General features: G+C 37.3%; 2 protein-coding genes and 2 pseudogenes across 9 annotated transcripts; 3 read left to right on the top strand and 1 right to left on the bottom strand.

Annotated features, from left to right (window-relative positions):
• Positions 1–49,685: 49,685 nt before the first annotated feature.
• Positions 49,686–57,707, bottom strand: LOC107771433 (protein cornichon homolog 1-like; annotated as a pseudogene).
• A 6,886-nt stretch (positions 57,708–64,593) lies between these two features.
• LOC142180131 (uncharacterized) lies at positions 64,594–87,710 on the top strand (annotated as a pseudogene).
• Positions 87,711–94,228: 6,518 nt separating this feature from the next.
• On the top strand, positions 94,229–101,419 carry LOC107771434 (uncharacterized). 3 transcript variants are annotated; one of them, XM_016590797.2, is made up of 13 exons: positions 94,229–94,514; positions 94,643–94,750; positions 96,489–96,635; positions 96,810–96,926; positions 97,696–97,803; positions 97,897–97,911; positions 98,040–98,166; positions 98,484–98,566; positions 98,886–99,102; positions 99,869–99,993; positions 100,610–100,684; positions 100,782–100,902; positions 101,060–101,419. In XM_016590797.2, the coding sequence occupies exons 1-13, from the start codon at positions 94,425–94,427 to the stop codon at positions 101,161–101,163; spliced, it is 1,437 nt and encodes a 478-aa protein (XP_016446283.1). In that variant the 5' UTR covers positions 94,229–94,424; the 3' UTR covers positions 101,164–101,419. The 3 variants fall into 3 exon arrangements, with proteins under 3 accessions (XP_016446283.1, XP_075108559.1, XP_016446282.1); XM_016590796.2 differs by having other exon boundaries at positions 94,231–94,514; positions 97,897–97,959; XM_075252458.1 differs by lacking the exon at positions 96,489–96,635 and having other exon boundaries at positions 94,230–94,514; positions 97,897–97,959.
• Positions 101,420–121,368: 19,949 nt separating this feature from the next.
• Positions 121,369–141,153, top strand: LOC107821917 (OVARIAN TUMOR DOMAIN-containing deubiquitinating enzyme 4). Of its 6 annotated transcripts, none has more exons than XM_016648382.2 (7): positions 121,383–121,509; positions 124,799–124,869; positions 124,973–125,511; positions 125,962–126,083; positions 126,555–126,595; positions 126,885–126,983; positions 140,834–141,153. In XM_016648382.2, exons 3-7 carry the CDS (start codon positions 124,989–124,991, stop codon positions 141,003–141,005), a joined length of 957 nt encoding a protein of 318 aa, XP_016503868.1. In that variant the 5' UTR covers positions 121,383–121,509; positions 124,799–124,869; positions 124,973–124,988; the 3' UTR covers positions 141,006–141,153. The 6 variants fall into 6 exon arrangements, with proteins under 6 accessions (XP_016503866.1, XP_016503868.1, XP_016503870.1 ...); XM_016648384.2 differs by lacking the exon at positions 124,799–124,869 and adding an exon at positions 121,640–121,678 and having other exon boundaries at positions 121,407–121,509; XM_075252456.1 differs by lacking the exon at positions 124,799–124,869 and adding an exon at positions 121,683–121,719 and having other exon boundaries at positions 121,409–121,509.
• Positions 141,154–144,179: the final 3,026 nt, after the last annotated feature.

The following is a 144,179-nucleotide window of genomic DNA, read 5'->3' as shown; positions in this document are numbered from 1 at the left end:
ATCTCCAGGTATCAAGTACTTCGGACAAATCCATGTCCAGGGAAATCCATCCCCCAATAATATCATTTGCGCTCACTGGGGGTATGTTACAGACTCCGGAGGGGCTCCTACAGCCCAAGAGCTACCATAATCATCAATATAACTCTTGGGGCGTGCAGCCCAATCCCATAACTGTCACTCATAATCAGGCACTCGGCCTCACTCAGTCATCAATCTCTCCAGTCTCACCACGGGCTCACAATATCGTGAAAACAACCCGAAAAATTATATGATGAATCAATAAATAACTGAGACCGAGATATGATATAAAAATGCATGATCATGACTCAATATGGAATAGTAACTGAACTAGTGAGATGACAGCAAGAAATGACCGTCAAGGGTCCAAACAATACCGGCACAAAGACTAAACATGATATCTAGCATGATTTACAGCTCAACTACTTATCACATGATGAAAAGATGGATATCGATAGGATATAGTCACTAAACTGTGCCATGGAATCACCCAGGTCACAATTCTCACGGTGCACACCCGCACGCCCGTCACTTGGCATATGCATTACCTCAATACCAATCACATAGCATATAATTTGGGATCTCGAACCCTCAGAACCAAGTTTGAAAAATGTTACTTACCTCAAACCAAGCAAAGTCCTACTCCGGAATGCGCTTGCCTCTCAATTCGGCCTCCGAACGCCCCGAATATAGCCACAAGCAATACAATACGATCAATATAGGCTAAAGAAATTAATTCCGCAAGAAAAATACCAAATTATAGCCAAAATCCGAAATCGACTCAAATCGGTCCCCCGGAGCCCACGTCTCGGAATCCAACAAAAAGTATAAAACCCGAAAGCCCATTCACTCACGAGTCTAGTCATACTAAATTTATCAAAATCCGACATTATTTGGTCCCTCAAATCATCAAATTACACTCTCCAAAAATCCCAAGCCCTAACCCCCTATTTTCACTCCTAAATCCCACTAATTAGATGAGAAAACAACGAAAAAATACCATAGCTAGGAGTATTAGAGCTCAAGCAACTTGCCTCTGTGAAAACCCTTGAATCCCCTTCAAATATCACTCCAAAAGCTCCAAGGTCCGACTGGAAAATGGTGGAAATGAGCAAAAATTTGCGAAGTCTTCTATTTATAGGTTCTGCCTAGGCTTTTCGCACCTGCGGCTCAAAATGCGCACCTGCGGTGCTGCTTTTGCGCAAAAATCTCTGCATCTGCGGAAATTCACTTAAATCCTCATCTCTGCACCTGCGCTCCCTATCCGCTTCTGCGACCTCGCAGGTGTGAAAAAGACCTCGCACCTGCGGCCACTGCCAGACCTCCTCTATTCCGCTTCTGCGGGCAACTACCTGCTCCTGCGGGCTCGCAGATGCGTACGCCCACTCGCACCTGCGGTTTTCCCCAATCCAACACACTTCCGCACCTGCGTCAATCCCACCGCACCTGCGGCGATACCCTCACAGGTGCGATTACACCAGCAACATGCAAACTTCAGCACTTCTCCAAACTTTAAACTTGATCCATTAACCACCCAAAACCCACCCCGAGGCCCTCGGGACTTCAATCAAATATGCCAACAAGTCATATAACCTCATACGAACTTAGTCGAACCTTCGAATCACTCAAAACAACATCAAAACACCAAATTACCCTCGGATTCAAGCCTAAGAACTTCACAACTTCCAGGTTTTCGCAAACGACGCCGAAACATACCAAACCACGTTCGAATGACCTCAAAATTTTACACACACGTCACAAAAGACACTACGAACCTACTCCAACTACCGAAAATTCATTTCGACCCAGATATCAAATTGTTCACTGCCGACCAAAATCGCCAAATTTTCAACTTTTGCTAATTCAAGCTTAATTCCACTACGGACCTCCAAATCACACTCCGAACACGCTTCTAAGTTCAAAATCACCTCACGAAGCTAACGGAACCATTAAAATTCCAATCTGAGATCGTTTACACATAAGTCAACATACGGTTGACTTTTCCAACTTAAGCTTCTAATAAAGAGATTAAGTGTCTCAATTCACTCCAAAACTACTCCGGACCTGAACCAACTAACCCAGTATATCATAACATAACTGAAGAACACAAAAGAAGCAGAAATGGGGGAAACAGGACTATAACTCTCGAAACGACCGGTCGGGTCGTTACAGATATATTTCTACTTATTTTTCCAATTTGTACCAAGTTATACCACATATCCTTAGAACTACGTATAAATTCAACTCTATCCGTTTTTCGGGTAAACAGTTACATTACTGCTTATTGTGTCTATGATGTTGAACTTCGTCTCAAATATAAATAATTTTGAAGAATCAAAGTTTTTTCTGTCGAGAAAGGGAGAATCACGAAAGAGAAGAAGTCTTTTAGGTTCTGTTTGGTTTGGAGCAAAAATTAGACATTATTTGTTAGGTTTTTAGTTTGTCTTAGAAGTTTTTAATATTTTAAAACAACTCGAATCAAACTTAAATCTTGTCTTAGTATTTTCTTTGGCCAAAAATAAAAAATAAGGATCCAAGAGAACAAATAAAGATTTGTAGGGTTCGTACAGCTAATTCATGCATGTTAGTAAGGAATAGGTGTAATCTATCTATCTATATCTATACTATATTTATTTTAGGATACACGTTTTGCGCGTGTACCCCATATTAGTGAATTCACAACTCTGAAAAATTATGTAAATATTAAGTACTATTAAACAATGTATGTTTTGAATTATAAAATAAAAATTAACAAAATCAAAAAAAAGTGTTGATCTCATTTAGCTAGCTCAATAATAAATGAAATCTTGGCAAACTATGTCCTCGGATATCTTATTGTGATTTCTTTGGACATCTGCTGGAATATCTTATGAAAATTATTATTATTTTTATGACATAATACGAAAAACAGACAAATAATACAAAAATACTTTAACCTAAATTTTTCTCATAAAAGGAATATAACATGCGTGAGTCCTACATAAAAGGATTAATTGCATAGAATTTCAAATAAAGAAAGATTTAACGTATAAAATTTTAGTTGATTTTAAAGACCTGAATTTTAAGTAAATAATTAAATGACTATTTTGTGTAGTGTCAAATTAGTTCTTTAAAGGGTAAAAAAAAGTAGAACGACATTTCGCTAAGGGCCTTCGTGCTTTTAATGTAGTATAGATATAGATATAGATAGATTAAAAGCACGAAACATCATAACGAAATGCCGTTTGCCTTTTTTACCCTTTTAAAAATAGATTCACATAAGACAAAATCGGCGTAACGTCATTTACATATTTTCTAATATTTAGGACTTTGAAATTAAATAAAATTGTAACTATTAAGTCTTTCATTATTTGGACTATATAAAAACTCTTAATATTTAGGAATTTAAAGTCAAGAAAAATTTAACTTATGTAAATATATTACTTATTCGAATTTGGGTGAAATAACTATTAGCATGTAATTACCGTTATGAATATCTCTTTAAAAAATTAATCCCCTCATGTACATTATAGACATACAAATTATTTTATAAATATGACAATATTTCTACCTCAAGACGTAAATAAACCTAGAGATTTATAAAGCGTAAAAGTAGAAATAATAACGATTTTATTTATTGGAAATCGATGGGGATTTTATTTGTCTTTGGACACATAGAATTACTTTTGAAAACTATCGATTTGGTTACTTATTATGTGTTAAATTTAAAAAATAAAGATTCTTGAAGTATAAAAATAACTACTAAAGTTCTAGAATAAATCTAATAAAAAGTAAAAATACTTAAGATACCTAATAACCTTAAAGTTTATAGAGTAACTTACATGAAGTTAATTGCCCACAGAGTTGAAGTTGGTTGACATATATTCACTTTTATATATTTAAAAAATTAAATTATTCCTTCAACAAATATTAATATTAATACATGTTAATGTTAATATTAATATTCAATTTTTCACAATATTTAGATCTTTAATTAAATTATTCTTTCAAAAATATTAACATTAATATTTTTTAATATTAATATTAGTATTCAATTTTTACATAATATTAAGATATTTAAATTATACATCTAAAATATTAAATTATTACTTCACCAAATATAAATATTAATAGTATTTGTTAATATTAAAATTAATATTCAATTATTTCCTTATATTAATATTAATATTTGTTAAATTTAATATTAATATTCAATTTTCTCGTAAACTTTAGAAGTTAATATTAATATTCAATTTTTTTTATAATATTTAGATCTTTAAATTAAACTAATTTAATTTTACCGTAATATTGATGGAATATGATTTAAGGATCACACGTTTGCACTAAAAAAAAAATTGATAGACGATTGTAATATATCTATCCACATCTATATATATACACACACTATTATAAAAATACAAAATTATAATATGAGTTTAAATCAATTTTTAAACCTTTCATAAATGTTTTTCATGTCAAATATAACAACAATAATAATTACGTCTCAGTCCCAGCTCCGCATGTGTGAGCTCGCTTATATTGCCAATCCCAAGCTAGCATAAAAGGAGGAGGATTGCGGTAGATAGTCAACCAGCATAAAACTTGTCAATTCATAATGAATTCATGTCAGATAAAATCATAATTATAACTAATAATTAACTTTTGGTTGAACAAAAATTTAAAACTTTGAGGATTTTCTAGGGCATGGCTTCTTCTTTTATTGAGTTAGTTAAATAGAATCAACAATCATCATTTTCATGATTTAATATTTTGTTTTGTTAACATTTACTTATATAACTCAAACATAAATTTTAAAATAATGCTTATGAGATTTTTCCAAATTTTATTGACGAGGTTCACACACAACACGTGTACTTTAAGACTAGTGTAAATAAAAAAAGAGAAAAGAATAAGGGTGGAAAAAAACTCCTTGTCTTTTTATAGTTCTATGATGTAGATTGTGGATTATATGATACTTGTGCGTCTTAAAAGGAACAATGAGATGTGGATTCTGGTGATATAATAACCGGTAAGTATTATTTAATTTTTAACTAAAGGATTTGGTTAAAGTTAAGAGTATGAAATTTTCTTTACCTCCTAAATTTAATGTAACGATCCGACCGGTCATTTTGAGTATTACAGCTCTGTTCCCTCATTTACTGCTCGATTTATGCTTTACAATCGTTTTAAGACTTACCGGGTTAGTTGGTTTGGGTCCGGAGAGAATTCGGAGTGAAATGAGACACTTAGTCTCATAATTGAAACTTTTAAGTTAGAAAAGTTGACCGGATGTGGACTTATATATAAACGACCTCAGAATAGAGTTTTGATGATTCCAATAGCTCCGTATGGTGATTTTGGACTTAGGAGCGTGTCCGAAAAATTATTTGGAGGTCGGTAGAAGAATTAGGCTTAAAATGGCGAAAATTAAATTTCTCGGGAAGTTTGACCGGAGGGTTAACTTTTTGATATCGGGTCAGAATCCGATTCTAAAAATTGAAATATTTTCGTTATGTCATTTATGACTTGTGTGTAAAATTTGAGGTCAATCGAACGTGATTTGATAGGTTCCGGCGACGTTTGTAGAAATTAAAAGTTTCAAAGTTCATTAGGCTTGAATCTATGTGTGATTCGTATTTTTAGTGTTGTTGGATGTGAATTGAAGACTCGACTAAGTTTGTATGATGTAAAAGGACTTGTTGGTATATTTGGCTGGGGTCCCGAGGGGCTCGGGCATGTTTCGGATGGTATTCGGATTATTTTCCTTCATTTTGGCACTGCTGGTAGCTGCTGGTTGATGGTGTTTCAGACCTTCTTCGCGATCGCAAAGATTGGGACGCGATCGCTTAGGCTTAGTTGAGGCAGTATTGATTTTGTTCTTCGCGATCGCGTAAGGTCAACCGTGATCGCGTAGGTTGGGCCAGTCTGTGCTATACGAACGCGTGGAGGAGGCCGCGATCGCGTAGGGGAAAAACTAGAGAGGAAGGTGGGCCACGCGTTTGCTCTATGCGATCGCGTGAAGAGGGATGCAATTGCGTAGAGCTGGAATCTTGTGCATCGCGATCGCGTGTGATTGTTCGCGATCACATAAGGTTAAACCTGGGTAGTGGAAACCTTTTCTTCGCGATCGCGTGTGATTGTTCGCGATCGCGAAGAGAAAATGACTAGGCAGAGAGTTTAAATTCTGAAAATGGGATTTTTGATGGATTGGAGCTCGGGAAGAGGCGATTTTTGGGAGAGTTTCAGAGGAAACAATGAGATAAGTGTTCTTAACTCAATATTGGTTAAATTACCCGAATCCATGGTTGTTTTTATCATTTATTGGGTGAATCAAGTAGGAAAATTTCGAAAACCCTCTTGGTTTAAATTGAAGAATTGAGGGTCGAGTTGAGGTCGGATTTTGGTAAAATCGGTATGGTTAGAGTCGTGGTTGAATGGCTTTCGGATTTTATAACTTTTGTCGGGTTCAAGGACGTGGGCCCCACCGGCGATTTTTGAGCTAAATTTCGGATTTTTATAAAAAATTAACATTTTCTTATGGAATTAATTTCAATAAATTTTATTGACTGAATCGAATTATTTGTGGCTAGATTCGAGGCGTTTGGAGGCCAATTCACGAGGCAAAGTCTTAGCGAAATAAGAATTTTATGGTTTGAGGTAAGTAACAGTTTTAAATCTGGTCCTGAGGGTATGAAACCCCAGATTTTGTATCATGTGATTATTTTAGAGGTGACGCACATGCTAGATGACGGAGGTGTGGGCGTGCACCGAGGGGATTATGACTTGATCCATCCCGTGAAACTGTAAAGTTAATAACTTGTTGTTAGCTATATGCTCTCTATGTGTTAAAGAAATTTGACTGTAAATCATGCTTAGGTTATGTGATAGTACTGTTGGGACCTTTAGAGGTCGCGTACTTGTTGACTTATTTGCTAATTGCAGTCTTGTACTCAGTCATGATTTTACTTGCGTATCATACCTCAGTCTTTCTTGATTTTTGTTGATACACTATGTTATCTTTGTTTGGGCTGATCTTTGTGAATTCCGAGAGTCCGAGAGACTAGAGAGGTTGATGACTGAGTAAGGCCGAGGGCCTGTCGGTGAGGTATGGATATTATAGCACGTGAGTTTTTCGTGCAACACGTGAGTCGTCCGTGCGGGATATTATAGCAAATGAGTTGTCCGTGAGGATTATAGTGCATGGGCTGTAGGAGCCCCTCCGGAGTCTGTACACCCCCAGTGAGCATAAGTACCAATTGAGTGTGAGTGTTGAGGGCTGAGAGCCGAGTGGTTGAGCTGTTGTGACGAGTTTAGTGACTGTTGCCCTGAGAGGCTGTACTTGCTTTTCATTTGTTGTTGCACTTAGTTACTATCTGTTATAGTGGTGAAATTTTCTGAAAGATTTTATATCCGGAATACATGAACTTGAACTGTATAAAAAATTATTTGACTTAAACCGCTGGATTTGAAAGCATGTCTATTCTTTGCTGGAATTACTGAAAGTCAACTATAACTGTGTAGCTCATCACTATCTTCAGTTTTTTATTTATGATTGTTACTTACTGAGTTGGTTGTGCTCATACTACACCCTGCACTTTGTGTGCAGATTCAGCTGTTCTCGGCCATAGCGGGTGTTGACTTCTTTCGCACAGTTGATTTTCTGGAGATTCAGAGGTAGCTGTTGTGTTTCGCAGACCTTGCATCTCCTTCCATATCTCCTTATTTACTGCATTTGGTCTCAAACTATTATGGACCGTATTTTTCAAACTTGTACTCATATTAGATGCTCATGTACTCAGTGACACCGGGTTTTGGGAGCATTTATATATGTATTTATGAGTTTTTCTTCCGCTAAATTTAGATATTATATTTTCAAACTTAAAAGATATGGTGTTTTATTGAGATTGTCGGCTTGCCTAGTATTGAGATAGACGCCATCACGACGGGTGAGATTTTGGGTCGTGACAAGTTGGTATCAGAGCTCTAGGTTACATAGGTCTCACGAGTCATGAGCAGATTTAATAGAGTCTTGCGGATCAGTACGGAGATGTCTGTACTTATCTTCGAGAGGCTGCCGAACCCTTAGGAAACTTTCACTTCCTTGTATTCAATCGTGCGGAATTGATTCAACTTGAAACATAACTATTTGAATTCCTTCCACGCATTCGTGTGCGCATGTGAGCAATCGGTATCAGTTGTGTATCGTTGGCTTGTGATTCCATGAACGAGGTTCGAGATGAGTATTCTGTGTTTTGTTGATGGGCCAGTCTGGAGGACTTGAAGCCGGGGTTAGACCGCAGCTTAGGCTCGGTAGTTTCGGTTGTGAGAACTTGTACATTTGGACCCCTATATCCGATAATGTCCCCATGAGTAGAATTTGTGGCTCGATGAGCAATTGAATGGCTATATGATAAGTATGATGTGACTGTAGGATGTGTTCAGATGGGTTGAATGTGATGAATAAAGTTTGCTTATGACTCAAGAGTTTGCTATTAGGTACTTGATTTCTGTCTTGATTTGACGTATAGTCTCGAGTTGTGAGTGTATTGAAGGATCTTTCACGTTGTTAAATTGTGGGACAAATTAAATTCTCATATCTTGTTAATGAGTTGGACTCAAGAAGAGTAAGTGATTGTGTTGTAATTATGGTTGCGAATGGGTATTTCTAATGTTGATGGCCCAAGAAAGATGATCTTCGGAGAGGCTTAGAGTCGGTAACATTTTATTGGTTCAAGTGCGACAGAGATGCATTTTGATTTGATGCAATAGTTGGGCAGCAAAGTGTGAGGGAAGACATGACGGGAAGTATTTTGCGGTGGTTGAAGTACTAGCAGGTCAAGTAGGAGAAGTAGAGGTTGAGAAGTTTCTTAAAGGAGATGGTTTAACCGAAGTAAGAGTGGCAAATTAGCATATGGATTCGGTGGTAGGGTAGTCGCGTGCCTTGAGAAAGTGTAGAACAGTTTGGAATCATGATAGAATGTGATTTGGCCTACAGACTTTATTTGGAGTGATAGTTACTGTACGGAGAAAGATTGAATATGGCAGAAAGGAGTTTGTTTGAAATGAAGAGGGATGTGAAGATCTGATTATCGTTTCAGGCGCAATATGACTTGAGTTCGGAAGGTATTGTTGAACTTTCAATTGATGTCAATAGGAAAGTGCAGACTTATATAAATGGTGGGCGAGCATGAGATCAGGAGAATTTACTGATTACGTAGTCGTTGCACCCAGTGCAGCATTGTTGGAAGATGTCGGTAAGGAATTCCACAAGTGGGTTATCTCCTGTGAGCAGTTAGCGGTGGCATGATGTTGATGAAGCTTCTGCGAGGAATATTACTTGCTACCCGATAAGAGGTCAAGTGTATGACTGTAGGTGGTGATTCAGAATGTTCATGAAAAGCTTAACAAAAGACTTCGAGAAGTATGGCGGGTTAACGGTGCGAGATTTTGGTAATTGAGAAGGAGAAATCCTTGCGGGTTCTAGTTTTATATAATTGCAGCTTAAAGCTAAGTGGGGGAGCCTGCTATTGACAATTTGATTTCATGGTTATGTGTTAAATTTTAGTTTTAGTCGGAGACATACTTGTGGATCAGTTATGACTTGCAGAGATGGAGATCGAGGATGACTCGAGTAAGGAAATTCCTGAATACGGGTTATATGGCACTTTATAGAAATACAAAAATCATGGAATGATTAAATTATTATTTTGAAGAACGTAGTGTGTACGAAGTATGAATTCGATTAGTGGTGTTAAGGCATGGTTACTTCTTTGGGGGTTATTGTTATAATGGGGCTTGTGCCTTTCGGCCTATTTAGGCGGTGCAATTTAGATTTGAGTAAAGTGGTGACTCCTGAGAAAATTCTAATGGATTCGAGATTAATATGTACCAATTGAGATTTTTTGGCGGATTTGTTTATGGCTAAAATCTGAGATTTAAGTTGGATGGTTTCGAGACTTGTGGCATTTTTGTATATCATTATGGATTTTATATTTCGGTATCAGGAAGGTGAATGAAATGGCCTTAGACTCAAATAAGGTATTTTCAGAGTGGATGTTTCGGTTGTGGTATTTATAGAGGTAATTATGATGTTGTGAGACTTTACAGAAATTTTGGTGGCAATATTCTTGGGTTTGGTGACCTGCGTGGCTTGGTCGAGTTAGAGGAATTCAGTTCTGATAGCTTGGTTATGTGCAAATGAAGTTCAAAGTGTTCTTAATGGTTTCTACCATGGGTTGAACCGGATATATTCTACCGGTGTAGGGAACGTGTTATGTATTATGAATTCCTCCTGGAAGGAAGAAAGATGAAGGTTACTGAATGACCGAGTATGTAATTTGTTGGTTACCCATAGTTGATAATGAGAATCTCGTACTTGTCACATGATGGCATGATAGATGTGGTGTGTGGCGCGGGATTAAGATTTACATGTACAAGGTGGCAGTTCATTCTTGAAAGGAAGATCACGAATTTTGGACAGAATGGTCAATTTCAGATAATTAGATGAATGTTGTAACTGCTCGATAACCCCTGAGAAGGGTGCGTATTTCAAAAGGCGCATTGTGTTTTGACTTACGGATATTCATTGGTATTGCAGTACTCACCTGGTTGATAGAATGTTGATATTCAAATTATTGCTATGTGGCACGGAAGAACTATGAAAGTATTCCTCATGGGAAGATCATGAATGGAAGATGTGCTAGTCATTCTAGTGCTGAAGTTGGGATTAGTTACGGTGATTCATGTGTTTGATGAATTTGGAGACTGGGAGTTCTCAGAACTATATTTTTCGGGTTATGGCCTGTTTGAGGTGAGTATTTTATTTTAACTCAGTGGAGGCACTAGTTGCGTTAATTATTTGTGATAGCAGACTTTGCACATGCTTATGCTATGGCGTGTTATTTATACCAGTCCAGGAGCATGAGAATATTATTTTATTATCATATACATGTGTACTTGTTTAATTGCTACTGTATGATATGCTGGGACTGGAGGCCTGTGACCATGCCAGGCGATTTATATTATTAGCACGTGAGTTGTCCGTGTCGTGTGTGGGAATTCTATTTCTATAATAATTTATCTAATTTATTAATTTCCTTTCTCTACAATTGTGCACATGCACCTATGGTTATCCTCTTCACGAAATTTGAGGAGTTGGTTGTAACAGTGACGTTGTGGTGGTGCTTGTTGAACTTGCAATATAGTTCTCTTCCTTGAGACATCTCCCATATTTGGGTACACGGATTGCGCAATTGTGTCTTGAGTTATATTGATGTGGCGTGTCTGTGGGATAGTTGTGTTTAATAATATAAGGTTATTGGACCTAGAATGGGTGTTGTCATGTTTGATTACGGTATATTCGGGAGGATAATATTGAAAGTCTGCTTAGAAGATGATTATGGTTCTGGTCGAGGCGAGAGAGCTTTGTGGCTAGTTGATCTGGTGAGTGGTTATGAGTTTTGATTGGTTCTTTCATCATTGACAGTGTACGAAGGTTTTGGAATGAGGTTCTGTTGAATGCGGGGTTTTATACTAGTACTTGGTTGGTTTTGAGTAGTTACTGTGATCAGAAATGGTGTTACGAGTATGCGAGTTGTGTAGTATGTTATGCGATTGTATCTGGGAATATGGTTATGGCTGGGTATAGCTTGTTCAGGCTTATACAGTGGGTAGATGGGAGATTCAGGTCTTGAAAAGAATTCAGGATGTTAGAATTTTGGCTCCAAGGTTTTTGGGCTAAGGTTAAATTAATTATTTTCAGTCATGTTGTACGGTCAGGCCTATATAGAGTAGGGTGACGTGAGATCACCCCGGGTATGTGCGTGGTAAGGTGGAATAGAGATTTGAAGGTTAAGAACAACTCTTGGCACGTTCGAGGACGAACGTATATTTAAGTGGGGGAGAATGTAACGACCCGACCGGTTGTTTTGAGTATTACAGCCCCGTTCCCCCATTTACTGCTCAATTTATCCTTTACAGTCGTTTTAAGACTTACCGGGTTAGTTGGTTCAGGTCCGGAGAGAATTCGGAGTGAAATGAGACACTTAGTCTCATAATTAAAAATTTTAAGTAAGAAAAGTTGACCGAATGTGGACTTATGTGTAAATGACCTCAGAATAGAGTTTTGATGATTCCAATAGCTCCGTATGGTGATTTTGAACTTAAGAGCGTGTTCGAAAAAATTATTTGAAGGTCGGTAGAGGAATTAGGCTTGAAATGGCGAAAATTGAATTTCTCGGAAAGTTTGACCGGGGGGTTGACTTTTTGATATCGGGGACGAAATCCGATTCTAGAAATTGGAATAGCTCCGTTATGTAATTTATGACTTGTGTGCAAAATTTGAGGTCAATCGAAAGTGATTTGATAGGTTCCGGCGTCGTTTGTAGAAATTAAAAGTTTCAAAATTCATTAGGCTTGAATTTATGTGTGATTCATATTTTTAGTATTGTTGGATGTGAGTTGAAGACTCGACTAAGTTCGTATGATGTTTTAGGACTTATTGGTATATTTGGCTGGGGTCCCGAGGGGCTTGGACATGTTTCGGATGGTATTCGGATTATTTTCCTTCATTTTGGCACTGTTGGTTGCTGGTGTTTCAGACCTTCTTCGCGATCGCGAAGATTGTGACACGATCGCGTAGGCTTAGATGAGGCAATGTTGATTTTGTTCTTCGCGATCGTGTGAGGTCAACCGCGATCGCGTAGTTTGGGCCAGTCTGTGCTATGCGAACGCATGGAGGAGGCCGCGGTCGCGTAGGGGGAAAACTTAAGAGGAAGTTGGGCCTCGCGTTTGCTCTATGTGATCGCGTGAAGAGGGATGTGATCGCGTAGAGCTGGAATCTTGTGCATCACGATCGCGTTTGATTATTCGCGATTGCGTAGGGTTAAACCAGGGCAGTGGAAAACTGTTCTTCGCGATCGCGTGTGATTGTTCGCGATCGCGTAGAGCAAATGACTAGGCAGAGAGTTTAAGTTCTGAAAATGGGATTTTTGACGGATTGGAGCTCGGGAAGAGGCAATGTTTGGGAGATTTTCAGAGGAAATAACGGGGTAAGTATTCTTAACTCAGTATTGGTTAAATTACCCGAATCCATGGTTGTTTTATTATCGTTTATTGGGTGAATCAAGTTGGAAAATTTAGAAAACCCTCTTGGTTTAAATTGAAGATTTGAGGGTCGAGTTGAGGTCGGATTTTGGTAAAATTGGTATGGTTAGAGTCGTGGTTGAATGGGCTTTCGAATTTTGTAACTTTTGTTGGTTTCCGAGACGTGGGCTCCACAGGCGATTTTTTAGCAAAATTTCGGATTTTTATGGAAAATTAGCATTTTCTTATGGCATTAATTCCAATAAATTTTATTGACTGAATTGAATTATTTATGGCTAGATTCGAGGCGTTTGGAGGCCAATTCACGAGGCAAAGGCTTAGCGGAATAAGAATTTCACGGTTTGAGGTAAGTAACAGTTTTAAATCTGGTCCTGAGGGTATGATACCCAGGATTTTATGTCATGTGATTGTTTTGGAGGTGACGCACATGCTAGGTAACGAGCGTGTGGGCGTGCACCGAGGGGATTGTGACTTGGTCCGTCCCGTGAAACTGTAAACTTGAATAACTTGTTGTTAGCTATATTCTCTCTATGTGTTAAAGAAATTTGACTGTAAATCATGCTTAGGCTATGTGATAGTACTGTTGGGACCCGCAGAGGTCGCGTACTTGTTGAATTATTCGCTAATTGTTGTCTTGTACTCAGTCATGATTTTACTTGCGTATCATACCTAAGTCTTTCTTGATTTTTGTTGATACACTATGTTATCTTTGTTTGGGCTGATCTTTGTGAATTCCGAGAGCCCGAGAGACTAGAGAGGTTGATAACTGAGTAAGGTCGAGGTTCTGTCGGTGAGGTATGGATATTATAGCACGTGAGTTATCCGTGCAGTACGTGAGTCGTCCGTGCGGGATATTATAGCACATGAGTCGTCCATGCGGGATATTATAGCACGTGAGTTATCTGTGCAGCCCGTGAGTTGTCCGTGCGGATTATAGCGCTTGCGCTGTAGGATCCCCTTCGAAGGTTGATAGCGCTTGCGCTTGCGCAGGTACCCATTTAGTGTGAGTGCTGAGGGTTGAGAGCCGAGTGGTTGAGATGTTGTGACGAGTTTAGTGACTTTTGCCCTGAGAGGCTGCACTTGCTTTTCATTTGTTGTTGCACTTAGTTACTATTTTTTATTGTGGTGAAATTTTTTGAAAGATTTTATATCCGGAATACGTGAACTTGAACTGTATAAAAATTGATTTGACTTAAACTGCTGGATTTGAAAGTATGTTTATTCTTTGCTGGAATTACTGAAACTGAACTATAACTATGTAGCTCGTAACTATCTTCAATTTTTTATTTATTATTGTTACTTACTGAGTTGGTTGTACTCATACTATACCCTGCACTTCGTGTGCAGATTTAGGTATTCCCGGCCATAGCGGGTGTTAACTTCTTTCGCACAGTTGATTTTCCATAGATTCAGAGGTAGTTGTCGTGTTTCGCAGACTTTGCCTCTTCTTCCCTATCTCCTTATTTAGTGCATTTGGTCTCAGACTATTATGGACCGTATTTTCCAGACTTGTATTCATATTAGATGCTCATATACTCAGTGACACCGGGTTTTGGGAGTATTTATATATGTATTTGTGAGTTTTTCCTCCGCTAAATTTAGATATTATGTTTTCAAACTTAAAAGATATGGTGTTTTATTGAGATTGTCGGCTAACCTACTATTGAGATTGGCGCCTTCACAACGGATGAGATTTTGGGTTATGACATTTAAACTTTTGAATCAGTATCAGTCGGATCCCAAAGCAGGTACCAAAAATTAAGTGGAAAATAAAATCAGATTAGATTAGTTATTCTAGTTTTGATCTTAATTCAGTATAAACATTTTTCAAATTTTAAATAAAATTTACATAATTAAAACTACATAAAAAGTATTACTACTATAAATTACTTCTTGTTATATATAGAATTGTATTTAAGGTGAATGTCTATATTTTAGAGAGATTTTAGGGTTTGTTACTTTGTGGCTAAGTCACTTTTTCCTATAAATAAAGGGGTTATATTCCATTGTAATTCATCTCTACTTTTCTCTGCAATACTCTTCTTCTTTTTTTATTGTTTTATAACACGTTATCAGCACGAGACTCCAACCAATTGAGTGGAGGCTTTGGGATACGTGCATGGTGCTCAGCATATATATAATATTGAGTATAATGATTGTCAATTGTTCCATGAACTTTCCTCAAGAATAAATTGTCACGACCCAATTTCCCTCAGTTAGGTGTCATGATGGCGCCTAGTCTTAGGGACTAGGTAAGACTAACATTAACTGAAATGACAAAAATATTTAACTAACATCTGACAATTTCGAAATAGAAATCTCTATACAAATTTACAGTCTCAAAACCGGTAGTACAAGTCATAAGCTCTACTGATTTTGCTAAGAAGCCTACAAATATAACTATTTCGAAATAGAGGATAAAAAGTGTAAATACAACATCAGAAGGCGACTCCGAAGCATGCGAACGCAGCAGCAGGTTTACCTTGAGTCTCCACAGTAAAATCTGTACAGCTAGCTAATGATCGGCTGACTCCGAAATACCTGGATCTGCACAAATAATGTGCAGAAGTGTAGTATGAGTACACCACAGCGGTACCCAGCAAGTATCAAGACTAACCTCAGTGGAGTAGTGATGAGGGACAGTCAAGACACCTACTGGTCTAGATAATCTGAACAAGTATAAGTGGAGAACTAACAGAGTATGATATCTCTACAAAACTACGCATAATGACAACAAGGATACAATGCTTACAATGAGAAACAGAAATAACAATTGGCAGTGAAGCATAACAAGTAATAACATAGTAGAGTAAGCTAATCACAGTCTAAATCCGATGAGAACAGATAAAGGAAGGACCAATAGCAACTCGACAAGAATAACCGCTTTCACACCAGGTTTATTCAATAGTCTCCACGAGGTATCATACCTCAAATATTCATAAGTCACGGGTACCACTTTGTGAACCCTAAACACTTGGCATCTTGTGCCCTCTTTTCAACTGGTAACTGCACGAACGACTCACGTGCCCATAGAACCATTCTCACATAGAAGGAAAGTAGACGAGGGTGTGTATAAGTACTCAATAATACTAGGAACCATCTTCTTAAATCGATAGGAGTGATTAATTACGTGTATGTTTGTGCAAGTGTTCTAACACAGTTCAGGCCAACTAGTAAGTGTAGAGAAAATGAACAACACATAAGAACGTTGCCCATAATTTTTCATAAAATAGAGTTGTAACGACCAGGCCGGTTGAGAGTAATAGCCCCAATCCCCTATTTACTATTTTTTCTGTACCTTTTTCTGCTTATGTGACTTGCCGAGAGGTCTTGTTTTTGGTTTGGGAGTGTCTTGGGACACTTAGTCCCTAAAAATAGAAGTTTAAGTCTTAGAATTTTGACCGTAGTCTGAATCGTGTGAAGACGACTCCGGAATGGAGTTCCGTCGATTTCGTTAGCTCTGTTGGGTGATTTTGGACTTAGGAGCGTGTCTGAACTATGAATTTGAGGTATGTAGCTGATTTAGGCTTGAATTGGCGAAAGTTAAATTTTTGGAGATTTTGATCGGTAGTGGACATTTTGATATCGGGGTCGAATTCCGATTCCGAAAGTCGGAGTAGGTCCGTAATGTCGAATATGACTTGTGTGCAAAATTTGAGATCAATCGGACGTGGCTTGATAGGTTTAGGCATCGGTTGTGGAAGTTCGAAACTTTAAAGTTCATTAAGTTTGAACTGGAGGGTGATTCGTATTTTTAGCGTTGTTTGATGTGATTTGAGGGCTCGATTAAGTCTGTATGGTGATTTAGGACCAGTGGGTATGTTTGGTTGAGGTCCCGGGGGCCTCGGGTTGATTTCAGATGGTTAACGGATCAAAGTTAGTTTTGGAAGAATAGTTGAAGCTGCTGCACCTGGTGTAATCACACCTGCGCAACATTGACCGCAAGTGCGAGCCCGCAGAAGCGAGCCAATGGACGCAGGTGCGGTTTGGAAGGAAGAGGCTAGAGGTCGCAGGTGCGGAGGTATAACTGCATCTGCACATCCATAGATGCATCAAATAGAGTGCAGAAGCGGAAGGGGCCAGGGCGTGATGGATTGCAGAAGCGAAAGAATTCCACAGGAGCGGACGTCGCAGGTGCAACTATGGGCCGCAAGTGCGAGATTTCTGGACAGAACACTTAAATGCAAAGGTTCGCGATTTTTGCTCATTTTTAACATTTTGATATCGGGTTTGGCGATTTCTTGAGAGCATTTTTGAGGGATTTCTTGAGGTAAGTCCCTTGTGCTTATTTTTAGTCAATAATCTTGCTTCCCCATTTATTTTTCCACCTAGTTAGTGTGTATTTAAGGTGGAATTTGGGAGTTGAGACTAGGGATTTGGAGAGTTTGATTTGAGGATTTGAAGGACCATTTGGTGTTGGATTTTATTAAATTTGATATGGTTAGACTCGTGAGTGAATGAGTGTTCATATTTTGTGACTTTTACCCGATTCTGAGATGTGGGCCCTGGTTGACTTTTTAGGGCGAACTTTGGAATTTTTGTTAAAGTATTGATTTCATTAATTAGATGAGCCTATTATAGTTGTATTTATGATATGCAATTGTGTTTGGCTAGATTTGGTCCATTCGGAGTCGGATAATCGAGGAAAGGGCATTCTTACGGATTGATTGAGCTTGGTTCGAGGTAAGTAGCTTGCCTAACCTTATGTGAGCGTCGTGTACTCGAGGTGACGAGTACGTACACGGGCTATTTGTTGTAAAAACACTGATTTTACTGAGTAGCAGCCTATTTTCCTTTTAATTTGGGTTATACCATTTTTCTAAGTAGTAATTTGCTTTTCATTCTTAATTGCATTATACCAACCTGTGTGGTTATCCTGGTTAGTCTAATATCACATGTGTACGTGCTTTAACTGCTTATTTGAACTCTGTGAAGCATGTCTAGTTGATTTCCTATTTTTCTTGTTCTTTATCAGTATTAACTGTAAAAATCTTGTTGTTAACTGTTGTATTTATCGGTTTGAGCTGTGTGTGTTTACTTTTGAGACTACGAGGCGGTTCCTCGGGAGTTCTCCTTATACATTTACTTTTGAGACTACGAGGTGGTTCCTCGGTAGTTCTCCCTGCACATTTACTTTTGAGACTACGAGGCGGTTCCTCGGGAGTTCTCCCTGCATATTTACTTTTGAGACTACGAGGCGGTACCTCGGGAGTTCTCCCTGTATATTTACTTTTGGGACTATGAGACGGTATCTCGGGAGCGCCCCTATTGTTATATCATTTTGCGGTGTTGTTATTGCTTTGTGAATACTTTCTATTATTTTCTCCGTTTTACTTCATTTTATTATATCATCTGTCTTATTATTATATCCCAGTAGGGCCTATACCTGACCTCGTCACTACTCTATCGAGGTTAGGCTTGGCACTTACTAGGTACCGTTGTGGTGTACTCATGCTACTCTTCTGCACATGTTTTGTGTGCAAATCCAGGTACTTTTTAACAGCCCTGCTACTAGCTGAGAGTGCTTGCTGCTGTACGGAGACTTCAAGGTATATCCGTCGCGTCCGCAGACCTCGGAGTCCCCCTCTATTCCCTCCTATGTCATTTACCTTTCTTACTTCTTTTATTAGACTCTGGTTATAGAGATACTGGTTTTCCTTCTATAGCTTGTGACTTATGATGTTCCGGGTTTTGGGAAACTGTGTACGTCTAATGTTTTGGTTATTGTATAAGCTGAGCGGCATTATTATTGGTTATCCAGTATCTAATGTAGTTAGCTGTTTAGTTTTGCTTCCATTATTGATATTTCTGTAATCTGTTAGGCTTACCTAGTCGTGGAGACTAGGTGCCATCACGACATGTCTTGGGGAGAGTTTGGGTCGTGACAAAAGCTCACACAGGTAGGCATGCCACTACATAAAATATCAACAACAAGAATGCCCTCATGCCATCACAAGTCATCACAAATCAATCCCTGACATAGCCCACCTTGTCTCGCCACGTGCGCAATAATAAAGTAAATGCCCTCCATGTCTCACCATACGTGCATAATAATATTTCCACCTTGTCTCGCGACATGCGCAACCCACATATATAGTCTACCTTGTCATGCCGCATGTGCACATATCAATAGTAACAATAGCACGGCAGAAACCTCGTGTAACAAAATAACACTCGCACGGCAGAAACCTCGTGCAACACAATAACAACTGCACGGCAGAAATCTTGTGCTACATAATACTGAGTACAACAGCAACAATGACAATGACACAAAAGTACGGCAAGCAACTCAACTCAAGAGCTTTCGATCACAAAGAAATAGTAGAATGAGTTCACAAAGAATAAACGCAATAGAGAATACTAGTCACAATAAGAATAGCTCAACAAGGGAGAAATAATATGTAACAACAATCCCACAATGTATAATTCAACAACAAGGGAGATAACATGGGTCAATAATTCCAAATAAGGATAAGTCAACTAAGATATAGGATAAGTAAACTTCTTCTAGGGTTGAGCAATTACGAAAGGGATACGACAATTTCAATTAAGGGTAAGCAACGGAAAGATAATCATAACCTCAATTAAGGATGAACAATTACATAAGAGATAACAATAATTTCAATTAAGGATAAGCAGTTAGGAAAGGATAGCATGGCAATCCAAGAGGCAACAACTCCAGTTAAGGCACACAAGAGTCAAATAGGCAATAAGAGTGGAACATGAAATAATTAATTCCAATTTAAATACGTAGAGGTGAAACTAGTAAATGGGGAACTTAATCATAATAAAACAACTTCATATTTAGTGAACATAAGGACCTAAGAACCCTAGAAGGTCAACTTTCCACAAATAAGCCCGAGCACGTACTCGTCACCTCACGTACACAGACTTCACATAACACAATTAGTATAAGAGACTCAAGTCCTAAGGGATAGTTTCGCACACGAAGTTAGGCAAGATACTTACCTCAAAGAAGATAGACCGTTACTCTAAACTGAATTTCTCTAGTGAAATAACCTCCGGACGGCTCAAATCTAGCCTAAATAACTTGAAAGCATAAATTAAACTTATAAGAAACTATTCCGGATAATAAAGCTTCAATCTTTATCAAAAACTAAAAATCAACCCAAAAGTTGACCCCCGGGCCTGCACCTCGAAACCCCGACAAATTTCACAAAACTCAAACACTCATTCCGATACGAATTCAACCATACTTAAATTATCAAATTCCGATACCAATTCGTCCCTCAAATCATCATTTTATATTTTGAAAGTTTTCTTCAAAATCCCCACTTTTTCTCAACTCAAAACACTAATTTAATGATAAAAATAAAGATAGAATCATAGAATATAACAAAATTCTAGGTAAAGAATACTTACCCAATTGATCTGCTTGAAAAACTCACAAAGAATCGCTCAAAATCGAGCTCTAGAACTCCAAAAATGTTTAAAATGGCTAACCCTCACAATAGGGTACTTTTATATTCTGCCCAGTAATTAATGCATCGCAATTGCGGAACATCACTCACGATCGCGAAGAAGAAAAATGAAGGCTGCCCAAATCGTGCTACACGAACGCGTCAGCGAGCATGCGAACGCGGTGAACAAAACCCAGACCTTACGCGATCGCGTCTGTGCACGCGCAAACGCGAATAGAAAATTGCCCGATGCCCCTAATCCGCCTTACCTCTATGCTATCGTGGACCAATGGATGCGAACGCGAAGGGCAATTGCTTCCTGCCTCCCAAATGCATTACGCGAACATGTCTCTTCTGAAGTGAACTCGATGAAGGCGCACCAGATGACAGAACCAGCTCTTCAAATTAGGAGGAAATGGTCTGAAGCTCGTCCGAAACTCACCCAAGCCCTTCGAGACTCCGTCCAAATATACCAACCAGTTCCATAACCTAACACGGACCAGCTCGAGGTCTCAAATCACATCAAATAACGTCAAAACTACGAATCGCACCATGAATAGAACTCATGAACTTTCAAATCTTCCAACTTCCAAAACTCGCGGAAACCAATCAAATCAATCCGGAATGACGTCAATTTTGCAGGCAAGTCCCAAATGATATAACGGAGTTGTTCCAACTCTCGGAATCGCATTCTGACCCCGATATCACCAAAGTCAACTCTTGGTCAAACCTCTCAACCTTCCAAACTTTAACTTTTCCAACTTTCGTCGAAATGCTTGAAATTACCCTACGGACCTCCAAATCCGGACGCACGCCTAAGTCCAAAATCATCATACGAATCTGTTGGAATTATCAAAACACTATTTCGAAGTAGTTTACACAAAATTTAAATTTCCGTCAACTCTTACCGCATAAGCTTCTAAACTAGAAATGCTTCTTCCAAATTGACTTTGTATCATCCGATATCTGAACTCGGCCACGCACGCAAGTCATGACACCTAATACAAAGCTGCTCGAGACCTTATGCCACCGAACGGGACTTTAAATTCTCAAAATGACCGGGCGGTTCGTTACATAAATTCTGGATTTAAGGTAAGTATTTTACCTTATTTTCTCTTTTAAATTCTTGAAATTCTATAATGTGATTTTAAATAGAAGAAAAAATAATAAATTTTGTTTATAACTCTATTAGTGGCAAAATTTCTATGTCTTGCCATGATCAAATTCATGTATGATTGTGGGCACAAGAAGTGAAAACACGTCCCATTGAATTTGCTTCATTCTCATTCCCTTAGGAGAATGTAGTAGCAGTATATGATAAATCTGAAAGAAGATAAAATTACTACCTTGAAGGTAGCAATGGATATGGACGTGACAATAGACGAACTTATAATCATCATCATTGTGGTAATGAGAAAAATAAGGATTCTCAAAATAATATTTCACTCTGTAAAATTAATGTTTGTCATCGATTTGACATGAGATTTCATAAAGCACATACAGATGACTATGGTTCATTCATGATGTGAATGTGATAACATGTGATTTATGAATACATATTCATTCTTAGAAGAATATGAACATGCTAGTGATAGTGAATATGCCACACTCACCTCTAGAAAGTGGTTTGAGATGAAATAAGAAAATAATTTTATTATTATTGCATGAATGGTCATTGATCACGTACCTATTGTGATTATACCAAAATATTATGACAACGTGATTATTACAGGGCAAAAGTAATAGAAGCAACATATCTTGCCTATAATGATTTGACCATGACCATAATGGTATAACTTTCTCTTTGAGGGATATATTGATGAATATATGATAGTACAAAATTAATTGAGAGTTTCGGAAGAGCCAGTTATTACTATTTTGGAGGAATATAATTGACTATCAATAAGGTATTGTGTCGTAGTAAGTCTCAAAGAAACTTATTGAGTTTCTAAAATATTGCGAAAGCGATTGGTTATATTGAGACTATAAATAAAGAAAAGATTTAATATCTTTTATTACTATAACTTGTAGCTGGGTGATATGTATGTGAAAGGTTACCCGCTTTATTCTCCAGTTTGTACTACACAAATAAAAGAATAGCACAATAAAGTAAAAGTTTATTGATATAAAAATTCATATCATAATAAACTTGGAGTTTATTAATAATTGCATACGTCATGGTGTAAACCTGAAGTTTATCAATATTGATAATTTACTCAGTTGGCATAATTAGTTTAGCCATATTAATTTAAGTATGATGGGCAAAAATAAATGAGAATTCACATGGGTAAATATTAAAGAACTAGAAAGTTCTTTACGAATTCTCTTATGTTGTTTGTTCTCATCAACTAATAGACCAACTAAAATTGGGATTGAATCCCATAAATCCTGAAAATTTCAAAGGTGAATATGGGCTCATTCACTTATCATGTATACCACATAAGATGCATCTATGAGATTATTACATGTGCGATTATTATTAACCTACAACATGATATTTGCCGGATAACTTGCTCAATAATTTAATTTAGAGCATAATTTCTCGATTTTTTATTCAAGATAGTTCATCTTGATAAGTTGGTTTACATCACAGTTGGTTTGGCAAAATAATTTATTCAGTGTATCAACTTAATAGCTAAACTATTGTTTATTTGAACAAAGTTATCTATATCAGTTTGATATACGTTATATACGAAAGTATATTACATTCTCCCCTCACAAGTGGTTCAGGGTCATGAACTAAATAATTCCATCTTATTATTATTGATGTGCGGTGTATATTTTGATTAATACCGTAACGCACAAAGGTGGATTTTCAAAGTTCATGAATCAAGTTAGTTTTTCTAGCATGAGGGCGAGACAGGATAAACAGTTGAGAAAAAGTTACGTTAAATGAATTATCATTTGTACGTCTAGATCCTCGAATAACATAATATGAACTTGAAGTTCATAAAAAGATAATTTATCTACAATATATTGTAAAGCATGCCAGACGCATTTGCTGACCCAAAGAAAGTAACTATATTCTCATTAGAAATACTCCTATAAGAATAAGTCCTAGAAGGACAAAGTCTATGGTACACTTAAAGCGTATAGACAAATCGATTTCAAATAAAATACTTGATAAAAAAAGATGAGCAGATGATCAAAATGATCATCATAAAGAGGCACGTGATCTAGAAGATCATGTGACATAACACTTCATAAAATCTCAGGAAAGGTTGACCGGGTACGTGAAAATATGAATGAAGAGATCTCTATGTTATGTCTTTATGAAAAAAAGGAGGTTGGAACCGATATAAAATGTTCGTCGACTACATCTATGATAACTCTAAATATATATAAGGATCTTAAGTCTGGAGAAACAATTCAAGTAGAATTAGTTTCATATGAAAGACGTGTAGTTTCAACCTTCAGTTCAAACACTTGAAAGTATAAAGTCAATTGTATATGCAATCACTTTTATCTTTCTTATATGCCTAGCATAACATGAAAACTCGATATGCATCTAGAGTCTATTTATATGGATTATATGACCTAACATATATGACAATCCTTGAAGGATTTAAATCTCTTACAGCATATACAATTCTTGGTCCTGAAGTACCATATCCTAAGTGCAATTTATGTACATATGTATCTCGCTATAACTATAAGCATGATAATGTGATAGCAAGAATAATTACCTCTATGGAGATATTGAAAAGACCATTTCACGACATTATATGTAGATATTATATATCTATCAAGAATGATGATTTCAAGGTGCAACATAATCATTCAAGTTAATATGGCTGATTTGTTTATCAAATCTCTACCAACGATCTTTTAAAGATGGTGCACAAGATTGGAATGCGAACGCTCAAAGATGTGAATTGATTGTCTCATCAGGGGGAGTTAATACACGTTATACTCTTTTTTTCTTACAAGATTTTGTCCCACTGGATTTTTCTTGCAAGGTTTTTAACGAGGTAACCAAAAGGCGTAATGTTAGATATGTGTACTCTTTTTCCTTCACTAGAATTTTTTTTCACTGGATTTTATTTTAGTTAAGATTTTAACGAAGCACATTACCTATTGAATAGACATTCAAAGGGGAGTGTTATAAATAGAATTGTATTTAAGGTAAATGTCTATATTTTAGAGAGATTTTAAGGTTTGTTACTTTATGGCTAAGTCACTTTCCTATAAATAGAGGGGTTATATTCCATTGTAATTCATCTCAAATAAATAAGAATTTCTCTCTCTATTTTTCTCTGCAATACTCTTCTTCTTCTTTTATTGTTTTATAACATTTCTGTTATAATAAAGCAATTTAAATGGAAAAAAATTGTGATAAAAGAAAAAGTAAGTGTAGTCGGTGAAGTAATAAATGGCAAGAGATCATTTATTTTTGGCCAAACAAATCAACTGGTATTAATAGGTTATATCCTTAGTTTAGGTATCTAAACAAATCAACAAGTTCAAGGGGTTAATTATGTATTTGGCCTTTACTTTTTCAGCATAATTTCACAATTTACTTCAATACAAACTTTCTTTATATATACTGTTTATGCTCCATGCATATCTTCTATAAAAGTTATGTTTGAAAAAATTATTAGTATAAGATAGAATACAATAATAGCTCTAAAACTTTATAATATTCATTTCTACCAAACCCTAACCCACTTTTCCAAGTAAAGAAAGGATAAGATGGAATAAGTTAATGTTTGCAACCACCAACCATAAAGAAAGTGACCAAGAGATGAATAAATATCAACCATCCATTATATATATATATATTCGATGTTAAACATTATTAACATTACACCCATCTAGGGTCCACAATCTTAGTATTTAAAACTAGTTACTCATACTAAAATACAAACTACTTTTTTTGTTTTGTTTTTTTTTTCAAGACAAGTGGGAATTAGGGTTGGAGGCTTAAATGTATAAGAGAAAGGAACCAAGAGGGTGTTTGAATTGGGCTTTTAAGCTGGTCAAATCAGCTTTTAAGCTCTTTTTAACTTTTTTCAGTATTTGTAAAACTATAAAGTGCTTAAAATAAGTTAAAATTTGCTTAAAACAAACTCATTTTTTTAAGTCAATCCAAACGGGCTCCAAATAGAGAAGGGCAGTAAGGCGTATGTGTAACGACCCGACCGGTCGTTTTGAGTATTACAACCCCGCTTCCCCCTTTACTGCTCAAATTATACTTTACAGTTGTTGTGTAAATTACCGGGGTAATTGGTTCGGGTCCAGTGAAGTTTTGGAATGAATTGGAACACTTAGTTTCAAGGTTTAAAGCTTAAGTTAAAATAGTGACCGGATGTCGACTTATGTGTAAACGACCTCGAAATTTAATTCTGATGATTCCAATAGCTCCGTATGGTGATTTTGGACTTAGGAGCGTGTCCGGAAAATTATTTGGAGGTCCGTAGTGGAATTTGGCTTGAATTGCCGAAAGTTAAAATTTTGAGAAGTTTGACCGGGGGAGTGACTTTTTGATATCGAGGTCGGAATCCAGTTCTGAAATTTTTTATAGCTCTGTTATGTCGTTTATGAGTTGTGTGCAAAATTTGAGGTCAATCGGACGTGAATTGATAGGTTCCAGAGTCGTTTGTAGAAATTAAAATTTCAAAGTTCATTAGGCTTGAATTGGGGTGTAATTCATGGTTTTAGCGTTGTTTGAGGTGATTTGAGGGTTCGACTAAGTCCATATGATATTTTAGGACTTGTTGGTATATTTGGTTGAGGTCTCGAGGGCTCGGGTGAGTTTTGAATGGTTAACGGATCATTTTTGGCCTTGGTGAGATTTGCTGATATCTGTTGCTGCATTTTTCGAATTTTCTCTTTCGCGTTCGTGAGTGGGCCCTCGCGTTCGCGTATGGGGTATCGCGTTCGCGAAGGAAAATATAGTAGGCATGGGTTTTTGCCTTCGCGTTCGCGAAGGGGAGCTCGCGTTCGCGAAGAAGGGCTCCGTTAAGCGTCGTGTTCGCCAGCAGTGTCTCGCGTTCGCGAAGAGCAAATGTTGGGAAGCACATTTTGTGCTTCGCGAACGCGAGGGACCTGTCGCGTTCGCGAAGAAGAGAGGTCTGGACAGAAAGTTTAAATTCAGAAAATGGGACTTCATCCCATTTTTTATTTTTAACGATTTGGAGCTCGGATTGAGGCGATATTTGGGAGATTTTCAGAGAAAACAACGGGGTAAGTGTTCTTAACTCAATATTGGTTAAATTACCCGAATCCATGTTTGTTTTTAGCATTTAATTGGTGAATTAAGTTGGAAATATTTGTGAAAACCCTCTTGGATTAATTTGGAGATTTGAGGGTCGAGTTGATGTCGGATTTGAGTAAAATTTATATGGTTGGACTCGTGGTTGAATGGGTGTTAATATTTTGTAACTTTCATCGGATTCCGAAACGTGGGTCCCATGGGTAATTTTTGGGGCGTAATTTCAGATTTTGTGAAAATATTAGTATTTTGATATGAAATTAATTCTTATAAATTTTGTGGGCTGAATCAAATTAATTGTGGTAGATTCGAGCCGTTCGGGAGTTGATATATGCATAATGGGATTTCTGGAGCATTGTTTAGCTTGCTCGACATTGAATTCGGCTTGTTCGAGGTAAGTAACTCTTCTAATCTTGGAGTTGAGGGTATGAACCCTGAATATATATATTTTGTGAATTATTGGTAGGTGATGCACATGCTAGGTGACGGGCGTGTGGGCGTGCACTATAGAAATTGTGACATAATTGTTATATGGAATTTTATAGTTACATAACCTTGGCATTTTCCATGCGATTTTATGTGTTAAAGAAATTGAGCTGAAAAGCATATTAAAAATCATGTTGAGACTATGTGCCAGTATTATTGGGACCCACAGAGGTCATATTGCTGTGAATTATTGTGTTAAATTGAAAATTCATACTCAGTCATATTCATTTCATTGCATATCATAACTCAGTTTTATGACTCTATTTTGATGCATATAAATGTTTTGGGCTGAATGCCATGTTTTACTGAAATACCCGAGTGGCTTGAGAGGTTTATGACTGAGTGAGGCCGAGGGCCTGATTTATGTTACATATTTATGGGATCGGGTTGTACGCCGCAGCATGTTGCATGTTTATGGGATCGGGTTGCACGCCGCAGTATGTTTGATATCGGCTGAGGGCCTGATTTGTGAGGATGAGTGTGGATCGGGGCTGCCCGCCTGCAGCATATTTATGACTGAGTGAGGCCGAGGGCCTAATTTGTGAGGATAAGTATAGATCGGGGCTTCCCGCCTGCAGCATACTTTATTATTATAGCACGTGAGTTGTCCGTGCAGCACGTGAGTTATCCGTGCAGATTTTAGCGCTTGGACTGAAGGAGCCCCTCCGGAGTCTGTACACATCCCCAGTGAGCGCAGGTACCTACTGAGTGCGAGTACCGAGTGTTGAATGGCTGGGAGGCATGAGTGATTGTGAGGTATGCCCGAGTGGCAAGAGTGATTGTGAGGTATGCCCGAGTGGCACGAGTGACTGTGAGGTTTTGCCCGAAGGGCTGTATATGAGTGATGTTCTGCCCGAGGGGCTGTTTATGATTTTATCATTGAGTTGCATTGCGTTGGCATGCACACATGACATACATGCATAGAGATGTAATTTTCCCCATGTTGTACAACATCACATCATTCATGATTTCTCACATATTTTTTTGACAGATGGGCATAGTGATGCATTTGTTTTACACGGGTTATCCGGAAGGAAAATAAAACATCTTATTTATTATTGACAAGATTTTGGGAGAAATTTATTATTTTCAAACTATTCATATTTTTGGCAACTACAGCAAACAATTTGGGTTTTCACTGATGTATTTGAAAGAAAGAACTACTATTTTTGAAATCATGATTTGGCTAGGTATTTTATCCCTGAGTTACTTCTGGTATTATTTGCTTTATTTTGTAATGGATTGTTGTGGACTATTAGTTTTGGACCCGACCTTGGTGGAAGCTCGTCACTACTTTCAACCTACGGCTAGGTTTGTTACTTACTCAGTACATGCAGTCGGTTGTACTGATACTATACTTCTGCACATTGCGTGCAGATGTTGGCTGTTGTTGTTGCTGTGCTCGATGGTTGCGGGACTTGAAGATGTACCGGCGTTCCTGTTGTAGCTGTCTTTTGTTCAGGGTAGCCTTAGATTTATAAAAGCTCTGTTTATGTATTATTCAAACAGACTATGTATTTATTTCATTTCCGCTTTGTATACTCTATTCTTAGAAGCTCATAATTTTTACTACGAGTTCTTGGGGGATTTATAAGATTAAGATATTTATTCACTTAAATTACTTTAATAATTATTATTGAAATTGGATAATCGAAAGTTGGCTTACCTAGCGGGTTGGGTTAGGTGCCATCACGACTAGTTGGATTTTTGGGTCGTGACAAGGTAGTATCAGAGCTCTAGGTTCATATGTTCTACAAGTCATGAGTAAGTGTCTAGTGGAGTCTTGCGGATCGGTATGATGACGTCCATACATATCTTCGAGAGGCTACAGGGCATTTAGGATATATATACTTCTCATTTTTCTTTCCTTATCGTGCGAGATTGATTCAGCTTGAGATATAAACTCTTTGAATTCCTTCTACGTATTCGTATGCGCACATGAGCGCTCAGTATCAGTTGTGTATCACCGGATTGTGATTCTATAAATGAGGTTCGAGGTGAGTATTCTGTGTTTTGGTGGTGGGCCAGTCTGGAGGACTTGAGGCCATGGTTAGACCACGGTTTAAGCTCGGCAGCTTCAGTTATAACTTGTAATATTGGACTCATATGTCCGGTAATGACTCTACAGTGGAATTTGTGGCTCGATGAGCGGTGGAATGGCGGTATGATGGGTATGATATGACCGCGGGATGTGTTAAGATGATTTGAATGTGACGAGAAGTGTTTCCTTGAAACGTAAAGAAATGGCCATTTGGTGCTTGATTTTCGTTTTAATGTGACGTACAGTCTCGAGTATGAATGCTTTGAAGGATCTTTTATATTGTTAAATTTTGGGGTAAATTAAATTCTCATGTCTGGGTAATGAGTTTGGACGCAGATTGACTAAGTGATTGCATAGTAATTGTGCCTGCGAAAAGATATAACAAGATACGAGATTGAGGCTAAACAGGTGGATTATCCCCTGCGGAGTAATCTATGTAGGAGTATTTCTTATGATATGAGTGGAGAGTTTCTTTTCTGTCGACGGGGTGTATGGGTGGAGATTTGAATCTGAATCTGGTTGAGAAAGCCGACTTATGTGTTAAGAGAATGAATACGAGCTTAGCGGATGATTGAGATATTTTTATGGTTGGCGTTGTATGAACTTGGGAAGAAGTTTTGTTGGATTGACTGTGGCATTATGGCAGTAAGAGAGTATTGGTATTGTGAGTTATGGAATGTTTTAATTTATGGCTTTGCGCCAAGTGGGAGAGTCTGCTATTGACAATTTGATTTCATGGTTAGGTGTTAAATTTTAATTTTGGTCTGAGGCATACTTGTGGGTTAGCTATGACTTGTAGAAGTTGAGATCGAGGATGACTCGAATAAGGAAATTTCTGGTTAAGGATTATATTTCACGTATGAGTAAATGAAATTCGCGGGATGACTGAGTTGTTATTGGTGAATGATGTAGTACGCACGGAGTATGAATTTGATATGTGGTGTTAAAGTAGAGTTACTTCTTTGAGTGTTGTGGTGATAATGGGGCACGTGTCTTTTGACCCATTTGGGCGGTGCAATTAGATTTGAGCAAAGTGGGTGACTCCCGAGAAAGAAAATTCCAATGGGTTTGAGAATTATATATAGCAATTGAGAATGTTTCTGGACTTGTGTATGGATTCTACATTTTGTGTAAGGAAGGTAAGAAGAACAATTTCAAATTCACATAATGTATTCTCAGAGTGAGTGTTGTAGTTGTGGTATTTGCGAAGGTGCTTAAGAAGAATACAGTTGCTTATGGGTCGTAGGGCGTTGTGGTTCTATGCTAATGTTTGTGGGGTAAGTTGTGGTTAAAGATCGTGGTATTTTAGCAAAGAAGAAGTATCAATCTGAAGACAAATTCGGAAGGGACTCGGAGAAAATAGGACAACTAGGTAGTAGGTTGGATCAGTATGATAATGGATATGATCGGTTTTTTGGGTGCTTATGATATGGGGGTTTTCTACAGGTGCTTTGTGGCTATACACCTGGACTTGGTGACCTGCGTGACTTGGTCGAGTTAGAGGAATTTAGTTTTAAGGGCTTGATTATGTGCAAATGGATTCCAAAGTATTCTTGATGGTTTCTACAGGTGGGGAGAACGAGTTGTGTATTGTGATTTCCTCTTGGAAGGAAGCAAGATAAAGGTTTCTAACTAACCGGATATGTAATTTGCTGGTGACCAGAGTTGATAATGAGATTCTTGTGCTTTTCATATGATGGCAAGATAGATGTTATGTGTTGTGCGGAAGTTAGATTTACATGTACAAGGTGGCAGTTCAGTCTTGAAGGAAGGTAACGAAGTTTGGGTAGAATGGTCATGAATTCTTAGACAACATGGGCGATTCCAAATGATTAGATGAATATGATTACTACTTGGTGTATGAGAAGGGTGCATATTTCAGAAGGCGCATTGTATTTTGACTTACGGATGTTTAATTAGTATTGCGGTACTCACATGGTTGATAGACTGCTGATATTCAAATTTTGTCAAGTAGTACGGAAGAACTTTCAAAGTATTTCTCGTGGGATAATCGTGTATGAGAGAGGTGTTAGGCATTCGGGTGGTGGAGATGGAATCAAAAATGGTGATTCGCGTGTTCGATGGATTTGGAGATTGGGAGTTCCCAGGAGCAGATTGTTTCATGGTTGTGGACTGTGAAGTTGTGGTCGGAGCTAGCCAGATGATGAAATGTGTTATGATTCAATCATTATGGATTTTCGGAGGGATTTTTATCTATTTGTGGGTAACCCGAGTTGATCTGGGGGTCCATAGGTAGGCCCGATTAAGATGTGTATTCTACACCGAGCCGGAATGGTTGGCTCCATGCTGCTATTATTGAGGGATGTGCCATTTGGTTGATGTTGAACTTATTCATGTTCTCAAATGATCTGTGAGTTACTCATTTATGCTACGAGGAGCTGTGATTCATTGGTTATGTGCACAGATGGTGAGGTTCTATTTGAGCTTTATAGCGGAATTTGAGTGTGATGAGTATTTGGGTATTGCATGATCGATAGCGTGATGGTTATGTTCTTTCAGTTTTGTGTGGCATTTTTTTGTTTTGTCATTTGCCTCTCTGTGGTTATTGATTTTGAGCGGGGTGGCTCGAGGTACATATTATGGACCAACGTTTGGATGGGGTCACGCATTGCAGCGGAGTTACGTTAAGGTATGAACCTTGTGTTAGGATCGGGTGATGGTTCTACGGTGTATGATGAATTTTCAGTATTTCGTTATGGCGGTACTTGTTAATCTGGCGGGGCAGTTCTCTCATTTGATTCATTTTCCATGACTGGGTACATTTGAATAGTTGCATATTGGTGCACAGATGGCACGGGTTGTGGCTCTGAGTTATATTGGTGCGGTATGTCTGTGGAACAGTTATGTTTAGTAATATAAGGTCATTGGACCTGGAATGGGTACTATCAGGATTGATTCGGTATATTCGGGAGTATAATATTGAAAGTCGGCTCAAAAAGCGATTATGGTTCTGGTTGGGACAAGAGAGCTCCGTGACTTGTTGATCTGGTAAGTAGTCATGCAATTTCGCGTGTTTTTTTTACTATCAACAGTGTACGAAGGTTTTGGGATGAGGTTTGGTTCGATATGGGTTTAATACTAGTATTTGGTTGATTTTGGAGTAGTCACTGTGGTCAGAAATGGTGCTATGAGCATGCGAGTTGTGTAATATGTTAGGTGATTGTGTCCGTGGTTATGGTTATGGTTATGGTTATGGCTTGATACAACTTGTTCAGACTCATACAGGGTGTAAATGTAAGATTCGTGTATTGAAAGAAATTCTAAAGGTTGGAAATTAAATTCCAAGGTTTATGGGCTAAAGTTAAATCAATGATTTCAGTTGTATAGTGTTGTCAAGCTCATATGGAATAGGGTGACGTGGGTTCAACCCCGGGTACGTGTGTGGTAAGATGGAACAGTGATTTGATGGCTTGGAAACAACTCTTGGCATGTTCGAGGATGAACGTATGTTTAAGGGGGGGAGAATGTAACGACCCGGCCGGTCGTTTTGAGTATTACAACCCCGCTTCCCCCTTTACTGCTCAAATTATACTTTACAGTTGTTGCGTGAATTTTCGGGGTAATTGGTTCGGGTCCGGTGAGGTTTTGGAATGAATTGGAACACTTAGATCCAAGGTTTAAAGCTTAAGTTAAAATAGTGACCGGATGTTGACTTATGTGTAAACGACCTCGGAATTTAATTCTGATGATTTCAATAGCTCCGTATGGTGATTTTAGACTTAGGAGCGTGTCCGGAAAATTATTTGGAAGTCCATAGTGGAATTTGGCTTGAATTGCCGAAAGTTAAATTTTTGGGAAGTTTGACCGGGGAGTTGACTTTTTAATATCGAGGTCGGAATCCAGTTCTGAAAATTTTCATAGCTCTGTTATGTCGTTTATGACTTGTATGCAAAATTTGAGGTCAATCGGACGTGAATTGATAGGTTCCGGAGTCGTTTGTAGAAACTAGAAATTTCAAAGTTCATTAGGCTTGAATTGGGGTGTAATTCATGGTTTTAGCGTTGTTTGAGGTAATTTGAGGGTTTGACTAAGTCCGTATGATGTTTTAGGACTTGTTGATATATTTGGTTGAGGTCCCGAGGGGCTCGGGTGAGTTTTGAATGGTTAACGGATCATTTTTGGCCTTGGTGAGATTTGTTGATATTTGTTGGTGCATTTTTCAGATTTTCTCTTTCGGTTCGCGAGTGGGCCCTCGCGTTCGCGAAGAGGAATTTGTAGAAGGCAGGATTTACTCTTCGCGTTCGCGAGGGGGTCTAGCGTTTGCGAAGAGAAGCTGGATTGTGCATCGCGTTCGCGTATGGGGTATCGCGTTCGCGAAGGGAAATATAGTGGGCATGGGTCTTTGCCTTCGCGTTCGCGAAAGGGAGCTTGCGTTTGCGAAGAAGGGCTCCGTTAAGCGTCGCGTTCGTGAGCAGTGTCTCGCGTTCGTGAAGAACAAATGTTGGAAAGCACATTTTGTGCTTCGCGAACGCGAGGGACCTGTTGCGTTCGTGAAGAAGAGAGGTCTGGACAGAAAGTTTAAGTTCAGAAAATGGGACTTCGTCCCATTTCCCATTTTTAACGATTTGGAGCTCGGATTGAGGCAATTTTTGGGAGATTTTCAGAGAAAACAACGGGGTAAGTGTTCTTAACTCAATATTGGTTAAATTACCCGAATCCATGGTTATTTTTAGCATTTAATTGGTGAATTAAATTAGAAAAATTTGTGAAAACCCTCTTGGTTTAATTTGGAGATTTGAGGGTCGAGTTGATGTCGGATTTGAGTAAAATTTATATGGTTGGACTCGTGGTTGAATGGGTATTAATATTTTGTAACTTTCGTCCGATTCCGAGAGGTGGGACCCACAGGTGATTTTTAGGGCGTAATTTCAGATTTTGTGAAAATATTAGTATTTTGATATGGAATTAATTCCTATAAAATTTGTGGGCTGAATCAAATGAATTATGGTAGATTCGAGCCGTTCAGGAGTTGATATACGTATAATGGGATTTCTGGAGCATTGTTTAGCTTGCTCGACATTGAATTCGGCTTGTTCGAGGTAAGTAACTCTTCTAATTTTGGAGTTGAGGGTATGAACCCTGAATATATGTATTTTGTGAATTGTTGGTAGGTGACGCACATGTTAGGTGACGGGCGTGCGGCGTGCACTATAGAAATTGTGACATAATTGTTATATGGAATTTTATAGTTACATAACATTGGCATTTTCCATGCGATTTTATGTGTTAAAGAAATTGAGCTGAAAAGCAAATTAAAAATCATGTTGAGGCTATGTGCCAGTATTATTGGGACCCACAGAGGTCATATTGCTGTGAATTATTGTGTTAAATTAAAAATTCATACTCAGTCATATTCATTTCATTGCATATCATAACTCAGTTTTATGACTCTATTTTGATGCATATAAATATTTTGGGCCGAATGCCTTGTTTTACTGAAATACCCGAGTGGCTTGAGAGGTTATGACTGAGTAAGGCCGAGGGCCTGATTTATATTGCATATGTATGGGATAGGGCTGCACGCCGCAGCATGTTGCATGTTTATGGGATCGGGCTGCACGTCGCAGCATGTTTGATATCGGCTGAGGGCCTGATTTGTGAGGATGAGTGTGGATCGGGGCTGCCCGCCTGTAGTATACTTTATTATTATAGCATGTGAGTTGTCCATGCAGCACGTGAGTTGTCAGTGCAGATTATAGCGCTGGACTGAAGGAGCCCCTCCGGAGTCTGTACACACACCCAGTGAGCGCAGGTACCTATTGAGTGCGAGTGCCGAGTGCTGAGTGACTGGGAGGCATGAGTGATTGTGAGGTATGACCGAGTGGTAAGAGTGATTGTAAGGTATGCCCGAGTGGCACGAGTGACTGTGAGGTTTTGCCCGAGGGGCTGTATATGAGTGATGTTCTGCCCGAGGAGCTGTTTATAATTTTATCATTGAGTTGCATTGCGTTGGCATGCACACATGACATACATGCATAGAGATGTATTTTTCCTCATGCTGTACAACATCACATCATTCATGATTTCTCACACATATTTTTGACAGATGGGCATAGTGATGCATTTGTTTTACACGGATTATCCGGAAGGAAAATAAAATATCTTATTTATTATTGACAAGATTTTGGGAGAAATTTATTTTTTTCAAACTATTCATATTTTTGGAAACTACAGCAAACGATTTGGGTTTTCACTGATGTATTTGAAAGAAAGAATTACTATTTTTGAAATCATGATTTGGCTGGGTATTTTATCCCTTAGTTACTTCTGGTATTATTTGTTTTATGTTGTAATGGATTATTGTGGACTATTGGTTTTGGACCCGACCTTGGTGGAAGCTCGTCACTACTTTCAACCTACGGCTAGGTTTTATTACTTACTCAGTACATGGGATCGGTTGTACTGATACTACACTTCTGCACATTGCGTGCAGATGTTGGCTGTTATTGTTACTGTGCTCGATGGTTGCGGGACTTGAAGATGTACCTGCGTTCTTGTTGTAGCTGCCTTTTGTTCAGGGTAGCCTTAGATTTATAAAAGCTCTGTTTATGTATTATTCAAACAGACTATGTATTTATTTCATTTCCGCTTTGTATACTCTATTCTTAGAAGCTCGTGATTTGTACTACCAGTTCTTGGGGGATGTATAAGATTAAGATGTTTATTCACTTAAATTACTTTAATAATTATTATTGAAATTGGATAATCGAAAGTTGACTTACCTAGCGGGTTGGGTTAGGTGTCATCACGACTAGTTGAATTTTTGAGTCGTGACATTATGGTAATATACTGGATCGGGGACCAAACCCGACAATCTTTTTAGCACACTGTGAATGACCTGTCGTTTTCTTTCTATTATTGCAATTTTCTTTTATTTATTTTTAAAATTTAATATTTTTCTAGTGGTTCTTATATAAATTTTGTTGAAAAATTGCTTGATTTCTTTCTTTGTTGTGATCATCTGAATCTTCATAAAATTACTATTCCCTCTGTTTCATTTGTCAAATACATAGACGACCTATCAAAGTTGTCCATAATTTTCATCTTTTTAACACATCAACTAAGACTAGTACTTATTAAATACAAATTTGATAATCCCAAATCATGTTTGGTGTAGAATATCACTTGCTTTCAGCAAACAAGACCAATGGAAAAATAACATGTCAACAAAGACCAAAGAATTATGATTAAACCTTTTGATATAATTTTGGGGTATAAATGATTTTCATCCATTTTGATATTAATATACAATTAAACCTTCAATTCGACCAAAGCTCATCTATTCTTCTATTTTTCACTTTTGCACAATTCACTAACCCCCACCCCCACCCCCACCCACCCACCTCACCCAAAAAAAAATTAAAAAGTGCAATTGTCACCCTCTAAAAATGAGTAAAACATTCTATTTTGGAGATTAATGATTTAAGTGGCCGCTGCATTGAAGAAAAAATCCAACTGCAATAAATTAAACGGACATACTTCTCAATTTTCTTTTGAACATTATGCTTTATTATGAGCAATCTAATAATTTCTCTTTAGAAAAGAAAATTGTAAGACGTGGGCCAGCTGTGCCTACCTAGATTAAATTCCGGGATTTTTTCTTCCTATACAATATTTAAAATTTATTTATCAAAATTGTCCTAATTTTGTATATTACCCGTCCTAAACAAGGATTACTTATAAATTGTATACAATCTATTATTAGTGCCTTAAATTAGGGGATTCAATTACTCTTTTCCTTTTTTTTTGTCTCTCCTCTCTTCTTTTTCTATTCACTGCCGCCTATCTCATCAAATAACTCCATCATTACAACTTTTGAATACATTAACACCCTCAAAATTCACAATAGAGGAACGAACAGATCCTTCTTCAAAGGATCAGCTACATATGCCTCCAATTAGCAATCCATGTAACGAGTAAGCTACATGAGCTCTCAAATTCAACATAACATATGATGCAAATTGCCCACATATGAGCGTTCTACCAATATCATATATGTTGATCTGTATAATGTGGAAGTCTGACAGCATCTTCGTAACTTCATTATTTGGATTTAGCGCTCATTCTATTCATAACTTCATTATATTCATATACAGTAAATAATCCTGTAAAGTGGCATCTATCAAGAAGTGATGTTCTGGATTCAACGCCCATTGACCAGCAATTTGCGTTTATCCCTAAGCGCCAAACCAAAACAATAGACATTGACGATACACAACACTTAAACCAGACAAGTTAAATGTCGGAATATTCAAATTTGATATAAATTTGATATATCTATAACATATAAATAAAAAATAAATTTTGTATAACTAATTATATAGTATACAACTTATTTATAACTTATCTACAACTTTCATTTATCATTTTAAGCAGTTAAAAACAACTACAGCATCATACAATTTAAATACAATTTTCATATAAATTTTATACAATATGTCTTCTGTATGTATTTTGTAAAAGATTTGTATATATTCTGTATATGGTGTGTTCTTATTCCTCTCTAAAATTTCAATCAAAACTTCCTCTTTTAATATAATTTTGATACATATCAATAAATTTATGTAAAAAGATAATATTTATAAATTAAATACAAATTTTATACAACGATTTATATATTATACAACTATTTTTTAACTTTCATACAGTATTTAAATAAAAAAATATATATAACCACAACAGAATATAATTATAATACAACTTTACTACAATATCGTAAGTATATTGTATGTCATGTGTTCTTCTTCTTCTTCTTCGAGTTTCAATCTAAAATTCAGCCAAAATCTTAGTCAATCAATTAAATAGAATGAAGAAAAAAATTAATCAAATAGCATGAGAGAATGAAAGAAAAAAAAAGAAAAAGGCCTAGGACATACGTTGAACCACAATATCACGATTCATGAGTTTTTAGTTTAAGATGTATGTATAACGAATTCAACTGAGTTTTCTATCTTTCCATAGTAATTTGGAGAAAATAAGTCTAATGTATGTGGTATGTGTTTCTTCCTCTCTAAAATTCCAATCAAAACTTACTCTCTTAATACAATTTTGATACATATCAACAACTTTATGTAAAAAGATAGTATTGATAACTTAATTATAAATTTTATACAATGATTCATACATAATGCAACTATTTTTTAACTTTCATACAATATTCAAATAAAAAAATATATATAACTACAACAGAATATAATTTATATACAATTATAATACAACTTTACTATAATTTCGCAAGTATATTGTATGTCATGTATTCTTCTTCTTCTTCTTCTTCGAGTTTCAATATGAAATTCAGCCAAAATCAAGTCTAATTTTTACCAAACACCCTCAAAATTGAGATATAAACTCCAAAAAATATTCTCAATTGTTTGCAACAACACCCAATCCAAACAAATAATAGTTTTTAAAAACCCAAATTCGAATTCAAAACTTCAAAGTTTTTTAATGGCTGTCAATGGTGGAGAATCAAACAACTTTAAAATTTATTGATTGACAATTTTAATTCGAACGTCAATTGTGTAACATGAAAGGGAATTGCTAAGTTAAAACGATTGAAATCCATTGATAAATTCCATTAAAACTCTATACAACAAGAAAGCATAAAAAACAGAGAACATTAAATGAAGAAAAATTGGGGAAAAACGGAGAAGGAGAGTAGAGAGAGAGAGAGAGAGAGAGAGAGAGAGAGAGAGAGAGAGAGAGAGAGAGAGAGAGAGAGAGAGAGAGAGAGAGAGAGAGAGAGAAGGGAGGCCCTTATTCAATTCCTAATATAAAGGGATACTCATTTAAAACTTATTTATATATAATTGGTAAATTGTATATGACCATATAATTAAATTAAAACTTGGGTATGGAGGGTAATAAGGTTTCAAATAGTGTATAGGAAGGTAAAAATCTCATAAATGCCTTGTCCTACTGGGCTCAACATTTGGGCTAATAAAACCAACATACAAGCCTGGACGCCAGTTAACAATATAGATTAATGATGAGCGGAATTTTTGCCTGTTCACGCTAGCGGATATAATTTTTTCGGTTGATCGATTAAATGTGTAACTTGCCCATCCCTCGAGAAAAAGGAGGTGTGACAGCTCTGGCGACTCTGCTGGGGACAAGAACCCAGAATCTCTGGTTCAGGGTTCAAAATTCGAGCTTAGATAAATGTTATACTTGGCTTTTGTTGATTGTTTGATATTACATGTTTGGGCCTAATGTGCTAATTGCCGCTCATTTACCGCTTTGATATTCTGTGAATTGTATATAAATTGTTACGACACCCATCTTCTCTCTGAGTCTTCTAAATCTTATGGGAAGCGTGCGCTTCGCGTGGCTTCTTTTCTGTTAGAGTCATATCCCTAATTTTAGAATGAGGATCGGACAAGTTGCAAAGCCGGTGAAGCTTCTGTATTCCCGGTACGCTGCCCCCCTCCCCTCCCCGATTCGAGTTGTCCGCTCGGGTAAGCTAGGTCTAGAACAATACACCCAGGATTTAAACTTAGAATGACAAAACCTCATGTCGGATCCCTAGTAGGTACGCTTGTTTGCATCATGTGCATTTGACTTTGGGGACTCAACACAGGGGTTGGGTCCGTCTAGGACAGGTATACCCAAAAATTAAAAGATCATTCTGATACATTTTACGTGCTACATGTGTATTCATTTGCTTCGGCTTGTATGTTGACCAGAATAGGGAAAACAAATCAAGAAAAAAACAAGAGTGAGGTAGGTATTTGAAACATTTCGAAACTCTGCCGAAATTTTTAAAAAAAGAGAGAGAGAAAATAAGCCAATAATTTCAAAAATCATTATTTCCTCTGTTCCGTCAAAACTGGCAGAACTACGCGTGTCTGATTCTCACCGGATGTGAGATACGTAGGCAAACCTTATCGGTTCCGGCCCATAATTTTTTAAAAAATCCAAAAATATTTTCCTATACTTCCTTCTTTAGAAAGGTCTTTCTTTGAGACAAACATTTTTTTTTTTAAATCCAAAAATATTTTTTAAAAATTTCTTCTAAAAATCCAAAAATATTTTTTTTAGAAGTCTTTCTTTCATAAATTTAAAATAAAAGTTCAAAACTCCAAAAATATTTCCTTTCTTCTTTAGAAGTTTTTCTTTTGCAATTCCAAAAAAAACGAAATTCAAAAAAAATATTTTCTTTCTTCTTAGAAGTCTTTCTTTTCGAAATTCTCAAAAAAGAAAAAATCAAAATCCAAAATATTTATTTTTCTTTGTAAGTCTTTCATTCGGAAATTAAAAAGAAATTCCAAAATTCAAAAAAAGAGTGAGTTTATTTACTTTATTCATGATCTTTCCGAACTACGCATACTTGATTTTCGTTTTTCGAGGCGGGATACGTAGGCAACCCACATAGGGTCCGGTCTTCCTAGTGAGTCTTAAGTTCTTGGCTTCGGTGGTCGTAGCCAAATCTTGCATGCCTAGCCATGTTTGGCCACATCGGTCATTTTGCAAAATAGGGCTATTTTTCTTAAAGTGATTTGTTAACCCATGTCTTAGAGGCCTAAGTCCACAACAAGATGTTCTCTCAGTTTAAGGTCAATTCATGTTGAACTTGCATGCTTAGCCATTTTTCGGCCACATAGGTCATTTATGCAAAGTGGGGTCATTTTTGCAAAGAAATTTTAGGGACCGCAATTCCTGAGAGTTTATGAGCCTCCGTGAGGTGTTTCCATATTTTAGAGGTCGTCCTAATTGAGTTTTCACCCTTGGCCACATAGGTCATTTTGTTGAAATAGCCCATCTCGTGCCTTGCATGTGCCCAATAGGAAGCGTTATGGTCTCACATAGTGTCTTGAGTCACTAACTCTGTTTGGTCTTATCCTTATCATTGAGGTTTGTATCCACTTAACAGAGGTTGAGCATGCCAGACGCCTTAGGACCATCCCAGTCAGGACCGTTGCTTTTAGATGCTGTTTGAGGAGACTTTTTATATTTTTGAGTCTGTTTTCATATTTCTTTTACTTTCTGGTCTTGTCCAGTAGTATTGAGTCTTTTAGGTGATGTCAGAGTCTGTCATAGTCTAGTTGAGTTTGTCGAGCCTTTTGTTAGCGTACTTTCTATTTTGTATTTGAAAAACCAAAAATAATTATAAATGAAAAATCCAAAAAGATTTTAGTTTATTCTGTCTATCACTTTTCCAGAACTATGCTTGGTCTGATTCTCACCAGATGTGGGATACGTAGACAACCTACATCGGTTTCGATCGAATTATTTTCAAAAATAAAAAATAAAAAAGAAAGAGATTTTCCAAAATAAAGGTTGACTCATGACAAGTTTGGAGTTGAACAAATACCATTCCGATTCTATTCAACCAAAAGCAATGTTGGCCAGAAATGACAACTCGTGTGCTTTCAATACCATACACATCTTCTTTCAATCCATTTTCACATCAAAAGATAACATAGACCATGTACCACTCGATACAAACCTGCACTTCCCTTGACCCTTTTTGAACACTTCAAGGTCTTGATTAATTAAAAGGATTCATTGAGCTGATTCAAAATGGAGGATATCAATGTCCCTTGGTCTCACATGCCAATAATAGCCTACGACCTTATCCAAAGGACTCAAGAATAGTGCAGATCTCAATCCTTTCTCGTGCCAAAGGGATTTGCTTGTGGTTTTAATTTGGTCATTCTTTCGAATAGACTGGTTCAATCAGGGGTTTTGGATCGTGTTTTGCTTGTCTTGTTCAACCCCCGTGTCCTTTTTCACTTCTCTCTCTTAAATGTAATTTTTTACCCTTCCCCATTGTTCTTGCATTCTCATTCCCATTCAATACAATTCATCATTTTCTAGCCTACTAAATGTGACATGCCTCATGACCAGTGGCAAGGTTTGGACATTAGCAAAATCTTTCTGGCAATGAGTCATGAGATAATGAAGTTTCAAGGGAAAAGATTACAATGAACTTCACATTCAGAAAGAGGCAGGGTTTTGAGCTAATGATAAGCACCTCAAGGACTCAGTAGAAGAGAGAAAATTTGCAGTGGAATCTAAAGTAGTTTTAGTTCTATCCTTCGGATGTACGATAATCCTTCAGGATAATCCAGGTGAAATCATTTTGAAACGTGTCTTGAGTTGGCATTTTTAGAGTTGAAATGATGAAAGGCTATTTTTCTGCTATCCAAACTCTAATACCACTTGTCAACCCTTTGAGCTTTAATATGTTTTTCTTTCAGTGGCAACCCTCTTTTGGAATCAAGTGCATGTCAAGGTCTAGAATTGTTCCCGTTTGAATGTTAATATCCAAGAAAAAAAAAGAGAAGAAAAGGTAGAACGAAAAAGAAAAATAAAGAAAGAAAACGAAAGAGAGAGAGATCCTCATACCATGTAGTTCTTTGAACTACGTTCGACCTGATTATTGTCACCACAAGATACGTAGGCAGCCTTACGGTTCGGTCGCATCAAATAAAACATTTCATAATCCCACGAAGTCAAGAGTGGGGAGTTTTCTTAGAAATTCCATTTCAAAAAAAAAAATCAAATTATCTTGTTTTAGAAATTGGGGCAAAGTTTTAAAATGGATTCCAAAAGTTGTAAATAAATTAACCCTGTTGTTTTGATTATTTTGAGCCTTCATGATATCCTTTCTTTCTAACCCCATCCAAAAGCCATGTTACAGTCCAAAAAAGACCTCCCAGATAATCTTTGAGAGTGCCGAGATAGATATGCTAGGAGCATATGATGTTTGTACTATGGTCAATGCCTTGCCATCTGCAGAATCGGAGAAGATAAGAAGAAAAGAACAAGATGAGAGAGTCTTATTGGTGAAAATCCTCACGGGCACCATAAGACGATAGTGAGTTGAGAGAAAGAGCAAAATGAGAGATGCTTGATAGTGAAAACCCTTCGGGCACTACAAGTCGAATAAGGATCGTGAATCAAACAGGATAATTGGAGCATTGAATCTCAGTTTCACGGCTTAGAGGTACAACAAGAGTTGAAGATCAGACTTGCGTGAAAGATCAGGCCACTTAATCCAAAATGTATGTCATGGTCATTAGAGTTGGTATCCACATTTGATAAGCTTCTACTTGGTAATTTTCTTGTTAGATGTCATCTTTTTCCATTGTCCCCTTTCTCTGTTTTTCTTGCTTTGTTAAGTCCTCTTGAGTCTGTTTTGTCAGAACAAGTGAGAAATGACTTCAAAATTTGCTACCAGCTTTCCGATTACACAAAGCGGAGTTTTGGCTAGCATATCAAAGTGGCATAAGTCAGGAAAGAGCAGTATGCGCACTGAGTAGGCGACAATTGACGTGCTTCGGGATTCATGTGAAATGTAAAGGTTCGGTAAATGTCAATTCATGAGCACAATGCAAGAGACAGAAGGTATTGGTTCTGAACGGATCAGCGGTGTTTTCTGTGGCAAGGGTTGGCAGATAAAGTGGTTAGTCAATAACAATCAAGATCTTCCAAGTTGAAATCAAAGTTATCATGCTAAGTGTAGGAGCAATCGCCCTCACGATCAAGGCCACAAACCAACCACCATGTTTTAAACTCACAAGTTTTCTTTGTTTGAAACAGGGAAAGACTATGTCCAAATCAAAGCTCGGAAGCTTGAAACTTTCGGGTGTCGTGCCCAGATTTTGTCAGCACAAAGGCTATTTGAGAAGGTTTGTACCTTTTAGACATCATCCAGAGTTGAAAAGAACCGTACCTCCTAGGTAGTCTCCCTAGTCGGAAGAGTCTTTAGCTTTCTTTGAATTCAGGATCCCGCCTGAAAAATAGGGTCAGTCTTTAATTCTCTTAAGTTGTTAATCTTAGTTTTCCTTTAGTTTAGGGGTCCCGCCTGGAAAATAGGGTCCATTTTCAGTTCTTAGTTATTAATCTTTAGTGCTCCCTAAGTTCAGCGGTCCCGCCTGGAAAATGGGGTCAGTTTTTATTCTAGTCAAGCTTAGTTTATAGTTTTCCTCAAGCTCAATCTCACATCTAGGAGACGCACTTCCTAGTTTGAGTTATTCAGTTTATAGGAGACGCACTTCCTAGTTTGGGTAGTTTGAGTTCATCCTTAGGAGACGCACTTCCTAGTTTGGGTTATTCAAGTGTCACCCCTAGAAGATGCACTTTCTAGTTTGGGGCATTCAGGTTTTATTTTTAGCAGACGCATTTGTTAGTCAAAATTTTCTTGGTTTACCCACAGGAGACGCACATCCTAGTAGAGTCTTTGGTTCTAGTCTCATCATTGCATCCTTCATCGATAGCATAGGTGATTTACACTTTTGCTAACAACTCACAAATCTTCCTAGTGCAAACTGGGACAGAAAATTTTGTTTGTTTTGTTTGTTTTGATTGCAGGCACCCACCTAGAGGACGAGGGAAAATATTTCAAAAATCGGTTTTAGGTTCAAGTCAGAAGTACCAGGAGCCCGCCTGAAGAACAGGGTCAACTTTTAGTTTTCAAGTTTTAAGTCATCAAGCGCCCACCTGGAGAATGAGGAAATTTATTTCAAGTTTTAAGTCAGCAGGCACCCACCTGGAGAATGAAGGAATTTATTTTAAGTTCAAGTCAGTCGCAGGCGCCCACCTGGAGATCAAGGGAATTCATTTCAAGTTCAAGTCAGTATCAGGCGCCCACCTAGAGAACGAGGGAATTTATTTCAAGTTTTAAGTCATCAGGCACCCACCTGGAGAACGAGAGAATTCATTTCAAGTTTTAAGTCATCAGGCGCCCACCTGGAGAACGAGGGAATTTATTTCAAGTTTTAAGTCATCAGGCGCCCACCTGGAGAATGAGGGAATTCATTTCAAGTTAAAGTTAGTCGCAGGTGCCCACCTGGAGAATGAGGGAATTTATTTTAAGTTCAAGTCAGTCGCAGGCGCCCACCTGGAGAACAAGGGAATTCATTTCAAGTTCAAGTCAGTAGCAGGCGCCCACCTGGAGAATGAGGGAATTCATTTCAAGTTTTAAGTCATCAGGCGCCCACCTGGAGAACGAGGGAATTTATTTAAAGTTTTAAGTCATCAGGCGCCCACCTAGAGAACGAGGGAATTTATTTTAAATTTTAAGTCATCAGGCGCCCACCTGGAGAACGAGGGAATTTATTTCACCTTTTAAGTCATCAGGCGCCCACCTGGAGAATGAGGGAATTCATTTTAAGTTAAAGTCAGTCGCATGCGCCCACCTGGAGAATGAGGGAATTTATTTTAAGTTCAAGTCAGTCGCAGGCGCCCACATGGAGAACGAGGGAATTCATTTCAAGTTCAAGTCAGTAGCAGGCGCCCACGTGGAGAATGAGGGAATTCATTTCAAGTTTTAAGTCATCATGCGCCCACCTGGAGAACGAGGGAATTTATTTAAAGTTTTAAGTCATCATGCGCCCACCTGGAGAACGAGGAAATTTATTTCAAGTTTTAAGTCATCAAGCGCCCACCTGGAGAACGAGGAATTTATTTCAAGTTTTAAGTCATCAGGCGCCCACCTGGAGAACGAGGCACCCACCTGGAGAATGAAAGAATTTATTTTAAGTTAGAGAGGCATCAGGATCCCACCTGAAGAACAGGGTCAACTTTCAATTTTCAAGTTCAAGAAGCATCAGGCGCCCACCTGGAGAACGGGGGAATTCATTTCAGAGTTACTTCAAATTTCAAGTCAGTAGCAGGCTCCCACCTGGAGAACGAGGGAAGTCATTTCAGAATTCAATTCAAGTTAGAAGTAGCATAAGATCGCCTCAAGAATGCGAGTCGACAGTCCGAGATGACCAAAGGAAGAAGTCTCAATCCAGAATAAAAGAAAATAAAAAAAAAGTGAATCCAAAATGCAGAAGCCGATGAAAGATGTGAACTGCTCAAGACATGGCTGAAGTCACAAGCTTTGCATGTATCGTCTTGTTCCGAAAAGCTGAAGAAGAATGAACTAGCACCTGCAACTAGCAAGCATCAAGGTTCAAATCAAAAGTCTGCATGAAGAACCATTCAAGATTCAAGATCAAGTTTCAGAAGACTTATAGATAGGAATCTTGTAACTCATAGCTGATAGACTTGTTTAGTTCTTTTAGGTTTTGATTTTAATGTAATAATAGAACCACGGACCGGAGCCTCGACGGAACCTCACTCAACTCTCTCATCCTCTCCACACACTCCATCACTTCATTCATTTCTGAACTACGCATAGCCTGATTCCTTTATAGCCAAGGATATGTAGGCAGCTCAGATATACCAGGGCTCGGTCACAATCTTCTATCCATCTTTCTTTTCTTTTAAATAAGTGTCGGGTCAGAAAATCAATTACGTCGCTTACTTGTTTCTTTGCTCAAAAATACTTCGTGTTTTCAAGCAAAGAGGGGCAATAGATGAGTGCAATTTAAGTGCAACCAGTTCAAATTAATCAAGTCACTAAGTAATAGATGCCTATGATAAAATATTAGCAAAAAGTGCAAAACTCTCCATTGCGCTTTTTCAAAATCTAGACTGGCCTGATCTACTAAATTTGCCAGTTGGGAAAAAAGTTATCACATGATTAATTATTTCAGGATTAGTTATCACACGAGGAGAATGAAAGAAAAGAGAAAAAGGCCTAGGACACACGTTGAACCACAATATCACGATTCATGAGTTTTTAGTTTAAGATGTATGTATAACGAATTCAACTGAGTTTTCTATCTTTCCATAGTAATTTGGAGAAAATAAGTCTAATGTATGTGGTGTGTGCTTCTTCCTCTCTAAAATTCCAATCAAAACTTACTTTCTTAATACAATTTTGATACATATCAACAACTTTATGTAAAAAGATAATATTAATAACTTAATTATAAATTTTATACAACGATTCATATATTATCCAAGTATTTTTCAACTTTCATACAACATTCAAATAAAAAATATATATATATAACTACAATATAATACAATTTATATATAATTATAATAAACTTTACTACAATTTCGTAAGTATATTGTATGTCATATGTTCTTCTTCTTCTTCTTCTTCTTCTTCTTCTTCTTCTTCTTCTTCGAGTTTCAATATGAAATTCAGCCAAAATCAAGTCTAATTTTCACCAAGCACCCTCAAAATTGAGATATAAACTCTAAAAAAACATTCTCAATTGTTTGCAATAACACCCAATCCAAACAAATAATAGTTTTTAAAAACTCAAATTCGAATTCAAAGCTTCGAAAGTTTTTAATGGCTGTCAATGGTGGAGAATCAAACAACTTCAAAATTTATTGATTGACAATTTTAATTCGAACATAAATTGTGCAACATGAAAGAGAATTGCTAAGTTAAAACGATTGAAATCCATTGATAAATTTCATTAAAACTCTATACTACAAGAAAGCATAAAAAAACAGAGAACATTAAATGAAGAAAAATTGGGGAAAAACGGAGAAGGAGAGTAGAGAGACGGAGAGAGAGGGGGAGGGAGTATAAAGGGATAAGAAAATAACCGATATTCCTTATTCAATTCCTAATATAAAGGGATACTCATTTAAAACTTATTTGTATATAATTGGTAAATTGTATATGACCATATAATTAAATTGAAACTTGAGTATTGAGGGTAATAAGGTTTTAAATAGTGTATAGGAAGATAAAAATCTCATAAATGCCTTGTCCTACTGGGCTCAACATTTGGGCTAATAAAACCAACATACAAGCCTGGACGCCAGTTAACAATATAGATTAATGATGATTGGAATGCGGAATTTTTGCCTGTTCACGCTAGCGGATATAATTTTTTCGTTGATCGATTAAATATGTAACTTGCCCAAATAAATACTTCCTCTATCCCAATTGAGCCAGTTCAAATTTTGAGAGTCAAAAACGAATTAATCAAGTAACTAAGTAATAGATGCCTAACATAAAAAATCAACAAAAAGTGCAAAAGTCTCCATTGCGCTTTTTCAAAATCTAGATTGGCCTGATCTACTAAATTTGCGAGCGTAGTTGGAAAAAAAGTTATCGCATGATTAATTATTTCGGGATTAGTTATCCCAACCTCCTATATGGATAAAAAAAAATATTACAATCCCGGAATAATTAATCCCGCAATTAATTATACCACGATTTTATCCCAACCAAACGTAGGATAAACTCATCTCAAATTTAATCCCAAAATTAATTATTCTTTATCCCTTGTACCAAACGAGCACTCAATAATTACCGTAGTTTTCACGTAAACAGAGAAAGGTAACTCATGAAACAGTTGTACGTGAAATGTCAAAGTCTTGTCTCCCTAATAATCACTTATCAACGTATGCGAGAGAAATTCAAAAATAGTCATATTTACAAGTGGTCATTCAAAAATAGTCACAATTTTAAAAATAATTAAAATTTAGCTACTTTTCATGTAAAGATAAATTTGAACAAAAACACTGTTCAAAATCCTGAAAATACTCCAGCATAATATACTGGAGTTCAAGCATAAGTATACTGGACTTTCAGCATAATATACTGGAGTTCCAATATAATATACCGGCCCAACATAATATGATGGAAGTTCATACACAGGTGCACCGATCTCCAATATATTATGCTAGAACTTTCCGTGTAGCAGCAAAATAGTGACTATTTTTCAATGACTTTGCAAATGCTGGCTATTTTTCCATGACTAGTCCGAAAACTGGCTAGCCCGTGCTATTTTTACGACAGATGCAAGATTAAGTTGGTCCGCTATAGATCCTCCTAATTTGGGAGGGGTTTAAATAAAAAAAAAAGTTGGCCCGCTAATTTATCGGTCACTGGAAGGAGAAATATATATTTTTAGCTGTCCCAAAAATAATCGCTATACTAATTGTATTTTTTGTGTGTACATATTATACACTTTTTGGCTAAAAAATACAATTAATTTTGAACGACCGGCTGATTTTATATTTTGCCAGAAAAAAAAAAGTATATTCTTGACCATACAATAATTTTAAAGGGATCATTCGTGACACATTAAAGGGATTCAAAAGGAGCTGATACAGCTTTGTTTATTTATTTTTAAATGTAATAGTGTCTTCATACGCGAGAAACAAAGACGAGATTTCTGTTAACTCTTATTATTCTCTACAAAGAAATTGCTATTAGCTTGAAGTAATATCATTTTTATCTTTCATTTTAACAATTGAATATCAATGTTTCACATTCGTAATTGGATAACCATAAAGAGTTCCAATAAGCCAACTAGAAGCAGTTCAAATCTCAAACTTATGACTAAATCTGTTAAGAAACATATTATTCATTTAAATTATGAGCATGAAATGATGCAATGAAATACTATTATATATTGATTTACTGACTATTGAGGAGAGAAATACTTTTTCCGTGTTCACAAATTCTTCAATTATTTACATAATATGCCAAAATTAAAGTCAAACTAGATGTGTTAAAGCAGCTCTGTGTTATGCTATAGGGAAACACATAAAGCAAAAGCCAAAAACAAAAAATCCTCCAATCTGGGAGACAAAATGAGGCTTTCTATTAGAAAAAAGTCTACAGGACATTTACAAGATAATGTAACCTCTAAATTAAGTCACATATAGCTCATATGGATATTCAACTGCCAGAGTTACCCAACCAAAAGTCGAACTGAAGAAGAGTCCAGACTGAGGCAAAAAGAGTAAGCGAACAATCTAATGTCGAAATGGCTGTCAAAAGTCAGCCCTGATATAGTTTGAACAATTTTTTCTTCAAAAATAACCAGCAGATACAAATTAGAGTAAGTAGGTTAGCTCGGAATTCAAGCAGACGTTTCCCAGGACTATATTGGTTGATAGACCTCAGCTATCTATCTCCTTGACCAAAAACTGGAAAATATCTTCAAAAGAAACTGGGCAGTGGTAAGGAACCAAAATCGATAGCATCATCTTCATCGACTAGAGCGTTGATAAAAGATAGGACCAGACTGCATGGAAGAAATCATTTTGATCAGAAAAGAAAGGCAACGACCCTTTTTAGTAGTATATAGTATGTTATAGTCAACAAAAATATATCAGAAGAGGAATAGAAGGCTTCTAAATGCCGCAAACAGTATTTTATACAACTAAATATGCCCATCCTTATGGTGTAGCAGGGTATAATCAAACTTTTTTGTTAAGATGACATCTACTCCTTCCATAATTGACAGGATTTTCCAGAAAGAGAACATCATCAAAAGTGCTTTTTGCTATTGAAACTATGTCAAACATTTCATAAAACAGCTATATCATCTATTCTGTTCAGAAATACGATGCAAAATCTGTAGGCATGAATTAACACTTTACTATGCATAATTTACAATACCAATGACCTCATAGCGACTTCATACTTTGCTTCATAAAAGGATTCAGAAAAGCATACAAAAATATAAGAGCCATCGTGGCTGGGATTTCAACGCCACAAGTAACTTTAACTACAAGCAAGATGTTCCTACTTGCTCTGAAATGAGTTCTTAGTCGAACAAATAAATTTTCTTTAGTTGATTCTCTCTCTCTCTCTCCTACATAACTTTTGATTCTCCATTTTGCTTTCGACTATTGTACTTATAATTGTAGACACTCAAGCACAGAACACGGATAAGTAGGAATCTAAATGTATGGTCATAACCATCCCCCCCCCCCTATATATATATATATACACACACAACTACTACAACAGCTCAATCCCAAGCTTCGGTTGTATAGATCCTCAATATCATAACTACTCTAGTTAGGTCCATAATATTTCAATACTCCGCAGTTAAGGATTATTTTTTTTTCTAGGAATTCTCTAATATACTCTAGTGATTATATCTCTAATATACTAAGAGCCTCCTAGTAAATATTAGCCTTCAAGTTGGTATCACCTATATGGATTTTCAACTTTCTTATGTTATCTAACTTTTTGCAAGATCTACCTAGATTCCAAGATATTCCAAAGCTTTTGATATAACTTCTTTTCATGTAATTTTAGGTCTATCTCTTCCTCTTTCAACATCTTCAATCATCATTTTTGCACGCTAAGAACCGATACATCTGGAGGCCTACTTAACACGTGGCAAGAACATCCAAGCAACATTCTCTCATTTTATCCTCCATATGCGCTACTTGCACCTTCTGACGGATGTGATCATTTCTTATCTTATCTAATCCTGTGTGACCACATATCCATCTTAACATTTTTGCAACACTTATCTTGTGGATATGTTGGGCTTTAGATGCCTAATATTCACTCTCATACAACATTGCCGACCTTACAGTCGTTTTATAAAACTTGTCTTCCACTTTAGTATGTATCTTCCTATCACATTACACTTTTGTGGCACTCTTCCATTTCAGCCATCCTATTTTAATCTTGTGTGTAACATCTTCCATCTATTTCGTTCTTCTATTTTTTGATAAAGTAAAGTAGAAATAACATCTTAATCTATCATTCCATTCTCCTCGAACATTGAAACTAGATATCTAAACTGTCTATATTTAGGCACCTCAATTCCATCTAATCTCCCCTCAACTTCACTCCTATCTCGTTGGCTATACTTGTGGTGCATGTATTCTAACTTACCCCTACTTATCTTGAATCCTTTACTCTCTAAAGTATTTTTCCACAGCTCGAGTTTTTGATTGACAATCTCATTAGTTTCATCAATTAAGACATATTATCCGGAAAGAGCATGCACCATGGTAACCTCATCATGCATATTGTTGGTTAAGTCATCTATGACAAGGGTAAAAAGATATGGGCTTAGCAAAGAGTCATGGTGCAAACTCGCAGTGATGGGGAACTCCACTATGTCTTTTGATGCTAGTCTCACACGTGTGACAGTTGCTTTTTACATACTCGTTATGACATTTATATATATTCGACATGAGTTCTTTTATTTTAAATACCCACCAAAGGACATTCCTTGGCACTCTAGTATATGCTTTTTCTAAGTAAATAAATATCAAGTGTAGGTTCTTTTTCTACTTATAAATTTACATTAATCTTCTTAGTAAAATATAGCCTCTATTGTACACCTACAAGACATAAATCCAAATTGGTAACCTAAGTCTCCGCTTGATTACTCTTTCGCGTAGCTTCATCGTATGGCTGAAAAGTTAATGCCCTGATAGTTATCACAACTATGAATATCTCCTTAGTTCTTGAATACGAGAATCGAAGTACTCTTCGGATCAAAGCACGTAACTAGGGCAGCCACCCCATCTCAAGGAAGGGATGCACTGGCATATGGGTTCTGACTCACTCAAGTATTTGAACAATTTGGTGTAAAAGAGATAAATACTTCTTTAGAAGGAATTGAGTGTTTGTAATTCCTACTTCAACTTCTACGAGGCACTTCCAAACTTCTAATAGGGACACCATCAGGTCCACAAGTTTTTCTAACTTCCACGTTTTTCATGGCATCCCTTATTTCTATGAGTCTAATCTTACGAGTGTAGTCACAGTTGTTGTCTAGCACAAAAGTATGAAGATCTGACAAATTATCCTAGTGGCTTGAGTCGAACAATTGATCAAAATAGGCTCTTCATCTCTTTTTTATCTCACTATCTCCTTGTAAGACTATCTAGGACTCGTCCTTGATGCACTTAACCTAGTTCAAATCTTTACTTCTCTCTTAGCTGTGCTACTTTATAAAATTTTGCTTTCTCTTCTCGTATCCCTAACTTTTCGTACGAACAATCTAGAGCTTTCCCTCTAGCTCTGATGATTACTTTCTTGTCTTCTCTCTTAGCTCTCTTGTCTTCCTCAAGGTTTCTCTTCCTTATGAATTTAGTAGCTTCCTTTAGTACTCCCTCTAGGTCTTCTTTGATAAGGATCACCCTTTCTCGATCTTAACAGCCTTTTACACTTCCTCATTCCACCACCACAAATCTTTTGGTCGAGTCCCTAGACCTTTAGATGCTCCTAGAACTTCACTTGCTACTTTCTCAGTGTTACTTGACATTTCCTTCCATTCAGTATCTGCGTATCCTTCTACATCCCATGCCCCTTCTTTCTGTAACATGTCCTTCAATGCTACTTGGTTTGTGCCCTTTAGTACCCATCCCTTAATTCTCGATATCTTGTATTATCCTTAGATGCAATACTCTTCCTCTCACATCTAAGACTACTAGTCTATGGTGGGTAGAAGTTAGTGTTTCTCTTGGTATAACCTTACAATTCTTACATGTAGCTCTATCACATCTTCGAACAGCCCGAAGCTAAGAGAATTTGATATTCCTTCCGTCCCAATTTACGCGATGGTGTTAAGGTGTTTAACCGGGGACAAAGTTTACGAATGAAAGATAGACTTTTGAAACTTGTGGTTTAAAACAAGCCAAAGAAATTTGTATAGCTATAAATCATCACATTAAAGGAAAAATAAGAAGTTTAAATTGTTACTAAATATAGAAAAGTGTCATTCTTTTTGGGAATGAGACCGACTAAAAAAGAAAGAGTGTCAGATAAATTCGGACAGAGGGAATAACATTTTTGAGCTAACATTTTACTCCAGACCAATATCGCAGTTTTCAGTAACTAAACAATACCACTCAGGTTAACCTACAATATTTTTCATTTTACACTGGTTGTATGAGTATGGCTGCTACTGCTTAACTGAACATGTGACATCATTTTGTGCTAGCCTACCATTTCTTTTCTCTAGCTATCTGCAGCTCCAATATACTTTTCAACATCAATTCACAAGTACCAACTTTTCCAAACAAACACTGGCCATTCCTTTTTTAGTAGCTCTTAAGATAATCTTGATCACTTCTCCTTAAGTGAATATTCAAGATTCCTTATCAAAAAAGAAAAAAATATTCAAGATTCCATGTACTGTAATGCAGATGGACAACCTTGTCATCTGTTAGCTGTAATTTGAATTAAAAAATGTCAAGCTCATACCATGGAAACTGGAATACATTGTACTAAGGCCAAAGTTTTTCTCTGGAGCTAAAATTGGAATTGAGTTTAATTATAATACATCATTACTGGACTTATCAGATGGTTAGATAGAGGCTCCACAAGATGTGAAGAAACTTTGAGCAAACTACAGCTGTATAAGATGCAAGATATTCTCATTGGATCGACCCAAGCTTATTCTATAATCTTTATTTTATTATTTTATACCAGTAATTATTAATAGTTAAAAAAACCAAAGAAACAGAAAGCCTAAAATGGAGTGCAAACAAGAACAGGGAGTCATATCAACATATGCATTCCTGTCTGTTTTATTATGAGAAAAAGAACACATTTTACTTTTCAAAATCAAAGGAGACACCTAATCAGACCTAAAAACTGTCTAGAATTCAAGAACTGAGGAGCGAATATCAAAATCTCCATCATTGGACTGGAAAACTGATAGCAAAGTAGGATGCGTCCCTCCATTGGATATTCTATGTAGAAACAGCAATCAAGCTATGTATTAGCATATCTTGAGAGAGGATATGAGTAAAAGTAGGAAAATAATAGGGTCAAGAGTCATAATAAAACCTGACAAGCACTAGAACAAAGAGGACCAAGTAGAAACCCAGCTTGAATATCCGAATCTTCTTCTCAGACTCAATGAACCTAAAAACTTCAGTCACGTCAATAAGATGCTGCCGGTTTAAGAATCTGCAATGCAATAACACCTCCCTTAGTTAAGATTAAAATAAAGCAATCTAAAAAAGCATCTAAGAACATACATTTTAAATTGTATCTAGAATCCTTTGTGTTGATTTCATGTAAATATGTAAACAAAACAAGCTGCATCGTCACAGCAGAAGACACAAATGAATATTTAACTGAAAGAAAACCACTATAAAGATATCATCTGGACCACATACTCTTCTAATTGTCATACTCTCTCATCTTAGTAGACCTAACTCTATGAGTGTGGCTAAGGTTTATGTCTCACCGGCCATTCTTGCCATCGTGGTTGAGGGAGTTTACTCCACCCCACTAGGTCAAGAGTTCAAGGTTGGTAGAAGAGGAAGAAACTTAGGAGCTAAGGTTCAAGTCTCTCACAAATGTATGAAGATCTGTAGTTATCCTCATCAATTGTGTTGAGCAATTGATCAGAATAGCAGCATCGCTATCTCTCTTTTGTTTCACTCTCTCCTGTCACAATTTATTGGAAATTATCTTTACCTTCTCTTTGTTTTGAGAAAGGAAATTGTTCTCTCACAATCATGTTAGCTTAGCTTATAAAGTTCTTTCTCCATTTCCAGCATCCCTAACTTCTAGTAGAAGTCGTTATGCTTTATATGAGATTCTGCTAATTGTCTTCTTAACTTCTTTTACTATTCAAAAGCTCTCTCCATCTTTCGATGTCAATAACTTTCTATACCAGTCTCCTTTTGCTTAAAATCTCCATGCACCTTATTCATTCCACCACCATGAATTTTTGTGGTCGATAATAGACAGACTTTTAAGCTTTTTCTGCCACTGTGTGTCATCCAGTTCCTCTTACTTTTTTGTTCAATTTAGAAAGCATTGCACATGTATCTACTGTAATAGAATAACGCTCTTATTATTTTCTTATACTACGTTCCGCAGATTTTAGATCTTGCAAAAGTTTCTTGAGATGCAGTTATGAACAGCTCAATCATAACCATATTTGGAAGTATAAACATAGAATTTGGCAACTGGTCTGTCAACATCTGAGCTTAACCATTGACTAAGAAGCAGCTCGTACTCCTCCTTATCACATATAATATCTGTCTATCTAGAAAATTCATCTCCCTCACACGTAAATCTGTTAGAATGGAGTTTTCCAGTAAACTGAATTACCACAGTTATAGGCATAGTTGCAAACTGCACAACAGTAAAAGAGACCTTAAGTGGTATCTCTTTAAGATATTGAAAGGACAGATCAGGAAGAGTTTTATTTTATCATACATAAGGTGTAAATATACACTTTATAACTTAAGCAATAGCATCAGGTCAAATATCAATCTACCAAGCTCCTTCGCTAATTTCAGAAAGTAATAGCGACAGAATAAAATAAGATAAAAGCAGTGAGCTGCATATCAGCATTAGTAAGCAATGAGGTTGCATACCTATACAGACACCAAGTTCTCCACAATACTTTGACAAAACAAAATAGCCGAACAAGTAATCAGAAGATTAACGAACAGCGACATTTTTTACGGTAAGCCATACGTATCTCCCATTTTAAGAAATTCCTCTCGACATATGTACATTCTAGAAAACCGTTTCTTCTCCTTTAGGGCAGCCCAGTGTACAAAGTTACTGCAATGCACGGGGTCGAGGGAAGGGCCGGACCACAAGTGTGTATTGTACACAGCCTTACCCTGCATTTCTGCAAGAGGTTGTTTGCACGGCTCGAACCCGTGAAGGTTCCACTTCTGTTTCTTCTCCTTTACCGAGTAGATAAATTCACTTATTGAAACTAAGCACATGAAAGAGACAGTAATCCCTTGTGAATTTGTTGGCATTCGAAACAGAGCATTGAAAATATAATCTGGTGTCAGGAATGGAAGTATAATGTCCAACTACATAGCATGAATATCAACTTGTAAAAGACATAAAATTTGAAAAAAGAAACTTACTTTCTGGCATTATAGTAAGCAGGAAGAAGCATTAGCAGGAAGATAAACCAGTGCCCTGTGATAAGGAATAGGATGCAAAATGCACCATGTAATATATACTCTTTAAGGACCACAGAGTTGATACGAGACGAAGACTCGTAAGGGTTCATATAATCAGCTTCCAAATCTGTTAAACACACAATCTACAAAAAGCCAAATAAACAACTTCAGACATAAAATTAACATAATGTGCATAAAAAGAACAATTTAGTGGTCTTGAAATGAAGTAAATAACTAACAAGAACCTTCATAACTGCAAAAACATTTAAACCTAGAAACGTATACAAGAAAAAACTCAAACCTTTAGTCATCAACTTTATTACAAGTCTACAAAGATTCTTTTTATAACTATTAGATGAACATATTAGTTGAAACTTTGTCAAAGATGACTCCTAAAAATAACACACAATAAATACAGAAAAAAAATAAAACAAAATATAACAATAACTAATTAACTATGCACTAATCACTAGTAATACTTTGTTATACACAAATAATCATTAAATTTCTGAAAAGAAAATATAACTTTCCGAAATAGAATTTGTGAAATAAACGTTTAAATTAAATTTTCATTTAATCTTCCAAAAACCATATGAAAGAGAAACAAAGAATAGAAACTGAATGGAGTTCGGGAATAAAGGGCAAAAAGGGTACCTGATAGATGATTAATGAGATGAGGGATATATTAATGACTAAAAATATCAGCCAAAGAATAGGTTCCCAAGCCATTTTTGTTTTGCTTTCTTCTGTTTGGTTTGTTTGTTTTTTCACATGCAGAGGAAGAAAAAGCAAATCTGTAAAAATGGTGATTTAGAAGAAAACCCCAGCAAATTTTAGTATGATGGCTGGTGTTTTCTTGGGAGGAACAGCCCCAGGCAAAAGAAGAAAAAGTATTCAGGGGGTGTCTTTGGCCTTTTTCAGAAATGAGACTTTTTGTTTCCTCGGAGAAAAGGATACAGAACAAGAATTAAGATGATTATTTAGGGTCGGTTGATTGAAAAATAAGTTATGGTAGCATTAATTATTTTGAGATAATTTCGAAATTATTACTCCACCCTCTTAGCAAATAAAAGTAACACTATAATTTATATCATAATTTTATTTCACCAATCTTATAGTAAAATTATCTCAAATTTAATCTAGTATTTTACCGAACAACACCAATCATAAAAGGTGTGGAAAACAGAGCATAAGAAAAACGCCTTTGTTTTAGGTTAAATGTGTGTGTATTTTTTATATTTAGAAAATGGTTCTTACAATATTTTATCAACTTCAAGAATTTGGAGCTTTTTTACCTGACTGATTTAGGCCATCTTCCCCAACGTGCTATTTGTACCCCCCGTCTTCAGTCCACCTTTCCTTTTTACCTCCAAACTCCATTTTGGAGTCAAAAATAGAAGAATTTTACTCTAATTCAGCTGCAAATTTGTCTCCATTTTGGAATGTGAACAGTGATACTATTCGCCCACTCCATTATTATTTCCTATTATTATATTACTATTTAACTCTTTTAATTTATCATATTATATATACCTAATTATGTTTATGTAATATCTTTATAATATTAACTTTACCTCTTAATTTTGGCGTATAATTTGATAAATTAATTTTCCTGCATATATTATTTTTATGTAAAATTGTAAGTTAATTTCATTATAAGTTATGATTGTATAAAAAACTATATAACCATCACAAAAAGGAAAGGTGCAAATATAAAATACAAGAGGTTGCTAAAATTGAAACGTGTAAATTGAAAATACATTAAAATTAAAAACACATTAAATTAAAAAATACATAAAAATTAAACTATATTAAATAACATAATAATTTAGTTGGGATGTAAGTCGTTGTCAAATACACCAAAATCATTAAAGTGTTGAGTGAATGGGTGTAGAGGATTGTTGGGGTTGTGGCTGTTGAAATTGTTGAGTTCTTTTATTCATTATTCGTTTTTGTTCTTGTCACAAAAATTCACGACAATTCGGATCTACAACAGAATCCACATCGAAGAGTAAAATTTTATTCTCTTCTTTGAGTTCTTTTAGTCTCAAAGCTTCTTTTTTGTCTTATTTGAATCTTTCATCACCTCAACAATCTGATTATATTTTGATTGGACCATTTTCATATAATCTTCATCTATTTCTCTTCATTTTTACTTTCTTCACCCCACTAGGTCGATGTGATAATGTGGAATCACCTGCAACATCCTCATTTAAACTCAATGAAAATGATGATAAATTAGGAGAAGATACAAAGGGTGAATCAGGAGTAGGAGTCTCAGACTCTGATGATGTCATGACCCAAAATTCACTAGTCGTGATGACACCTAACCCAACCCGTTAGGTCAGCCACTTAATTGTTAACACAATTCTAATAAAGTAAAGGTGACCAACAAATGATATATCTCGATTCCATACATTATCCCAAGGACTGGTAGTACAAGTCATGAGCTACTAAGACTGATAAGAAATGAATACAACTTCTGTTTGAAATGTATATAAACAGGATTCAATTCTAAAATCACCCAGGGACAAGTGGTAGCCACACCCGGAAGGCACGAACATCTTCAGTGTCAGCCCCCGTCATCCACTGCAGCTCCGCTCCAAGATCTGCACGTAAGGTGCAGAAGTATAGTACGAGTACAACCGACCCCATATACTCAGTAATTATCTTGACTAACCTCTGTGAAGTAGTGATGAGGCTTTTTAGTTAAAAAATACTCACTGATATAACCCGCGCAGAAGACTATCAATAGAACAAAATTACAACATAACGAAAAGAGTACAATAAATGAATATGCAAAGCAGTAAATGATTACTAGAAGAAATCACAATTAAATATTCCTCAATACCTCGACCAATCCTTTTCTTAGAGCGATAACCAACAAACCACGATAGTAAATCCATAACTTTCATAATGTGAGAAATGTACTCAAGATATCAAATCGAGTGGCACGGCAACATCCTTCGTGCATTTATCTCATCCTCCCCAAATATACGTATAACAATACCAACCAGATGAAAGAATGCCAGTAACAATAATGACAAAGCGGGAAGTACACATGTAGTTATAACGAACAAGGCAGTCTGTATGGACAATGGTAACAGACTAGGTAAAAGGCATAGAAGTAATGATAGGAATTAGGAAAGAAGAACACAAATTTCACTAACTAGCATGGTAGAAAGCCTGGATGTAGATATAACAAATAAGAGAGAAAGCACGATTTCATGAGCTAACAAATAGAAGGCATGAATAACTAACATGGTAGAAGGCTTATACGAAAGTGCAATAAATAGGGAACAACATGGATGTAGATATAACAACAAGAAGAAAAAATATGATATTTGCAAGTTAAACAACTAGCATGTATAGATAACACAACAACAATTGAGATAGAGGACAAAGACAGAACAACCACGACAAGTCATATAGAAAGCATAAGTACAACAGTAACAATTCAAAGTAAAGGCATGAATGTATACATAAGAAAAAGATATCATAACATAGTACATGTCCATCGTCCTCGCCTGCATGGAAACACCCTTCGTGCCATGAACACATGATAATATAAAAATATGATAATATAAATAAAATGGCACGACATCACCCTTCGTGCTTTTACTCTCCTCCTCGCATGATAATGTAAATGAAAATACGATAATATAAATAAAACGGCGCGGCATCACCCTTCGTGATTTTACTTTTATCCTCACATGATAATTTAAATAAAAGGGCACGGCATCACCCTTCGTGCTTTACACTCTTCCTCACATGATAATGTATATGCAATGGCACAACATCACTTTTCGTTCTTTACACTCTTCCTTACCAAGTATATGTATATCAATGACAAGCATGGTAGGAAGCATGAATAACATCAAGGAGAGTGTTTAAGCGAATATTCCAAATGAACATCAATCACAGGTTTCAAGCCAATAACAATTCAATAAACCTCAATTACTTTATTGTACAAATATTTCAACAAGTCTCAAAATGATCTTCAACTCAAGTATAGAATCCAATATCTCAAGAATAACGGTCATAGCGATGTATTGGTGATTAAGCATAGTGGTGCCCGACTTAAATACATCAATAGTTTCACAAAAATCCGTCAAATTTTAATCAAGTTATAATAAGCCAGATCTTGGTTTCTAGCATTTAATTTCATATTCTTAGTAATCTAGAAGTCAAGTAATACATGAAATAAGAAGGTCACGTAATTTCTACAAGGCACAATTAATCGTATAATTTACTCCCGAGCATGATTAACCCTGGCACATGCATATACGCTCATCACCTCATATATGTATCACCCCCGCATATAGCAAACAATAGCAATTAGTAGGAAAATTTTTTCTCAATAAAGTTAGGTAAGACACTTACCTCAAACAAGCCAAATCGATATACTAGAAGCGCCATACTGCTCAAATCATCCTCCAAACAGCTCGAAACTAGCCAAAATCAACTCAAAATCATCAAATAATGCCATAGGAAGCAAACCCAATCGATAAAGGTTTAATCTTTATGCATTTACTCAAGGTCAACCAAAAATTCAAACTCGGGCCCGCACCCGAAACTCAACAAAACTCACAAAATTCGACAACTCATTCATTTACGAGTCCTACCATCCTAATTTCACTCAATTTCGACTCTGAATCAATGTTCAAAACTCAAAATTTTTCTTTAGGAAAGTTTAGACAAAACCCTTCAATTTCTCCTTTTGAAATCATGAATCAAATGCCAAAAATGAAGATGGAAATACAGAATATAATCAAAACCGAGTATAAGACACTTACCCCAATCCATGTGATAAATATCGCCTCCAAAATCGTCCAAATCCGAGTACATAGCTCAAACTATGCTCAAATGGCCAAAACCTTCGAAATAGAGTACTTTATATCACTGCTCCAGCAATACCCTTCGCGAACGCGGTAGCAGCTTTGCGTTCGCAAAGCACAAACTCACACTACCACACTTTACTCTATGCATTCGCGGAAACAACCTCACGAACGCGATGAAGCATACTGCCAAACCTCCGCGATCGCGAACAAACCATCACGAACGCGATGAAGAACCCATCAAGACTGACTAGCCCCGCTCAACACTACGCGAACGCATAGCCATGGACGCGAACGCGAAGACTAAAAACTTCAACAAAGTGCGAACGCGATCTCTGAAGCGCGAACGCGAAGAAAAAATAGCTCCACTGACAAAAATACCCATCGCGATCGCGTTCCATCTCCCACAATCACGAAGCACAACTAAAACTCTAGAAAACCAGCAATCTCATGTAACTCCGAAATGGTTCAAAGTCAATCTGAAACACACCCGAACCCCTCGGGACCCCGTCCAAACATGCCAACAAGTCCCATAACATAACACGAACTTAATCGAGACCTCAAACCACACATAACAATATCAAAATCATGAATCGCACCTCGAATCGAACTTAATGAATTTTTGAACTTTCAACTTCCAAAATTCATGTCGAACTATATCAATCCAACTCGGAATGGAATCAAATTTTGCACACAAGTCCCAAATGACATAAAGAAGCTATTCCAATTCCAGGAACCACAATTCGAACACGGCATCATCAAAGTCAACTCTTGGTCAAACTTATGAACATTCCAAATCTTCAAATTTCTGTCTTTCGCCAATTCGTGCCGAAACCTCCTAAAATTATCCAAATGCAAATCTGGGTACACTCCCAAGTCCAAAATCACCACTCGGACCTAACATAACTATCAAAACTCCGATCCGGGATCAAATACGCAAAAAGTCAAACTCAGTCAACTCTTCCAACTCAAAGCTTCTAACATGAGAATCCCTCTTCCGAATCAATCCCGAATCATCTAAAAATCAAAACCAACGATTCAAACAAGTCATAATATGTCATATGAAACTACTCAAGACCTCAAACAGCTGAACGTAATGCAAATGCTCAAAACGACCGATCGGGTCGTTACAGATGATATATTAGTATAGCCTTGCTTTCTTGCTTTTTTTCTTCCAGCATCGTCATCGTTAAACTTCTCAAAATCTTTCATTATAGCCCGCAGATGATCAAATTTAAAAACTTTTTGAAGTTCGGATCTTGTATAAGTAAATCTTTTGCTTGTGTAATCTACAATATTAGAAAATTAAGGAAAACATTAAGTAAATATATATAAGTAAAGTATAAGTAACTATAAAATAAATACTCACAATATCTTGATCTGAAGCACCATTATGACACAAATTTTCTACTTGACGTACACACCCATTTAATTTTCTTACGGCCTTCTCAATCGTTTGACTTCGACATTGCAACGATTTTTTGGTGTGAATCTCCCAACTCTCTAACTTTGCATTATTGTATCCATCTACGACTCGACCCCAAAAATGATCTCTGGATTGATTGACTCCCATTATTGGATATGAGAAATATCTAAATAAATTTGGCATAATAGAACATCTTCATTTGTAAAGTATCATGCAGATCGAGAGGACATTTTTTCAAGTGATTTTGGAGGAAAAGTGAATTATATGGATAAAGAAAAATAAAAGCCAATTGTGGTTATGGAAGGATATGTTGGCACTTCAATATATAGAGATAAAGTAGACACAATAATTTAGTAGATAAGAATAGGATGGATTTTATCATGATCTCAACCATCGAATGGATTTCATCCTAATCTCAACCGTCCAATTGATTTTATCCTTATTCTTATTTTATCTTTTTAAAAAATCTCTACACATTATTCAATGTGTAGAAAACTAGCAGACACAATAATTTAGTAGATAAGAATAGGATAGATTTTATCTTGATCTCAATCGACGAATGGAGTCCAATGGATTTTATCCTTATTCCTATTTTATCTTTTTTTTTAAATCTCTACCATTATTCAATGTGTAAACAACTAGTAGACACAATAATTTAGTAGATAAGAATAGGATAGATTTTATCTTGATCTCAATCGTCGAATGGATTTCATCATAATCTCAACCGTCCGATGAATTTTATCCTTATTCCTATTTTATCTTTTTAAAAAATCTTTGCACATTACTCAATGTGTAGACAACTAATAGATACAATAATTTAGTAGATACGAATAAAATAGATTTTATCTTGATCTCAACCGTCGAATGGATTTCATCCTAATCTCAACAATTCGACGGATTTTATCCTTATTCCTATTTTATCTTTTTTTTAAATCTCTACACATTATTTAATGTGTAGATAACTAGTAGATACAATAATTTAGTAGATAAGAATAGGATAGATTTATCTTGATCTCAGCCGTCGAATGGATTCCATCCTAATCTCAACTGTCAGATAGATTTTATCCTTATTCCTATTTTATCTTTTAAAAAATCTCTACACATTATTCAATGTGTAGACAACTAGTAGACACAACCGTCGAATGGATTTCATCCTAATCTCAATCGTCCAATAGATTTTATCTTTATTCCTATTTTATCTTTTTTTTTTAAAATTCCATTCTATAAAAGTGAACATCATTTAGGAAAATAATACCTTGGGAACAGCGTAGTGACGGATAATTCAGAAGATAAATCAATAGAAAATGATATTTGTTTCATAAGAATAAGAATCCACTTCTATGAAATGAAAGAGTTTCACGAATGTGTTCACCCAACATCTGACTTAGCAACCTTCTAATTAGACCTACAACTATAAGGAAGGAGATCTATAGATAATGGGATATAGAAGTTAGGTGTGACGGTCAGCTCAGTCAGAGCAGAAGCGGTCAGGCAAGGTTATCGCTAGACATTGGATTTCCAATTTATTTTAAAATCAAATTAAATATCCTATTTGTCTTCTGAAAATGAATTTCTATATGGGAGGTTCATCTAATAATAATGATTCAAATTCCACTTCATCATCATCAGCATCAGCATCATTATCTTTAGTTTCCAATGATGAAGTTGAGATGCAATTGTGCATACAAACAATTCACATGAACAATTATGTATTACAGTGTTTGCAAGAAAATCAAAATAATCATCCTATCATAGTTGGTTCCGTTCCAGGTCATTTGGTAATCAATCGAGACCATGAAGGTGCTGATAATAATTTATTTCTCGATTATTTTTTAGATAATTCATGCTTTAATGAGGGTATGTTTCATTGTAGATATCAGATGTCCCAGAATTTGTTCCTTCAAATTGTTGATACAATTAAAGGTCATGATATGTACTTCGAACAACATGTTGATGCGATGGGGTAGATTTGGATTATCTACTCTATAAAAAATCACAATCGTGTTTAGAATGTTGGCATACGGTTTGCCAGCGGATGCCACTGACGAATATGGGAAAATTTTAGAGTCGACTACAATTAAAATCATGAAGAGATTTTGTCGAGCTATCGTAAAGTTTTTTGGCGAGCAGTATTGAGATGATCAACAACTAACGATGTTGCAAGGCTAGTGCACATCGGTGGTGTAATGACCTGACCGATCATTTTGAGTATTTTTGCCCTAATCCCCTATTTATTGCCTATTCTATATTACATTGTGGTTACGTGACTTGCCGGAGTATTTGATTTTGGTTTCGGGTGAGTTTCGGAGTGAAATGGGACACATAGTCCCAAAGTTGGAGCTTTAAGTTGAAAGAGTTGACCGTAGTTTAACTTTTGTGTAGATGACTCTAGAATGATGTTTTGATGATTCCAATAGCTCCGTATGGTAATTTTAGACTTAGGAGTGTGTCCGGATGTTGATTTGGAGGTCCGTAGGTCATTTCGGCTTGAAGTGGCGAAAGTTAGAAAGTTAAAGGTTTGGAAGGTTGGAAAGTTTGATCGAGAGTTAACTTTATTGATATCGGGGTCGGATTCTAATTTTGAAAGTTGGAATATGTTTGTCATGTCACTTATGAATTGTGTGTAAAATTCGAAGTCAATCAGAGTTGTTTTGGTATGAAACTATGAATCGACATTAGTTTTGAAATTCGAAAGTTCAAAAGTTCATTGGGCTTGAATCGATGCGCGATTCATGGTTCTAGTATTGTCTAATGTGATTTTACTCTTCGAGTGTGTTCGTATGATATTTTAGGACTTGTTGGTATGTTTGGTTGAGGTCATAGGGGCCTGAGGTGTAATTCAGATCATGTTCGGCGCATTTCGGTACTTTGAAGACTGCTGAAATTTCTGTTGTTGGTTTCATTGTACGCGATCGCGAGTGGAGGTTCGCGATCGTGAAGAGCTGTTTGACGATTGGTGAAAGTTGTTCTATGCGATCGCGAGATGGTTTACGCGATCGCAAAGTTTGGAAAGTCAGTGAATCGCGAACGCGTGTCATTGGTCACGTCGGCAAAGAAGGAAGGAGGAGGTTGGAGGTCCACGTTTGCATGTGGAGTTCTGCCGTCCGCATTCGTGGAGAGTATTTTGGCAGCCTATAAAATTTGTGCTTCGCGGTCACGAAGAAGAACACCTGGGCAGAATTTAAAGTTTCAAAACGTGGATTTCATCTCATATTTTTATAACTTTGGACTTAGAGAGCTCGGTGTGATGTGGGTTTTCGAGAGTTTTTCAAGGAAATCGTGGGTGTAAATGATTCTAACCCAAATTGGACTATATTTCATGAATCTGTTATTATTTTCATCATCTAATTAGTGATTGAGTTGGAAATTTGGAGGGAAATTGTGAAAACTTCCTAGACTAAATTTTGGGGTTTTGAAAGGAGATTTGAGGTCGGGTTTGAGTAATTCTTATATGGTTGGATTCATTATCGAATGGGTGTTCGAATTTTTGTAATTTGGTTGGGTTTCGAGATGCGGGCCCTGGTTGACTTTTTATTTCTTTGCAAAGATCGTAACTTTATTATTCGAAATAGTTTCATATAGTTATATTTATGGTATGAGGTTGTCTTGGCTAGATTCGAGCCGTTCGGAGTTGGAAAATCGAGGGAAAGGCCTACTAGTGGATTGAGTTAGCGTGTTTTGAGGTAAGTATCTTGCCTAACTTTGTGTGGGAGAATTAACCCTTAGGATTGGTGTTGTTTTGTGATAATCGTGATGTGTGGAAGCCGTGTACGCAAGGTGACAAGTGTGTAGATGGGCTAAATGTAAAAATTTACCGGCTTTAGCCATGCAGATTCCTTTTATGCCTTAATTGAGTTATCTTAACATGTTATATTCGTCACCATTAGTCTATTTTCGCATGCTCTACTTGTCTTATCTTTTACTTGTTAATTGATCTACATGTTTAGTTGAAGTTCTTGTTTCCTTTATTCCATATTCATTATGTAACCGTTGAATTCTCTACTTGAAGTTGTTAGTCTTGGAATATCTTGTTGTTAAAATTGGTATTGAGATATAAAGGCTGTGATTTACAATGAGGCAAAGTGTTAAGTTGTGAAATACTATTCCTTTTGAGTTATTCACTTCCGGTTATTATTGTTGAGACTCTTGTGTATATTGTGGTTGAGCCATGGGCTATTTATTGTGAAAACACCGTCGTTGTTGATTTCTTTGGCAAGTTGTGATATTGGGCACTTAAGGTGAGATTTGTGATACGTTGTGTTATTGATACGCATGCGGTGAGATAAGGTGGTCTTGATACGCGTGTTGCTAGTAAGGGAACTACTTGAAGACACGCGGTGTGATAAGGTGGGCTAAAACGCGGGATGCTATTTCGGGAAAAATAATTTTTAAAACTAAACGCAAGGCTTCCGCGGTGATATAAGGAAAGATTGTGGATTATTTTTGTGATTTGAGACTATGAGGTGGTACCTCGGTAGTGACTCTTGTTGGTACTTCTCTATTGCTTCACTTGTGTTTGGTTGTTTTGTTTTCCTTGGCTTAACATTTCTTGCTTTCTTCCATGATGCATTATTTGCCTTGATTCTGTGTAGTTAATTGTGACATATTTCTTACTTGTTTCATTTCCATTGTTATTATTATTGCACTATTAAATTATTCATCCTGTTTCTTATTTATTCCAATATGTCCTTGACCTGACCTCGTTGTTGCACCCTATTTTGCATTAAATAAGACATGATTCAACTTGTGATTTCTTTGTTGTTGATGAAAGAGAGTCGCCACCTAATATTTAATGGTATTCTAGGGTACCTATTTAATTACTAAGTTATGTTCATTACAGGTCTGCAAATCGGTGAGATTATGGGTAAGGATTTTTGTTCTTCTAAGGGGAAGGTGTTAGACATCTCTTAAAATCTACCTGAGGTAGCTTCATAGGACTTAGACTAATTTTAAAGGATCAATTATTTATACTATGCTTTGATTATTACTAAGGCAGGGGTCACTATATACTAAGGGAATGTTATGTGTAAGACTTAAGAAGGGTGTGGGATTATAAAAAGGTTATTGGAGGCTGAGAGTTTTGAAAATGGTTTATATTTTAAAGCTTGAATTATTAAATCATGAAAGTAAGTACTTTGAAGAATAGATGATAGAGTAGTCTTAAGAGTTGTTTATAAGAAAGATGATTTTCAAATGTACCTTGGTTTTTCTAAAAAAAGAAGATCTCAAGAAGCGAGTCTTTGGAAATTCATTTGAGACTGTCCGTTACTGCTTTTTTATGAAAATCTGATTCCATTCCTTGTTAGTGAAAATCAAAGATTCTTTCCTAATTTTATTTGGAAACGGGTTGCCGTTCTAATTAAGGACCCGAGCTTCAAAAATCTTTAAGAAAAAAATGAGTGTGCAAGATGGAAGGTTATAATTAACATAAGGCAAAGATTAATTACTAGCTATTCTTTTTAAGTCCTATATTAGTTAAGGTTTTCCTATGTTCCATGTAATACTAGAGCATAAAAGAAAAATATATAATCTAATATATGAGTGTTAAATACAAGAGGACATCATATGATAAAAAAAAACAACAAGGGCAGTAAGTGAAAGATAATGAAAGCAGTAAACTAAGCTATGGAAATGAAGAACAGTAACGAAAGAGGTAGGGAGAGAAGACTAGACTCTGATGATTGGGCCTCAACAAGGTAGGCCCAGCGACTTGAGAGATGCGGCCATGACAAGACTAAACTCTTAAAAAATATAACAAGAGCTGGTTTGGGCCTGAGTTCCTTAAGAACTCGGTAGGCCCAAATGTATACATGCCCAAAAGAACAAAGAAGGTTATTAGAAATATACTTCATATTCTCAGTATATTGTAATACACAGATAGGTATATAAATAAATAATTAAAACGAGGAAATGATTAATACTACGGGAAATTATATATTAAAGTGGTGGTTTTATTTAGCAAATAATTCACATTGAAAATCTTTAGTTGTCATTAAACATTAAACCCTTAAAGAACTAAATGTGTCAATGAATTAAGGGCTAAAGAGGAAGCTCCACTCGAGGTCGATGCTCCTTTTGGATCCCCCGACACTTCAAAGTTCCCAAGGGACTCAAGGCCCAAGATAATGCTTGTGCCGGAGAGAGCAGCCCAACCTAGAGTCGAACTCCGCTCCCAAATACCCTTAAATACTAACAACATATTTTTCTTACGGGTTTAAGTGCCAATGAGGCCCTTCCAATGTAAATTAAATGCTACAGTATTACCTATCACAAAATATATACCTTCTCTCATATCATAAGAACATATGGACTATATTGGATGACCAAACAAACATATGTATCACATGAAAGAAAAAATCTAATTCTGAAACTCATACAGGTGACCATGTTATAACAGTCCAAATTTAGAGTAAAGAAATACTCCAAAGAAAGGTAAAGCTATACAATAGCAACTCATCATATATAAAGGTTTCTTATGTATGGTAAACCTAGTGTGAGCTGGCTGACTTTGTTTTTCAGTATATACATAGATTGGTACTGCTACATTAATACTTTTAAAGAGAATCAACAATATCAATTCAGGCAACACAGTCATGACTAGTCATTTTTCAATGGTTGTTGAAGACATCTAGGACATGATCAAAGCTTTCAACAGATTTACAATTGACAGACCACAACAAGGAGTTCCTAAGGATTTCTACAAATCGTACTCATAATAAATCATCAAGTTCAGATAACATTAGCCAGGATCCTTATGAGACTTTAGGGATTAGACTTGGTTTTAAAGTTATCAAAAGAGCAAGGATTAGGGTAGTTTTGGACATGATATATAATTAGGAACTAAACAAGAGCATGCAACATTCAGTCAGATACTTAAACATTTCAAATACAGTGATGATTCTTATGTAAACAGAGGAAAACCTTACACATTTTGAGAGTTGAATTAAGCAAAAGGTTACAGACAAGGTAAAGACACTACAACAAGACAGGTTTAACTCAGAACTTAGTTCTAAGTCAGTATATGAATAAAAGGTTGATCATACTTCCTTTTTACAAGTTATTACTTAACTAGCGCAGAGTAGCTAGGTTCTTTCAAAAGATAAATATGCATGACGACCCTAAAGATAAGAGATAGGAGATATCAAATAAACATGCTGCTGAGGGTGTTGACTAATCAAGAAAATAGTTAAGTTCAATTTATCCAATTACCAGTCTTTATAATAGAGAGGAAAGAACAGAATCCTAATCACATTATGAGGAAAGATGACATAACCTTAATAGGTGTGTACAATAAGATTACAGAGAGAAGAAAGGAGAGGTTTAGTTCAAACAAAATCATGTTAACAGAAGCAACAAGCAACTAAACAAAATGAAAGGCTATAATAGTAACTTAGAAACAGTCTAACAGACATGAGCAGGAAAATAACATATAAACACCTAGAGTTCCTGGTTAAGATTAAAGGATAAGAGATATAAACTGAAACACCTTAAGATTCATTCAATCATAATTATCAGAATATAGGTTCAACTTCAGAAACTCACAAGCTACAAAGATGCAATATGCAAGGATAAAGGTTATTGTATGCCAACAAAGCTTATAAGGTTCATGTGAACATGAACATATAACAACTTAAGCATGTCGACTGTTAGAACTTAGGGAATAAGATTAGCAAGAATCAATCATATAGTTTAATCAACCATCATTTAAAGACTCATAGCAGGACAACTAATCACAAGTAGTCATTAAACTAACATAGCATAAATATTAACATATTAAACACCATAGAACAACTGTAATATACAGAACCTAACTTAGCATGCTTGTAGTATTCAAATAAAACGAATAAAAGAGGAGAATGAAAGAGGTGGTGACCTTTTTGAGAGAAGCAGACCAAACGAGATCTTTTTTCAACTTCTTAAGATCCTAGAACACTCGAGTTTGGACCAATGATAATACTCAGTAAAAAGGAAAAGAAAAACAGTGAGAAACCTAAGGCTAAACTTCTCAATATTTTTTTTGTGTGTATCTCTTCAGTGTTAGGTCTTAGTTCTTAGGTTATCCCTTGTTAGGTGAGAGCATTGAAAGCGTTTCAGGATTCCAACTAAGATAGTGGAAGATGACTCATGATAATTATGATAGCAAATCGAGTAAAAATCAAAAGACAAAGGGGGGAAGTCAGTATTGAGTTTACATGAGTGGAGGGTAATTGGTTATTGAAACTTCGAACCAATGGACAAACCCTAAAACCCAGAGGCCACTGCGTTTGATCTCTGGGTATAGGATTCCATGATGATTTTCTTAAGAAGGATTCATGCATGCTCCGATGAAAGAATATCAGAGACTTGATATTGCGTCTTTGGATCTAGGGTTTCAAGATTCAGAGGTTTGAATTTTGTGATTGAAAAAGGAATTTTTAGCAGGATTCATGGACTTTAGGAGGCAAGAGGTGATTTCAGGCTCCGATTTGAAAGATCATAACAGAGCTCAGGCGATTTGAGCTTTCATCTTTGAGTCTAGGGTTAAGCTTTGGGGATTTTGAATTTGTGTGATGAAATGGGAATGAAATCGGCGTGATTCGCGAATTCAGAAGGCAAAGAAGATGAAGTCTCTGATCGATTTGTGACCTTGCATTAATTTGTGCAAGGTTTGTGACTGATTGAGTTCGTAAGGTTGAGAGAAAAGAGAGGAGAAAGGTAAAGAGAGGCAACCAAGTCTCTGAATGAAATGATTAGGGTTTGGGGAATGAGTTTGGCCGTCTCTGAGTTAAGATAGGGAGATGGAATGGGAGCCATTGGATCTGTTGATCAACAACTTATATCATTTTGATAATTAGAAATTTAGAAATGATTTAGATGGAGAAAATTGGTGGCTGTTAGATGATAGGGTTTGGACAGTCGAGATTAGGTCTCTGGGGGACGGGTATTTAAATTAAAAGAGAAATTAGGGAATAAGCGTGAGTCGTTGATCAGATGGATCAACAGCTTAGATGTGGGTGTGTTTGTTCTGTGAGTTGAGAGTGATTGTGACATGGCGAGGTCCGATTGGTCTAATAGAAGTGGTATGGATTGCCAAAGTGGAGAAGGAGATGGGTGTTTGGACTGGGTCGGTTCCGAATTGGGCCTTGTATTTGGGCTAAAAATCATTTAAAAGATAGCCACTCTATAATTGGTTAAGGAATTACAATTGTGGCCTTTTGGTCTTTGGTCCCTTTTGAAATTAAGTTAAATAAAATTAATAATTTTCAATAAAATATAATGAAAATTATAATTGTTAAATACTACTAATTATTGTAATTAATTGATTATTTGTAAAAATACTTCACTAGTATATTAATTTTGAATTATTGAAATAGTAAACTAATTAACTATTTTAAGAAGTAATTTATTGAGTTAATTATAGAACTTATTGAACTTGTGGTGTAAAATGAAGCACATATATTTTGTGTGGCTATAAATCATTGCATAAAGGTAAATTATTTCCAAATAAGGAAAGATGTCATTCTTTTTGGCACAGACTAAAAAGGAAATAGGTTCACATAAATTGAATCGGAGGGAGTAGTAAACTATTAACTATTTTAAGAAGTAATTTATTGAATTAATTATAAATCTTACATATAGAAATTATTTTCATAATCCTAAAATAGTAAATATAAGTTGTAATTACATAGTACTAATACCAAATGATTTATTTTGAGACTTATATTGAATTAATTTGTAGAAATAGGTATTCGTTACTGGAAAATACTTTGAAAACATTTATTGTAAATTATTAAGTATAAATAAATTAATTTTAAAAGGGAGGGTCAAAATTGGCCGTCAACACTCGTCACTACTCTACCGAGGTTAGGCCTGGCACTTACTGGGTACCGTTGTGGTGTACTTATGCTACGCTTCTGCGCATATTTTTTGTGCAGATCCAGGTACCTCCTACCAGTCCAAGAACTAGCGAGAGCTCAGCTTCGGAGACTTCAAGGTATACCTGCCGGCGTCCGCAGGCCTCGGAGTCCCCCTCTACCTAGACTATTTTATTTCCTTATCCTTTTGTAGATATTGATGTATAAGGATATTTAGTACCACATTATAGAGCTTGTGACTTGTATTCGTCGGGTTTTGGGAAGTTGTGTATGCTGAGTCGCAGAGTTTTTTTATATTAGTTGCTGAGTTATTGAGACTTTAATCATTATTTCAGTTATTTCTGTGAATATTAGGCTTACCTAGTCTTAGAGACTAGGTGCCATCACGACATCCTCTAAAAGGAAATTGGGGTCGTGATAAGTTGGTATCAGAGCTCTACGTTCATAGGTGTTATGAGTCATAAGTAAGTTTAGTAGAGTCTCACAGATCGGTACAGAGTGTCTGTACTTATCTTCGGGAGGCTATGGAATTGTTAGGAAAAGTTTCACTTCTTTGATTCCTTATCGTGCGAATTTGTTGACTTCGGAATTCTATATTTCTGTCTTTCTATTCTCTCATAGATGGTGAGGACACGCACAGCTGGATCTGATGATCAGACACTCGTGCCCCCTGCCAAAGCCGCGAGAGTCCGGGGCCGGGGCAGAGGCCGAGGACAGCCACGTGGTGCATCCAGAGCATTTGCCCAAGCTGCTACAGAGGAGCCACCAGTAGCTCTAGTTAGAGGGCAGGAACCCGAGATGCCTGTTACTACCCCTACACTTCAGGAGACTCTCGCCCAGTTTTTGAGTATGTTTGGCACTCTAGCCCAGGCGGGGTTGACTTCACTTACTCCTGCCACATCTCAGGCCGGGGGAGGAGCACAGACTCTCGCAGTCCGTACCCCAGAGCAGCGAGTCCAGGTTGACCAGGTCCCAGAGCTCATACCAATATAGCTAGTTGTCCCAGCTCAGCTCGAGGTTAGGGCAGTAGTATCTAAGGAGGAACAGATTAGGCTCGAGAGGTACAAGAAGTACCACCCACTGTATCCTCCGTACTATGGGTATTGTGGAGTTGAGTGGGGTTGATTTCACTATGTTCCAACTTAAGGGAACGGCTTATAAGTGGTGGAGAGTGTATGAGTTGGGTAACCCGGTCGAGGAAGCTTTACTCACCTAGGATCAATTGTCATAGATGTTCATAAGGGAGTTTGTTCCCCAGAGTCTTAGGGATGTATGACGCGCAAATTTTGAGCAGTTGCGCCAGGGTGTTGTGACTGTATCAGAGTATACAGTCCAGTTCAGCGAGTTTTCCAGACATGCACATGTATTAGTTTCCACTATCAGAGAGCGAGTTTGTTGATTTATCGAGGGGCTCAATCCTGGTATTAGATTCAGCATGGCTCAAGAGTTGGAGACCGATACCCCATACCAGTAGGTTGTGGAGATCGCTAGGATATTGGAGGGTATGTGGAGTCAGGAGAGAGAGAGAGAGGAGAGAGAGGCCAAAAGGCCTCGATATTTTAGCACATATAGTGGTGCCCGTGCCCTAGTTGCAGCCCTTCATGGTAGAGGCTACGTGAGCCATCCTATTCATTCAGCACTCCCAGCTTCTAGCGATGTTCCGGCCACTCCTAAGTCTTAGGTCGCCCACTATGCACCGCCACTATCTAGTGCACGTCCTGCACAAGGTGCTTTCAGCGGTCAATCTATCCGACCAGGCACGAGCCAGTTCTAGCAGCCACGTCCTTCGAGATCTTGTTTTTAGTGTAGTTACATGATGGTCGGCTATAATCCCGTATTTTAGTCACTTATTGCACTCTAATTCACTGAACTTTACTTATGTTGAGCTTTAATTAGGCGTGTTTTGCACTTATTGTATGTTTTATGCCGTGTAGGAGTGATTCCGAGCTATGTAGATGTTGTGGCATGAATTCATGCTATTTTAGAGCTTTGAAGTTTGAGTAAAAGCCCAAGGATTAAGTCGAGATCAAGCTCGGGGATCAACGGATGATAGTGGAACGAAACAAAGAATCGAGCAGGTATATTGCGCAGTATCCGATAAAATGCACATAACCTTTTGGTCGGAACTTTGTTTGGGCTCCACAATATATCGTTGGAAAGATATTTAAAAGGGCTACAACTTTCATATTTTACACTTTCCTAAATTCCCAACTTATATAACCCACGTGTGCGACTAAATATGCAGTCGCGCACTGGGCGCGCACTTGGGGCAGAATGGTGTGCAAAATGAGCAACCAGGTGCGCGGTCGCACATGTTCTATTCGGGAAAAGTCCTATTTCGCTAAAAAAGGGTAGTTTCATCCGGGATTGGTTTTGGGGGCGGATAAAACACCCCAAAACACCATTTTAGCCAGACTTTTGGAGAGATTTCGACCTAGGGAGGTCTAGGAGACTAAGGAGGACTTTGAAGAACACAAGCACAAGGATTTCATCATTCCTTTCTAACTCAAGATTCGGGTTTGGATTGTATTTATATTTTTCTCTACTTTTATTTCATTTGTGAAGAATTCCTCCATGTCCATGGAGTAGAACCTTTTGGGTTTTGATGAATTTGGTGTATTGATGGTTGTTTGTGAATTATAACTCTATTTTTATGTATTTGAATTATTTTTGAAAGATTTAATTATTGCATCTATGTTCACTTGTTCTTGTAATCGAGAGAGGAATATATATTGTTGGTTGAGTTCATAGATTCTTCTAAGTAATCGAAAGAGGCTAGTTGAATCCTTGATTAAACCTTGTTAGGAGGATAATCGAAAGAGGTTCTCCTAAAGACCAATCCATTATGAATTCTTGCATATCTTCACCGAGCTTAAATTAGTTCATATTGTGAGGTTGAGACTTAATCGAGAGAGGAGTTTCTACTAAACATTTGTATTGATAATTAAGTGAATTCGAGAGACTCACTTGAACATTAGAAGTGAATTATCTAGAGTTAGATCCTGAACAATTATCTTGCACCTATCCTATCAACCCATATTTTCTCCCATTGATAACTTCATTACTTACCTTTGTTGAGATTGTCATTAGTCAATAGTTTAAGTTCTTATTTAGTTTCAATTCTTAATTGTACAAATCTCCATTGTTGATCCTCCTGGATAGCAATCGAGCTACGAATTAAGAGAATACTGTTTAAATACAATCCCTGTAGAGACGATAATTATACTATACTATCTTTGACTAGCGAGCACAATTTGAGTGTGTGTTTTGCACTCGTCAAATTTTGGCGCCATTGCCGAGAATTGGAAATCAATGGTGTTTGAAGTAGTTTGTAGTGCTAATTCAGGAATTAGTTTTGTTTTCTTTTATTTTTATTTTGTTATGTTAACTTCTCTTCAAAATTTCTTTTATTGAAGAAATCTTGAAGAGCATATTCTTGTTATTGAACTCTAAATGATGTGAAGATGGAGTACAACCAGCCTAAGAAAATGGTTGAAGAGTTAGCAGCTGAATATTATCAGCGGTATGCTACGTGTTCTAAATGCGGTGGAAATCATCTATGGGTTGATTGTCAAGCAGGTAGGTATTCTTCCTATGGTTCATCTTTTGAACACTCTCACTTTGTCTCTAGTCCGTACAGGTATGGGGATTCATATGGGTACAATTCTGACTCTTTTTGGGATGAATACCTTTATTATGATTGGAATGAAAGCGAAGTGAGACAACCACCTCAAGAGGAGAATGGCAGTTTAGAAGAGCTTATGTATAAGTTCATAAATAAGGTGTAAGAGAGATTTACACAAGATGATGAAGCCATTAACAACCTAACAATACGAGTGAGTCAAATAATAAGTACACTTTCAGAAAGCTCATTGCATTGTGATGGTGAATATATGGAGGAGATACCCGGTGAGAATGAGCCTACCCGAGATGATGAACATCTACAGAGAGAGTTGTCCACTCTGCAAGAGGACTCTGTTTCAACTAAAATGATTGAAAATGAGGCTTTGGTTGATTATGAAGCAATACAAGAAGAGTTCAACCCCCAATCCACCTATCCACAATTGCAATTTTTAGTAGAAAAATGAGGAACAAATGGCCTTGGACTTACAAGAGGAGTACTCACATGATCTTTCCTCTTCATTTTCTTACTCTAACCTTGATCATGTAGATTTTTTTGGGGGGATTTACAGAAATATGCAGGGATTGATCTTGTAAATGAATGCAAAAACAAGTTAAGGATAATCCTACAAGAACAATCCTCCACTCAAAATGAGGCCAAGAAAGAAAGAAAAGAGTGGGTCTTTCAAAAATTCCTAAAGGACTTTGGCCTGATGAGCTCCATAAAGAATCCCGAGGGGCAAAATCGGAAAATGCATTCATAATTAGGGGTGGAGTTCACAAGTTCTCGGAAGCGAAAAAAGTCCACGGGAGTTTTCTTTACCTCTTACTTTTTATTTGTGTGTCATGGGGACATGCCACAATTTAAATGGTGGGGTGGGATGTAAATATATAAATAAATATTTGTTTTTGTTTTTTGTGTGTGTTTTCGTTGCTTTTGATTGAAATTTTTAAAGTCGATATATATATATTATCTTCTTTAGGTAGTATAATAAATTCCCCTTGACATTTATTTGTGCCGTGATTCTTTTCCAAGGATTTTATTTGAACCGGGTGTAGTTAGTTTTTTTTTAGGAGTAGGAAATCTTGTGCTGTGATTTTAAATGAAAGCAATATCTCTTGACTTTATTATGGCTTGAGAATAAATAAGTGTTTTAGTTGTGACGCTTAGGCTCAATTTTTGACTCTTGTATAAGTATCTCAAATTGTACGATCTTAACTTTGCTTAACTACTTTGATTAGAGTGTCTTGATGAGTCCGATTCTGAGTGAGTTATGTCCATGTGTGTGTGAGGTTTCGTGGATTATGTGCATTGCATTTGATGTCTAGAACTTGCCTCGTGTGTTTGCAAAGTGAAATAGTAGTTTTATTCAGTCTTGAAAGTGATATAGGCGTTTCTTTGTTGAGCCAGATATATGTGTTTACCTACCAAATTATTATGTATCTTAGTTAATCCCCTTTGAGCTTATAATCTTGTTTCTTTGGCAATTACATTACAAGCCTTACCCATTTGTTTGAATTGACCATCTATTTGAACCATTTACCTCCCGTGAGCACTTGAAATTGTATGAACTTTGTAAAAGTTGAAGTGTGGGGTGGTTGGTTTGGCTTTTGAGTGGGACTATTGAACTAAGGAGAACTGTGCACTATTTTGAAAAATAAAGAGCCACTTGAATTAAAAAAGAAAGAAAAAGTAAGTGTATGATTGTGAAAAATATTCCTTGATAGTGGTTATTTGATGTAATTGTGCTTAAAGAAGTAGGGAGTTAATGTATATTGATGTGAATGTGGAGTTATGGTTTGACATAAGTGTGGGATTTTGAACGGTCAATTGTATTTATTAAAGTGCTTAGAGAGGTGTAGTCAGTATATCCAAATGTATCCTACCCGTCCCGCAGCCTACATTACAACCAATTAAAGTTATACTTGATCCTTGACTAAATAAGTTCAATTAGTAGAGTAGTACACTATGGGAAAGCTTATGGTACATCTTTTGTTGCACATGAATGTTGTTTTGAGAGTGAGCGAATTCTTCCTATATTGAGTTCCTAATTGTTCTTAAACATTATTGTTTGTGGAACTACTCTCTATTTTTATGTGAGGGCACTTGATTCATGAAGGAATGGTAATGTCATTGACCTATGTGTTAGAGTAAGTGAGCAGATTGTGAAAAATGCATGGTGTTGTTGAGTCAACTCTTGAGGCGAGGATGTTACGCTCTAGTGCTTAATCTTTACTAATATTATTGGAGTGATGAGTTAGGAGAACTGTTTAAAAAGGTAATGTCTATGTGAAGTATAGTTTTATTTCTCAAGGACGAGCAATGGTTTAAGTGTGGGGTGTTGATGGTAGGCTATAATCCCGTATTTTAGTCGCTTATTGCACTCTAATTCACTGCACTTTACTTATGTTGAGCTTTAATTAGGCGTGTTTTGCACTTATTGTGTGTTTTATGCCCCGTAGAAGTGATTCCGATCTATGTAGGTGTTATGGCATGAATTCATGCTATTTTGGAGCTTTGAATTCTGAGTAAAAGCCCAAGGATTAAGTCAGGATCGAGTTCGGGGATCAACAGATGATAGTGGGAACGAAACGAAGAATCGAGCAGGCATATTGCGCACTGTCCTGTTAAATTCACATAAATATTTACTCGGAACTTCATTTGGGCTCCAGAATATTTCGTTGGAAAGATATTTAAAAGGGATACAACTTTCTTGTTTTACACTTTCCCAAATTCCAACTAATACAACCCAGGTGTGCGACCAAGTGCGCGGTCGCGCACTTGGGGCAGAATGGTGTGCAAAGTGAGCGACCAGGTGCGCGGTCGCACATGTTCTGTCCGGAAAAAGTCTTATTTCGCTAAGAAAGGTTAGTTTTGTCCGGGATTGATTTTGGGGGTGGATAAAACACCCCAAAACACCATTTTAGCCAGACTTTTGGAGAGATTTCGACCTAGGGAGGCCAAGGAGGCTAAGGATGAGTTTGAAGAATACAAGCACAAGGATTTCGTGATTCCTTCCTAACTCAAGATCCGAGTTTGGATTGTAATTATATTTTCCTCTACCTTTATTTCATTTGTGAAGAACTTCTTCATGTCTATGGAGTAGAACCTTTTGGGTTTTGATGGATTTAGTGTACTGATGGTTGTTTGTGGATTATAACTCTATTTTTATGTATTTGAATTATTTTTGGAAGATTTAATTGTTGCATCTATGTTCACTTATTCTTGTAATCGAGAAAGGCATAACTTGTGATATATTTGCACTATATTATTGGTTGAGTTCATAGATTCTTCTAAATAATCGAAAGAGGCTAGTTGAATCCTTGATTAAACCTAGTTAGGAGGATAATCGAAAGATGTTCTCCTAAAGACCAATCCATTACGAATTCTTGCATATCTTCACCGAACTTAAATTGGTTCATATTGTGAGGTTGAGATTTAATCGAGAGAGGAGTTTCTACTAAACATTTGTATTGATAATTAAGTGAATTCGAGAGACTCACTTGAACATTAGAAGTGAGTTATCTGGAGTTAGATCACGAACAATTATCTTGCACCTATCCTAACAACCCATATTTTCTCCCATTGATAACTTCATTGCTTACCTTTGTTGAGATTGTCACTAGTCAATAGTTTAAGTTCTTATTTAGTTTCAATTCTTAATTGTACAAATCTCCATTGTTGATCCTCCTGGATAGAAATTGAGCTACGAACTAAGAGAATACTGTTTAAATCCAATCCTTGTGGAGACAATAATTATACTATACTATCTTTGACTAGCGGGCACAATTTGAGTGTGTGGTTTGTGCTCGTCATGACACTCATCATATGGTGAGGGACTACCCCAGACTTAGGAAGGGTGCACCTCCATAGACTACTCAGGCCCCACGTATTTCATAGGGTCCTCAGGCTTCTCAAGCCATGGTTACAGCACCAGCTGCCACTCCACCTGCACAGTCAGCTAGAGGTAGAGGTCGGGCGGGTAGGGTTCGCTCTAGAGGGGGAGGCCAAGCCAGATGTTATGCTCTTTCGACTAGGACAAATGCGGCTACATCCGACTCAGTTATCATAGGTATTGTTCCGGTTTGTCATAGAGATGCATCCGTCTTATTTGATCCAGGCTCTACTTATTCCTATGTATCATCTTACTTTGCTCCATATTTGCATATATCCTGTGCTTCTTTGAGTTCTCATGTCTATGTGTCCAAGCCTGTGGGAGATTCCATTATTGTTGACCGTATGTATCGGTTGTGTTTTGTTGTTCTTGGTAGTTTTGAAACCAGAGCTAACCTATTGTTGCTTAGTATAGTAGATTTTGATGTTATCTTGGGTATGGACTGGTTGTCGCCCTATCATGTTATTCTTGATTGTCACGCCAAAATAGTGACATTGGCTATTCCAGGTTTGCCGCAGTTGGAGTGGAGGGGTACTTTGGATTATGTTCCTAGTAGAGTGGTGTCTTTCCTTAAGGCACAACGAATGGTTAGAAAGGGATGTGATGCGTATCTTGAATATGTGAGTGATGTCAGTGTTGATACTCCTACTGTTGAGTCAGTTCCGATAGTGAGGGATTATCCAGATGTATTTCTGGTGGATCTTTTGGGCATGCCGCTCGATAGGGATATCGATTTTGGTACTGATTTACTGCCGGGCACTTAGCCCATTTCTATTCCACCATATCGTATGGCCCCAGCGGAGCTGAATGAGTTAAAAGAGCAGTTGCAAGAGTTGCTTGATAAGGGTTTCATTCGGCCTAGTGTATCACATTGGGGTGCTCCAGTCTTGTTTGTAAAGAAGAAAGATGGTTCTATGAGCATGTGTATTGATTATCGGCAGTTAAGCAGGTTTACAATGAAGAACATGTATCCATTGCCACGCATTGGTAATCTATTTGATCAACTACAGGGTGCCAGAGTGTTCTCAAAATTTGATTTGCGGTCAGGCTATCATCAGTTGAAGATTCAGGAGTCGGATACTCCGAAGAATGCCTTCAGGACTCTGTATGGTCATTACGAGTTCATTGTGATGTCATTTGAGCTGGTCAACGCCCCAGCAACATTCATGCACTTGATGAACAATGAATTCCAGCCCTTTATTGACTCATTCGTCATTGTGTTTATTGATGACATCTTGGTGTACTCCCGGAGCCAGGAGGATTATGAGCAGCACCTGAGTACCGTGCTCCGTACATTGAGAGAAAAGAAGTTGTATGCAAAATTTTCAAAGTGTAAATTCTGGCTTGATTTAGTGGCCTTTTTGGGTCACGTGGTGTCGAGTGAGGGGATCAAGGTAGATTCGAAGAATATTGAAGCAATGTAGAGTTGGTCCAGACCGTCTTCAGCTACTGAGATCCGGAGTTTTCTTGGTTTGGCAGGGTATTACCGTTGTTTCGTAGAGGGTTTCTCATCTATTGCTGCTCCTATGACCAGATTGACCCATAAGGGTGCTCCGTTCAGATAGACCGATGAGTGTGAGGAGAGCTTTCAAAAGCTCAAGACTGATTTGACTACAGCTCCAGTGTTGGTGTTGCCTACGGGCTTGGGGTCTTACACTATGTACTTTGATGCATCGCGTGTTGGCCTCGACGTGGTGTTGATGCAAGATGGTAGGGTGATTGCCTACGCATCCAGACAGCTGAAGGTACATGAGAATAATTATCATGTCCATGACCTTGAGTTAGCAGCTATTGTTCATGCCTTGAAGATTTGGCGGCATTATTTGTACGGTATCCCTTGTGAGGTCTATACCGACCACTGGAGCCTACAATATCTACTTAAACAGAAGGATCTTAACTTGCGGCAATGGAGATGGTTAGAGTTGCTTAAGGACCATGATATCATTATTCTATATCATCCCTAGAAGTCCAATATGGTGTTCGATGCCTTGAGTCATAAGGTGGAGAGCTTGGGCAGTTTAGCATATCTACTGGCAGCGGAGAGGCCATTAGCATTGGATGTTCAGGCCTTGTCCAACCAGTTTGTTAGATTGGATGTTTCGGAGCCGAGTCGAGTTTTGGCATGTGTGGTTTCTCGGTCTTCCCTATATGATCGTATCAGAGGGCGTCAGTATGACGACCTCTATTTGCTTGTCCTCAAGGACACGATTCAGCACAGCGATGTCAAGAAAGTCACTATTAGGGAGGACAGTGTGCTACGGATGTAGGGCATGCGATGTGTGCCCAATGTATATAGTTTGCGTGAGTTGATTCTTTAGGAGGCCCACAGTTTGCGATACTCCATTTATCCGGGTGCCGCTAAGATATATAAGGACTTAAGGCAACACTATTGGTGGAGGAATACGAAGAAGGACATAGTGGAGTATGTATCTCAGTGCTTAAATTGCCAGCAGGTAAATTATGAACATCAACGGCTAGGTGGATTGCTTCAGAGACTAGAGATCCCAGAGTGGAAATAGGAGCGGGTTACTATGGATTTTGTTGTTGGGCTCCCACGGACTCAGAAGAAGTTCGATGCAGTATGGGTGATTGTAGATAGGTTGACAAAGTCGGCTTATTTCATTCCAGTGGTGACTACTGATTCTTCAGAGCAGCTGGCTCAAGTTTATATTTGCGATATTTTCTGACTTCATTGCGTGCCGGTATCCATCATCTCTGACCAGGGTACACAATTTACATCGCGATTCTGGAGGGCCGTACAGTGTGAGTTAGGAACGCGGTTGAGTTGAGTACATCATTCCACCCTTAGATGGACGGACAGTACGAGCACACTATTCATATATTAGAGGATATGCTTCGTGCATATGTGATGGAGTCTGGGGGTTCTTGGGATAATTTTTTCCCGCTTGCAGAGTTTGCCTACAAAAACAGCTACCGGTCGAGCATTCAGATGGCTCCATATGAGGCCTTGAATGGGAGTCGGTATCGATCCCTGGTGGGTTGGTTCGATCCGGGTGAGGCTAGGCGATTGGGTACAGACTTTGTTCAGGATTCTTTGGAAAAAGTTAAATTGATTCAAGACCGGCTTCGCACAACCCAATCTAGACAGAAGAATTATGTGGATAGGAAGGTTCGCGATGTTGTATTCATGGTTGGGGAGCAGGTCTTGCTCCGGATTTCACCCATGAAGGGTGTTATGAGGTTCGGAAAGATGGGCAAGTTGAGCCCTAGGTATATCGGACCTTTTGAGATTCTTAAGAGGATTGGGGAGGTGGCCTACAAGCTTGCACTACCACCTAGTCTAGCTGCAGTTCATCCAGTATTCCATGTTTCTATGCTCTGGAAGTATCAAGGTGATCCGTCTCATGTGTTGTATTTCAGCTCAGTCCAGTTGGATAAGGATTTGTCTTATGTTGAGGAGCTAGTAGCCATTTTGGACAGGCAGGTATGAAAGTTGAGGTCGAAGAATATTGCTTCAGTAAAGGTTCATTGGAGGTGTCAACCAGTCGAGGAGGCGACTTGGGAGACCGAGCATGATATGTGTAGCCGTTATCCTCATCTTTTCACCACTTCCGATATGTCTCTATACTCGTTCGAGGACAAACGTTTGTTTTAAGAGGGGGAGGATGTAATGATTCGATCGGTCGTTTAGAGTATTTTTGCTCTGATCCCCTATTTATTGCCTCCTTTATATTATATTGTGGTTATGTGACTTGCTGGGTGTTTGATTTTGGTTTCGGGTGAGTTTCGGAGTGAAATGAGACACGTAATCCCTAAGTTAGAGCTTTAAGTTGAAAGAGTTAGCCGTAGTTTGACTTTTGTGTAGATGATTCTGAAATTGAGTTTTGACGGTTCTAATAGCTCGGTATGGTGATTTTAGACCTAGGAGCTTGTCCGGATGTTGATTTGGAGGTTCGTAGGTCGTTTCGTCTTGAAGTGGCAAAAGTTAGAAAGTTGAAGGTTTGGAAGGTTGGAAAGTTTGACCGGGAGTTGACTTTATTGATATCAAGGTCGGATTCCGATTTCGGAAGTTGGAATAAGTCTGTCATGTCATTTATGACTTGTGTGCAAAATTTGAAGTCAATCGGAGTTGTTTTGGTATGAATCGGCATTAGTTTTAAAATTCAGAAGTTTATACGTTCATTACGCTTGAATCGATGCATGATACGTGATTCTAGTATTGTTTGATGTGATTTGATTCTTCGAGCAAGTTTGTATGATGGTTTAAGACTTGTTTGTATATTTGATTGAGGTCCCGGTAGCCTCTGATATAATTCAGATCATATTCGGTGCATTTCAAAACTTTGAAGACTGATGAAATTTCTGTTGCTGGTTTTCTTGTACGCGATCGCAAAGAGCTGTTTGTTGATTGGTGAAAGTTGTTCTATGCTATCGCAAGATGGTTTATGCGATCGCGAAGTTTGGAGAGTCAGTGAATCATGAACACGTGTCATTGGTCGCGTCGACGAGGAAGAAATGAAGAGGCTGGAGGTCCACGCGTTTTGTTCTTCGCGATCGTGTCAAGGGTTCCACGATCGCATAGCTTGTGGAGTTTGTGAGTCGCGTTCACGTGTGGAGTTATGCATTTGCGGAGAGTATTTTGGCAGCCTGTGAAATTTGTTATTTGCGAGTGCGAAGCATTTCCCGCGATCGCGAAGAAGAACACCTAGGCAAAATTTAAAGTTTCAAAACGTGGGTTTCATCTCATTTTTTCATAATTTGGACCTAGAGAGCTCGGTGTGATGCAATATTTTGAGAGGTTTTCAAGGAAATTATTGGGGTAAGTGATTGTAACCCGGATTGGACTATATTTCATGAATCTATTATTAGTTTATTAGTGATTTAAGTTGGAAATTTGGGGGGAAATTGTGAAAACTTCCTAGACTAAATTTTAGAGTTTTGAAAGGCGATTTGAGGCCAGATTTGAGTAATTCTTATATGGTTGGACTCGTTATCGAATGAGAGTTCAGATTTTTGTAATTTTGGTCGGGTTCCGAGACGCGTGCCTCGGTTGGCTTTTTGAATTTACTTTTTATTTCTTTGCATAGATCGTAACTTTATTGTTCGAAATAGTTTCCTATAGTTTATATTATAGTATGAAGTTGTTTTGACTAGATTCGAGCCGTTCAGAGTTGGAAAATCAAGGGAAAGTCCTACTAATGGATTGTGTTAGCGTGTTTTGAGGTAAGTGTGTTACCTAACTTTGTGTGGGGGAATTACCTCTTAGGATTGGTATTGTTTTGTGATAATTGTGATGTGTGGAAGCCGTGTACGCAAGATGACAAGTGTATACATGGGCTAAATGTAAAAAATTTCCGATTTTAGCCATGTAGATTCCCTTTATGCCTTAATTGAGTTATCTTAACATGTTATATTCATCACCATTAGTCTATTTTTGCATGTTTTACTTGTCTTATCTTCTACTTGTTAATTGCTCTACATGTTTAGTTGAAGCTCTTATTTCCTTTACTCCATATTCATTATGTAACCGTTGAATTCTCTACTTGAAGTTGTTATTCTTGGAATATCTTGTTGTTAAAATTGTATTGAGGTATAAAGGCCGTGATATACATTGAGGCAAAGTGTCAAGTTGTGAAATACTATTCTTGTTGAGTTATTCACTTCCGGTTATTATTGTTGAGACTCTTGTGTATATTGTGGTTGAGCCATGGGCTATTTATTGTGAAAATACCATTGTTGTTGATTTCTTTGGCAACTTGTGATATTGGGCACTTGAGGTGCGATTTGTGATACGTTGTGTTATTAATACGCATATGGTGGTATAAGGTTTTGGGGTTGAAACGCATGCGGTGAGATAAGGTGGGCTTAATACGTGTATTGCTAGTAGGGAAACTACTTGAAGCCACGTGGTGTGATAAGGTGGGCTAAAACGCGGGATGCTATTTCGAGAAAAATATTTTTCAAAACTAAATGCAAGGCTCCCACGGTGATATAAGGAAAGATTGTGGATTATTTTTGTGATTTGAGACTACGAGGCGGTACCTCGATAGTGACTCTTATTGGTACTTCTCTATTGCTTCACTAATGTTTGGTTGGTTTGTTTTTCTTCACTTAACATTTCTTGCTTTCTTCTGTGATGTATTATTTTGCCTTGATTCTGTGTAGTTAATTGTGGCATATTCCTTACTTGTTTAATTTTCATTGTTATTATTATTGCACCGTTAAATTATTCATCCTGTTTCTTATTTATTCCAGTAGGGCCTTGACCTGACCTCGGTACTACTCTACCGATGTTAGGCATGTCACTTACTGGGTACCATTGTGGTGTACTCATGATACGCTTCTGCATATCTTTTTGTATAGATCCAGGTACCTCCTACTAGTCCAGGCACTAGCGAGAGCTGAGCTTCGGAGATTTCAAGGTATACCTACTGGCGTCCGCAGGCCTCAGAGTCCCCCTCTACCTAGACTATTTTATTTTCTTATCCTTTTATAGATACTAATGTATATGGATATTCAATACCACTTTATATAGATTGCGACTTATATTCGACGGGTTATAGAGAAGTTGTGTATGCTGAGTCGCAGAGTTCTTTTTATATTAGTTGCTAAGTTATTGAGACTTTAATCATTATTTCAGTTATTTCTGTATGAATGTTAGGCTTACCTAGTCTTAGAGACTAGATGCCATCACGACATCCTATGAAGGGAAATTGGGGTCGTGATATGTGGACATCGTGGTTTTCTAGGAATGCTAGGCAGTTTAGACTGCACGCAGTAGAAATGGAAAAATGTCCAACAACATGAGCTAGACAATATGCAGGTTGTAGTGGATCCCTAACATTTATTCTTGAAGCGGTGGCTGAATATGACATTTGGATATGGCATGCATATTTTGGTATGCCCGACACCAATAATGACATTAATATTTTATAGTCATCACATTTGTTTTTCAATTTAGCTAAAGGTATTGCTCCTCCCGCCCATTATGTTATTCAAGTAAAAGAATATGATGCGTGTTATTATTTAGATGACGGTATATATCCAAAATAGTCTACTCTTGTGCAAACTATTCGTGAGCCACGTTCATCAAATAAGACATATTTTGCGATGAAACTAGAATCATGTCGAAAAGATGTTGAACGTGCATTTAAAGTTTTGCAAGCTCGTTTTGCAATTATTGTAGAACGGTCACGTTTTTGGAGAAAAAAAGTGCTACATGATATAATAACAACATGTATTATACTGTACAATATGATCGAGGATGAGCGTGATCTTAATGCACCAATTCAAGATACTTGGGAAGATCCAACTCCAACAGTAAAAATTGTAGTAGATAAAAATCACTGATTTGAACAATTTTTAAGTTGACACAAAAAAAATTAAGGACAAAGATGCTCATTTTGCACTTCGTAATGCATTAATAGATCATTTATGAGAGCATACTAGAGGTGAAAGTTGAATATTTAAGTAGTTTTTAAACTAAATTTTAAACTACATGTAATATGTATTGAATTATCTTGTATTTCAATTATTTCACTTTTATTTATTATCCATTAATATGTATAATCTATAATATTTGCTTACAAATTATATTATTTAAAATTTTATGGTATAAAATAATTTTATTTTAAATGGTTATATAAGAAAGAAATATGAATTATATGGGATGAATATGTAAAAGAAAAAGATAGGATTTGTTTAATGGAAAGAAGAAAATAAAAGATAATAATATAATATAGAAGAGAGAGAAGAATATAATATTTGCTTACAAATTATATTATTTAAATATTTATGGCATAAAATAATTATATTTTAAATGGTTATATAAGAAACAAATATGAATTATATGGGATAAAATATATATATATATATATATATATATATATATATATATATATATATATATATATATATATATATATATATAAAGATAGAATTTGTTTAATGGAAAGAAGAAACTAAAATTTAAATAAAAGATAATAATATAATATAGAAGAGAGAGAAGAATATAAAAAAGAATATTCTTTTTTGAAGTAAAAAATGGAGTAATAGTTGGAGTTAGTTTACTCCTTTTTGGAGTAAAGATTTGGAGTGAAATGTTGGATATGGCCTTAAGACATGTAGTTTAGGAAGATTTTGCTCCCGTTCGACCATAAAATTTAGGAGTTTTTTTTCAATTTCTTTTTTAAATAACTATTTGTTTATAAATTTTAACCATTTTTGGTAAATTTTGAAAATAAAATCTTCAAAACCCAAAACAGTTCTAAAGTAGTTTTTAAAGTTTTTTACTCACAAAATTTTAAATTCTTTTCAAGTAAAATATATGTCCAAACACAATTTTAATTTTCAAAGACTATTTTTCATCTCATCTTCAAAAACTTAATTTTTTCAAGTTTCACCACATCTATGCTGAAACGCTAACTTTGTCTTTTAGTTTTAATTGTACCAAAAAAGAAAGAATTTGATGTTGAAAATCAATTGCATCTATAGTTATTGTGCAATAGAAGATAAATTAATGTTGAAAATTAACGAGGAGGCTATTTGTTAGTTAGACAAGGTTTTATTTAATAATCAACTATAGGGTTGTTTATTTTCGTTTAACAATTTAGCTTATTGGTTATCGGCTTTTAAATATATTAATCCACTAGACTACCAATAAGATATTAGGTAGTTTGATATCAGGTTAGCAATTATTAGATAATTATTGACTAAAAATAAATATTTTTCTAAGAAGACCAAAATTTGGCAATTACAACGCTTTATCATTAACTCCTGATTTTGTCTTAATTCCAACCGATTCCACTCTCCAATCATAAAGTAACATCTCCACTCTTTAAAGTGCTACAAAGTAGTTATGGTAAAATGCTACAAACTAGTTAGATACTTTATATACATAAGGACTGAGAATATAAATTATCCGTTAAGAAAATTGACTAATTTGACACTCGAATCGATAACAACTGTTAATCCGATAACTCGATACTAGTAAGCTAATAAGTTAAATTTGCGGTTCGGTTACATTTTGGTTTTAAACAACCCTAATCAACTATAACGGGCTTAGTTCATTAATCTATTACTATATTAAAAGCACAAAGACCCTTAGCGAAATATCGTTCGCCTTTTTTACCCTTTCAAAATAGATTTTTCATTGGACAAACTTATCATTTAATTATTTTTTTAATATTTAGGACTTTTAAAATTTTATCTATTCCTAATATTTAGGGATTTAGCATTAATTAAAAAATTGTGGTCATTAAATCTTTCCTTATTTGGATTGGATACTAGCTCCTAATATTAGAGATTTAAACCCCTACAAAATCTATAAATATGTTATAATTAAATAACAAGCACGTAATATCATCACTAACCCCTCAGTGAATCAACATTTCCACGTCAAGCTTTCTGCAAAATTAAAAAAATCAAAGACAAATTCATAAATCATTTATGTACAAAAGAATCTATCACGATCCAAAATTCAACTAGTCGTGATGGCACCTAACCCAACCCGCTAGGCAAGCCAATTTTCAATTATCCAATTCCAATAACCATTATTAAAGCAATTTAAGTGAATAAAAGTCTAAATCTTATGCATCCCCCAAGAACTGGTAGTACAAATCATGAGCTTCTAAGAATAGAGTATATAAAGCGGAAATGAAATAAATACATAGTCTGTTTGAATAATATATAAACAGAGCTTTTATAAATCTAAGGCTACCCTGAACAAGAGGTAGCTACAACAGAAACACAGGTACATCTTCAAATCCCGCAACCATCGAGCACAGCAATAACATCAGTCATCATCTGCACGCAATGTGCAGAAGTATAGTATTAGTACAACCGACCCCATGTACTGAGTAAGTAACAAACCTAGCCTTAAGTTAAAAGTAGTGACGAGCTTCTACCAAGGTCGGGTCCAAAACCATTAATCCACAACAATTAATAATGACATAAAGCAAATATTACCATAAGTAACTGAGAGATAAGGTGCTCAGTCACATCATGATTTCAGCAATAATAGTTCTTCCTTTCAAGTACATCAGTAAAAATTCAAATCTTTTGCCGAAGTTGCCAAAAATATGAATAATTTGAGAACATTAATTTTTCCAAAGTCCTTTCAATAATAAATAAAATATCTCATTTTCTTTCCCAGATAACCAGTGTAAAACAATGCATCACTATGCCCATCTGTCAACATGTGTGAGAAATCATGAATAATGTGATATCGTACAGCATGAGGAAAACACATCTCTATGCATATATGTCATGTGTGCATATCAATGCAATGTATCTCAGAGATTGCACCCATGTACTCACACTCTCTCAGAGTACTCAATCTCATTGTCTCGCAATCTCTCTCACTATGCTCAGTACACTCAATCACTCAGCGCTATACAATACCTGTTACGGCGTGCAGCCCGACCCCTGTTTATAGTCGACTGCGCTCACTGGGGGTGTTCAGACTCATGAGGGACTCTTACAGCCCAAGCGCTATAAGTACGGACAACTCACGTGCTGCACGGACAACTCACATACTATAATATCATATCTGGACCCGCACGAACAACTCACGTGCTATAATAATATCTGGATCCGCACGGCCAACTCATGTGCTATAATAATATCTGGATCTGCACAGATCCGCACGGCCAACTCACGTGCTATAATATAATATATATAAAGCCAACATGGCCTGCTGCGGCGTGCATCCCGATCCCAAAAAATATCCTCACAATCAGGCCCTCGGCCTCCCTCAGTCATCAATCTCTCCAGTCTCTCTTTTATGGGCTCACAATGTCATGAGAATAGCCCAAAATGATGATATGATGTATCAATAAATAACAACAGAGACTGAGATATGATATGCAATGAAATGAATATGACTGAGTTTGAATTTTCAATTTAAAATAAAATATTTCATAATAATATGACCTCTGTGGGTCCCAATAATACTTGCACATAGCCTCAACATGATTTTTAATATGCTTTTCAACTCGATTTCCTTAACTCATAAAATCACATGGAAAATGCCAAAATCATTTAACTACAAAATTTCACAGAAACAATTATATCATAATTTTTATAGTGCACGCCCACACGCCCGTCACCTAGCATGTGCGTCACCTCCCAACAATTTACGAAATACATATATTTAGGGTTCATACCCTCAACTCCAAGATTAGAAAAGTTACTTACCTCGAACAAGCCGAATCCAATGTCGAGCAAGCTAAACAATGCTCCAGAAATCTCATTATGTGCGTATCAACTCCCGAATGGCTCGAATCTACCATAATTAATTTGATTCAGTCCACACAATTTATAGAAATTAATTCCATATCAAAATATTAATATTTTCCATAAAATTCGAAATTACATCCCAAAAACTACCTGTGGGACTCACGTCTCGAAATATGATGAAACTCACAAAATACGACAACACATCCAATTACAAGTTCAACCATACTAATTTCACTCAAATACGACTCCCGGTCAGTATTCAAACTTGAAAAAATCATTTTCTGACATTATAAAAATTTCCTTCTATTTCTCTTGAAGATTCAATAATCTTACACCAAAAATGAAGATTAATTTATGGAATATAATCACAAGGGAGTTAAGAACACTTACCCCAAGTTGTGTGAAAAATTTCCTCTCCAAAATCGCCCAACCCGAGCTCCAAAATCCGAAAATGAGAAAAAAATCTCGGAACCCTCGTTTTAAACACTGCCCAGGCATTTCTGCACTTGCGGTGCCTGGGCTCGCACCTGCACATCCGTATTTGCGGACAAAAATGTGCACCTGCGGAAACAGCCAGCCTTCCAAAACCTCGCATCTGCGACTCTTTTCTCGCATCGGGCTCGCAGATGCGCATTCCCCTTCGCACCTGCGGTCGCCTCACGCCAGCCCCAGTCCGCATCTGTGCCAACACCTTCGCACATGCGGCCTCGCAGATGCGAAAAATTTCTCGCACCTGTGAGCACTGCCCAGTCCCACTCTTTGCCGCTTCTGCGGCTTATTTCACGCACATGTGGCTTCGCACCTGCCATCAAAATCTTCGCAGGTGCGATCACACCAGTAGACAGCAGTTCCAGCATTTCCTTAAGTCCAAATTTGATCTGTTAACCGTCCGAAACTCGCCCGAGGCCCCCGGGACCTCAATCAATTATATCAACAAGGCCCATAACATAACACGGACCTACTCGAGGCCTCAAATCACACCTAACAACATCGAAACGACGAATTATTCCTCAATTCAAAATCAACAAATTTTGAACTTTCAAATTCTACATCTTGTGCCGAAACACATCAAATCAATCCAGAATGACTTCAAATTTTGCGCACAAGTCACATTTCACAGTACAGACCTATTTCAATTTTCAGAATCGGATTCTGACCTCGATATCAAAAAGTCAATCCCCGGTCAAACTTCCCAAAATTCAACTTGCGGCAATTCAAGCCAAATTCCACTACGGACCTCCAAATAATTTTTCGGACACGCTCCTAAGTCCAAAATCACCATACGGAGCTATTGGAATCATCAAAATTCGAATGCGAGGCTGTTTACACATAAGTCTGCATCCGGTCACTATTTTAACTTAAGCTTTAAACCTTGGAACTAAGTATTCCAATTCCTTCAAAAACCTCACTGGACCCGAACCAATTACCCCGGCAATTCACACAACAACTGTAAAGTACAATTCGAGCAGTAAAGAAGGAAGCGGAGTTGTAATACTCAAAACGATCGACCGGGTTGTTATAGAATCATTTATTTAAGCATAGAAAATGACGTTGGGCCACAAGGAACAACTTATAAATCCAGTATGTAAATTTAATTAAAGACAAATTCATAAGTCATTTATGTACAAAGGAATCATTTATATAAGCAGAGAAAAAGAAGTTGGGCCCACAAGAAACAACGTATTAAATTTAATTAAATACATTATGTGAGATAAACATTTAAATTCTAAACTCATTACTCATACTTAATATAGATATGAGAGAGAGAGAGAGTTATTTAAAAGCATGCTCTTTTCACAATTTTATTTGTCATTCATATTATTTCTATTTATATTATTACGGTTTTTATCACATGTTTTCTATATATTATAATAATATGTTCAATAATTCTTTTGCCGGATCCATACTTACAAAAAAATGGAAAATTATTTGCAAAATTTAAAATTGTACATTTTGATTTCAATTTTCATAAATATCTATCATATGTTTCATATTTATGAGGAGACATAGTTTACTGCTATTAGATGTAGTTATAAAATTAAAAGGACAAATTTCAAAGTTCAAACTTGTACGAAAAATTGTTTACAGCTTGAAGTTCACTAATACTAATAAAAAATTTAAATACAAAACTCACTTAAATTATAACAATATAAAGCTGGATGATTAGTATAAACTTCCAATTCAAATTGCAAGTGGTTCTCTTGGAATAAATAAAATATTCCTTCAATTAATAAATGAGTAAATAATTTGACTTAAGGCTATAAGGACTCCATGGAACAATTTTTCTTTCGTAAGTAAGTTAGTTAAATAGGATAAATAGTAATCATTATTATAAATTTATATTATTTTCTTGAAATTTTATTATGTAACTCAAAATACAAATTTTTATAATATTTATGTGATTTCTTAAAATTTTTTACTCATCGACACAGGTACACGTGTAACGCGCGTACGATGAGATTAGTATAATTAATTTGAATTAGTTAAGTGGTGAACTTGTAGTAATTAAACTAGTTTAGTTGTTATTATCTGAAAGTCCAAAAGAGAAAACTAAAAAAAGAAACCAAGATCCAGTCAAGTTTATATGCATAAGTGAAATAACCTAATTAGTAAAAGGAAAACGCACAATTCATTGAGCATAGGTGACTCTATTTTCATGTTTGTTTTCAAGAATTGATACTTCACTAGCCAACACATTAATTAACGAGTTGGTTGTGCCCAAATTATCGACCCGACCCATAGAAGTATCAAACCGTTAAAATCCCACTCAAGAGTTCAAAATAATGGCAACAAAAAGCTTCAATATTGAGCACTGAGCACCAAAGAATGAGCTTCAAACTCGCCAAGAATGCTATCTCACATACAAAAATTCAATCTTGCTTTCCTAAACAAGACCTTAAAGGCCAAACAGTTGCTGTAAGTATTTAGAAATAAGGCCATTTCTTTGAATTTTGCTAGTTTCTTTCCTTCCATTTTTTTTTTGGTTAAAATCTTTATAATTAGATTAATGTTGAAAAGGGTTTCTACTGTTGGTTTGTTTACAGATAGTTGGTCTTGGGAAATCAGGGATAGCTGCTACTAAGCTTGCTCTTGCTAGGGGTGCTTCAGTTTTGGCAATTGATCAAAATGAGAACTTGAGACCAATCTTTAAGGTACAATTTATGGTTAATACTCTCCTTATGTGACAGTATTTGACTAAGCACGGAGTTTAAGAAAGGAAGAAATACTTTTGAAACTTGTCGTCTAAAAAAAAGTCATAACCATTTGTGTGACTATAAATCATCACATTAAGGGGTCGTTTGGTTTGAATACAAGTTATGTCGGGATTAGTTATACCGAAATTAGTTATGTTGGATTAGTTATACTCGTATTATTTCTTATTGACTGTTTGGTATGTTGTATTAATCCTGGTATTGCCAATTTTACTGCTGAGATAACTTATCATGGGATTACTATTTCACCCTATGGCGGTACTAAATTTTAATTCTTGAATTATTTTTGCTTATCCATCGTACCAAACAACCCGTAAGGGTAAAACCTTTAAAGTTAAACTGTTTCTAATTATAGAAGGCGAAATACATAAACGACCCCTTTAAGTTGTCCACGACGATCAGTTGGACACCTTAACTGAGTCCATTTTCAGCTAGACACTTCATTCTTTCACAAAAGTGTGTCTTTTAAACACTCGGTCCAATAAACCTCATGTGTGAGTTACAATCGCGGATGACGTGTCAAGCAGACCAATCATTAAATGACACCTGGAATTTTAAAAACAAATACACTCTTATTAAAAAATAAAAATTAAATCGCCGGCTGGATGTCCGCCAACGAGGCTATCGCAAAACCACCATGAAACCACCTTGAGTCACTCTCTCCTGCCACCGTAAAACACTGCTACTACGCCGCTACATCAACGTTTCTCCACCAAGCACTCCAATCCAAACACTAATGAAATTCCTTCGCTTCAGCCAAGAACCTTAAATGTCGCACAAGCTCCACCGTGTATCCTCCCTAGTCACCGACCAATATTTCCTTTTATCATCTCAAATTCTTTCGTCGTGCTTTGAAGCGCAACAATGGCGGAAGAAAGAGCCATCCATATGCGAGTGCGGAAATGAATATTTCCTCCATCTTCAATATTTTGTGGTCTTTTACATAGAGGATTTTCTATGATTTTTTAGTTTGAAATTCAAGCAGATGAGAAAATTGTGAAATTCTTAAGCACGCTCCTTCTCCTCTCTGTTACTCACCAGTAACAGAAATTACATGTCCTTCCACTTTTGCTTCGATTAAAGGGAGAAAGGAAGTGGGTGAAAAAGATTGGGAAATTTTCCCCAGTCGAGATCTAACGGTGGAGTCGAAGGCCCTACTCGATTTGTAATTATTTTAATTGGTAATATATGAAATGGTAGTTTAAAGTGAGGTTTCTGTGTATTTTTCATTGGTGTGTAATAATGGTGGTTTAAGTTGGAGGTGGGTGGAAAAGATTTGAAGAAGAAGGTGATTTAGGGTGGGTCCACATTGTTTTTAGGAAAAGAAAAAGATAAACCTAATTTTAGGTAGGCAACTCGCGTCTCGGAGAGTGCATTTCACGCGATTTGGGCTAACAGGGTCAGGTGTTTAGTTGATCTTCTTTTGTGAATGAATGAAGTGTCTACTGGAAAATAAGCTCAATTAAGGTGTCCAACTGATCGTCGGGGACAACTTAAAGGAGCCGTTTATGTATTTCGCCATTATAGAAAGATGTTATTTCTTGGGGACAGACTAAAAAGGAAAAGTGTGCCACATAAAACGGGACAGAGGGGAGTAGTACATGTTTTCAGGATAATAATCAGTGATCCATTTTGTTGATTTTAGTGTTAGTAAAAAGATGTCCTTGCTTTTATGCAGCAAAATGTTTGCTTGGATGAGTATAATGATGATTTGAAGACGGTGTTTGGTAATTTTGATAATGAGTTTCTGAAAGAGGCAGATATAGTAGTTGTTTCTCCTGGAGTTCCGCTTGAAAAATATGGACTTTTCTCCATGTTATGTTCGGTAAGCATAATTAGTCTGATTTTGGAGGGTGATATGACCAATTTGATATACAAGTTTTGTTATGTACACAGAGAAAGAAAAAAAAAAGTGGAATCGTGAAAATATTGCAGGATCATAGGCTGATTCTTGCGGCCTTTTCCACTACTCAATTTTTTAATTCTCTTTCATATTTAGGGGAAGAAAGTACTCTCGGAGTTGGATTTTGCTGCCCAAGTTATTCCCAGTTGCAGTAAGATCTTAGCTGTGACAGGAACTAATGGAAAATCTACTGTTGCCACATTTGCAGGACAGGTTATTCCTTTAATTGCTCATATTCTGTGCTTTTTTTCGTCTCTTTATTGTGTGTTTGGTATGACAGAATTCATTGTCCATAGAAAGTATTAACCTGGAAAATGTTTTCCATGGAATATATTTTCTTGAATTTCGGTGTTTGGTTAGTAAGTGAAAAGTATTTTCCAAAGAAAATGTATATTAAAGATTAATAATAATATTAAAAAATCAGAGAGTGTTTTTATGATATTTTTGAGTACTAAAGATTAATAGTAATGTCTAATTAGTGGTTGGAGCAGTGACATGAAGTTAAAGAGTGGAGATAGTTTATGATGGACAATAACTTTTGCCCAAAAGTGAGGGAAGTCATTTTTTCCCCCTTTTGGTGGAAGAAAATATTTTTTGGCAACCAGACAGCAGAAAATGCTTTTTCTGGAAAATGACTTGTGTCATGCCAAACACACCCTTTAGTCAACCTTTTCTTTGTTATCTTTGCAAATATGTTACTAATCTAGTATATATTTGTCAAAATCTGGATTTCTGTAAATTTTTCAAGTGTCTTGTAAGTTGTTGCATATCATAGGTTTACATGAAAGCACAAGAAACCAGAGGTAGAGCAATTCGTTTAGTTTTGAGGCATGTTATTGATAGTTGGATAAGAGTTTCAGTATCATATGGAGCATTAACTTTTCTTGTCAATTTACAGAGATCATACATGTTGAGTTTATCATACATGTTGAGTTTAGGTTGCTTTTACTAAACATCATTCTCTGTGCTATTCTGAAGGTAGATGCTTAACTGTTTGGGTTTCGAGACATTCGTTGGCGGGAACCTTGGAGTTCCACTTTCAGAAGCTGCTTTTCAGTGCTTAACTTGGTCTCACCAAAGACCTTTACAGGCAAGTATGACCTTCCTGTACTTGTTCAAGCCCCTAATTTATGCATATGAGATTTTCATACTTGATAAATTTTGTTCATATTCTTATTTTCAGGTTGCTGTTGTGGAGGTCAGTAGTTATCAGTTAGAAATCCCACCCAAATACTTCTGTCCTTCAGTAAGTAGGTTGTCCGTTTTTTGATAACTAGCGCATCTAACAACCTGTTCGTGTTATTCTAATTCTAAAAACATGTCTAGGTTGCTGTGATTCTTAATCTTACTCCTGATCATCTCGAAAGGCACCAAACTATGAGGAACTATGCTGCAACCAAGTGCCGCATTTTTTCGCACATGAGAGGACAGAAAATTGGTATCATTGCTCTTGGTAAGTGATTAGAGGAAACACATGGGGCACACTAAAACTAGTTTTACCCATATGTTGGCTTGCTTGTCTCAAATGACCATTACAATTTATGTTTGCTTTGAATAAGGAACCAAATATGCAAGTATTGGAAATGATGATATCACTGTTTTAAAAGACGAATGACAATAGCTGGTAAAAAGAGCAAAATGACCTATTGGGGTCAATAGTGTGATGCCTGTGATGTCGAGCCTCAATTTTTTTCTGAATCAAAGATTATTATTAGTTCACTGGTGTCCATCTCATATCCACGCATGCCTAACAACCTCACATCTATTTAGGAAACCAGTATCTTGATGAAGCAATTATGGATCACGCAAATGGCGTTAATCTTGCTTGGATTGGATCTCGCCCTGGTGTCAGGGTAAGATACTTTATTTCTTAATACCTAAAGATCAAGAAATCAAAGAATTGAGTCACGCATTGTCACTTGTGTAAAGAGAATGGGCTGGTAGATTTAGCCATGAATCTTAAGGTCCTTCAGAAAAGCAATATTTCCTATACCGAATATGGATGAGGTAGCAGCTTAAAGCAATCATAAATAACAAAGGAAATATAGGTGTTTCTTGTGCCATCATCCTGGCTGAAATTGAGACGAACATTTTCACTTGTCATATCCTCTTAGAATTTAGTTGGTGGTCTTTGGTGACAAAGTATCTTAAATTTTTACCTGTAACTGGAAGGTTGATGTGGAGGCCAATATTGCTGACTTAAAGCTTCCTACAGTAGGATGTGTTTCACAACTAAAATTAGGTGAGCTGAAGGCAGTTGGGAATCACAATTACACTAATGCTGCAGTGGCTGCACTATCGGTTATCGGGTTGGATATTGAGATCAACGCTACAGCTTTAAGCTCAACTATTTCCAAATTGAGAACTCTGCCTCATCGAATGCAAGTTGGTGAGTTGAAGCCACATCCTTTATGCTATTCGTTGTGGTTAATTACTATGTTTGTATCCTTCGACATTCATCTTTTTCAGAGACAAACTGTTAACATTTTACAATATGAAAGCAGAAAAGTAAGTATATGTAAGCATTCATTTGCTGAAGGAACATGATAAAAAGAACACAATCGACTTTTCCTTCTCTTGGGTTGGGTATTGATTTATACCAGTGCAATGCTTGAGTATTTTTGTGTCTGCTACCCATTTGGAATGAAACTCTATACGATATCAAAAGGAGTATCAAAGGGCCTACAGTATTACCCTTTAAAGGGAAATAGAAGAGACTTCGTAAATGGCTGGGAATCTTGTACTGCAATTCTTTGTTGATTTGCATTTTATTTAGTCTTTATGTCTGAAATTCTTGCTCAAATAATCCTAGCTGCAAATTTACTTCTAGATGATTAACTAAATCCTTGCACAAGTTTATTATGCAAATATCCATGTCCAACTGGAATGTCTAATGCAAGTACAAATTCATGGAGCATGTGATTTTGACAGGTTGAAACTCATTTCTTTTTCAAACAGATATATCTTCTAGAATATAACTAAGGAATGTAAACGGCATAGACACAATATTAAGATAAAACATGCATTATCATGCAGGAAAATGTATATCGTTTCTGCTAAAAAATATTTTCTGGATTAAGCTCTTTTACGTAATACTATCTAATACTGCCGGTGGATGCTCAATGGTAAGAAATTTAATAGTAATTTTTTTTCAGTTCATGTAGACAATGATGAAATAACTTGGGTTGACGACAGCAAGGCAACAAATGTTGAAGCAACATATTCTGGATTGATTGGCTTTGAACAGAAATCGGTGCTTCTACTTGGTGGTCTTGCAAAGGTTAAAATTCTTACTGGTTCATTAATGTTAATCCAACTTATTGTGTTTTTGTCCCTATCTCAATCTTCACAGAATTGAGTTGGTTCGGGGCAATCAAGAGCTTGTAGCATGATTAAAGCATGCTCTTAGTTGATTTGAGAGCAGATTAGAAGAGATGGTGCTTGATAGTTCTAAAATTGGAAAATGTAGTCATAAAACATTTGGATTCTGAAGTAAAAACTAAAGGGTAAGTGCAGTAGAGACGACAAAATTAAGGGCTTCAGCAGTGGTCATGCTAGAACCAAGACAAAAGAAAATTTATTCGTCTTGTGACCAGTCAGTAACATCCCTGCAACATTATAAGTGTAGAGTAATTTTTATTTCTCATGTAAAATCACCTCCTAGTCATCTGGAATGCTTTAAGAACGTTATGCTCCATGCAAAACATATGAAATAAGCATAGGAAATCAAAATAACAAAAATCAGATAAAAATCCTGTATGTACTCAAAGTGATGCACAATAATCTTTTTTTAATAAATAAAAAAAAATTCATGACTTCTCTCGCCCGTGCACACTATGCCCAAAATTTTTCGTAAAATGTAAAATTTTCTTTTTTCTTTTGCATTTTCTCTTTAGGAGGTAAAGACAAAGGCTTCTAATGGATTTGAGCAGCTGGTAGAACCTCTTCAACACCATCGGGCTGTAATCACTGTATGTGACTGTTGTTGTAGCTTCGGGATGAAATCAGCGGATGCTTTATTAACTTTTGCTTTTGAAAAAATTGACACTGGTATCCGTTGTTCTACAGTTTGGATTTTCAGGAGTGATGATTCAGAAGACACTCTGTGCTAATGGCCTTACAATTCCATGTTTGAATGCTAAAACTCTTAAGAATGCTGTGAGCTTAGCAAGGAGTATAGCACAACGTGGTTTGTCTCTTACTTTGCAAAATCTCCTGTTTAGGTTGTTATTATCTATCTACCTTGTCATTGCATTGAAGACCATATATTTTGAGGGTTGAGTTAAGTAGATACTGTGAATTCAAGTTTGCAAGTAGTAGTACTCAACTATATATTTTGGTTGTAGGGGATGCCATTGTACTAAGTCCTGGTTGTGCTAGCTTTGACGAGTTCAGAAATTTTGAGCACCGAGGAAGGACCTTTCAGGAGCTTGCTATCTCATTAGAGTGACCATCTCGTCACAAGTTCATTGGAGATGGACCATTTTCGCCTTGTAATGCTTTTAAATTTATGTACATATTCCTAGATTCACTCTTCCTTTTAAATTCACTACTAGGCCTGAATTCTTGGAGATGTAGTTTTCCAAGGCAGTAAAGGGATTTTGAGATAATTAATTAAATGCTATGATAGAGTTGTATTAGATAACTAAACAAGACTCATTTTTTTGAACTTTTTTCTATTTTTATCGTTTCGGCCTTTCACTTTACACTTGTAATGTATTTACAGTTTCATCCATCTTTCTTTTCTTGTTTTTCTACTTTGGCAATAGATGTAGACTTGTAAAAGATTGAAACTAAATATAGTAACGACTACTTTTTATATTTTACAAATGAGTGAATACATTATAACAAAGTAGATATTAGTACGAGTCTTCAAGTTTTTATGTTGGGAGGATACCACTAGGACATCCATTTTAATTCTGATTCCATTAACAAAATCTTAGTGCTTTTTAGCCTTCTGTTAGAATCTTCTTCTTTCAATGATGAGCATACAATTAAATTTAAAAAAAAAAACGCGTTCTAGAAAATTTAAGATTCATTACTTATTTTTTGTTGGAATTCAGCGGATAGTATCCTTAATAATGTGGATTGTTTGGAAGGAGAAAATTAAAAAATACCATTGTTGAATTTTGTTGGAGTTTACAAAGTCAAAAATGACAAATATCGCGGAGCCCTTTGGTTTAAACCACTGCCCAGGTATTTCCGTACCTGCGGAACCTGGGCTCGCACCTGCGGGTGCGCTTGTGCGGAAAAGGTGCGCATCTGCACAATTCACTTGCCCCTCTCCCTTCGCACCTGCGACGAAAGGGCTGCACCTGCGCGTGCGCGCCTACGGAAATCCCTTCCGCTTCTGCGTAACTTGCGCACTTGCGAACAGTCTTGCGCATTTGCGGGCATCGCAGATGCGGCCTTTTCCCACGTACCTGCGACCCCTGACCAATCCACCCAACTCCGCTTTTGCGCCAAATTTCTCGCACCTGCGGGCAGCCTTGCGCAGGTGCGATTACAGTAGAACCAGCAAAAATACCAGATTTTTCCCAAGTCCAAATTCATTCCGTTAAGCATTTGAAACACACCCGAGGCCCCCGAGACCTCAACCAAATATACCAACCAATCCTAAAACACCATACAAACTTAGTCGAGCTTTCAAACTACATCAAACAATACCAAAATCATGAATTAAGCACGGATTCAAGCCTAAGAATTTAAAATTTTCTAAATTCTACAAACGACGCCGAACCATATCAAATCTAGTCCGAATGATCTCAAATTTTACACACAGGTCACAAATGACATTACGAACTTACAACCACTTTCGGAATTCCATTCCGAGCTCGATATCAAAATTTTCACTATCGGCCGAAATCGTCGAAAAACTAACTTTCGCCAATTCAAGCCTAAATCTACTACAGGCCTCCAAAATATATTCTAGACACGCTCTTAACCCCAAAATCACTCAACGGAGCTAACGGAGTCGATGGAATTCCATTCCGGATCTGTCTTCATACAGTTCCGACTAAGGTCCAAATTCTAAGGCTTAAACTCACAACTAGGGACTAAGTGTCCCAAAACTCTCTGAACTCCATAACCAATCACTCCGGCAAGTCCCAATAGCGAAAAAAAATGTGGGAAAAATAGTTATTAGGGGATCGGGGATCGGGGCTCTAATTCTCAAAACGACCGGCCGAGTCGTTACATCCAGCTTGGAAGTTATGACTCGCTTGTTGCACCTGTGAGACTCCTTCAAAGTGATCAGCAGATCCTGCTTGTGTAGGGCTAGTGGGAGTATCAGTTATATAATTACCAACATTGGTCTGAGCATAGTTAACTGTATTACCAAATCCACAGTTCTTCTTTGACTTAAAATATGGTGGATATCCATTCAGTTTGTAACAATTTTCCCTAGTGTGACCTTTAAAGTTGCAATAATCACAGTGTAGATTGTTTTTCTGGGTCTGTAGCTAGAAGCTGAGTGATTACCATCTCCAGAATGACCATATCCAAGACCTGCATTCCCTTTGCTACTGAACAGAGTTGTCACCTCATTTCCCAAGAAGGTATGATTTTGCCCAAGGTTTCCTTTAGCATTCAGCTAAACTGGAGCTCCAGAGGATGTTCCCTTATTACTGAACAAGGCTGTGCCTATATGTTTAATTGTTTAGTTTAGACTAGAAGGGCATGCTTACTTATTTTAACTGCCTATTTGACATTCTGTGCGCCATGCTTAGTTAAATCCCTATTTTCCTTATCTGTGATTAGTGTAAGTTGTATAATTCGAGGCCATACCTGTCATTTTATCTTGCATTGTATATTTAAATTGGGACTACGGACGTATTCCGGAAGATCTCCCGGTACTGCATATTTACTTTGGGACTACGGACGTATTTCGAGAGATCCTCCAGCACTGCATATTTACTTTAGGATTACGGACGTATTCTGGGAGATCCCCATGTACTGCATATTCATTCGGAACCACGGGACGGTATCCCGGGAGATTCCCCATTTTGTTTACTTTATTCTGAGCCGAGGGCTCCCTTAACTGTTAAATTTTTGAGAATTTCTTTAACTGTGTTACCGTAAATTTTACTTATATCTTTTACTGTTTAATTTATTATATTTACTCCAGTAGGGCCTTGACCTGACCTCATCACTACTCGACTGAGGTTAGGCTTGGCACTTACTAGGTACCATTGTGGTATACTCCTGCCCTTTCTTGCACATATTTTTGTGTGCAGATCCAGGTACGAGCTATCAGCCTTGGGGTTAGTGCGTGTTGTTGATTCTAGGAGACTTCAAGGTACTTCTGCTTCCGTCCGCAGATCTTCGGAGTCCCCTTCTACTCCCTCGCCTAGAGACTTTCTTTATTATCTTCAGACTTTTGTATAGAGCTACATAGATTATAGCAGCTTATGACTTAGTGATATTTCGGGTTTTGGAAAATTATTTTATATATGCCGAGTGGTACTACTTTTGGCTATTCACAATATGTTGTTTATCTTTAAGATATTGTGTTTTCTTTACATTTTTTGTAATATTAGGCTTACCTAGTCGTAAAGACTAGGTGCCATCACGACACCTTACAGAGGGTTAATTTGGGCCGTGACAAGTTGGTATCAGAGCGCTAGGTTCATAGGAGTCACGAGTCATAAGCCGATTTATTAGAGTCTTGCAGATCAGTGCAGAGACATCCGTACTTATCTTCGGGAGGCTATGTAACTGTTAATAACAATCATACTTCTTTGATTTCCTTGTCGTGCGAGTTATTGACATCAAAAAAAAATTCTAAGATTCTATTATATTTTTTCTCATAGATGATGAGGACCCGTACCGAGAGGACCGACGATCAGGCACCCGAGCCCCCTGCCAGAGCCGTCAGAGGCCGGGGTCGGGGTAGACGATGACCACGCGGTGCAGCCCGAGCACCTGCGAGAGCTGCGTCAGAGGAGCCCCCAGCAGCTCTAGCTGGAGGGCCAGCACCGGAGATCCCTATTGCTACTCCAGCCCTCTAGGAGACTTTAGCTCAGTTCTTGAGCATGTTCAGCACTCTGGCTCAGGCTGGACTATTTCTGATAGCTCCCGCCACATCTCAGGCCGGGGGAGGGGCACAAACTTCCATAGCCCGCACTTCTGAGCAGAGGGTCCAGGTTGATCAGGCCCCAGAGTATATTCCTATGCCCCCAGTGGCTCCGGTTCAGCATGAGTCCAGTGTAGCTGCTTCTGAGGCAGAGCAGCTCAGACTTGAGAGGTACAAGAAGTACCACCCACCTACTTTCAGCGGACTAGCTTCAGATGATGCTCTGGGTTTTCTTGAGGAGTGTCATCGTATTCTTCGCACTATAGGCATTGTGGAGACGAGTGGGGTTTCTTTCACCGCTTTCCAGCTGAGGGGAGCGGCATATCAGTGGTGGCGTACCTATGAGCTGAGTAGTCCGAACGAGGCAGCCTCACTCACTTGGACTCAGTTTTCAAAGATGTTCTTGCGTGAGTATGTTCCTCAGAGCCTCAGGGATGCCGCGCGCAGAGTTTGAGTAGCTGCGTCAGGGTACCATGACTGTGTCGGAATATGCAGTCCGTTTCAATGAGTTAGCTCGCCATTCACCGGCTCTGGTTGCTACAGTCAGAGAGAGGGTTCGTCGCTTCATTGAGGGACTCCACCAGGTATTCGGACCAACATGGCTAGGGAGTTGGAGATGGATATCACTTATCAGCAGGCAGTGAGCATTGCCAGGAGAGTGGAGGGCATGTTTGCCCGGGATAGAGAGGAGAGAGAGGCCAAAAGGTCTCGAGAGACTGATCATTATTCAGGAGCTCGTGCACCAGCAGCACGCTATGGTAGGGGTTTTGTGAGTCGCTCTATTCATTCAACTCTTCCAGCAGCCAGCGGTGTTCCAGCTCTTCCTAGACCTCAGGAGCCCTATTATGCACCGCCAGTATCCAGTATGCCTCCTACTCGAGGTGCTATCACCGGCCAATCTAGCAGGCCAGGTCTGAGTCAGTCTCAGCCGCCGCGTCCTCCGAGAGGTTGTTTTGAGTGTGGTGACACTCGTCACATGGTTAGAGATTGCCCCAGAGCCAGGAGGGGTGCACCTCCACAGACTTATCAGCCTTCACGTGCTTCACCAGGTCCTCCGGCCATTCTTCCAGCACCAGGTGCCACCCCACCTCCTCAGCCAACTCGAGGTGGAGGTCGGGGAGGTCGAGGTCGCCCTAGAGGGGGAGGCCAGGCCAGGTACTATGCCCTTCCAGCCCGTTCAGAGGTCGTCTCTTCAGATTCAGTCATCACAAGTATCGTCCCTGTCTGTCATAGGGATGCATCAGTATTATTTGACCTAGGCTCTACGTATTCATACGTGTCTTCTTATTTTTCTCCACATTTGGGGATATCTCGGGATTCTTTGAGTTCCCATGTTTATGTATCTACTCCGGTGGGAGATTCTCTCATTGTGGACTGCGTATATCGGTCGTGTTTGATTACTCTCAGTGGTTTTGAGACCCGAGTCGATTTGTTATTACTCAATATGGTAGATTATGATATTATCTTGGGCATGGACTAGTTGTCGCCTCATTATGCTATTCTTGATTGTCACGCTAAGACCGTGACGCTGGCTATGCTAGGCTTGCCGAGATTAGAGTAGAGAGGTACCTTAGAGTATACTCCCCGCAGGGTCATTTCATTTCTTAAGGCGTAACGAATTGTTGAGAAGGGGTGTGATGCATATTTGGCCTATGTGAGAGATGTCAGTATTAATACCCCTACAGTTGAGTCAGTTCCAGTAGTGAGGGACTTTCTAGATATGTTTCCAGCTGATCTTCCGGGCATGCCGCCCGATAGAGATATTGATTTTGGCATTGATTTGTTGCCGGGCACTCATCCCATTTCTATTCCTCCCTACCGTATGGCTCCTCCTGAGTTGAAGGAGTTGAAGGAGCAGTTGCAGGAGTTTCTTGATAAGGGTTTCATCAGGCCCAGTGTATCACCTTGGGGTGCTCCGGTCTTATTTGTGAAGAAGAAGGATGGTTATATGCGTATGTGTATTGATTATCAGCAGTTGAACAAGGCTACAGTGAAGAACATGTATCCATTTCCTCGTATTGATGACTTATTTGATCAGTTACAGGGTGCCAGAGTGTTTTCCAAGATTGACTTACGTTCAGGTTATCATCAGTTGAAGATTCGGGAGTCGAATATCCCGAAGAGTGCTTTCAGGACCAGATATGGTCACTACGAGTTTTTTGTCATGTCATTTGGGCTAACCAATGCCCTAGCAGCCTTTATGCATTTGATACACAGTGTGTTCCGGCCTTATCTTGATTCCTTTGTCATTGTGTTTATTGATGACATCCTGGTATATTTCCAGTCTCGAGAAGATCATGAGCAGCACCTGAGGACCGTGCTTCAGACTTTGAGGGAGAAGAAATTGTATGCAAAATTTTCTAAGTGTGAATTCTGGCTTGATTCAGTGGTATTATTGGGCCACATAGTGTCTTGTGATGGGATCAAGGTAGATTCGAATAAGGTGGAGGTAGTGCAGAGTTGTCCTAGACCATCATCAGCTACGGAGATCCGTAGTTTCCTTGGTTTGGCGGGGTATTACCGTCGCTTTGTGAAGGGATTTTCATCTATTGCGGCACCTATGACTAGATTGACCCAGAAGGGTGCTCCGTTCAGGTGGACCGAGGAGTGTGAGGAGAGCTTTCAGAAGCTCAAGACAGCTTTGACTACAACCCCAGTATTAGTATTGCCTACAGGTTCTGGGTCCTACACTGTCTATTGTGATGCCTCGAGGATTGGCCTTGGAGCGGTATTGATGCAGGACGGTAGGGTGATTGCCTACGCGTCTAGGCAGTTGAAGGTGCATGAGAAGAATTATCCGGTTCATGATCTCGAGTTAGCAGTTATTGTTCACGCCCTGAAGATCTGGCGTCATTATTTGTACGGTGTTCCCTGTGAGATTTAAATTGATCACCGGAGTTTGCAGCACTTGTTCAGGCAGAAGGACCTTAATTTGCGTCAGGGGAGGTGGTTGGAGCTACTTAAAGACTATGATATCACTATATTATACCACCCGGGGAAGGCCAATGTAGTGGCCGATACCTTGAGTCACCGGGCAGAGAGTTTGAGGAGTTTGGCATATCTTCCGACAGCTGAGATGCCCCTAGTCTTGGATGTTCAGGCCTTAGCCAGTCAGTTCGTGAGGTTGGATATTTCAGAGCCTAGCCGGGTATTAGCTTGTGTGGTTGCTCGGTCTTCTCTTTATGACCGTATTAGGGAGCGCTAGTATGATGATCCTCATATTCTAGTTCTTCAGGACAGGGTATGACGAGGTGATGCTAGCGATGTGACCATAGGTGATGATGGTGTGATGAGGATACATGGTCGGATATGTGTTCCCAATGTAGATAGGCTTCGGGAGTTGATTCTCGAGGAGGCCCACAGCTCGCGGTACTCTATTCATCCCGTTGTCGCGAAGATGTACCAGGATTTGAGACAACACTACTGGTGGAGGAGGATGAAGAAGGATATATTTGGGTTTGTAGCCAAGTGTCTCAACTGTCAGCAGGTGAAATATGAGTACTAGAGGCCGGGTGGATTACTTTAGAGGTTAGAGATACCAGAGTGGAAGTGGGAGCGGATCACCATGGACTTTGTAGTTGGACTTCCATGGACTTTGAGAAGGTTCGATGCTATTTGGGTGATCGTGGATCGGCTGACCAAGTCAGCTCATTTTATTCCAGTGTTGACCACTTATTCTTCAGAGAGGTTGGCTGAGATTTATATCAGAGAAATTGTCCGCCTTCATGGTATTCCAATATCCATCATTTCAGACAGAGGTGCATAGTTCACATCACGGTTTTGGAGAGTCGTACATCAGGAGTTGGGTACTAGGTGGAGTTGAGCTCAACCTTTCACCCTCAGACGGATGGGCAGTCCGAGCGCATGATTCAGATTCTTGAGGATATGCTCCATGCATGTGTGATGGAGTTTGGAGGGTCATGGGACCAATACTTTCCACTTGTAGAGTTTGCCTACAACAATATTTACCAGTCCAGCATTCAGATGGCACCGTATGAGGCTTTGTATGGTAGGCGGTGCCGGTCCCCAGTGGTATGGTTTGAGCTGGGCAAGGCCCGATTGTTGGGTACAGATTTGTTCCAGGATGCCCTGGATAAGGTGAAGGTGATCCAGGAGAAACTTCGCACAACCCAGTCCAGGCAGAAGAGTTATGCAGACTGTAAGGTTCGTGATTTGGCATTTATGGTTGGTGAGCGGATCTTGCTTCGGGTATTGCCTATGAAGGACGTCATGAGGTTCGGGAAGAAGGGCAAGCTTAGCCCGAGGTTCATTGGTCCTTTTGAGATATTGCGGCCAGTTGGGGAGGTTGCTTATGAGCTTGCCTTGCCTCCCAGCCTAGCAAGAGTTCACCCAGTATTCCACGTGTCTATACTCCGGAAGTATCACGGTGATCCGACTCATGTATTGGATTTCAGCTCAGTCCAGTTGGACAAAGATCTATCTTATGTTGAGGAGCCAGTAGCCATTTTGTACAGGCAGGTCAGAAAGCTCAGGTCAAAGAATATTGCTTCAGTAAAGGTCTAGTGGAGAGGTCAGCCGGTCGAGGAGGCGACTTGGGAGACCGAGCAGGATATGCGCAGCCAGTACCCTCATCTTTTCACAGTTTCAGGTATGTCTTTATACTCATTCGAGGATGAACGATTGTTTTAAGAGGGGGATGATGTAATGACCCGACCGGTCATTTTGATAATTAGTGCCCTGATCCCCTAATAACTGTTTTCCCCACGTTTGTTTCTGCTATTGGAAGTTGCCGGAGTGATTGATTATGGAATTCAGAGAGTTTTGAGACACTTAGTCCCTAGTTGTGAGTTTATGCCTTAGAATTTGGACCGTAGTCGGAACTGTGTGAAGACGGATCTGGAATGGAATTCCGTTGACTCTGTTAGCTCCGTTGAGTATTTTGGGGTTAGGAGCGCATCCGGAATATGTTTTGGAGGCCTTTAGTAAATTTAGGCTTGAATTGGCGAAAGTTAGTTTTTAGGTGATTTTGGCCGATAGTGAAAATTTTGATATTGAGATCGGAATGGAATTTTGAAAGTGGTTGTAGGTTCGTAATGTCATTTGTGACCTGTGTGTAAAATTTGAGATCATTCGAACTAGATTTGATGTGGTTCGGCGTCGTTTGTAGAATTTGGAAAATTTTAAATTCTTAGGCTTGAATTCGTGCTTAATGCATGATTTTGGTGTTGTTCGATGTGGTTTGAAGGCTCGACTAAGTTTGTATGGTGTTTTAGGATTGGTTGGTATATTTGGTTGAGGTACCGGGGGCCTTGGGTGTGTTTCGAATGCTTAACAGAATGAATTTGGACTTAAGAACAATCTGGTGTTTTTGCTGGTTCTACTGTAATCGCACCTGCGCAAGGCTGCCCGAAGGTGCGACACCGCAGGTGCGAGAAATTTGGCGCAGAAGCGGAGTTGGGTGGATTAGTCAGGGGTCGCAGGTGCGTGGGAAAAGGCCGCATCTGCGATGCCCGCAAATGCGCAAGACTGTTCGCAAGTGCGCAAGTTACGCAGAAGCGGAAGGGATTTCCGTAGGAGCGCACGCGCAGGTGCAGCCCTTTCGTCGCAGGTGCGAAGGGAGAGGGGGCAAGTGAATTGCGCAGATGCGCACCTTTTCCGCACAAGCGCACCCGCAGGTGCGAGCCCAGGTTCCGCAGGTGTGGAAATACCTGGGCAGTGGTTTAAACCGAAGGGCTCCGCGATATTTGTCATTTTTGACTTTGTAAACTCGGTTTAGGGCGATATTTGAGAGCATTTTTGAGGCATTTCTTGAGGTAACTCCCTTGTGCTTATTTTTTTATCAATAATCTTACTTTTCCATGTATTTTCCCACCTAATTAGTGTGTATTTAAGGTAGAAATTGGAAGTTAGAGGCTAGGGATTTGGAAGTTTGATTTGTGGATTTGGAGGACCATTTGGTGTCGGATTTTAGTAAATTTGATATGGTTAGACTCGTGAGTGAATGGGTGTTCAAAATTTATAATTTTTACCCGATTTCGAGACGTGGGCCCGAAGAGACTTTTTGGACGCTTTTTCTAATTTCACGCTTTAGCTTCGAATTAATTAGTTAAATTAGTTACTTGTAGTTATATTTATATTATGCAATTAATTTGAATAGATTCGGGCCATTTGGAGTCGGATACTCATGGCAAGAACGTGATATCGAGTTGATTTGAGCGGTTCAAGGTACGTGGCTTGCCTAACCTTGTGTTGGGGACTTTCCCCTTAGGATATTTTAATATTATTTGGTGTGTGGGCACCGTGTACGTGAGGTGACGAGTACGTACACGGGCTGTTATTGCAAAAATCATGTTTATCCTTTTTAAATCATAAATTATTTCTCTTATTAAATCGCACTAATATGTTTAATTGTTTAGTTTAGACTAGAAAGGCATGCTTACGTGTTTTAACTGCCTATTTGACATTCTGTGCGCCATGCTTAGTTAAATCCCTATTTTCCTTATCTGTGATTAGTGTAAACTGTATAATTCGAGGCCATACCTGTCATTTTATCTTGCATTGCATATTTAAATTGAGACTACAGACGTATTCCGGGAGATCCCCCAGCACTGCATATTTACTTTGGGACTACGGACGTATTCCGGGAGATCCCCCTGTACTGCATATTCATTCTGAACTACGGGACGGTATACCGGGAGATTCCCCATTTTGTTTACTTTGTTCTGAACCGAGGGCTCCCGTAACTGTTAAATTTTTGAGAATTTCTTTAACTGTGTTACCGTAAATTTTACTTATATCTTTTACTGTTTAATTTATTATATTTACTCCGGTAGGGCCTTGACCTGACCTCGTCACTACTCGACCGAGGTTATGCTTGGCACTTACTGGGTACCATTGTGGTGTACTCATGCCCTTTCCTGCACATGTTTTCATGTGCAAATCCAGGTACGAGCTATCAGCCTTGGGGTTAGTGCGTGCTGCTGGTTCTAGGAGACTTCAAGGTACTTCTGCTTGCGTCCGCAGATCTTCGAAGTCCCCTTCTACTCCCTCGCCTAAAGACTTTCTTTATTATCTTCAGACTTTTGTATAGAGCTACATAGATTATAGTAGCTTGTGACTTAGTGATATTCCGGATCTTGGGAAATTATTTTGTATATGTCGAGTGGTACTACTTTTGGTTATTCATAATATGCTGTTTATCTTTAAGATATTGTGTTTTCTTTACATTTTTCATAATATTAGGCTTACCTAGTCGTAAAGACTAGGTGCCATCACGATACCTTACAGAGGGTTAATTTGGATCGTGACAAGAATCCCTCAATTCACTCAAGAGCAGTACAACCAAATTCTTCAACTTCTAGGCAATCAGCCTGAGTGCTGTGGTTCTGCTATGGCAGTAGGTATGCCATTATGTGGTGATATTACTAACATTCTGGTTATTGTAGAATCAGGGTCTTCAAGTCACATGGTGAATGATTCTAGCTTGTTGATTAATGCTAAAACTGTAGGTGATAAAGGTGGAAAATTTCACTTACCTACTGGTAGTGTAGCTCATGTTAGTCACATAGGGTCTGCTTCTATTCTTAAGGACCTAATAGTGTCTAATGTGATGCATATTCCTGACTTCAAGTATAATCTTTTATATGTGTCCAAGCTCACAAAGGAAATGAGATGGGTTGTTGTGTTCTTCCCTGATTTCTTCATTTTCCAGGAGCTCTTCAGTGGACAGGTGAGGGTGATTTGTAGAGAGGAAGATGGACTGTATGTGTTCAACTCTACTTCAAAAAAGTCAGTAGCACTACAAGCTCAAAGTCAAAGTCCAGCTGCAGAAACCTTGAATGTTCCAAGGCTAATACATACCATAAATATAATAAAGTCCCCTAATAAGGTAGTAAATGTAGCTTTGTGGCATAAGAGATTGGGTCATGCACCTCTAGATACTTTGAAGAAACTGAATGGTTTTCATGGTTTTCAAGTTGTTGAATGTAGTAGTAAAGACAAGCATTGTACAATATGCCCTTTAGCTAAACAGACAAGACTACCTTTTCCTCTTAGTCCTACATTGTCTAACTCCTACTTTCATACAATTCATGCTGATGTTTAGGGGCCTTATAGATTCCCTACCTATGATGGAATGAGGTATTTATTGACCTTGGTGGATGATTGTTCTAGGTATACATGGATCTTCCTTTTACCTACTAAAGTTGAGGCTGTTGTTGCTCTTAGATCTTTCTTTGCTATGATTAAGAATGCCCATTCAAACTCTGTTAAGTTTTTTAGATCTGATAATGGGTGTGAGTTCTTCAACTCCCATATGTCTGAATTGTTACAATCTCTGGGAATTATACATCAGAGCTTATGCATCCACACTCCACAACAAAATGGAGTTGCTGAAATAAGACACATGTATATTTTGGAGGTTGCTAGAGCACTCGGATTTCAGGCTTCAGTACCATTAAGGTTCTGGGGAGAATGTGTCAATACTGTTGTATACATCATCAACAGACTCCCTTCAACTGTCCTTCAAAAAAAACCTTCTTTTGAGATCATGTTTGGTCATTCACCTTCTTTGCAGCACATGAGAGTCTTTGGATGCTTGGGATATGTGGCTACAGTTAGAAGACCTGATAAGTTTGATCCCAAAGCATATCCTGCAGTCTTCTTGGTTACTCTGCTACATAGAAGGGAATGTTTGGGCTTCATACAAAAGAATTTCATATCAGCAGGGATATAGTTTTTAAGGAGGATGTATTCCTTTCCAGCATATGAGTTCTACCAGCTCAACCTTATTTCCTGTTCTAGACCTCACTACTGTTTCATCAATTGCTCCTACATATGCTTCTTGGTCTGTACCTGCTCAGTCCATACCTTCTTCCTCTCTTGTCTCTCCTGGCTCTTCTGATTCAGCTGGACCTTCTATTCCTCTTTCACCTGCTGATGATATTACTGATTATCCTCACAATCAACGATGCCCCTATCATAACTCCTAGTGCTGAGTCACAAGATGACACCAAAAAGTCTATTAGGGTGAGCAGACCTCCTATATGGATGAAAGACTACATTGTTACTAGCAAAGGAAGTGCACACTGTTGTTATCCTATATCAGTGTCACGACCCAAACCGTAGGGTCGCGACGGATACTTGGTGCCTAACTCAACCGAGTACCAATGTAACGTATAATTCTTATCATACTATCATGGGTAAATGAACCGGAAAGGCCGTCATGAGATAACTAGAATTAAACATAAGAGAATACTCTATATGGGATGACCCAATATGATATAGAAGCTTATGCATGCGACATACGAACCTATAAGGCCGACATGATCATTTGTATACTCAAAACATAGGCCGACAAGGCCATACAAGTATCCATATACATGACATCTGTCTACAAGCCTCTACGAGTACATAAACATCATAAAGGTCGGGACAGGGTCCTACCATACCAATTAATACATGTCTAAATCATACTGACCAAATAGGTAACTCTTGAGCAAGTGGAGTACACCAACACCTTCCGCTGTGCTGATAGCCTACTAGGAAGACTCTCAACCTGTCTATAGGGACCTGCGGGCATGAAACGCAGTGTCCCCAGGCAAAAGAGATGGCAGTACAAATAAAGTACCGAGTATGTAAGGCATGACAATAGTATATAAAAGACATGAAAGAAACATGGAGTAAAGAACTCAACCTGTAATTCTGAATAGCTCTGTGAATCATGAAAAGATTATAATGTCATGCATGTGCATATAAATGTCATACCATGCATATGTATATATGTACATAATATCATCAAGCCTCTAAGGGCATCCCATCATATCATCTCAACCACTGTGGGCGAAATCATCAACGTATACCAGCTGACCAGGTGGTGGTGCGTATATAACGCCATAACCTTTCCCCATACTCCATATACATATAATATACACGTATATAATATCATCTGGTCATGGGGTAGTATACATGTATAAATGGATGCAATGCATAATGAAGTAAGTCAATACGATCTCTCGAAATGCCATAAGACCCATGAATAGACGATATGATAGTAGGACATATAGGGAATCAAGAACATAGGTAACTCTAGTACTTCTAGGAATAGAATTATTTGTGAAAGTTGCGTACTTGCTCATTTCTTGCATCATATAGATCATGCCAAAAGGAAATAAGGGATAGACTTAACATACCTTTGCAATATTCTCTCCAATCGTCAACCAAGCTCAATATGATCTTCTTACGTCTACAATGAGTAACCCGACTTTGTCGTCATCATATAAGCATTGTAACTCTCATATTTCAAAACCAATATTCTACAAGAAAACGGATAGCACTTTCCCTGTTTTTACTACATCCCATAAGTTACTAAAAGTCACCAAACAGTCCAAACAACAATAATATAATTCACAATAAGCTCTATGATTACTTCAACAACCATTTTGAGCGGCAAGCTCGATTTACAATTAATAAAATATAATTTAATCCAATTCTTTTTCTATGAATCTGCCTACAAGTTATATAACATCATACTTATACTTACTATATCGTTTTCATCCCAAAACATCATAAGAATAATCTTCAAAAATAGTCCACACGCCTAGCACCTTAACCTTTATCGTCAACCTCTTGTTTTTCATGTTGTCTTCTTCAATCCACTGAATTAGCACATTAGATAAGATTAACAACATAAGCCATAACATAATCAAACTATTTATAATAATTTTTATCCACAAACCAACCATATAAGCTTAAAATCAACAAAAATAACATAATCAAACTATTTATAACAATTTACAGCCACAACAAACCATATATATAGCCTCAACACAGCCCACAAAAAAAAAGATAATGATTCCTTATGCTATGTCAATTACTATCTTGAAGATTTTAACTCAAACAACACATGATTAACCTTAAGCACAACCAAGAACATGATTTACATACCTTATTCAGTAGATACAACTTGAAACATAATCAAACTATTTATAACAATTTACAGCCACAACAAACCATATATATAGCCTCAACACAGCCCACAAAAAAAAAGATAATGATTCCTTATGCTATGTCAATTACTATCTTGAAGATTTTAACTCAAACAACACATGATTAACCTTAAGCACAACCAAGAACATGATTTACATACCTTATTCAGTAGATACAACTTGAAATTTCAGCCATAACAACATATATATAGCCTTAAAACAACCCAACAAAAGATAACAACAACTCTTCCCCTTTCAAGTGTTATCTTGTAATCTTCATCCAATAACTTAACCAACACATAGATAATATTAATCCCAAGAAATAGGGTGTTATACATACCTTAAAGAATCTGGAAAAACTCGAACCAAAGCTTCCCTTATCTTACTTTTTAGCTTTGTTACACTTACTTATATATATATATATATATATATATATATATATATATATATATATATATATATATATATATATATAGAAAAAATTATTAATAATTTAAAAGGTCAATTATTACTATTAGTATTATTTTTATCTTTATTTTTAAATAAAATGAATTAAAAACCGAAAATAAATAAAAATTAATTATTATTATTATTATTATTATTATTTTAAAAACCAATTTCGAATGGGAATTAAAAAATAGAAAAATTAGAAATATAAAATTGAAAAGTAAAAGTAAAAGTAGGTAGAAATTGTTTAATAAAAAGAGTAAAAGAAAATGGAAAATTTAAAAAATAAAAGTAAAAGAATGTGAAAATTTAAAAAATTAAAATTAAAATAAAGTTGGAATTAAAAAATAAAAGTAAGGGTATCTGATTTTTTTTAAAAAAAAAAGTAAAAGTAAGTGGGATTTTAAATATATTAAAAGTAAAAAAAGTGAGAAATTAAAAAATAAAAGTAAAGGAAAGTGGTGAATTATTTTTTTTTTTAAAATAAGAAAAATGGGAAGTGAAAATTTTTTTTAATTAAAAAAAAAATTAAAAAAAAAATAATAAATAAAAAATTGAAAATTCCGAATTTTTTTTCTATAAATAGAAGAGAAATGTGATGAAAAAAAGAGGGGAAGAAAGGAAAAAATAGGGAGGAAGGAATTGAGAAAAATTTATTTTCTTCTTCTAGGATAAGGAAATTTCTACTCGTGTCATTCTTTCTTCGGCTTTCTTTCGAAAAATCCAGCAGCTTCACCACCCCAAAACCACTAGCCCTTGACCACTTTTGAGCCATCATTAACCCCCCTCTCCACTCCCTTGTCGCCTTTTCAACATAGGGTCTCCACTCCCCTGTTGATTTTATTTTAGACATCGATTGAGGCTGCAAGTTGAAATTTGCCGCTCGAGTTTTCCTTGGTCTGAAGGGTCCAGTTGAGAGCAATCCGATCATTGAGTGGTTGTAATTTAAATCCACAATCATCAATACAAAGGTTCACTTCTCTTTATATTTTTTTTTTCTCATTAATGTTTTGGGTCACTCTGTTTTAATTTAACTTTGAGTATGATATGATCGAGTTCGCATCTGAGTGTGCTAAGATTAATTTGTTCTCATGTTGAGTATTTGTTAAGATTAATTTATTGTCCTTTTTAGTAGTTCATATGGTTAATTTTATTGATAAATATGTATTAATTCGTTACTTTTCTTGTTTATTCAATGAAGTAATGGCTTTCCATTTTAGCATGCTTTAGTTTCATTTTGATCTCCTATCTCAGTGACTAAATTGATCCTGCCTGTATCTATCTTTTCCTGCCATAAATTTAGTCTAATTTCAAATATTGGTTAGCAGTAAAATTATAAGAGATTAGGTTGGGTCATGATTGGTGTAAGACTTTAATTGAACTTACCTAGCGTATTTATGAGCTAATTGTTGCACATGACCAAAATCAAATAAACATTCACAAGCTAGCCAACGTTTTCCATAATTAATTTACTTCATTTCCTCCATAACAATATACATACCTCATGACCTTACAATAATGTCAAAATTAGTAATTGAATAATATTCGAACACCGTAGCTTGATTTAGGCGCGATTAATAATAAATCATCGTGACTATGAGTACGGTTCATGTGGCATAGTCATGATACGTAAACCCCAATTCAAGTGCGCATTTCACGCGACTTGACCATAACTTCAAATAATAATAAAATTAAACATGTTGTAAATTGCGGGTGCGTTTCACGTGGCGCAGTTTGCAATGTGTACCAAAACGACAAGTGTGTGACATCGCGACTTATTCAAATAAATTCCATAAATATTAAAAAGCGATAAAAGATAAAAATGCACAATGGGTTTAAAACATGTAATAAATCAGATAATTATGCCAAGTATTAATTGTTAAGCGACCGTGCTAAAATCACGAAACTCGGGAGTGCCTCACACCTTCTCCTAGGTTAACAGAATTCCTTACCCGATCTTCTGTGTTCATGGAACAAAAATAAACGTCAAATTTCCTCGATTTGAGATTCTAAAATAAATCGGTGACTTGGGATACCATAAATTATTCCAAGTGGCGACTCTGAATAAATAAATAATCTCATTTCGAATAATGTCACTTAAATTGAAAAAACTCCCTATCCCCTATACCCTCGGAAAAAGGAGGTGTGACAATAGGGTGTTATATATACCTTAAAGAATCTGAAAAAAATTGAACCAAAGCTTTCCTTATCTTACAACCACCATTAATCACATCACGACACCATAGAGACTTTCATCTTCACTTAGGCTAAATTTTGATGATGATTTGAGTTGATTTCCCTTGAGTTTGGTTATTGGGATCTTGGAATATGTTAGGGAGGGTTTTGGAGAGCTGTTTAGATGAAATGTGGGTGAGAAATGACCTGAAATGTGTCTGAAACACCTTTAAAAAAACGTAAGGCCGGAGGTCGTCTCAAGTGGTCCCAACCGAGCTGCTTGCGCAGTCTCGCAAAAATGCGGATATGTCTCTACTCCGATGTCGTATCGACGAACGATTTATAATGTTAGAAACTAGATACATGGGGATTTAATTAAATATAAATATATTCCTGTAACTCTCAATATATTGGGAGAAAACTGCCTCGCAACCTGGCCTATAAACCTGCCAGTTTCTCCGAAGTGCGACGACGTGACTTGGCGACCCTACTTTAAAAATTCATATTTCTCTACCCCGATATCGTATGAGTAAATGGTTTGGACCGTTGGAAAATAGGTTCAAATATCTTCATTTTTGTATGATATATGTCCCAAATTACATCATAAATCTTACGAATTAATTTCTCAAAATGGCTAGTTACAAGGCAAATCTTAGCTCGATTTTTTCGCAACTTAAATCCAACTTTTTCCAAACTTTATATATCATATCAAAGTCTCATATTCATCTCAACTTACTTAAGGCTTTAGTAAACCTTTCTTATCATTGTAGAAAGATTTCGTCCTTTTTGAGCTTACATTAGATAATCCTATAATGACAGTGATGTCTCAAGTATGGGGTATAACAATATTAAATCACTTCATATACTTTCAAAGATGACTTCATTTCCGAGCTTACATCAATTGACTTACGGCGTACTTTCACGTACAAAAATATGGGGTGTAACAATCAGACTGTGTCAGCTATGCTAATGTGTCACCTTCCTTTGGAGCTGCATTAGCTGCTTACTCAGCTATTGCGGAACCTAAAACTTACAATGAGGCACTCAGATATGCAAAGTGGATTGAGGCAATGAAGTGTGAAATATCAGCTTTGGAAGATAATCACACCTAGACAGTGGTGGATCTCCCTCGTGGGAAAGTTCCTATTTGATGTAAATGGGTGTTCAAGGTCAAATATACCTCCTCAGGTGCAGTAGAAAGGTTAAAGGCTAGGCTTGTAGCAAAAGAATATAGCCAGCAGGAGGGGTTAGACTCTACTGAGACCTTCTCTCCTGTAGCCAAAATGGTTACAATCAGGTCAGTTCTAGTCATTGTTGCAGCTAAGCATTGGGCCATCTTTCAAATGGATGTACACAATACTTTTCTCCAAGGAGACTTACTTGAAGAAGTTTACATGGAGGTTCCTCCAGGGTTTGCTAGCCAGGGGGAAGCACAATGTCTGCAAACTTCATAAGTCCCTATATGGACTTAAGCAAGCTCCTATGCAATGGAATAAAAAACTAATAGATATTTTACTACAGCTTGGATTCATTCAGAGTCACTTTGATTATTCATTGTTCACCAGGAAAGTGGAGTCTAGTAGTGCTTGTCTATGTGGATGACTTGCTTATAACTGGAAGTAGCCAAACGTTGATTCTTCAGACCAGAAATGATTTGAAACTCAAGTTCAAAATGAAAGACTTAGGTGAACTCAAATTCTTCCTTGGAATTGAGTTTGCTAGATTATCTAAGGGGATTGTGATGAGTCAAAGGAAGTATGCTTTGGAACTCATTGCAGAGATTGGGCTTAGTGGTGCAAAACCAGCTGGTACACCTTTGGAAGCAAATGTAAAACTCACATCTGAAGAATATGACAGGTTTGTTCATAGTCAATCTTCTTCTGAAACAGAAGACAAGTTACTAACTGATGCTGGAAAATACCAAAGACTGATAGGCAGGTTACTCTACCTTATAATGACTAGAGTTGACATTGCTTATGTAGTGCAAGTTCTGAGCCAATACATGCACAAACCAAAATAGTCACACATGGAAGCTACATTGTGAATGGTGAGGTATATCAAAGGTTCTCCAGGACTTGGTCTTCTAATGCCATATGTAGACTCAGGAAAACTAGAAGGTTTTTGTGACTCAGATTGGGGAGGCTGTCTGCAGACCATAAGATCAGTTACATGTTACTTGGTGAAGTTTGGGGATGCACTGATTTCATGGAAGTCAAAGAAACAAGAAAATGTAGCTAGAAGCTCTACAAAGCCAGAGTTTAGGAGCATGGCCTCAGCAGTTACTGAATTTACCTAGCTTATAGGTCTATTCAAGGAGTTAGGTGTGGAGATTGAGTTACCTATAACTCTTAACTGTGACAATAAAGTTGCTATCCAAATAGCAGCCAATCCTATATTTCACGAAAGAACCAAACATATCAACATTGATTGCCATTTTGTTCGCGAGAAGATAGTACAAGGCCTGGTCAAAACACACCATGTGTCCACCAAAGAGCAACATGCTTATCTCCTAACAAAGAGCCTTGGTCGAGTGCAACATGACTACTTAATGTCCAAGCTGAGGCGGAGAGATATCTTTTAGCCATCAGCTTGAGGAGGAGTGTTGAACCAAGTGCTATTGATAGTTGTGTACAACTAATTATATGTAATAAATTAGTAGTGTGGCTAGTCGGTAGTTAGGGAACTGCTCCTTTGCTCTCCTCTGCTTCTTCTTCTTCTTAGCTTCAATCATCATAGCTAGGAGTATAGTCTGGAGTTATCACTAGCCAATTTTTGAACTGTTGATGAAAAAATAATAAATATTTGCAAAGTTATTGAAAATAGTTACTATTTTATGCGGGATCAAATTTGGACAAAAATAACCTACCTGAACCATAAAAAGTCTCATATGTAAAAAATTCAAATACCAACATATTATGTTATAATTTTTCCAGATTTTAAGGATATATTATTCAGATTTTATAAGTAACTAATTTTTTATTATCTTTGAAATTACTAATTGTAATTAGACTATTTCTAATTTTTACCCTTTGAGTTCCCCTTTGGGTTCTTCCGGACAAAGCTAGAAGCTTCTGACGCACCTAAAAGAGTTGCTTAAACTGGTAGCTCGGGAACAATTTACCATTTGTTCTTCAACATTTATCGGAATTCAAAGGTTATTCTTTTCTTCACTACTCTTACATTCTTTGCTTCAATTTTACTTTGCTTTAATTTGTCTTCTTTGCATTCTGTGTAGACTTTCTAAATTCTGAATTTTCTTGTCTATCTTGATTTTTGTCGTTCAGGCTACCATTCAACTGATGTATATTTAACGTGGGTTTACTGTAGGTTTCTCGCCCGAATCCTTGTTTTAAAGTGTTGTACTGTATGTTCATCCTTCATTTCTTGTGAATGGTTTTAGTCTGAATTTATACTGTTTTTATTTTTAGTGTTTTCAAAATCAGCATTTTTTAGTATACTTAGTTTATCATAGCTATTTATCTTTGAGTTTTAAGTTCTATCCGCTAAGGGTGTAAAAAATATTTACAAAATGAGGTCATTTAAAAGATAATTGCAGGTAGCTCTATTTAATAAACATTAATTGATTACCTAAAATAAATGGTAAGTAACCAGCTATATCAAGTTAAATTACAATGATGATGTAAGAAAATCATTACATTGTCAATATATATAACTTATATTATTTATATTTTATGTTATAGTGACTTGTGTATTGATGTCTCATTTATCTCTCCAAATAATCTTTCCATTTTAAGGACATACTAGAATGTTTGACAAAATTTTAATATTATAGTAATCCAATACAAATTCACAATTTTTTTTGTTGATAAGTTACAACTTTCACAAAGTTTATGTATCTTCACATTTAACCTTAATGTGATATTTTCTTGAACAAACTAACTCTTAACAACTTCTTAATACTTACTTCCAAACCTACTATAATACAAAGTTAAACTAATATCTAAAAAACTCTGTACCGATCAAATAGTGTCATAAGTATGGGATAGAAGGAGTTATTTTGTGAGATCTTTTTGGTGTTTCAACTAATTAACTATTGATAAGGAGAGAGAAGGATTCACATAGGAAAATGTCATGTTGAGTCCATAGTTCATGAAATGTCTATGTAAGCTCCTGCATTAGTACTTTTTTTTCCAGTGATGTTTGAAGTTTTGAGCAGCCAACCAATTACACCCATCATTTGTTTCCACATCCTTCTCTGGCATTATTGGTGCTTTAAGAATTGTCTCATGAAATGGTTTGTGCACTTTCAGAGTTTCCATAATTGTTTGTGATATCAAACATGAATATGAAATGGAAATGTGATAGTTACAATGTAGTTTTCAGTTTGATCAATGCTTGAAGGATCATTTGCATGACTTCTCAAAAATCTACATATTCTGATGGTTCCTGTTACTTCAGAATGAGTGTTAATATTAGGCCTAATAGACAGCTTGCTCATTTTGAATGAAGTACCATATGATTTTGAACCACTTCACTAACTTTTCCCTTTCAAGAAAGAATGAAGTACCATATGAAGGCAATGATGATTATTTCTTTTATAATAAAAAGTACCGTATGAGATATTGTGCATTATTGACTCAATCATGTCAGTTTATAGGGGAGTAATGACAAGATTTATATGGTTGATATTGGTTGTTGCCTTTCGAAATTCATGTGGCATATTGATATGCTCCTTGCTCTTCGGTTGATAAGTCTTCTTTTCTGATGCATGGTGTATTTTTTTGCATATAAGGTGCCTACAAAAAAAAACTAACCAATAAAGCATAATAACCACTTGAATCACTTGATCGAGGAAACTGCAACATATGTTTGTCAAAAGACTATATGGAATATATTTTATGCTTGTAACTGAAATGTCTCTGTACATATATAAGAAGATAAATGTCTAGGAAGAGCTTTCATACTGGAATAAACTGTACGGTACTGGTATTTGTATTAGGGGTGGGCATAAAATCCGAAAAACCGAATTCCGAACCAAACCGAATTAATTTGGTATTTCGGTTTCGATTTTTTCGGTATTTCGGTTTATTTCGGTACAAAAATTTCGGTATTTCGGTAATTCGGTTCGGTATACGGATTGGGTTTTTGATATTTCGGTATTTCGAGATACCGAAATAGTTTAGTCCAAGCCCAACTTTGTTTTTAATTTTTAGCCCAATAACCTTAAGCCCACACCCCAAATTCCAAAGAGGAATCGACATGGGTGAGCACTTTTTAAAAATTATTTAAGAAAATAATAATATTCTTTATTTATTACATAAATGAAAGATTGTTTTTACACTAATGGCATATTATAAAGATTAAGCAAATAATTAATGACCAGATAAGATGCATAAATCATGGGACATTCTCTACCATCTTAAAGAACTTTTGACATACTTCCTTGATCCGGCAATATCCAACATTGAAATGCATCCTATGGTGTTTCATGCGTTCCATTATTCTGTAGGATTTTGATGGTTTATGTTAGATATATTATACGTATATATCTATCACTATATGGAACATACCTGTTTATATATGTACATTATGTCATTTATATATGTTGTATATAATAGTACTATATTATACAAAGTGAAATTCATACAACTATATAACATAGTCCAAACATATAGTAATATTTATACGATAAATATACCACAAACTGAATTATAACATATAATACACTCCAGAATTTTTATATCAATATTTTGGCGGAATTCTGAATATATAATATTTATACCGATATTATTCTGTAAATATTTATTTCTAAGTATGTATGTATCTTATACCATTTATATAATTAAATATGCAATATACTATCATTATTCCATAAATATAAAATGAAATTATTTCATTATTATACCTTTTATAATATTAAATGTTGCTAATTAAATATGTAATATACCAAAAACTACGTTTGGTGGAAGTCATTCATGCGAGAAATTAGGAATAGATTGTGGAGAATTGGTTGATCCATGGCAGAAGAAATAAACAAAATATTTCAGTTGTTTGCTTCCTATTAGTTAATGGAGTGAGGGAGATAGTAAAAATTTGGTTTAAATCGAACCGTACCGAAACCGTACCGAACCAAAATAAGAAATACCAAACCGTACCGAAATATTTTGGTACGGTATTTGGTATACACAATTGATAAACCGAATACCGAAATACCAAACCGAAATTCTTAAATACCGAACCGAAATACCGAATGCCCACCCCTAATTTGTATGAGCGAAGTCCATTTTGATATTTTTCTTCTGAGCAGTCTGTAGGCTTTCCCTTTATGGCATCCAAATTCGTTGCAGTCTTTGCTTCTTATTTTGCCTATCATCTTATTCATCTCTAAGAACTATGTGGAGATTTTAGACAAAGAAGATATTAAGCTTTTAAATAATATATGGGTATATAAATTTGGTTTCAATTGCTTGATGAATATGCAGCTGCACTAAGAGCCAATTGATACCATAAATCCAAGTGCCACATTACCCTGTTGATTCTATATAAAACAATTGTGAGTTTAGGTTTTATAGTCCTTTGCTTTCTTGCTGCTGTTCTAGAATAATGGTCAGTTCTCCCATCTGTACTTATATGATAAACTTGTGTTTCCTGAGCAGACATGCGAGAAGACAAATGACAAGTCGCTTCTGTAATATAGTTTTGCAAGCACCAGCCAACTCTTTGCGTTTTTGTATCTCAACCAAGCCTACAAAACTCCATTACTCTACTATCTCTACGTCCAAGTCACATTGTTTCTTATCTTCAATTAACTTTGATGGATCCCATAAAAGATGTGTTGGGTCTAGTATCTCCAAGCTGAAGAGCAGTTGCCACTCGTTAACGCTTAAAACTGCAGTTAATCCCAGATATACCTGGAAGGCGTGCTGTGATATTTCTCTTCGGTCCCAAAATGTGAATATGAGGCTTTCTTTGCCCACTCAGTCAAAGATTCCAAAAAACAGATGCAAACTTGCGCATATTTCTGGACAGAGACATCATACATGTGCTGGTTTATTTTCTGGCTTGTTGGTCTGCTACTCAACCTCTGAACTGGTACATGCAGAATCATCAGGAGAAAATAGGGCAAATAACTGTCATTCCTCGGCCACTGGCTATTCACATGGAAAGAAGGTCTATACTGACTACTCTGTAATTGGTTAGTGGTGCATTCCAGACTTTTCTTTTCAGTGCAGGTCCTATTTACTAGCTATCGCTTTTGCTTTGCATCTTTCTGCTGGATTTCATGGTGTTCCTATTTTTCCTATGATTGCTGTGGTGATACTAATATTGTTTCCTTTTGTCCTTTTGTCTTTTTGTTTTCTTGAGCCGAAGGTCTTTCGGAAACAACCTCTCTACTCCTTCGGGGTAGGGGTAAGGTCTGCGTATACACTACCCTCCCCAGACCCCATTAGTGGGATTTTATTGGGTTGTTGTTGTTGTTGTTCTTTCCAAGTTGGTTGATATACTACCAGGACACTTGCTGATTGTGTGGAAGCATTGTACATGCACTAATATTGGATTTCAAGACCCTTGCCTAAAATGGCTAGCGTAAATAGTAGTAGTATTGAAGTTATTTTGATGGAAAAGACTGCTTCATTCCATGCAGGTATACCTGGAGATGGAAGATGTTTATTTCGTTCTGTTGCGCATGGTGCTTGTTTAAGGTCAGGGAAGCCCCCTCCTGATGAGAACCTACAGAGGCAATTGGCGGATGAATTGCGGGCCAGTGTATGTTTGCCTAGTTTCTTCTATGATGTGTTCTTAACAAACTTGCAGCTCCCTGTTTATTGGCTGAAGCCTGAAATGATAACACTTGACAATTTTCTGACACTTTGCAGACTAATAAAGACTGAAAATTTGAAGTGATAAAGTTCGAAAGGGTTGAAGTGATCACTATATAATCTTGTTCAACTGTTGTTTCTGCAAACGCGTCTTAATTCCTAGCTATTTGGAGTGTCTAATGTTTCTCTATTCTTCTGATGTCATACCTTCTGTGAGATCTTGGTTGTCAGTTAAGACTTGCTTTTAGAGCACTGGTAACCCAACCCCTGCAAACAGGAAATGAAAAGTATATAAAAGCAGAAAAATGAAAATTAGCTTAGGAGAGAAAACAAAATAAGGGGGCATTTACAAATTCATATTGTTTGGAAGCAAAAATTGCAGCAATTTCTGCTTACTCTAGTTCATTTTATCTATTAGGTGGCAGATGAATTTATAAAGAGGCGAGAAGAGACTGAATGGTAAGTCTAAAGCATATGCAATTTAAGTTCTTAGTTCTGACTAATTCTGATGTAGGTAAGGTGCTATTAAACAGTAATAATCATGGGATTCTACTCTAAGGAATGAGGGAAGAATGATATGTAGTTGTTGCTGGTTTTTCAGATATTTCAGTGAACATGCACTTCATCTTTTATTCCTTTTGTTAATTTTCCTTAGTAGGGAGAATAGCTGGGCAGGTGCAGTGAAGAGCCTCATTGCTCTTAACTTTTGGGTTATAGATATATGATTGATGGTTTGATATCCATCCAGGTTCATCGAAGGTGATTTTGACACATATGTTGCACGGATAAGGAAGTCTCATGTGTGGGGAGGTGAACCGGAACTCTTGATGGCTTCTCATGTTCTCCAGTGAGTTAGATTTCTGCTGCTTTTAATAGTGTGCTACTGTATCGATGAGCTTTCATGTCTGCAATGTGTATGTATATTTTATAGTAGATGCTTGAACCTTAAAATTGTACACTACTCAATTCAGAACCTGTCATGGATTACATGGAACAGATTCTAGATATTGAACCAACAAATCTAAACTTTTAAATACAAGGAAAGCAACATGACTAGCTAGATAAACAATGTGTGGAGCACCAAGTAGCTCAAGTGCCAACTGTGTTACTCAGTCCTTCTGACTCAACTCTGCATCTGGATATGTGAAGACGTAAATGGAAGGGGTGTATCCACCGACTCTCTTAATACTAACCTTACAACCACTAGGGACAACTTATGCATTTAAAATAGCGTATTCTATCAAATACATAATAATGAACTCTGTACAATGTTCATACTTGCTCAAAAATGTGTATCATATAGGTCAAAGTATCATCTAGTAGATTCTGCTCAAACATATAACTTTTACATCGAAGTATGATCACAAACTTGAGTTATATCGAACTAGTACTTTTCTTTTCTCAAGAGTCTCTTTATCTCCAAGTACTTCCTTCTATGGGAGTACGTGCTTTGCTAACCTGATCAGGAAGGGCTATTGTATCCACTACACTTAAAAGATAGTGGAATCCGAACTTATACACTTTCCACTACGGGTTACATATGTTAACACTTCTCTATACAGTCCTCTTCTGGCAAACAGGGGCGGCTCAAGCACATGCTGGGCCTAAAGCCAAAATTTAATGTGAGGACTAAATTTTAAAAAAAAAGTTATAATATACATTTTTATTTAAATTCTAATCTTCTAGCTTTTGAGATACAAAATTATTAATAATTTTTTTTATAATCGATTTTCTCTAATTATTCCTTGTCAATTGATAATATAACCAACCCATTTAATCTTTTTCTTGAGACATTGTTGATCTTAGGTAAGATTGACTTAGATAAAGGAAGGGGGAGTAAAAATGTTACACGTTATCTAATGAAGGAGTAAAAGGGAATTGTCAAATCAACTCATAAAAATGTGTACAATAGACTCATGTGGTCTGGCCCTTCCCCGGATCCCGCGCATAGCGGGAGCTTAGTGCACCGGGTTGCCCTTTTATTGAAACGTTATCTACCCATTTTTAGGTAAGTCAAATTGTTATATTTAAAAATAATTCCTTCTTTTTATATGAAAGACTCTACTTTTGTATTAAAAGTATTAAATATTATTTTTAAATACCCACAAACCTATTATTTTTTAAAAATGGCCCCCCAAAATTTGGGGGCCTAAGGCACAAGCCTTACTACTAATAAGGTTAGAGCTAGCCCTGCTGGTAAACGATACCATCTCTATGGTTTCCACCCGAAGCCTTGCTGGCTTTCCCAAAGCAATGTCTTTTTAGGTTATGCACACCTACTTGAAGTATCATTTGTGCAAATACATGTAAGTCAAACATGTTGTAAAGGCTTTGTAAGAATCAGTTCAATACATGCTCATAAGATACAAGTTACTTATGCTAATATACTAATACACATTTTAAGACCACCTTGAACATTCGGTGTTTTCAAGAATAAGATGTCACGACCCAAAATCCACTATAGGTCGTGATGGCGCCCAACATCGCCGTTAGGCAAGCCAATGGTGAACTGTCAGCTTAATTATTTATTTTATTATTTTTGAAATCATGAATCTTATTAGATAATTAGAATAAAATCTGGCACTCATAGAAACCTGTGCTTTTCTTTATCAAATTTCGAATATAAATAAATCATAAGGTGAAATGATAATAATAACGCGGACTACAATAATGAACATCCACTAGGAACCCCCAAAATCCGGAGTCACAAGTGCACGAGCATCTACGAGAAAGTGCAATAACAATACAACATCTGTCTGGAATACAAGATAGATAGGATAAACTAAATAATTATGATGGAGACTCTGTATGCTGCGGATCGTAACTTGGAATGCAACTCATCGTAAAGTCCCCACAATAGCTGTGCCCTTGCGCCCAAAAGACCACCAGAAATATATATACCTGCACAATAAGTGTAGGAACGTAGCAAGAATACGTAAATCAATGCGTACCCAGTAAGTATCTAGCCTAACCCCGGAGAAGTAGTGACGAGGGGTCGACATCGACGCTTACTAGTGGTCCAATAAATCAGTATGATAAAGCATAAACATGTATAAAGGCATGGTAAAATAAACAGTGTAAACAAATATAGGTACGTGGTACGATCCTCCTCTGAACCGTAAACACCAGTTCTCAAATATTGGTTACCTCCTCAACCGGAGTATATATAATATGGTCCCCACCAGATAGGTCATCACAACTCAAATCAGGAAAACTCACGGATACAATGGCTTCTTATCAAATATTACGCACGATTCTGCCGAGGCGAACTGCCCGATCCCATAAGAGTATTTCATGAAGTTGCCGACGCGAACGACCCAATCCCATTAGAGTGTTTTATAGAAACGCCAAGGCGAACAACTCGCTCCCATTAGAGTGTTTTATAGAAACGCCGAGGCGAACGGCCCGATCACATAAGAATATGATACATGATACTGCGGAGGCGAACGACCCGATCCCATAAGAATATGATACACGATACTGCCGAGGCGAACGACCCGATCCCATTAGAATAAGAAGCTTAACGGGTCCTTGACCCCACTTACGAATGTACGTGTGAGTTATGAAATTTAAGGAAACTTTTCGATGAATAAGAACAACGCGGAAGAAATTCGTAAAGGAAGCACAATTTCCACGGCTAATCAAGTAGCTCGTCAAATTTCTAATATATCGGGTCCATTACTCTACGCGAGTTTAGTCTCATGTCATAATGCGAATTAAAGCATTAAACAAACAAGAATAACTCAAATAGTACAACTAAGGCATGACGTGAGTCTAAGTCTACCTGAGCATACTCAGGAATTTTAGCATACGCACGGACACTCGTCACCTCATACGTGCGTAGCTCCTACAACATGTAGCACATAATAGATATAACACCTACGGGGTAGATTCCCGCTCACAAAGTTAGATAGGAGACTTACTTCGCTCCGAAGTTCCATAACCGGCTCCAACGCCTCTCTAGCACCTCAAACCAATGCCCATCGATCCGAAACTAGTCAAACAATCATAAAACTCAATAAAAATGTACTCCAACACTCATAATTAATTAATTTATAACCTTTCCCAACTCCGCTCGAAAAGTAAACAAAGTTAACCCTCGGGCCCACATGCACGAATTTCGAAAATTTTCGAAGATAAACGTTACCCATAATATCACGAACCCAAATATATAATTTATTCCCAATTCCATGTCCAATTTCGTGGTAAAAATTCAAAAATACCAAATTCTAGGTTTTCTTCAAAAACTCCACAATTTCTACAAATTTCAATGTTTAAACCCATACGCGAACGCGTAGCTTTGCCGTCCTACCTTACGCGAACGCGAGGCACCAGTCGCGAACGCGAAGCACAAAATTTCAGCAGCCAACAAATCCTTGTTCGCGAACGCGTGAATCTCCTCGCGTTCGCGAAGAACAAAACCAGACACTAGCACCAGCAGTAGCAAAACATGGAGAAATGATCCGAAACCACCCCGTAACTCACCCGAGGCTCCCGGGACCCCGTCCAATCATACCAACAAGTCCCAATACCTTATCTAGAGGCTCGAAACTCTACGAATAACATCAAAATCATGAATCGACGATCAAAATCTTTCTTTTAACTTTCAAACATTGAAACTTCGACGAACGCGTCCGAATCATACTTAAACATTCCGGAATGACGCCAAACTTTACGCACAAGTCATAAATCACAATACGAACCTATTCCAAGGTTCGGAATCCCAAACGGACATCAATAACATCAAAATCCACTTCAAGTCAAATTTAGGAATTTCTAAAATTTTCAAAATGCGAACCTTCCACAATAAGCGCCGAAATGTTCCCGGGCGACCCGATACTCGGCCCGAACATACGCCCAAGTCCGAAATCATTGTACGAACCTGTTGGAACCTTCAAATCCCAATTCCGAGGTCGTTTACTTAAAAGTCAAACCTTAGTCAATCTTCCAACTTAAAGCGTCCGAATTGAGAATTTTCCTTCCGAATCAACTCCGAACTTTCCGAAATGCAATTCCGACTATGCGTACAAGTCATAATACTTGAAGTGAAGCTACTCAAGGCTTCAAACTGCCGAACGACGCGCGAGAGCCCAAAACGACCGGTCGGGTCGTTACATTCTCCCCCACTTAAACATACGTTCGTCCTCGAACGTGCCAAAAACCGTTCCGGAGTTGACCAAAATCACTGGTTGACACCTCGTGCACCTACCCGTGCCATCACAACCCACGTGAGCACATTAGCTTGAGCCAGACTGAAGATCCTCCCTATTGCCTTAGCTAATAAGCCTTAGAACCAAATTCCAACATCCGGAATTCTCCACGAGACCTGATTCCAACATGTGAAGACCGTAACAATCTCAACCCACTGTACCAAATAGGATCCCGCACCCGTGCTGAGATCACACAATGCACCGCACAATTCGTATGTCCATGATAACATCCTTCGACTACAGTAGGTGCAAATTCACTGACCCGACACCCGTAGTATACTTCATAACACATATAAGCTCGGTTTCAATCCTCACAATAGTGCAACAATGAAAGAGATGTGCAGGAACTCATAACCATCCATCAAATCAATAACTCACGGAGTTTCTCTGCTTGACAAGAACTATTACCTTATTCTGAATTGAGTAGTGACACTTTCTCTTTAATACACCTTGCATAAGTCTGATCGCACTGATTTCAGGTCCAATTACCTCGTCTCACCCAGTACAAGCTGCTTAGGCAATAAACCACCTTAAACACTGACTAAAATCTTATATGACGCCATCAATGCGCCAACAAGCTACAATTCGAATATGACACATAAGGAAGAACGAACTCTGGCAAAGAACTACCCAGCCCGCGTAACGAATAAAACGGTCAACAAATGCTATGAACCTTTCTCAGAGATGAGAAACAAGACACACAAAAATAAGTATAGGGAACCGTATTCAACATCTCAATGTTGCGGCGTGCAACTCGATCCACACATGATACCGTTGCGGCATGCAGCCCGATCTAAACATCGTATCCGTGCCAGCGTGCCACCCGATCCACACATAACAGTCAATAAGAAAATACCCATCGAGCTATAATGCTCATTCCTACGAAATGTCTGAATATCGATCACAAGCACGCCAAGTGCATAAACACAACCTTGGAGAGACGGATAGCGCCATGGGCTACAAAAACTCAAGCACGACTAAGGTGCAATAAATGACCTGCATCTAGAGAGCCACCCTGCTCATTTAACACTACAAGCTACACGGGATCACCATACATGTGCGAATAGTCAAGCCGACTCACAACCCACATAGCATAATAGAGTATTACATAGAATAACTGACGACACGGAAAACATCCAACGCCCGAAAACTCATCCATAAGCAATGCTGTGCTAAATGATCACATACGACCTGATGTAAAACATATATTCACTCTAGATCTACCAACGGACCTCAAGCCGATTCCGATCATCCCATATTGGGCCAATAACCTTTCAAGGATCCACAATGACCCTATTCATGACACATACGAGCAGTCGTCGAATCCGGAACAAACTTCCACTGTCCACAACCAAAGGAATAGAGCGCCTCTCGGTCATAACCTCTCCTATTGGCGACAGTACCAAAATCTCCATACCTGATTTCAATTTCTAGCAATCAAATGACTAAAATATCACACTTATACGATCTTCCCGTGGGATATGCTCCCACACCCTTCCGCACCGGGTAGCAAAGTCTGAACATTAATGGCCACCGACCTTGTATTCCTGTAATGCTAATTAAGAATCCACAACCCAATGCGCAATGCGTCTTCCACATAACTCTGTCCTTAGGCGACATTAAGATAGTGCCAGCTTACTCTGGCATCCGAATCCTTCCCCCGCTCCTCCGAACTCGTGACGTTCTTATCAAAATCGAACCGTAACCTTGATCCTCAACTTCCAATCTCCATGCCGCTCATTGCGCCTATCATGCCGCTATGCGAGAGTACAAGATTTTCATCACAACCCCTGAACCCACAAGTAGAATAAACACTTCATCGGCTAGAACTCCTTTCTACTCCACTTATTTCAGAAGAACAATTGCAACACACAACCGAATTCCTATGATCGCAGAATCATGATAGTTCAAGCCATAACTAACCGACTCAACTTTTCCAATTTACTCTTGACTTGCCCTTGGAATAATAGTCCTATTTAAACACATAACGGACCCCAAACAACACTCATCCCGAGTGACCCAAATCACGAGACCACGTCGTTCGGATACCCATAAGCCATCTCAAACCCTCATCGTGCACTCTATAGTATCTCTAATTGATACACCCGTTCTGAAAGACCTCCTGCGAATCCGAAACTGTTTCTCCCATTTCTCTAGCACTGCACCGTAGACCCGATGATAATATAGAAATTCCCCAAGTATTCTTCACACCAAAACCCAGTCCTCAGCCACCTAACGAACCCAAAATCTTTAAACACCGCACTTTACTTCTTGAACCCACTAGAACCATTGTTGAGAGTCACCCACTGTGACCTGGTTCTGAATATGTAACCAAATTCTAGTGCTCTGCTAGCACATGAACACTTCCAAAGAAGTAACCAGATGAATTCTTTTCATTGCACATCACATCCACAGGAAGCATAAATTCTGAGTCATCCCCAACACTTGCACATGAATCGTTAAGGCGAAATGTAACACATATACGTCAAATTCCTTGTCCAAAATATCCTTGATGTTTTTCTCCTCTTGGTCATAACTAATCCACCAATGCACCGATAACCAGAAACTACACAAGCACACAACCACACGACTCAATCATAGACGGTGGGCTCCCCTACTTAGCTTTACGCTACAACCACATAGATCCTGACCCCACAACGACCTCTTCTTCCCGGTTACCATGATCCCACATCGTTGCTTAGCCAAATTTCTCGTAAGTTCTTGTTGGATTAATCATAACACATCCCGAATTATCAGCCACAATCGCACACTCGACCTCCTAACCGTCGTACCATCTGCTTCAAGCGATCCAAGCTCACATCGCAGTACATGCATCCCATGTTGAGAAGAAAGTAGAACTCTTCGTAGAACCTCATCAAAACCACGCAACCGCGAACCTGCTCACAGGAGATGGCCCACCTGTGTAACTTCATATCGACCTCCTCCAACGTCATTGCTATAGTTACATCCATCATGAAATCAACTAACCTCCCTGGGTCCACACTGATCCGCCAGCCGTAAGAATCCCTTCATTCATTAACATCACCCGAAGGTCCAACAACGTGTTTGAAACTCGAAGCCGTATGGCATCCAAGACAATGATCGAATACTTCACCTTTTCCTACATTCCAATCAAGCCCTTCTCGTCACATTCAAAATTTCTAAGCATAGAAGCCACCTCACAGATCATCTCCCTCGAATCATCAATACTGGAAACGCTGATTCGATCCTGAAGTCGCAACGCACAACCATCCCTGATAAATTCCTCTTAGGTTCCATCTCACAACACCATGCCCAGAGGCAAACAAATGAACACCAACATGCCGATGAGCCTCAATGCATTCAATCAAGGACGGTGACAACACAATATTAACAAGAATTCCACCAAATTCGAAAATATTAAATCTCGACCGTAGGCAACACCAACACTGGGCTGAAATGACAGAACATCCCTCCACAAGGTGACGATAATAACCCACTCGAACACGCTGGGAGAAACATCCTGCACCACATCTGCAGTACTATTACAACTGCTCGATTCTCAAGTGATAACCAGCACTCAACATCGTATAAGAATGAGTAGTAAGGAAATGAAGGCATAAGCTTCAATGGGATCAAATCGCACGACGAGGAATCAAGAAGGGAAGTGCTCCTAACAGCCTTGTAGCCTCTCGAAGATAAGTACAGACGTCTCCGTACCGATCCGCAAGACTCTACTAGATTTGCTCATGACTTGTGAGACCTAAGTGAACCTAGAGCTCTGATATCAAGCTATCACGACCCAAAATCCACTATAGGTCGTGATGGCACCCAACATCGCCGTTAGGCAAGCCAACGATGAACTGTCAGCTTAATTATTCATTTTATTATTTTTGAAATCATGAATCTTATTAGAAGCCTGTGCTTTTCTTTACCAAATTTCGAATATAAATAAAACATAAGGTGAAATGATAATAATAACATGGACTACAATAATGGACATCCACTAGGAACCCCCAAAATCCGGAGTCACAAGTGCATGAGCATTTACGAGAAAGTACAATAACAATACAACATATGTCTCGAATACAAGATAGACATGATAAACTAAATAATTATGATGGATACTCCGTATGCTGCGGATCGTAACTTGGAATGCAGCTCACCGTAAAGTCCCCACAATAGCTGTGCCCTTGCGCCCAAAAGACCACCAGAAATATATATACCTGCACAATAAATGCAGAAGTGTAGCATGGGTACGTAAATCAATGCGTGCCCAGTAAGTATCTAGCCTAACTCCGGAGAAGTAGTGACGAGGGGTCGACATCGACGCTTACTAGTGGTCCAATAAATTAAGTGCAGTAGAACGTAAACGAGTATGAGGCATGGTAAATAAACAGTGTAAACAAATATAGGTACGTGGTACGATCCTCCTTTGAACCGTAAACACCAGTTCTCAAATATCGGTTACCTCCTCAACCGGAGTATATAAAATATGGTCCCCACCAGATAGGTCGTCACAACTCAAATTAGGAAAACTCACGGATACAATGGCTTCTTATCAAATATTACGCACGATTCTGCCGAGGCAAACGATCCGATCCCATAAGAGTATTTCTTGAAGTTGCCGAGGCGAACGACCCGTTCCCATATGAGTGTTTTATAGAAATGCCGAGGCAAACAACCCGATCCCATAAGAGTGTTTTATAAAACGCCGAGGCGAACGACCCGATCCCATAAGAATATGATACATGATACTGCCGAGGCGAACAACCCGATCCCATAAGAATATGATACATGATATTGCCGAGGCGAACGGCCCGATCCCATAAGAGTGTTACAATAATATCTTGCCGAGGCGAACGACCCGATCCCATTAGAATAAGAAGCTTAACGGGTCCTTGATCCCACTCACGATTCGTAAGGGAAGCACAATTTCCACGGCGAATCAAGTAGCTCGTCAAATTTCTAATATATCGGGTCCATTACTCCGCGAGTCTAGTCTCAAGTCATAATGCGACTTAAAGCATTAAACAAGGCAAATAGTATAACTAAGGCATGACGTGAGTTTAAGTCTACCTGGACATACTCAAAAATTCTAGCATACGCACGGGCACTCGTCACCTCATACGTGCGTAGCTCCTACAACATGTAGCACATAATAGATATAACACTTACGAGGTAGATTCCCCCTCACAAAGTTAGACATGAGACTTATCTCGCTCCGAAGTTCCATAACCGGCTCCAACGCCTTTCTAGCACCTCAAACCAATGTCCATCCATCCGAAACTAGTCAAACAATCATAAAACTCAATAAAAATATACTCCAACATTCGAAATTCGGGCATGTGGACCCGAGAGTTGACTTTGTTTACTTTTCGAGCGGAGTTGGGAAGTGTTATAAATTAATTTATTCCCAATTCCATGTCCAATTTCGTGGTAAAAATCCAAAATTACCAAATTCTAGGTTTTCCTCAAAAACTTCACAATTTCTACAAATTTTCATGTTTAAATCCATATATAATTCATGCATTTAGCTTACCATAAGTGGGAATCACTTACCTTGTGTTGATTGATGAAAACCTCCTCAAAACAGCTTCCCAAATTCGGCCACCCAAGTGAAAATGAGAGAAAAGTGAGCCAACTCCCGAATTAAAAAGGGACACTGCCCAGACGACCCTTCTTCGCGAACGCGGCACAACCCTCGCGTTCGCGAAGCTCAACAAACTCTTGACCCCAAAACTCTTCTTCGCGAATGCGATGCTTCACCAGGCTGCTCAATCGCGAACGCGTCCACTCCTTCGCGGACGCGAAGGCCAACCTTTCCCAGGTCAGCTCCTTCATTGCGAACGCGAAGCTGACATCGCGAACGCGTAGCTTTGCCGTCCTACCTTACGAGAACGCGAGGCAGCAATCGCGAACGCGAAGCACAAAATTTCAGCATCCAACAAATCCTTCTTCGCGAACGCGTGAATCCCCTCGCGTTCGCGAAGAACAAAACCAGACACCAGCACCAACAATAGCAAAACATCGAGAAATGATCCGAAATCACCCCGGAACTCACCCGAGACCCTGTCCAATCATACCAACAAGTCCCAATATCTTATCTAGACTTATCCAAAGGCTCGAAACTCCACGAATAACATCAAAATCATGAATCAACGATCAAAATCTTTCTTTTAACTTTCAAACATTAAAACTTCGACGAACGCGTCCGAATCCTACTTAAACATTCCGGAATGACGCCAAACTTTACGCACAAGTCATAAATCACAATACGAACCTATTCCTAGGCTCGGAATCCCAAACGGACATCAATAACATCAAAATCCACTTCAAGTCAAATTTAAGAATTTCTAAAACTTTCAAAATGCCAACCTTCCACAATAAGCGCCGAAATGTTTCCGGGCGACCCGATACTCAACCCGAACATACGCCCAAGTCCGAAATCATTGTACGAACCTATTGGAACCTTCAAATTCCGATTCCGAGGTCGTTTACTCAAAAGTCAAACCTTAGTCAACTTTTCCAACTTAAAGCTTCCGAATTGAGAATTTTCCTTCCGAATCAACTCCGAACTTCCTGAAATTCAATTCCGACTACGCGTATAAATCATAATACATGAAGTGAAGCTACTCAATGCCTCAGACCGCCGAACGACGTGCTAGAGCTCAAAACGACCGACAAGGAGCATTCCACCAAAACAGATGATATGCATATAATACTGTAGGCTTGTCTGCACATACTATCTTTATCAAATCATTTAATGTAACCATATCTTAATAAAACATTATCAACTTAATTAAATTTATGCAATTTCAAAGAAACTAGTTATAGGTAGGGTTATTACTTATCTCAATTCCATGTCTCAAGTGGACTTGTCTCTAATAAAATCAATAATCTCTAAGTTTTCATCTATATAATCTAGATCTAGGGTGTGTTTGGTATGAAGGAAAATGTTTTCCATGGAAAATGTTTTCCGAGAAAATGTTTTCATGGAAAAAGAATGGTTTTATCACTTATTTTCCCTTGTTTGGTTGGTAAGTGGAAATTTTTTTTCCTGAAAATATTTTCTAGTGTTTGGTTAGAGAGTAGAAAATATTTTTTAGGAAAATATTATTTATGCTATTCTCCTCACCCTCTTTCCCGAAGTTTCCATGTTTCCTTCCCCAATACCCAATATTTTCAAGACTCTATTTTCTTAAACAATTTAATTACTCTTCTAAAAATTCACACAAATCCAAAAGAACTAATATGCTACTTTACTTTTTTACGCAAAATAACATTGAAATTTATACTCCATAACTATAAAGAAAATACTCTTTTTTTTGGTTGAAAAAGAAAGTACTCTTTCTCCAACATGAAAATAAAGTAATCATTTTATTGAAATAAAAGAAAATACATTTTCTACATCATGAAAAGAAAATACTCATTTTGTTGAAATGAAAAAAAATACTTTTTCTACATTATGAAAAGAAACTACTTTTTTTTTGTTGAAATGAAAGAAAATATATTTTCTTTATCATGAAAAGAGAGTATTGCTTTCGTTAAAATGAAAAAAATAATTTTTTATATCATGAAAAGAAAATACTAATTTGTTGAAATGAAAAAAAAATCTATCTATAACATGAAAAGAAAGTATTATTAATAACATTTTTATTTAGGGTGGGGGTGGGGGTGGGGATGGGTAGGTGGAGGTGTGCGGGTGAGGTGGTGGGGATAGGGGGTTGGTGGGGAAGGTTGAAAAAGAGTTTTGGAAAATGTTTTTGCTTCTCTTCCCTACCAAGAGAATGTTTTCCAAAATGAGGAAAATGAGTTCTTTAGGAAAATGTTTTCCAAAACATTGAAGCCAACCAAACATGGGAAGGGGTGGGGTAGGGTGAGGGTGTGGGGGTTGGTGGGGAAGGTTGAAAAAGAGTTTTGGAAAATGTTTTTGCTTCTCTTCCCTACCAAGAGAATGTTTTCCAAAATGAGGAAAATGAGTTCTTTAGGAAAATGTTTTCCAAAACATTGAAGCCAACCAAACATGGGAAAATTGAAAAATATTTTCCGGAAAATATTTTCCTTCGTACCAAACACACCCCTAGTATCAAGTTTTTGTGAAATAGCATCATTCTAAACATATTTTGCTATATACGTTGCCCGTTCACAATACCCAGCTAAACTTACTCAATTTCCTCATACTAGCCGTTTGAGTTCTATCCGTAGCAAGAGTTTTGCAATCTTATCATAATTCCAGGGATCATCGTATTTATAGGTCAACTTCCATAACTTCTTTACAAAGTGTGAAAATCCAATCATTGTAACCTTAGTTCAACCTTTAAGTCACCCTGTGTGACTACAATTCAGTACTCATGGTACTTATCAAAAAAATTCAATACTCATGTAGAATTCTTGTTAAAATCTAGACTTAGGTTCCATCTTACCTTTGGCTCTGTAATTTCTTGTTTGGTGATTAAATCCCTTCAAATCCTTTTCCCAACTCCTTTTAGTTGCTAAACCACGTTCTGTGTATACATGGATTAGGGTTGAGGTTTATACAATAGTGGCACAAAACCGCGTGAAATTTATTAAGAAATTCTCAAATGTTTAAGTCTCCGGCTGCTGCACTAGCTTGTTTGTTGAGTCCAGTGTGAGGCACTTGATGGGGGGACGTTCAGGCTCTCTGGTTAGTTATCCATCTTCAATGCGCGGCACTGGCTGTTGTCAGCCTGTGTGACTTTAGTAAAATGGCCATTACTTTGTCTCCAAATGAAAAACCATTTGAACTGTTGGAAACCAAGCTTCAAGGACTACAAATTTGCTTTGGAGTCATGTCTGGATTCTTACTAGAATAAGAGTTGTGCATATTTGAAGTTGGGTGATGTTTCACTTCATAGCATAAGCACTATTTTCCAACTCTTCTTGTTTTCAAAAACACTCGTTCAACAAGAAACATTCACGAGCAACCAAATTACCATAACAAGTTCATAACTTGAGAGGTCAGTGTATTACATTTCTATTTTGGAAATGCACATTTTGTTGCTGTCTATCTAGAAGAGGTTAGAGCATGAGTTAAAAGTTCATTGAGCTGCTGTTGGATGCATTTAAACTAGTGACTGAGAAATGAGCTGAAAGTAGGAGCTAGAGGAGTATTAACAAAAAAAATATATATGATAATGAAGCATTGAAACTATAGGAATATAGGTGAGCTGGACAAACACAAAAAAGAGCTCATGAGTGAAGGAATACTGTTTCAGTCTCAGGTACAAGAGCTGTATCGGGCTAAGTAGTTCTGTTGATTTCTCCAAATTTTCACGTCATTGGTGTTTCTGTCTACTCCTATTTGTTAATGTTCTCAATCTCGTCAGTGTTTCTATATTACTCCAGATGAGTATTTCTCTTTTAGGGGAATAAATGTCATCTTCTTGGATTTACTAATTTTTGTGGCTAAACGGTGTGGATTATAACAGAGTGAAAAAGGTTAATGATGCATGACTTACAAGATTGTACTCTTTGACATCTGCAGGATGCCAATTAATGTTTACATGTATGACCAAGACGCTCGTGGCCTGATTTCTATTGCTGAATATGGGGAAGAATATGGCAAAGAAAATCCAATTAAGGTTCTGTATCACGGCTTCGGTCATTATGATGCATTGCACATTTCTGGGAAGAAAGGTCCAAGATCAAAACTTTAATAGAGGAGAAGAGACAATGTATGTGCCTTTTAGCTATGTATTGTTTAGAATCTAACAAGTAATCTCGAATAGTCAAGAGATGGATTCTGAATATGTGCTCTCAAGGAGATTCTTGGTTCTGCCCCTGATGAAACATCTATCTTTACTATATTTCCTCTTCACTGATCTTTTAAGTTGAGTTCTAAATTACTTTTTTGATAATGATTGCAAGATGAATGTGCCCTTTTCTTTTTCTCTGGATAGCAGTAATTTGAGCTCTTGATGTTGCTAAATATGCTGAGTTCAGACTGAGATCCAAGAAAAGCAGAATTCATTAGCTTATTCGATCAAATAACAGTTACTATTGGTTAGAACTTTCAAATCTTGGGCTATTTGTATGCTCCTCCTCATTTTTCTTAAGTTGGAGCTCAAGTTCAAATTTAGTGAGCACTACAGAAAGGAATAAGAATGCAAGCTGAAAATGGAAATTCTCCTCAAAAGTATTTATCGGCTTTTAATTTCATTGTATTTTTTTTTTTCATTTGAAAAGATTAACAGACTGCTTGGACATATATACAGGGTGGAATTTCCAATTTCCTACCATTTTTCTTTTCCTTCTCCATTTCATGTAAAAAAAATTTCTTCCAAATAATGTCTCCTTTGCGATTCAGTTTTAAAAGGCATTTCTCTTTTTACATCCTTGTGGAACAGGAAAAGAGAAATGGTCCTCAAAATCCTCATCATGAGAAAAGGAAATAGTAATTCTAATAATAAGTATGGACCACAGTGGTGGATAAAAAGTGCACTTTTTACTTTGCATATGTCTTTTTAGCTTGGGAATGTTACATCCACTTTCGAAGTAGCTTTCAAAACTTCTCATCATTTCATCCACCATACCCTCAACTAGCATTTTCAATGTCATATACTCATTGTCTATTTCTTCCATTTTGCACTGCTATTCATCAAATTTTCAATAGTCAACACTTTTGATTGTTTTATTATTGGCTATTGTTTTGGTTTAATTATGATCGGTATTTAAAATTCAATTCGAATTCGCTTCGAGTTTAAAGAATGAAGTATTGCGAATGAGATACACGAGTTTTTCCTTTCTATTATGCTAGTGTCACTGGGGTGGATGCACCATATATTGGTTTACTTCTTATCCTGAAAATTTTCTGTCAGTGAATTGATAATAAATCACAATTCGAACCCTTCTTCAGTTCTTCCTTATAAATGAAGAAGATGGGCAGGTCGAATTAAGAGGGAACACACTGCATATAGGTAGATGGAAAAGAAATGCACAAACTTTTGGAGGAAAATGGACCGATTGAGAACCCGTTTGACCAAGTTTTCTCAAGGCTAAAAGTTTTTTAAAAAAAGTATTTTTTTAAAAATTTAAGGTGTTTGGCTTAGACGGAGAATTACTTTTGAGCAATAGCAGAAATAGTTTTTCAACTTTTAAGAAGAAGCTATAAATTCTAACTTCTTCCAAGAAGCTAGAATATTAATTCAGAAGCAGAAAATTAATTTTTTATTTAATTATATTTTTATTCTCTCTCCTATTACATCCAAAGTCTCTCTACTACAAATATATTTCTTCTTTTATATAGTAGTAATCTATGGAGTAGATTTTTAATTTATAATGAATGTGTTAAGAAATGCAGCTCAAAGTAACAATATAAAACAAGAAGATAAGTAGAATAAGAGAAGAAGAGATAACTTTCTTATTTCATCAATTGTTCAAGTGTATCCCATATCACATTTCATGCCTCTATTTATACTATTACATAGAAGGTTACAAAAGGATTGTCTTAAACATGACATTAACAATTGAGATCATGGGGAGGGGTTATGGAGGTGTGGGAGTTACAATCATAATAGTGATAAGTAGTGGGAGGTTATTTATATCATGTGTGAAAGTAGTGGGAGTAGTGGACATCCATATTTACTACTAGTTTTACAACACTCCCCCTTGAATGTTCATAAATAGATAATATACCTCGTTAAATTCTTACTGAGAAAAAACTCTGTGGGAAAAAATCTTACGCTTTATTTGCTGCCTCATTAAAAACCTTACCAGGAAAACCCAGTGAGACAAAAGTTAGGCTAAGGGAAAAAGAGTACAACACGTATCTTACTCCCCTTCATGAAAATATCACTTTATTTCTCGAAGACGACGTGTTCCAATCTTCTATCTCAGCTTCTCAAATGTTGAGGTTGGTAATGCCTTAGTGAACAAATCAGCCAAATTTTCACATGAACGTATATGTTGAACATTAATTTCACCATTTTGTTGAAGATCATGCGTGAAAAATAAACTTCGATGAAATGTGCTTTGTTCTGTCTCCTTTGATGTATCCTCCTTTCAGTTGAGCAATGCAAGCATCATTGTCTTCATATAGTGTAGTTGGATTATCCTTTTTCATAGAAAATCCATACATTTCCTGAATATGCTATGTCATTGATCTCAACCAAACTCATTCCCGACTAACTTCATGAATGACTATTATCTCAGCATGATTTGAAGAAGTGGAAGCTATTGTTTGTTTCATTGAATGCCATGATATATTTGTACCTCCATATGTAAACAAATAGCCTGTTTGAGATCGGTCTTTATGTGGATCAGACAAATAACCTACATCGACATAACCAATCATTTATGACTTGAATTTATTAGAATAAAACAATCCCATATCTATAGTTCCCGGAAGATATCTAAATATATGTTTAGCACCATCCAATGTCTTCTTGTTGGGGGAGGAGCTGAATCTTGCTAATAAGTTTACTGCAAAAATAATATCTGATCAGGTATTATTGGCAAGATACATCAGTGCTCCAATTGTACTAAGATATGGAGTTTCATCACCAACGAGCTCTTCATCATTTTCTTGAGGCCGAAATAGATCTTTATTTATGTCAAGCCATCTCACAACATCAAGGAACTCAATAGATGTGCATTATCTATATAAAATCGTTTTAAAATCTTTTCAGTGTATGTTGATTGATGGACAAAAATTTCATTTGTTACATGCTCAGTTTGTAGGGCAAGACAAAATTTTATCTTACCAAGATCTTTCATCTCAAATTCTTTCTTCAAACACTCTACGACCTTTGGAAGCTATTTAGAAGTGTCAATAACATTCAAGTCATCAACATACATAGCTATGATGACAAATTCAGATCTAGACCTCTTAA

Source organism: Nicotiana tabacum, chromosome 4 (assembly GCF_000715075.1).
Source record: "Nicotiana tabacum cultivar K326 chromosome 4, ASM71507v2, whole genome shotgun sequence".
NCBI lineage: Eukaryota > Viridiplantae > Streptophyta > Magnoliopsida > Solanales > Solanaceae > Nicotiana > Nicotiana tabacum.
Note: the sequence above shows the minus strand (reverse complement) of the source record. Positions and strands in the feature narration are given on the sequence as shown.

Bases quoted from the DNA above. Each gene is read 5' to 3' on its own strand.
- LOC107771434 (XM_016590796.2), top strand. From the start codon at position 94,425: ATGAGCTTCAAACTCGCCAAGAATGCTATCTCACATACAAAAATTCAA. The intron at 94,751-96,488 runs GTACAATTTATG...GCTTTTATGCAG, and splicing joins ACTTGAGACCAATCTTTAAG to CAAAATGTTTGCTTGGATGA. The intron at 97,960-98,039 runs GTAAGTAGGTTG...AAACATGTCTAG, and splicing joins CCAAATACTTCTGTCCTTCA to GTTGCTGTGATTCTTAATCT.
- LOC107821917 (XM_016648380.2), top strand. From the start codon at position 124,989: ATGACAAGTCGCTTCTGTAATATAGTTTTGCAAGCACCAGCCAACTCT. The intron at 126,596-126,884 runs GTAAGTCTAAAG...ATATCCATCCAG, and splicing joins AGGCGAGAAGAGACTGAATG to GTTCATCGAAGGTGATTTTG. The intron at 126,984-140,833 runs GTGAGTTAGATT...TGACATCTGCAG, and splicing joins ATGGCTTCTCATGTTCTCCA to GATGCCAATTAATGTTTACA.